Consider the following 128,586-nt stretch of genomic DNA (forward strand, 5'->3'; position numbering starts at 1 on the left):
CGTGATTTCAACACTTGACTGGATTTACATATTCTCAAATTGGATCAATTAGGCCATAAATTAACGCCTCAACCTCGAATTAAATTTAAGTTAAACCTAAAAACCACTTTAAACAAAAATATGCAAAACGTTGCAAAACGCCTACCTCAAATAAAAAAAAAAATGAAAAAGTAGTGTATATCAATTTGTCAGAGGTAGAAGAGAACCAACAGCTGAAAATGGCTTTGTGTTATTTTATTCGAATTGTTGCCTGGCGTTTGTTTACATAGCCTTTTTCATTGTTGTTGTTGTTGTTGTCGTTGTTGTTGTTGTTGTTGCTGTGTTGCAGTATTGGTCTGGCTGGAGCTGACCCTCCAATTAAGCGTTGTTCTGGCCAACGACAAAGCCAACTGGTTGGCAAATTGAAGCCGCATGCAAATGAGCCAAAACGAAATTCTTCAATTCCATTGAAATATGAAATGGCATAAAGGAAAAAAACAATAAGGTAAATCGGGGCAAGAAGCAAGAAGCGAGCTGCCTGCCACTTGTGCAAATCAACGCCAAAAATTGCAATAATAAAGTTGGCAAAAATGATTTGCGCCAGCAGCAACTGCAACAACAGCAACAACAAAAACAACCACAATGTAGCACATTCACTTTTGACGTGGGGTGGGCCACGCCTCGCCACTTGTGGCAAGCTGTACAAACGATACGGTCATGCTACCGCTGCAACGCCTGCAACTGTTGCTGCTGCCACACATTCTGAGCTGGCCATTTAAACGGTGGCTTGCAATTTAAATAATTTCGATTGCACTTTATTTTCTTTTGTTTAAGCACAGTTAAATTAGATTCGATCAAATCAAAGACCAGATCCTTAACAACAAACTGCTGCACCTGAGCCAGCACCAGCCGAAGGTCAATCGAATGAACTCCATTTGCTCTCGCCATGAATTCTACTTCAAAATGCATGTCTAATTTAATAGCTACATTTTAGAGCCTACCTTTCCGAAACTGGTTTAATCTACAGCGACCATTTTTAGGCAGGCAGAAGGGTTTTGGGCTTTGGCTTCGTGACCCTTCTGTTATTTATGCGTCCAAAATCGAACAGTGTCGGCCACCCGTTCTGTGACCTTTGCGTGTGCGACGTAGATTGTTAATTTTTAATTAGTTGGCCACGTCGGGGGCATTCCCTGTAATTGACGGCGAGCCGCCAAGGTTATTGATTAGTGCAAAGGTTGCATTTCAATTTATGGCCCACTGGCATGAGGTCTGCATATTCCTTTCAGCCCGAGGCCAACACCAAGCATTCGCACAAATTGAAATGCAGCCACGTACGGCTATTACATATTTGTTACTGAATTACCCGCAAATAGCTATGAGCGAAAATGTAACCGCACAGTATAGACGTGGAAATGTGGAATCAAAAAAAATGAAAATGACACACACTCGCTTTTACGTATTGATTGATTGTCTGCGCTCGACGCTTTCACTGAAACCTTTGGCAACATTTCCGTCGAAAACGCCAGACTTTTGTGTTCTAGCTCAATGGCATATGCACATTTCAATCGCCAGCACGGTAAATACATCAGCATATGTACACGTATTTGTGCTGCTCGCCAAGAATAGTCATCGTATGAGTATGTGTATGTGACAAGGTTTACAGACTTTAACATTCTGATGGAATTGCAAAGGATGTGAACATATAGAATGAATATGAAATGCAATTCAAACGGTAAAAACACCTGGACGAAAGGTAAACGGATATAATGGAAATTCATTGAATAAACTCGTAGTTCATTAACGCAATGTTGTGAATAAAGATGAGACATAAAATGCATTCCAAGCGAACTTTGCACACTTCTCGGAACTCGGGTCTATTTTATATTTGACTGACATTATTTTATATGACTGACATTCTTAAAAATAGTCTGGTAAAGTGATACAAGTAAAGCGAATTATCCAATTCAATGAATATTTCACAGAGCCAACTTCATAAGTACTATATTTAAGTTGTCTGTATGAATGTACATGTGGCGTAGGAAAAAGACCTGCAAAAACTGCCTTAGGTAACTCATAAAAAAAAACTGAACGCAATCTTGCAAAGAAAAGGACAGAAAGGCAGACCTTTCAGCATTTCTGGGAGGCAAGATTCCTAGAATTTAAATTTCCTAGATTACATTACACTACAAGCTGCCGCTGGACAGCCTTTAAAAGTTTTAAAAAACTGTCCCTTTAAATTTTCATATACAAATCGCCAAGATATAATTAATTTAATTAAAAGTTCCAAGACACGAACATATCTTATTTTAGAAAATCCTACTTTTATTTCGGATTTTTTAACTAAAAAAGGGTTCTTTAGTTTGCGAGTACTGCCTTTTAAGCACCTTGAGTAATTTCACTCACCGAATCAAGATGCAACTGATTTTGTGATCAAATACATTTTTGCAGTTTATTTGTCTGTTTGCAGTTTCATATAATATATAGATACATATCTAGTGCAAGATACATTGAAAATTACAACAATTATTTACAACATACTCGTTTAGCGTTGCTCGAATCAAGAATAAGTCGGGCGGTTATAGAAGAAAAGAAAGTGGAAAGAGCACAACTAGAGAATGAGCAAGTCTGATAGTGACAGTTAAGAGTGGGCAAGAATGAGATAGAAATATAGATAGAGAAAAAGAGTTGAAAATAATTATTGATAATTCGAAAGTTAAAGAAGATATCAGGCTCTACTTGGGGCGTCAGAGTGGGTAGCGGGCAAGTGAGACAGCAGCTCAAATCTCCCGTGTGTAGTCGTTAACCGTTCAAGTGTGTGTCAGACAGAGATGCAGATATGTAGTTGCAGATAGGCAGCGTGAAAGAGACAAGTGCGTAAGCATTAGCTTGCTTCGGTAGTCGTTAGAGTGAAACAGAAGTATATCGGGCAGATTATGTAGGAATGTTCGTCGTTATCGTTGTGGTTAATGGCAGACTCCGGCAGATCCTCGACTTAATAGTGGTTGTAGTGCGCATGGTACTGGCCATCGTCCTCATGGGCAGAGCCGCCGTAGTATCCGCCGTGGGAGGCGCCGCCGTGACTGGCCGCTGCCAGGGCGCTCAGATGAGCGGCGCGCGCATGCTGCACCTCTGCGGGCTCCACGGGCACACCGTTGTGGATGACCGGGATGTGGATGGGACCCTTATGCGCATAGCCGGTGGCATAGCTCTGGGCGTGGCTGTCGTGGCTGGCGTCCCAACGGCCATCATAGTGACCATCATCCCAGGAGCTGTGCGAGCTGCCGTGCGCAGAGGCCTGAGAAAGAGCGGCATAGTGAGCGGCCTTGGCGTGCTGTACTTCGGGCGTATCGACGGGCACTCCATTGTGGATGACAGGCACATGGTAGCCACCGTGGGCAATGGGAGCGATGGCATGGCCAGAGCGAGCAGCAGCATGGGCGGCAAAGTGGGCGGCCTTGGCGTGTTGCACCTCAGGAGTTTCGACGGGAGCGCCATGAGCATGAGCCACTTGACCCAGAGCCTTGGCATGGGCAGCATAGTGTTCGGCCTTGGCAGCCTGTACATCGGGAGTATCGACTGGGACGCCACCATGGGTGAGTGGCACGTGAGCAGGAGCACCACCGTAGGCCCAAGCACCGCCATAGATCGAACGCTTGTACAGATGATGGGCGCCAGCATTGTGAGCAGCAGCTGCATGGGCAGCAGCGTGGGCAGCCTTGGCGTGTTGCACTTCGGGTGTGTCTACGGGCACGCCATCGTGGGTCAGCACCGGGATGTGTATGCCGTGCGCATGATGAGCGTATGGCACGTAGGCGGAATGAGCGGCGGCATAAACGGGAGCAGCATGGTGCACGGCTGGAGCTTGTGGCAGGTTGGTGCCAACGGCATTGAAGCCATGATGCGGATCTGCTGTGTACGCTACGGACTGCAGATGGCCGTGTCCATCGACATAGGAATAGGAGCCGCGCGTAGTACCATCATGAGCACGAGTCTCGTGCTTCTGTGAGTTGGGATCAGCATAACCGTACGAATAGGTATGGCTATGAGGGTCCAGATGCTGGTACTGTGTGGAGACAGCGCCATGCCAAGAGGCGGACACCGTCGAGATGAGCAGCGCGGCGGCAAGCAACTGTTGTGAAATGGAGAGAGAATGAGAGTATAATTAGGAGCTAGCCAAGCTTATGCCATAGTTGATGCTGATACGTAACAGCTGGCGCCACCTGGCGGCGCAATTATAGTGCTTGTCAGTCAGTCATTTGGTCAGTCAGTCTCTAAAACAATTTCTCTTTCGCTTCACTTTCGCCTGGCTGGCAATCCGACCGCCTCTAATGAGAGGCTCGGACCAACCACACACGCCTCTCTTACATATCTCTGGCCTGCTGCTAAGCGCCGTCATGCGAAACGTTTGATTTGAGTTCGATACGAGATACTCGCACCACCCAGCCGAGTAGTTAATATTACCGCATACGAGGCTATTATTATGTGGAGCAGCCTTGGAGCCGCCTGGGGATGCCGAAACTAACTGACATGCAACATGTCAACGGCTTATCAATTAAAATTGTGTTGTGGTTGATGGCAACTGTTTCTGATTTCTGGTTGATCTCTGTGTCATTTGACCTGCAGCTAAAACATATTAAACAGTCCGCAGCTTTTTCTATGATGGTCGAAGAATAAACGCTTCAAATGTCGCTAAGCTCGTACACTTTATATTTTAATTATATATTAATTGAGTAAGATTGAAACATTCCCGGAAAACTAAATTTTATATTTAAGAAGGACTTTTGAATAATAGATCGGAATAGAACTCTATTTTCCAAGTAAATACTAAGCATTATTTGGAAAATGTATAATTTATTTTCTAAGTAAATTTTGAATCCTATTTTCCTTTTGATATTGATTTTCAAAGCGAATATTCAGTTACGTTCTAGGCAATTAGTAGACACCCATAATATTCCCATATTCCTACTATGTACTGATATTATAAACCTACGAAATAGGTGAACATTGCAAATTATGAATTTAAAACAACAACTTCCTTTCTGACAATCCTATTACGCTATTTCAATTTATTATTTTCGTATATCCACTTCAGTTATTTACAAAACTGGCATAATTTTAAACTAGATACTATAGAACATAACATAAATAATGAAAAGTAAGCAGCGTTATTTAAAGACCCTTTCTAGCCATATTAGGACTATATAGTTTCTCAAATATACTCTCACTGTAGTTGCCTTTGGCACATAAATTGCAGCTAATGATCCTTTTCACACGCTATTCCAAATATTTTCATAACTTAAAACTTATTTGCATTTTATTTTTGAAGCACAGATTGTTTTTACTTACAAATGGCTTCATATTTGTTCACAAAATATTAATCACAAGTTAAGTTGGGTTTTCTTAAAAACGGTAGTTGGCCGTTTAAAGGATTTGGGTTAGCTGGGAAGTAACAGAAAACAAACTACACACACACGACGACACACACAGTCACTGGTCGTTGGACGCTGGTTGAACCTCCTAGAATCTCGACTAGGACTGTTAACGAACTGTGCTGACTGTCGGTTGGCGGCTCTAATATATACCGCCAGAGACAGCGTCGGCTGAGACGCCGGCGACTGCGCAAGCCAAAGACAAAAGCAAAAGTAATAACCAGAGCAACAAATACACACACACACACACTTGCAGACACAGAGGCACACATGCAACAATAACAGTAACTACAATGAGAGCAATAGCAGAACAATGTGGCACAAGAGTAATCGAATTACAGCGTTAATCGCGGCTCGAAGCGGGTTTTAGCCAAAAGCCGAAGTGGCAGCCGAAACGAGCGACGAATGTTGCCAATGCATGTTGCTAGACACTCAGCTAATACAGCTAAAATTTTAGCGGGTTTATAGCTATAAAAATACTATAGGCACACATACGCATACTCGATGTGTTTAGCCAATAGCTGCTGCATTTTGCGTTTGTCACTGCAAATGCTGCCCTGACCTTGCTTTCGATTGACGCAAGCGTTATGGCCACGTCGGAAAACAATTTTAATTGCTATCTTGGCGGGTTTTTTTTATGAGTTTCGGCTGTTTGTGAACGCTTTTCGAATGTGTGGGCAATTGAACTTCCGTGCATTGGACAATTAGCACTCATTATTTGGTGTATATACATTTTATGTTCGATCTTATCGCCGCGTGCCTTTCCAAAAAAAAAAAACGAAAACAAAAAAATGCCCACAGACCACGCCCGCAAGCGCTCACATCAACCGCTAACAAGGGGCCTGAATTTGGCGGCATGGGCAGCAAATTAAAAAATTCTTATGAATTTTTTAAAGCTAGTGCGACGCTTAGGGAGCTGCAATTGCCACGGCTTGCAACATGCCACGGGCCACAAGCGAAAATCGTAAAACAAAAAAAAATTGTAAACCAATTTCTGGGCGTTTTGCCTCTTTAATCATTGAACTGCATCGAAAACGGGCTGAAACGAAAAGTTTGCAAATTAAAAACAAAAGCGCAGCGTACAAAACAAAAGACATAAAATAGAGTATTGCTGTTGTTGCCACATGTTGCAGCATTTCTTTGGAGTTCATTCAATCTTGATGTTGCATTTGCCACACTTTGCAACGTCTGTTGTTGTTGCCTTATTGTTTTACCTGCCACACACAACACAAGAAACACATTTAATAACGAACGCCGCACAGAGAGCTGGATCATTTGCATTCGATAGGCGCCATCCATTGCTGCCCCATGTGTGCATGGGTGTGTGTGTGTGTGTGTTTGTTGCATGTGGCACACATAGCCGCAACTTAATTTAGCTTGCCTCAAATGCAACGTCAGCGCCAATTTCATTTAAATAAACCAAATGCAGCTTACTCTCTTGAACTCCCCCTACAAAATATACATACGTGTGCCGTGTTTGCTTGGGGGCGTGGCGGGTGTGTTTTGACATTTTTGCAGCATGCGCAACATTATAAATTATATTCCCGTTGTCACCTTCGTTTTCATTTTATTAGTTTTTGTAAACTTGTCGTTTTCTGTTTTTTGCTTCTTTTGCCGACATGTGGGCTGAACTGCTCAAGTGCAATCTACAGATTTGTGTATGCCCACCTATCCTGCAATTTGTGAGCTATAATTATCATTTCATATGGGTGCGCTACACGCAAAGCTGTGCGGCATATGTGCATAAATCAAGAACTGGATAAAAGTGTTAATAAAATAATAGCATATATCATCGAAATGTATTTACAGGCGAAATGACACTATATTAGCGTATTACAAAATTTAATTAGTTTTAATATAGCTTAAATTATATAGCAGCAGGCTAAACGAGTGGGAAATGGGATTGGCTTTGCGAAATATTCATATACTCGCTCTCAACAATTAATTTCTGCTAAAGCTAGTGCTTTTGAGCATAGATTAACACCTGTTTGTTTTTCTTAATATTAAAAACAAATCGAAAATAAATGCTATTAGAGCTCAATTCTTTGGAAATTGTGCAATACCCAATTTGAATAATTCAATTTGAACACATTTGTTTTCCATTTTTATCCGCCATAATATCAAGAGTTTCTAACAAAATTAAAGATTCCTTTTAACAACATTTTTATATATTATTTATCTATTTTAAAAGCACTTTCAATTGTGATCTATATAGTTGTAAAATTCCACATTGTATAGCCATTACAGTAAATATATTACGTATACGCTCTGTGAACTTCTAGCACTTAGTTTAATGGCATTCAGAATACCCTCTATGCTACAATTAAAAAATAAATACTAAAAGGGAAATTCTTGAATAGCAGCTGCAAGCTCAAGAGATTTAGCAAAGGTGTTGCTCAGGGCCCTCAATGCCCTACAATTAGTCACAAACTCAAGACACTTACATACATGCTGGCATACAGTTACGGTCATAAGTATGACAATACTCGGTGGGCGTGGGCGTTGGCAATTGCTGCCTGTTTGTTCTTATTTATCAGTACATATGCATATGTATGCGAATATGTGTATATGCAAATTGTGGCATTCAACAAAATGGGAGAATACAAAAAACAAAATGCGGCAGTAAATTGCAAGCCAAATGTCTTGTCGATTGTCAGCGAATATTTAGTTATTCTCGTTCAGATTTGTAGCTATCAAAAGTAATCGTTTATTTGGGATATAAATAAATTTTTGTGAAGTTGTTGCCAGCTAATTATACGGCAGGTGTTGCGTGCAGTCGTTTATCTTGTAGTCCGACAATCCATATTCATAAGCAAATCATGTTTAATTAATTGCACTAGCTGTAAAACAACATAATTATAGCGAATTCTACCACAAAGCTGTCGCGGGTGTTGGCCACATAACCAGTCAGCCAATTGACCAGCTGAGCATTTGACCAATGTTCAACCTGCTGGATCATTAGGCAAATGAATACGCCAACACTTGGCCCGCTGCAATTAAAACCAATTAATATTCAAATGCTATCCAGCAAAGACAATAAAATGCAGCACCACACGACGCAGTCAGAATACCACGTGGCAATCACCAGCGCAATTCTAAACCAAGTCAGTCTAGCCTGGGAAATCACAGCAAACCTCTTCGGACTTGACACGCATCACCGAACCGCAGATGGCATTGAAATTCTTGCAATTGCCTCAGTTTTGGTTGGTTATTTGGTAGTCATTAAAGCAACCGCTGCTCCGCTTTGCTCAGCGGTGCAGTGAAGCGCGACCGCCACTCTTTGGCTGACTTTTGGCCAGGCGGATGCAGTCGACGCGCACCGTGGGGTGTGACTTTGCGCCCGATGAATGGGTGCATGGGTGTATTTCGTATTTCGTTACCTTCATGTGTCTTGTGCTATTTGTTCTTACACAAGCAGTTGCTTCAAATATTTGCAGTTAATTATCTTTAGCTAATTGCTGAGAAATCATTGCATAAGTGAATACAGGATGTTTCTTTCTGCAGTGGATTCGCTTGTACAGCATGAACACACGGTGTATGGACTTAAACGGGGATCTAGTATTAGCAGTTGCCAAAGGTTTCAAAAATTTGATTTTTGTTAAGTGGTTATAGTTTTAAAACGACCGGCAAGAACTTTCCTGCTTTATTCGCAATTTGTCCTTCTTTTCTTCAAGGCTTACTTGTTGAAGCTTGGCTAAGATGAATTTGTGGAAACAGGTAGATCATATTTCTAGATTATATATATAAAGATAAAGTACCTAAGTATCTGATTTATATTTATACAGCTGTTAAAAACTAATTCCAAAGCTAAACAATTTTTTTATTTAGATAGCTGAGAACTTGCTTAAACAAATCCTTTTTGATTTAAAATATAAATTTTTATTCGAATTATTCAAATGTGACGAGCCAAGGTTCCAATCAAATGGTGCATTACACACTGTAAAAAAATCGAACCTTTGTATCGTTTTGAGTTAAAGTGTTTGTTCTTCAAACACAGCTACTTCTTGTCATATTATTTGCCTAGCGGAAACACCCTGTACATTGAGCTTAAGAATTAATGCAATGTGCTAAGCGTGCAAAGCTAAAATAAATCATTAAAATTTATGAATTTAATTGCCTTCAATTATTGCCACAGATAAAAAGCGTTGCAAACTAAGATCGAACTAAGACTTGAACTGCCACCCATAAACAAGCATTTACCGTCGCAGTTGATCGCCATGCACTTGCAGTTTCTATTTGGACTTGGATTGGATTTGGCTTCGCTATACGCGCTGAGTGGCAGATAATTCAATTCAATCAACGGTGGTCGCCCTAACATAAAATTACGAAAATTATGGACACGGACGGCACAAAAAGTAGCTAACTTGTCATTAAGGCGTTACTGGACGTGAGCGGGAGGGCGAGAGAAATAGGGGGAGTGGATTGGATAGCTAAGGAGGCGCAGAGTTTTTGCCTGGCATGTGGTCCGCATCTGTCACAAGCCGGGTTGCTGCAAGATAATTGCCAGCTGCTGCTGCAAGGGCCAAGCAAATGTCGCGACTTAAGCTGCATAGAAAACAAATTAAAAATGTTGCTGTGGAAAATGACTGATTGGCCAGTTGTGTGCACCGCATTAGATGGCAATTTGTTTGGGATGCGATTTGGGTGCAGTGGCCCGTTGAATTGATATTAATATTGCATTTTGTGGCCCAGTTGCGGGCTGGCAACAAACTGTATCCGCAGCAGCAGCAGCTGGCGTACAACTTGAAGCAATTTGACACGCTTCAAACCAGTCTTTTGGGTGGCGCGCTTGCAACACTTTGAGCCACCTTAATGTTTGAGGCCAGTTGCCTGACAACTGTGCGGCAATTCGGCACAGGTGCCACGAGAAGCACAGGTCACCTACAGCTGCGATTGACTTGGGTCTCAGCTCGTAAATTGATAGCCGCCCAGATTCTGATAATTCGGCTAAGGATATGCACGTGCCGCACAATCACGAATTCTCGCGCTTCAGTCGAATTTTTAACCCCCAACGTATTTGACATGGAAATTCCAGGCGTACGATAAGCGAGCAAAAACGACGCTAAAATAACGAATGGATATCCATTTCAGGACAAACCCAAAAAAAAAAAAAAAAAATGAAAAACAAAGTGACACATAAACCGCACAGCAACAACGTGAACAGCCACATGCACCACGCTGTTATGTCCAAATTCATGTCTATAAAGTGCGCATAAGCGAATGAAATGACGGCCGGGCAACTTTTTGGGGGCGCGGCTTACTGCTTGGCCTCTGATATTAAGAGCAGAAACAAACAACAAAAAGAAAATCAAAAAATAAAGTCAGCCAACATGCATAAAAATATGCCAAAAAGTCACAGAGTTGCGCACTCCAGCAACCAGCTGACCACCCAGCGAATCTGTGCCCCAAACCAAACCCAACACGTCGCGACGACGCGGCTTGATGGGGCAAGCAGCTTCGTGCGATGGCAGCCGTTGCAAGTAGAGTTGGCTGCTGGGAAAAACTAAGCAAACAAGCGCTCAACGTAGCCCAGGCTGGGATTGATTCGTTGCTCTGACCCCAGCTCTGCTCAATGGCCATCCGAAATGAGCGTATAAAATAAGGTGAGATGCTGCTGCTGCTTTTAAGAATGTTGAGGCGTACCGTGGCATTAAATTTGTACAACATAAAATGTTATAAAATACAGTGCAGACTTTGATACTTTATCGTGGGTAGGGTAACGCAGAGCTTGAGCACAGCAAAAGTTGGTCAAATTATGCACAGAATGCTGAAAGACACATGAACATAGTCAAATCATTAGCTTTTTATTTGACTTAATCTCAAATTTACTTTTAAGTAGCCAATAACTTTGAGACACAATGTTCTAGCTTAAAGCTTTCATGTGCATTCTAAGTACTTGTAAGTTGTGAAACGAGATGCAAAGCTTTAATGTGTTTTAGAAGCTCCTAACAACTTATATAATGGTTAGCAGTAAGCATAACAAAAAGCTTTTAAAGCTGGCTTTAAAAGCTTTTCAAATTGTTGCTACTAAGTGCCTACAAAGCAAACGTTATTTATACCTTGTGTCAATAAAAGTTTAACGAGCCGCATCATTAAATAACTCAATAGCTTCAAAATACTCTGACGGCTTAAACAAATTGGCTTTGTGAAAAAGGATTCACGAACCTTTTTACAACAATATATCACAAAAAAAAAAAAAATCTAATTGGTATTTTGATAAACGCTCAGGCCACATGTCAGCTTGCCTGGAAACCTTCATTTCAAATTTACGTTTGCTCATATTTCAGGCACTTTTATTATTTATGCCCTATTTGAAGGTCACGTCGGTGACACCTCTGCATACCCACGCCCAATCACCAGCAGTCAAATGCGAGAAAATGGCTGTATCTAAATGTCAAGAAAAGGAAAAATTACAACAACCACAATAACAGCAAATGTCGCTCAAGTGTCGCATGTTTATGACTCTCTCTACGCCTATGCATCTCTATCTAATCGTAGAACTGACAGCCTCAGTTTCACTTTCAAATTTATGCAATGACAGGAACGGAAAATGTCCACAATGGCTGCCAAACGAGCTGCCTACGAAATAACAAAGGTCACAGCTGAAACTTTTCAATTGATTGATCGGATAGGTAGGTCTAAGTCTATGGCAGCAACCTACCACCAGTTGCCCGGGCAGACCTTTGACTGCTCGAATCTGATTTTCAAGGTTAATTAGCAGCATGAGATGCCGAGATTGAGATTGGCCCAAAGGAATGCATCAATTTTGCTTTGGCCAAGCTACAAGCTACAAGCTGACTTCTGACCAGAGCTGACTGACTGCAGAGTTTATGAAATTAAAGACTAATTAAACTACGCAAATGGAGCAAGTGGAGCTAGCCAGAAGCGCAAAAGTGTAAAATATACGCATACCAGACAAGTTTCGAGAAGTAGTGGAAATTTGATAGCTGCTGCTTCCTGTGGGGATAGCATTTTACCAGGAATTCCAGCAAGCGGCTAATTGCGCGCTGCCTGCGCCATCTCCCCGGCGGCAGGTCCTTTTTAAATTGCCCGCAATCTTTTGACATGCCATTTATTGCTTTTTGCTTTTTCTTTGGGCTATTGCTAACTAATTGCCGCAATCGATTTTGCATAATTGGCATGCCGCAATTGAATTGTCACTTGCAATCCCAACATGAAGTTTTCCGCAAAAAGCGTGAAAGTCCGCAAATGAAAATGCAGCGGATTAAATTGAATTCAAATAAATTGCATGGAAAACAACGCAACTTGTTAACGCTATTAGCGACAAGTGTGGCAAATCAGCAGCAGCAACCACAACAACACATACACACACGCACCCAGATTTTTACCAAATGCGGCGCACGTTGCGTATACGCAATCTCCGGGTCGTCAGCCTTGAGGTGCGGCCAAAAATCAAAACCAGTTGCAGCTGTGCAACGTGTCGATTAGCGGCAACTTTGCGTATACCAGCAAATTGTAAGTCAATGTCATGGCTGAGGTTCAGCACACACAAAAAGCGCAAATGAATGGAGTGACTAATCGATGTGTGCAATGTCGAGTTCAATGAGTTTTTTTTTTAATCAATACTTATGGGAACTTACAATAATTGGTACTGGCAGCACACTGAACCCTGCAACAGACGGCTAAGGTAAGCGAATGTGTGCTATAAGCACCATAATTAAGTACAAACGCAATATTGGCTACTTTATAAATTGCTACTTGCAACACTCTATGTAATTGAAAGCCCAAAAGATAACAAAAGAAAACTATTAAGCACCTGTGCGACCGGGAAAGCGATTCATGGATAAGCTGGCTTTATCGCATCGTCAAAGCTGATCCATGTTTTTTGTATAAAAAAAAATGGGAATACCTGTGATATTTTATTACGTAAAAATTGTAAAAAATACTTTTTTGCATTATTAAAAAAGGCCTCAAATCAATTTTGGGATAACAAATGTAATGAAAACAATAGTTTCAGTCTCAAGTTGAAAAATTTCTATCTAGCACTTGGAATTTAATTGATTTTATTACTGTTGAGTCGAGGTCCTGGAGAATTATGTGTTCACTTTGGGGACAAATCAAATTTAGCCCGTATTTTGTATATGAAAATATGTACAGCTGGCAACATTTTTCAGAACAAAGGGCAATAAATATAATAAAAATCGGATAATTCAAAAAGATCTTAAAAAAAAAAAAAAATTAAGGCTTGAACCAATAAAGATCTGTAAAATAATATTGACGAAAGGAACCTTAAAGTAGAGAGTTCGTTTGTACCATGAACCGAACCTCCGACGCCTTCTGGTTTTCATAGTAAATAATCTAGTTGTTTTATTTCGGATTTTGTTGAAAGTCGGCTATAGTTAGTTTTTCAAATAGTTGACTAAATGTTTAAGCACTTGTTCAATTAAAAATTTCTAGGAGACGTCATTCTTTTCTCTAGTAAAACCTTTGTATATAACAAATCACATTAACTGCAGTTAAAATAAGATTAATTTCCTTTGCACAGTCTTAAAGTTGAATATGTCGAACTCATTTAAAGTCCATATGCATTTATCTACAAACAGATATACTACTTATCACTTGGATACGTATCTCAGTCTCTGAGACGCTTTATTTATTTACCAGCTGAGCATTTGCCAAGTCGGCGCTGTTGCAATCAAATAGTTATTTATTTTGGCCAGCCAAGCAACAACCTACAAAATGCTCGCATTCAGTGTCGGCAGCGGGTAATATTATTAACCATATCAATTGCAAGAGCGCAACACCTTTGCGCATGCGCAACCCGGCGATAGCCAAAAGCTCAGCCTGGTCAACTGATGCGGGCGGGTGGTCAGCCAATTGGAATTGCATTTGCGGCCGCTGTTACCGTTAGTTGTTGCTGCCGCTGCCACTACCGCTGCCGTTGCCGTCTTAAAAGTGCAAAGTCACGGATGAACGAACCGACAGTTGGCAGTTGGCCGACTCAAACTGTCGAGTTGCCGGAGCCGGTGGAACTTTGCTTCAGCGATTCGTTTTAATTGATTTTGTTGTGCGGCTTGTTGGTCAATTGCGGCAGGAATGGCAACGCCTGCACCAACCACCAACCACTAACCGCCAACCAGCAGCCACAACAACAAGTCAACGGGTGCACTGCCGATGAGTTGCTAAACTGAATTTGCGCTTGGGCAACTAATTTAACTGAACATGCTGTGGAGACAGTGGAACTCAATCCAAGCCCGGGTATGCAAAAGAGTTGCCAAACATTCGCGGCCAAATTCGGCGGCTCCTAATTGTGGATTTTGGACGCCACGTCCACTCACTGCAAACCAGAGCCACCGTGGCGATAATTCCACTTGGCACCCTCTCGCTTCATTGCCTGATTTGAGTGCTCTTACTGATGTGCTGTTGTTGTTGTTGTTGCTGATGTTATTGTAATTGCCATGGTTTGTACATTTTTTGGGCTAATTTTCAAATACAGCGACGGCCCAATGGATTTCCATTTCCACTCGCTTGCCATAAACTTTTTGCGGCAAATGTTATTGGGGTACTCCAAGTGGTGGTTGTTGTTGCCGCTGCTGTTGGTGTTTATGCAATCAAAATTCTTGCTTGCCCCGCAGCAAATAGCAACAACAACCACAACGGCTCGAATGGCACTTGTGGGTGCAATTGTAATTATCCTAATTTATGTTGTATGCTGCTCGCTTTGCTGCAGCTCTTGGTTGCGCACCCGCCGCGCTGGCACCACCCAACAATAACGCGCCTCTGTCGGATTCTAATACCGCACAGATTTATTGTAAATTATCTAGCCACTTGACAATGATCGATAGCATAAGATTTATGCACACAAATATTCAGGTATTAAAAACGCCGCTCAACGTTGCCCATTTTGGGAACAGCTATGGGGCTACTTCAGCTTCAACTGTAGTTTCGAACAGCACTCGAGTGCACTGGAATCGAGTTTATTTTGTGGCCAACGGTTTCATTTTCTATTCGCGACTATTTAAAACATTTTCCACTGTCATTCCTGTCGCTTGGTTTTTACAATAATTAGCCAAAATAAATGAGGCGACAATTTTGAAATGGAGTAGTGAATGCGGTGCATTAGTGAAATGTCTGAAATGGTTTTCGGCCAAATAGATTTTATTGTAGTAATTAAATGTAATGAATATACACAAATGCACCAGCTGGAATTTCAATTTTCAATTGCACACATAATATTTTAGTTTTGTGTTAGCTGCAAATTATATAAAGTTGTTGTAATTACAGTTAACTAATTAACGTATAAAGTGTGTGTCGTTATTTCAGTAGCTTTACAATTACTTTAAAAACCATTTAAAAACAATCAAAATCAGATACTTTATTTATAATAAACTTAAGTTCTAGGATTTATTGTAATTTTTTATTTTTCCACTAATTAAAACATCACTCAATGTCTGCGCCAAGTTGAAGAATCTATTACCTTTATTACACCAACATTAGTACTCATTTAATATTCGCATGAATATTCATGACTTAAACGGAACTAGAGCACTAATAAAAACAATGTAAATAAATCGCTTACAGCATAACACAAATAATAACTAATAAAGAGCTCCTCCCGTTGCCATAAGTCATTTTAAATGAAAATATTTACAAAAGGCGCCACTCCAGAATTTTATATATTGCGAAACCAAGCTCAAACACACACACACACACACACACAAACACACAATTAAATATTTAATAAATAAATTAGCTCATAACAGAAAAACTACGACAATAACAAGCAAACAAGAACAAATAATAAACAAACAAATTAATGTGTTGAACAAATACGCAAAGTATTATCGCATTTGAATTAGAAGCGAGGGCAGGAGGCCAACATGGCATACGACATTCACAAACAGCTTTAATGCTGGCAGGTGTTAATAATAATAAATATGAAAAAAACAAAATCAATTTCGAGCATATCACATCAAAGTTCTATCGACATTTCAGGTGTGGTCCAGACCGTACAAATTGAAATGTTCATGTCAAAGTATGACAACAAATAAGCTAAATCGTTCATTCCAGCATTCAATCGAGTACATGAGCGCAGACAACGCCAACTCCATTGATTAATGGACACTTTATGCTATACATGATAATTAATACCACTCGAATGTCAAATTGAAATTTATTTGCACGCACTTTGGGGTTGACAACTTGCGTTTAGTTTTGTATGAATCTAATTAAGTGCGGCAATTTAAAATGCAGCAATGACACTAGCTGAAAGCAACTATGATATGTTAAATGATACGTTTGACTTTCAGCCAGAAGTTTTTGTTTTACCAAATAATAGAGCTTAAACTTGAGACTGTCAACTTAGAAATCCTCAATAACAGAGCTCCTTTTAAGTCTCTTTACTTCTCTTTACCTTCTTTTCATTAACTTCTACATTCAGCTGGTGTAATTTAGGATCTATGAAAAAGTTATGTTACAGTTAAGACAAAGCTTTAATTACAAACAAAAAGCTTTAACATCTTTTACTCTTTTCCCATTTAGGTTAATTTTACTAAACAACACTTTCAGCTAAGCTTACAATTATAGCTTAAGGCTGTAACAAACTTTACTCCCGTTTTTTCAATTTTTCTGCCCCTTTCCCGCAATCTCTCTTAATATTTCTCAATGAAATACTAGTTCATCTAGTGTGATTTAGCCAGTAAAACCTTAGCTGTAAAAGTTTTTTATTAGTTGAAACATCGCTTAAGCTAGACTCTCAAAGGTTTAACATCTTGTAATCTCGTTATCTTTCTCTTTTTCTGCCTCTTTGCCTCTCTCCCCATCTCTTTTTCTCTTCCGTACTCTTTAGCTGATTTTCGTCAACTGCCGCTTTCAGCTAGTTTCATTCTGACTTAAAGCAATTCCACTAAAAGCACTGCACAGAAATTGCTCTGTAAGTAACAAAAACAAATTTATTTTAAGTATACTCGTGCTCATTTAATTGAAAAGCACTTTGTAGTCTCGCCGAGCTTTGCCTTTTAAGTCAACTGATAACAGTTAAGAAACTCTGTTGATATGCTCACAGCTGAGTTCCCATCTGATTTTCACTGTGAGTGCGCCCACAAAGCAGATGCGCCCGCTGCTTTTCACATTTCAATTAGCGGTAATCTCGCGGCAATTAAAATTAGCAACAGCAAAGTGCTGGGCATATTGCCAGTAGCTTTACCATTATCCCGGCAACAGCATTCACATCAAAACGCAACAACATTTCGCCTTCAACGCGCATCGCTCCCAACACGGCAAAACATTGGCGACTTCAGTTCCAAGGCGATAACAGGCAGATGCAGCAGCAGCAGCAGCAGCGGCAGCAACAACAACAACAACAACAACAACAACAGAAGCGTCGCTCAAAACACAAATTCCCTTTCCAAACTCAAGCTTTGAGTCAATTTTCAAAGTGCCCGTGGCGAACGCAGTCATAAGCAACCCAGGAAATAACTGGATAGGCTGCTTAAGCAAATGTGTCGAAGTGTACCAAAGTTTGAATGTGAGTGTTATTTATTTAACAGTAACTCGACTGATATTCTAGGAACAGCTTGAACCTGTAAACCTCAGCTCAAACTAAACACACACACAACATAAGTGCCGACAACGGCTAAAATATTTCTGCATCATTGTGAGTTCATTATGCATCATCAGTATCATAACGAATGTGAAAATCATTCTCAATGGGCGGTCGTATAAAATACACTCGAATATAAAATACCCTGCAAATAGTTTAGAGTATGTCAACACACATCGTGATTGTGACACGCCAAAATCAAGTACGAAATTTCTAGTAACAGTAATGGCAGATATCCCACGTACAGGTTGAAGTATCCAAATTCACGTTCTTGTACAACTTCTCGTTTAATTTAATCATTTTAAGATGATCAGATTTCACAATTACGAAGTAAAATAATTCAACAATAGAATTGTTTTAATTTAAAACTGTTCAATTATATTTAAGAGATTAGCTGAAAATAGTTTTAATTAGGATATTACCTAGAATTTTCATTTGATAATTGTGCAATTCACAATTTAGTTTTTAGACAACAGATAGGAATAACTAAAATTTACAAGTGAGATATTTTTGCTGCTTAGGCTAAAAAACACTATAAGGTAAGAATTTCATCATATACTTTTTTTGATCTTATGTATTTGAATACATGGTATAGTCGTGTGATGCCACAGTATCTCACCAGTTAAGGGCAGATAAGCACAGATCTTACATAAGGAAAGAGTACTTGTCGTAATTATTCGTATGTCTGCTGGGGCTATTCGGTTGATTAGTCTGGCTGACTACCGATCATTTTGGGGGGACTTTTAGATTATGTGTCAACTCATTGTTAATTAATCGGGTAATTGAAAAAATCATTTAAAAGTGTTGTTCATTCATTTAACACACGTTCACATGCACACACACACAGGCATTCATAAATTGATTCATTTTTGGTTCGTTTACCTTTTGCACAACCTGATGGCACAGTTTTTCTTTGTATATACATGATGTATTCGTTGTATTTATTCGATTATTGTGCTCTTGAACTAGAGATCAAATGAACACAATGGCCAAACCAAATTAAAAGCCATAAGGTTGGCAATTATATAACTTTAGCGCCGGAGACTGCAATTGCAACTGGCAAATGGCAGCAACAACAGTTATAAATATTATGCAGTGCATTCCACCTATTTACATACGTGAGTGTGTGTGTGTATCTGCTTGACATGTTCTCCAATCTCGGCCATAGTCGCTAATTAAAAGGTTTAAGGCTAAAATTAGCATACGAGGCAATGGCAATTCAAAGTGAATACAACTACAGATGCACCTCACAGCGACACGCACAAAATGAGTGACCCACACATACACACACACACACGCAACACACACACACAAACATAAGCTAATTCGCGTGTTTGCTGTTCATGAAACACAAATTCATGCGATACGAGATGGAGAAATGGACCTCGGCAACAACAAAACATGCCCATAGGCTTGTACTCTATGTATGGTGAATGGATGGGCAGGTGGTGGTGGTGTTTATGGTGCAGAAGGCAGGGGCAGGGGGTTGGGGAGACGACTATTTTGTTGAGCATGAGCTGCGTGTCGTCATATTAGATGGCATCGCATGCCAGCAATTATCCGCATAATCTTGTAATACTAACCTAAACCCAAAATGATGTCGAAAGGCAATTTAGTGGCAAGTTTTCTTTTCGCCTCGCAAGTAGCTTTAATTCACTTAACTAGTTGTTCGCGTGTGTGAGTGTGTGTGTGGCCAGTGATTATGCATATAAGCAGTAAATACATTTGACGTTTTCGCTGATGGAAATTACGTATACGCACGGTGTGCGCAGTTTGTACTTGCAGAAACTTTTGCCAGTGAAATTCTAGATGAGCTTAATGGGACTTTAGCCTTCAAATTAACTCATAAATAAGTTAACTATTATTAAATAAATTAATCCGGCTAGTAGAACCTTGAAAATCACATATAACCTATCCTTGTAGAGTAGCTTATGTGGAAAAGAACTATAGCGACACTTTGTTTACATATACCTAACCATTGCAACTGTTAATATGACCCATTCCGTAGGGTATATCGCAGCGAAACAACCAAAATTTAACCAGCATTGGTTGCCAGTCCGTCCTGGTTGTCTCTGCTGTCCAATTGTTTTGTGAAATTAAATTAAATTGATTGAATTTAGACTCAATTCAAAGCTGAACCCGGGACGGAGGTCAAAGCGGAGGTGCTACCGTTTACAGAGTACGCGTTTGTATGTGTGTATGGCCATGTGTGTGTAAATGTGTGTACCATTGATAATGACACTAATTTGAGAACGAAAAGTTTGTTGTTGCGACTGCTGCAGCTGCTGCTGCTAATGTTTATACCGTATTATTACATCACTTCTTGTTGTTGTTCAAAAGTTGTTTTTGTTTAGCCGACATTAGCACACATTAATGGAACCGGAAGTTGCCGCTGCTTAGGGAGCTTCAAAATGAGATAAATAGGTCGAATGCTGGGCCTACGGCAATGTGATCGGCTTAGGTGCAGGTTGATGCATTTGTAGAAGGTCAAAGACCCATTGATATCAATACAACAATCATGTTATGCTAGGCTGTCAATATTTACGTTATGCCCTGTCGCGCAAACTGAATGGCAGCATACGCACATACACACACACACACTCATACACTGCCTGAGCAGTAAACACAGATCACAATCATTCCGACTACATGGAAGCCAATCTCGTCTCCACCTCTACCTCTGCCGCTGACGCCATCTCCTTTTCTTTACTGATCTATGCTTTTTTGAGGGGTTTATTTAAGCGCCGCGTTGTCGACGTCGCCATCGTCGTCGCTGCCGCCGCCACCGCAGTTGTCTTCATTCAATTGTTTGTCGCGCGCCGTGATTGCGTCCAGCTTGACCGGCGCACTGGACAGCCCCAGCCGAAGCTGGCACTTTTAGTAGGCAATGCGCGTGCGACTGATGCGCTCGCACTAGATCTCGCTGCTTGTTGCTCTCGATTCTCGATTCTCGGTTTACGGTGCTCGGTACTTGATTCTCGGCTCTTTGGTTGGCGGTTATTCATTTTTCATTGCTTCGCAATTGCGACGCGCAAAAAATTGCTTTTAATTAAAGTATAAAAGGCCACAGCGCATATTCGGCACTATTTGTTATCGTATCCATATTCGTTACACATATTCATAACCGCGCACTATGAGTCGCCACAGCCCGTTGAAGCTGGCGCTGGTGCAGGTGCACGGGGTTCAAATGTCGCCTACGCCACCCGCCGCTCGTGTGCGTCGCGTCAAGCTGGGACTAGGGGTTAATCAGCAAACGGGGCGTGTACAGTGGTGTCCCGGTCTAACATGCTGTAAATTGCTTTTGCTGCTTCCAGTGGTGATGCTGCCATTGACATTGGTGCTGCTGCTGCTACTGCGGCTGGATGGAATGCTGCAGGCTCTTCAACTAAACGAACAGCGCATGCGCGAGCAACGCAGAGCGGCAGACTCAATGCCCGGCTATCTGAATGACTACGAGTCACTGCTGCCGGAAGGCGACAGCTACAATGAGCTAATCAATGATGAGTTTCTGTTGCCGCAGGCAAAACGCGCCCGGCTGGAGACACTGGCGGAACGAGCTAGACGCTGTCTGCCTTATCGCTATGCGAATGGTGAGACTTTGGAGCTGGAGGATCGCAGCATTCTAATGAAGGATGCGCGCACCTCCTTTCTGCCACATGGCTCTGGACTCGGCTCCATGCCACGCGAGTGCTTCGGTAATGAACTGTTTGTGCCCACCGCAACCGAAACGGATACGGTGGTTGACGACGATGCGGGCTCTGAGTTTGACACAAGTCACAAAAAGGGTATGCCCAAGCGCTATCCAGAAACGGTGCAGTACTGGTCGAGGCGGCAGACAGCGCGTGAACGCCGCGAGGCACAGCAGCAGCGAATGAATAATATGGAATCTGAGTTACTCGACAGCCCGCTGCAATCTTTCTGGCATGAGCAGGGCACACGGGAGGATATACGGCAGGCACAGGCCAAAACCATGCAGCGTTACATGAACACCCATGTGGATCCCTGCGTGGATTTCTACAAGTTCGCCTGTGGTAACTGGGAAAAATTGCATCCCATACCCAAGGACAAGGCGGGCTTTGACACCTTCGAAATGCTGCGTGAGAGTCTGGATCTGGTGCTGCGAAATCTGCTCGAAAAGAATATGCAGCAGCCCAGTCCAGAGACGCGTGTGCGCCAAAATGTATTCAAACTGAACGAACAGGAGCCTGAAACAGATCAAGCGTCCGAACTGAAAGCCGAGCGGCTGCGCCGGCACATTGTGCACCGGCGGCATTTACTTAACCGGGTGCTGGTGCGGTATAAACGCTTCAGCAATGGCACCAAACGCAAACGGCTGATTGAACCGACGCGTGAAAAGTCGAAAGAAGAGGAAGCGGCGGCTACAGCGCGAAACAACAAGGATAAGGACCATGACAAAGACAAGGACAGAGTCAAAGAGGAATCAATGCATCAGCCACCCGGCCCTGGAAGCCCCAATGAGTTTTTGAAGCCCAAGCACGATGCTCAGGTCAAGGCCAAGAATCTCTACAAATCCTGCGTGAACAGCGAGCTGCTTAGCCGCCGCGGCCTAGAGCCGCTGCACACGCTAATCCGCCAGCTGGGCGGCTGGCCAGTGCTCGACTCAGATTGGCGCAGCACCCATTTCAACTGGCAGCAGCTGGCCGCCACACTTCGTCGTTACAACAATGACATACTCATCGTGCAGTGGGTGGGCGCCGATATCAAGAACTCCGAGGAGAATATCATACAGTTTGATCAAACCGGCCTGGGGCTGCCCACTCGCGAATACTTCCTGCAGCAGAACAATGCCAAATATCTTAATGCCTATCAGCGCTACATGGCCGAGGTAATGAACAAACTGGGCGCCAGCAAATCGGATGCATCACACACCGCCACCGAGCTGATTGCCTTTGAGACGCGCCTTGCGGCGATTACAGCGCCAGCAGAGCAGAGACTCAATGTGACCAAGGTAAGATGTGAAGTGAAAATGACACTTTATGATTGAAATGTTCTTTCTAATGCAAGAAAATAATTGGCTGTTTTTTTTCTGAATGCAGCTTTTCGAATTGCACCAATAAACTTAATAACCTTTACTCCATAGCTCTACAAGCGGATGTCGCTGCAACAGCTAAAAGCTTTGGTGCCACAGATTGGCTGGACTGCGTATCTGAGTACGCTGCAGGGACGCAATGTCAACGAAACGGAGCAGGTTGTCATCTATGCGGTGGAGTACATGAAGCAGCTTGTGGCACTGCTGGCCGTTACAGAGCCACGCACCGTCGCCAACTACATGATGTGGAGGTTTGTGCGGCACCGCATCAACAATGTGGACGATCGCTTTGACGATATTAAGCAGAATTTCTATCATGCGCTATTCGGCCGCGAGGAGAGTCCACAGCGCTGGAAGGTCTGCATAGCGCAGGTGAACACCAATATGGGCATGGCCGTCGGCTCCATGTTTGTGAGTCGCTATTTCGACGACAACAGCAAGCGGGATACACTGCGCATGACCCATGAGCTGCAGCAGGCATTTCGCGATATACTTAAGACCACTGACTGGCTGGATCAGACCACCAAGCTTCTGGCCGAGGAGAAGGTGAATGCCATGTCCCTTAAGATTGGCTATCCGGATTTTATACTAAATGCCGAAGAGCTAAACGAAAAGTATGCGGGCATCGATATACATCCGGACAAGTACTTTGAGAACACGCTCAATGTGCTGCTGCACACGGCCAAGATGGAGCAGGCCAAGCTGCACGAGCGTGTAAACAAAACCAACTGGCAGACGGCACCGGCGATTGTGAATGCCTATTACAGCCGCAACAAGAATCAGATCATGTTTCCCGCTGGCATACTACAGCCACCGTTCTATCATCGCCATTTTCCCAAGTCGCTGAACTTTGGCGGCATCGGTGTGGTCATTGGTCATGAGCTAACCCACGGCTTTGACGATAAGGGTCGGCTCTTTGATAGCAATGGCAACATACACAAATGGTGGACGGACGCGTCTATTCGCGGCTTTGACGACCGCGCCCGCTGCATCATTTCACAGTACGGCAATTACACGGTCGAGGAGGTGGGCATATCGCTCAACGGCGAGAGCACGCAAGGTAAGCCATAAATCCACTACCCCAATTTATCGCATGGCTCATCAGTCATCTGCCCAGGTGAGAATATTGCGGACAATGGCGGACTGCGACAGGCTTTTCACGCCTACATGCGTTGGATAAACGAGAACCCGCACGAGGCCAAAGATGAGATGCTGCCGGGCCTAAATATGACCGGACCGCAGCTATTCTTTTTGAATTTCGGCCAGGTATGGTGCGGTGCCATGCGGCCGGAAGCGATACGGAACAAGCTGAATACAGCTATACACAGTCCCGGACGGTATCGAGTCATCGGCACACTCTCCAACTCGTACGACTTTGCGCGCGAGTTCAACTGTGCGGCGGGCACGCCCATGAATCCCCACAAAAAGTGCAGCGTCTGGTAGTCGCTATCTATTGTTACCTATAGCCTAAGAGTATTACAGACGATCTATTCCTAAACATACCAATTCAAGCCGTTGGATCTTTCGCTAACTGTAAGTATTATTCAGTAAACCTAACTACAACCACTTCTCACTCGCATTCCAATGCTGAAGCACCCTCCAGAATTGCTCCACATTCGAAGCCACTTGATTAGGAGTATGTGTCGGCTGTCAGCTTCCTCTGGGCTGGCTTGTTGTGGTCTTGTCAACAACAACGTCGCACTTCACTTGGGCCCATTCCGTCACAATTCACATTCACTTAATTAATGGTGATTTATGCCCACTAGTTGGATTGCAAGTAACTGCCTCTCAATGCGGTTGTTGTTCTCCTTCTTGCTATGTTTAACTTCTTCAATTGTCTTTCCAATAAGCTCGCAATTCCTATGCGCCAATTTGCGAATTCAAACAATTCACTAATTAATCATATGTATTAAAATTTAAATTCCACATTCAAATCTAAAAAAAATATTAGAGGACCAAACATGACCCAATTTATAAGAATCCATTAGTTTGATAGCTTGAACAGTTTAGGAAAATCATTTTTTATGCATAGTGTACATTCTTGAGGTTTTCAATTTAATTAAGAAAAATGGTTAATATCTGCCAGAGCCAAGGGCGTTCCAAACGTATTTGTCTACTGATTTTTAACTTATTCACTTTTTCAGTTTACAAAGTTATTGCTGGCCTTTTTACCAAAGTATTTCAAGCTCGTCTTGCCGGTGAACGTGAATTGCCAGGATATATTCGCAAGTGTATTTATAGCAATATAAAAAACTAACTGTGCCAAAAATAATGTATGATATGCTTTATTATTTTCTTTTATATATATATATATATATATATATATATATTTCTTAGTAATTAACTATTTATATTTTAAAATAATTTAGTTGAAATTATTTGTTTGTGATAAGCGTAATAAAATATAAACGATTATAATATGCACAAACGAATCAAAAAAATTAATTTCTATCTAAATAGTTTTGAGCTTGCAGGTTCTCTAATGAAATTTCCCGAAATTTATTTGGTAATTACGCAACACTGACACCAATTCCAAAACTTTGGAGCTTTCAAGCTCAAAAAAAAAAACAAAAAATTTTTGGAAAACTTTTGAGTGCATTTTCTTCAGTTGATTCCCCTTTAGTCGGAGCCGTGTGTTCAACGGGTACAAAACACCAAAAAACTCACGTCCGTGTGGGTGATCCAAAAATATATATAGAACAAAAAATCGAGCAAAAATAGAAACTAAATTTCCAAAGCGGATCAAAGACATGTAACAATATTTAAAAAGAACAAAGAGAGTTGCAATCAACAAAAAACAGGTGAAATGCATATCTGGTTAATTGTTGTGATATTATTGTGGCCACACGAGGTCCATGGCTATGGAGGCAATTCCTATGGAGCTGCCAGCGGGCAGGCGATTCGAATCGGTAAGCTTGCAGAACAGCAACCACACAAACCACTCGTTTGCCCCACACTCATTACTCTTTGACTCAAACGCCGGAGCACAGGTCTTATCACTGACGATAGCACGGACAGAATACGCCAAACCTTTGAGCATGCCATTGCTGTGGTGAACAGCGACTTGAGCGTTCCGCTGGTGGGTGAAACGGAGCAAGTGGCTTATGGTAACTCCGTGCAGGCGTTTACACAACTATGCAGACTTATGCAGGTGCGCAAAGTTGTGAAAGGGAAACTTTGAAAAATATTTAAAATATGTTACCTATGCTATAGAATGGCGTGGGTGCTGTATTTGGACCATCTGCCAAGCATACAGCGGCACATCTGCTAAATGCTTGCGATGCCAAGGATATACCCTTCATATATCCTCATCTATCGTGGAGTCCCCAAACAGATGGCTTCAACTTGCATCCGCATCCCGAGGACATTGCCCACGCGCTCTACGACATTATCAAACAGTTCGAATGGTCCCGATTTATTTTCTGCTACGAATCTTGTATGGTAATTGCTTAGATTATATGAATGGATCTTATGGTCAGTTACTTGCAGCGGAGTACCTCACCATACTGGATCATCTGATGACTCTATATGGCATCAAAGGACCCGTCATTAAGGTCATGCGGTACGACCTCAATCTGAATGGCAATTACAAAGCAGTTTTGCGACGCGTACGCAAATCGGAAGACAATCGCATAGTGGTCGTTGGCTCAACGGAGGGCGTAGCCGAGCTGCTGCGTCAGGCTCAGCAGGTGGGCATCATGAATGAGGACTATACATATTTGGTGGGCAATCTAGATCTGCACACCTACGAGCTGGAGGAGTACAAATACAGTGAGGCCAATATAACTGGCATACGCATGTTTGATCCGGATAAAAAGGAAGTACGTGATTTAATTGAGACACTGCAACATGAACTGGGCGAAAGTGAGCCCACAAACAATGGTAAGAGCTGCCGATTTGTAATATCCTGTTAAGCCCTTGGCTAAATATGTATCTAACTGCAGGTTCCTCGCCTATCACGCTGGCCATGGCTCTAACCTATGATGCGGTGCGTGTCATTGCCGAAACCACCAACTATTTGCCCTATCAGCCGCAACAGCTGAACTGCTCCGAACGCCATGATAATGTCCAGCCAGATGGTTCCACTTTCAGAAACTATATGCGATCGGTAAGAATATCGATCAAATTTTAAGGAACTTTTTTATATTATTTGCAACTTTTTACAGTTGGAGATTCTGGAAAAAACCATTACTGGTCGCATTTTTTTTCAGGGCAATATGCGCAAGGGTTTTAGCTTCGATGTAATTGAGCTGCAGCCCGTAGGACTCGTCAAGGTGGGCACCTGGGAGGAGGGCAAGGAGTTTGAATTCAAGCGACCACCACAAATAACCACTTTTAATGACAACGAGGAAAACTCTCTGGTTAACAAAACCTTCAAAGTGCTTATCTCCGTGCCGGTAAGTTGGCGCTTATCTCAATAAAAATAACTCTCCATATAAAGCACCTATTCAAGCTTAGAACAAGCCCTATGCGAGTCTGGTGGAAAGCATTAATACTCTGATTGGCAATAGTCAGTATGAGGGATATGGCATAGATTTGATCAAGGAGTTGGCCGAAAAACTGGGCTTTAACTTTACCTTTCACAATGGTGGCAATGATTATGGTTCCTTTAATAAGACCACAAATTTGACAACCGGAATGCTTAAGGAAATTGTTGAGGGCGTAAGTTGTAGTGACCAAAACATTAACAATAACAAAGTAACCCTGAAATCTTCAATAGCATGCAGACTTGGCAATCACAGACTTGACTATAACGTCGGAGAGAGAGGAAGCCATTGACTTTTCCATACCATTTATGAATCTAGGTAAGTCTCCTATATCGGATAGAATTTGTATACGATTTTGATATAACTACCTTCTTAAGGTATTGCCATTTTGTATGTAAAGCCGCAAAAGGCGGAGCCAGCGCTCTTTTCCTTCATGGACCCCTTCTCAAAGGAGGTGTGGCTGTATCTGGGCATTGCCTATCTGGGCGTCTCCCTGTGCCTTTTTGTGCTGGGACGTCTTTCACCTTCGGAATGGGATAATCCCTATCCCTGTATTGAAGAACCGGAAGAGCTGGAGAACCAATTTACCATTAACAATTCACTATGGTTCACCACAGGCGCACTACTACAGCAAGGCTCCGAAATTGCGCCCAAGTAATGATGGAAAATCAAGGCAACAATTTTTATGACTAATTTTCTTTTTTACAGAGCACTTAGCACCCGCACAATATCAGCTATCTGGTGGTTTTTCACGCTAATTATGGTCTCTTCATATACAGCCAACTTGGCTGCTTTCCTTACCATTGAGAACCCTTCGAGTTCGATAAACAGCGTTGAGGATTTGGCAGAGAACAAAGACGACGTGCAATATGGAGCCAAGCGCACGGGTTCCACCAGAAACTTTTTTTTAGTAAGTGCCATGTAAGAGCCAGTCTCATGTATCCATGTATAATTATATATGTATTGCCTTAGACTTCCGAGGACGAGACGTACATGAAAATGAATGCGTACATGACCAGTCATCCAGAGATGCTAACTGAAACGAATCAGGCGGGCGTCGATAAGGTCAAAGCTGGCACCAAATATGCTTTTCTTATGGAATCAACCTCTATTGAGTATAATACGGTGAGGGAGTGTAATCTAAAAAAGATAGGCGAAGCCCTTGACGAGAAGGGTTACGGCATTGCTATGCCTAAAAGTGAGTAGAGGCTTAACACAGACCCTTTTCAGCCCAATTTAACTTAATAAGTAATAAACCCCAATATATAGATTGGCCATATCGCGATAAGTTCAATAATGCGCTACTCGAGTTGCAGGAGCAGGGTGTGCTGGCCAGGCTTAAGAACAAATGGTGGAATGAAATAGGCGCCGGTGTTTGCAGCGTAAGTTTTGGAAGTACCTTATAATTTTTTAGTGGAGGAGATTACGCACCCAAGATCTAATTGATTATATGCATATGTATATGTAGTAATGTAGTACCCGTAAATTCACAGACACACTTTTGCGTATTTTATTAGTATCCGTTAATAGGAGACATATTTTTATAGCATTATAGAAGAAAAAAAAGAAAAAATACAAACATCTATATACATTTAGATTATGCTTCTTTCATACAGGCCAAAGGCGATGATGATGGTCCATCGGAACTGGGCGTCGACAACTTGAGTGGCATTTACGCCGTGCTTATTGTTGGCTCATTGTTATCCTTTGTATTTTCATTTTTCTACTGGTGCCTATTCGTCTTCAAGAAGGCCAAATTCTATGAGGTAAGCAGGGATTATTTAAAAGAGTAATTGCTAGTTGATCTTCTTCACAGGTGCCCTTTTGCGATGCACTCGCTGAGGAGTTCAAAATTGTCATCAGCTTTGCGGAAAATGAGCGCGCCTTGAAGAGCGCCCAATCGGTGTATTCACGCAGTCGCAATTCTTCACAATCCATAGAATCGCTTCAAACCGATTCGGAGGAAAATATACCCGAGGAGGATTAAGAAATTCTCATTAGATATTCTCACAGTTCTCAACAATTTTGTTTGGCATCTCATGGTATTCACTCATAAAATGCTTCAATAAAGATTTGTAAGCTCAAAGCTTTTAGAAACTTTTACTCAAAAACGTTTTCCAAACGAAAATTTTGGAAATGCTCAAGCAGTTGTCGCCTTTCCCTCATCGCGTAGAGAACACAAAATCCATAGCCTCTTTTATTTGTTTATAATTATGCATATATAATAAAAAGCTTCATTAATTTGTGCAATAAAATGCCTAAGGCCAATGTTTTAATATATTGTTTAATATTAATATTAAAAGCATCGATTCTTAATGCTCAATATGACAATTACGGCGGCTACGATAGCCTCCAAAACTCGGGCAATATACCAATTGGTAAGTTTTTCTGGCACTACAAATTGCGGTCTCCGAACGCCTGATTTATTTTTAATGCCTCGTAAAGAGAACATGCTGTTCGTTCCATCAACGCTGAAAGCTCATAAAATGCTTTTAGTGTTTGTTTGTTTGGATTTGCGACGGTTCGCGGCAACGTCTGAATGTACTATATACTCCCGCATATGGACAGCGATAAGTTCAAGTTTTTGTTTATAAACAAACCGGCAAATTACATATACTAGGACTGTATACGTAATAGTGTATATATAAACGCTCTGCTAACAACGTGTAAAAAGTTCTGTCCATTTATCGCTACGAACGCTGTGAAGCTAAGAATTTGAGACTTATATGTTCTCTTCTATTCCCAGCTTAGAGTCTGTTCCTCGTTTTTTGACCATGGAACCGCGAAAATCTATTTAAAATTTTCAAGTCTAAAAATTAAAGTAAATCTATTGCCATGTTATCCTTACTTTAGTCACCAAAACAAAAGTCATGTTTAAATTGTTATTACGCTATGAACAGAGTATTGTGCAGTCTGCTGCACCCGACTGCGAAATTCTTAATTGTCTCTTCTCCATTGAATAGGCCTGCTTACTGATCAAAATACGGAACAAATGAATATTGTATTTGATCATGCAATCGAAGTAGCCAACCTGGAGCTGGGCTTAGCCATGTCATCCCTCAAAACCGAGGTGAACTACGGCGATGCTTATCATAGCTACGGAAAACTGTGCCGCATGCTAGAGGTAAGCTTGCATCCAATTTAATTTATTACTATTATAATTTATATTGCCTTGCGACTGCAGACAGGCATAGCAGGGGTATTTGGACCCTCTTCGCGCCACACGGCTGTGCATCTGATGTCCATATGCGATGCCATGGATATACCCCACATATACTCCTACATGAGCGAATATGCCGAGGGTTTTAATCTGCATCCCCATCCTGCTGATATATCCAAGGCGCTCTACAGCCTCATAACTGCCTTCGAGTGGTCGCGTTTTATATTTCTCTATGAATCGGGTAAGTTGTGAAGTAACTTACGGTTATATTATTCATATAATTTGTCATTCAAAGCGGAATATCTGAGTATCCTGAATGAGCTTAACTCCCTTTTCGGCATGAATGGACCAATTGTCACGGTACTGCGCTATGATATGCAGCTGAATGGCAACTATAAACCCGTTTTAAGACGTGTGCGCAAGTCCGTGGACAATCGAATTGTAGTCGTGGGCTCCACAGAGACGGTGCCAGAGTTTCTAAATCAGGTAGGGACTATAAGGTAAATGTAAAACTGTTCAATACATGAGTTGGTGCCTTTATCTGATGCAGGCTCAACAAGTTGGCATTATTAACGAGGACTATAGCTACATTATTGGCAATTTGGACTTCCATGCCTTTGATCTTGAAGAGTATAAGTACAGTGAGGCCAATATAACAAGTCTGCGTATGTTTTCACCAGAGAAAATGGCTGTGAAGGAGTTAATGCAAAAAATGGGCTACAACAATGATCCAGATGATTTCCGAAATGGTAAAGAGAATAACATACCAGTTCTTAGCTGAATCTCAATGCCAAGTAATTAGGTTCGTGTCCCATAACCGTGGAAATGGCACTCACATACGATGCCGTACAATTGTTTGCCGAGACCCTGAAGAATCTTCCTTTTAAGCCGGTTTCTCAAAATTGTTCTCAGCGCACGGAAAGTGTGCGGGATGATGGTTCCTCTTTTAAAAATTATATGAGGACGGTGAGATTGTGTTTTTGACCTAAAGATTCATCTCATCTCATCGCACTATCCCAATCAGCTGCGTCTCAAGGAACGCCTTCTCACCGGACCCATCTATTTTGAAGGCAACGTTCGCAAAGGCTACCATTTGGATGTCATTGAGCTGCAGCCCTCCGGCATTATCAAAGTGGGAACCTGGGATGAGGAGCGCGGCTATAGGCCCGAGCGCTTGGCGCCCACCAACTCACAGTTCGATAACATTGACAATTCTCTAGCGAACAAAACATTTATCGTATTGCTTTCGGTTTCGGTAAGAGAACATATAATTATAATTATTACTCAAGCTATAGCCAGGATTTTTCGGTCAGAACAAACCATACGCTAGTTTGGTGGAGAGCTACAAACAACTCGAGGGCAATAGTCAGTATGAGGGATATGGTGTGGATCTGATCAAGGAGCTGGCCGATAAATTAGGCTTCAACTTTACCTTTAAAAATGGTGGCAATGATTATGGCTCATATAATAAGACTTCCAATGAATCAACGGGCATGTTGCGGGAGATAATGCATGGCGTAAGTTAATATGAAGCACATCAAATGAAAAAAAAAATTGAATTTATATTAAGATAATTTATAAAAACATATTTCTTTGCAGTATGCTGATTTGGCAGTCACTGATCTGACTATAACGTCGGAGCGCGAAGAAGCTATAGATTTTAGCATACCATTTATGAATCTAGGCAAGTTGAGAGAAATATTTCCTCAACTGCTAAAATTTACGCTCTACTTTATTTCAGGTATTGCTATACTCTATTTAAAGCCCCAGAAAGCCACACCGGAACTATTTACCTTCATGGATCCGTTCTCAGAGGAGGTTTGGTGGTTTCTTGGCTTGTCCTTTCTGGCTGTTTCGTTAAGCTTTTTCATACTTGGCCGTCTGTCGCCAAGCGAATGGGATAATCCATATCCGTGTATTGAAGAGCCAGAGGAGCTTGAGAATCAGTTTACTATAGGTAACTCCATTTGGTTTACAACAGGTGCTCTGCTACAACAGGGTTCAGAAATAGGACCCAAGTAAGTTCTTATATATACATCTTATATGTTTCTTCAATACATTATTCCCAATCAGAGCCTTGTCGACGCGCACTGTAGCCAGTTTCTGGTGGTTCTTTACGTTGATTGTCGTCTCCTCCTATACAGCTAATCTAGCTGCCTTCTTGACCATTGAGAAACCACAAAGCTTAATCAACAGCGTGGATGATCTGGCTGAGAACAAGGACGGCGTTGTCTATGGAGCCAAGCGTACAGGATCGACTAGGAACTTCTTTTTGGTTAGTCTTAGGATATTTAAATTCGTAGAGATTACTTTACTCGTGTTTTACCGCAGACCTCCGAAGATGAACGCTACGTGAAAATGAATAAATTTATGACTGAACATCCTGAGCATCTAACAGAAACCAATCAGGAGGGCGTTGACCGGGTCAAGACTAGCACTCATTATGCCTTTCTCATGGAATCCACATCCATTGAGTATAACACGAAGCGCGAATGTAATCTCAAGAAAATTGGCGATGCTCTGGACGAGAAGGGCTATGGAATAGCCATGCGCAAGAGTATGTCGTAAAAGTACCCAAAGAATTTCCATTAACTTATAAGCTCAAATCCTATAGATTGGCCACATCGCGATAAATTTAATAATGCGTTGCTGGAGCTGCAGGAGCAGGGCGTGCTGGAAAAGATGAAGAACAAATGGTGGAATGAGGTGGGCTCTGGAATATGCGCAACCAAGGAAGATGCACCCGATGCCACACCACTTGCCATGGATAATCTAGAGGGCGTCTTCTTCGTCCTGCTCGTGGGTTCATGCTGTGCGCTGCTCTATGGCGTGATCAGCTGGGTGCTGTTCATCATCAAAAAAGCGCGGCACTTTAAGGTAAGCATTCAACAGATAAAACCTTGAGGTAAACTCACATAAATCCTGTTGCAGGTGCCGGTGAAGGATGCGCTTATAGAAGAGTTTCACTTTCTCATTGACTTTAACAACTATGTACGCGTACTCAAGAGCTCGGAGTCGATTTACTCACGCAGCCGGCAGTCTTCCATGTCGGTGGGTTCGATCAGACAAGAATTGCAAACGGCGTTAAATTAAATAAGAAATTGTCAGCTTTATTAAAAAGTTAGTTCACATGGAATGCTATGAAATTGTTTTTAAAGTATGAAATATTACTTCATATTCAGTTTGTAGCTTTACCTTTAATCGTTTTTCAGTGCAATAAAAGGGCTTGATTTGCAAAAGCACCAAAAAATTATATGAAATAGACCTATTACTCCAGTAGAAGGAAGTGCCTACGCCAGCAATATGTTTAACAAACTATTTAGAATATTTGGGCCAAATACTTGGCCTAGTTTTAGTGGATTAATAAATATTTTAACAATATTACGTAGTTGAGATCGGTCTTAGGTCCAGTTCTTTGCTCGCCACAACAGGCAATGTATGTGATTATCCACATTAGATGGAGGCATCGATTTGCCCGCACCATGCGTGGGCGTGCTGGCCACTGAGCTAGCTGTATTCGAAGTGGACTCACCCATGTCCACATAGCGCGAGATCAGCGAACGATAGCGTCGCCCAAGCGTAGCTATTAGCGGCACGCTGGCATTCGGCATGGTTATGATAGCTTTAATCTGAAATGGATTAACGACTGAATTAACTACTCATTATATACTATACACGCAAATATTGACCTCATTCTCATAAGGACGAAATACACTAATGGGACGCAGCGATTGCAGCTCGGCCACAATGAGACAACCCCAGGTGGTGCCTATGTACAGCTCGGTATTGTGTGCCGCCAGTGCCGAGATTTGGCATTTAATAAGATTTACGTGCTCATCAATTGCAATGCTCTGTAGGGATTCGGAACAGGGCAGCAGCTTTGAGCAGTCCAATTTATTTTCAATACGCTTCGTCATTGTACCCCACTGATATACCATGCAGCCGGGATACAAACAGCTAAAGACGTGGCTATCATTGCTGCACAGGCGCACCACTTTAACATCCTCGATCAGATTGGGCTCCTCGCTGTGGCACAAGGCCTGATGACCGCACACGCCAGACTCATTAACAGGAAAAACATTGATTTTGCCAGCTAACTCGCCACACCACAGCTCATAATTGCTGTAAAGAACGGATAAGGATCAGCAAAGTTGAAAGAGGCTTGATAGCAAACTCACCCTTCAATCAGTACTGAGCAGGCGGCATGAAGCACAAAACCGGAACAAATCTCGGTGAGCACAAATGAGCCCTCGGCAAAGGCGCAATTACTGGGCATACGACTGGCATCCACCAGGAAAACACGACCATTTTGTAATCCCACAGCGACACGCACAATGTCCTCCATATACACTAAACTTATTACAGCTGACTTGATGGCGGGATCAAGCATGTAGGAGAACAAATGTGCATAGCTCGATGTGCTGTACGCGTGCAAATTACCCGAAACATCACCCATCCAAATAGCCTCACCCACTAAACAGCAGCATTGCATATTCACCTTGGGCACACGCTGTGCGGAACGTGCACGTGCGGTTGCGCTAGTTTCGGGCGTTTTAGGCGGCACCATTTGCGGCTGTGGAGCACAACTAATGCTGCTGCACTGCAGCAGACTACCAGTTAGAGCAACGTCTAGTATGTCAATGTGTGAACCAAAAGCAGGCAGCCACAGTTCAAGGCCGGAGCGCTCCTCCTCAATGCTGCCCAACAATAATTGAAATGCGCCGCAAACAATCTTGTCGCTGTGCGGCAGAGCTACCACGTCCAGCAAATGGATGCACTCAGGCGCACTTTAAGGTAAATTGGGATTAAGCCCGCGATATACTGAGAGCTGCTTCAAACTTTACCTGAGTATAGAAACTATCTGACTAGCTGATGGCCGTCGACGCGGCTGTTCGTGCCAGCAGAGTACCATGAGATCTAGACAACAGGTGGGAAACTGTGTCTCGCGCTGTGTCAGCGCCGGACGACTGCCCTCCAATATGCACTCCTTGATAGACTCATGACCCTCAAAAGGCTGGCGCAGGCTAATATTCTCATAAATAAACATACCAAAAGAAAAGCAATCCACCTAAGGGAAAGAACAATGATGAAAACAAATCAGTTTATATCAGTTCAATTACCAGTTACCTTTTCTGTATACTCCTCCTCGCCATTATAACGTATGATCTCGGGCGCCATAAAGCCTTCCGTGCCGCCAAAGCCTTTGGCACTAAGACCAGCCGCCGTTTGACGACTGATGCCATAATCTGCAATTTTAATATGCACCTGGTTGCGTGGACTATCCTCACTGTGCGGCTGTGGCAGCTCCCAGACGAGCACATTTTCAGATTTCAGATCCCGATATATAATGCGCCGGCGATGCAGATACTCGATGGCGCGTGCGGCCTGCAGAACCAACATTTGGAATGTATGAGGACCCATGTGTGCGCCACTGCGCCTATACTGGCGCAACAGTGCATCAAGACCTCCTAGTGGCGCCAGCTCCAGCACCAAGGCCAAAGGTTTTATGCAAATGCCTACTAGAGGCACAATATTCGGATGCTTCAGTGTGAGCAGTACGGCCAACTCTTGTCTAGCGGTGCAATAGGCCTTGCAGGAATGCTGCAGCGGATCGCGATCCCATTTACCCACGGCCACCTTATAAGCCATCAAAGCACTCTAAAAATACAATACAAAAGGGAGGATATAATCTTTAAGGGTTAATGAGAACTGATTTTGACCAACCTCCTTAGCCCGCGCACCTGGCTGCACCGGCTGCAGCATTTTCATGGCCACCGGTCGGGACGCTCGAGCGCCACGCAACTTGCATGTGGCCTTGAAGACAAAGCCAAAGGCGCCGCGTCCCAGTAGCGACCCCTTGATGATGCATTCAGGGGCAATTGTATGCTTGTCGGGAATATCTGCAAAGATGACATCAGGTGCCAGCTGTGCCATTGACTGCTCCAGATGAACCGGGCAGCTGAGTTTGCTTTGATTGTATACGGACAAAATGCACTCCTCAACCATCCAGGCATAGCAGACATTCGAGTTGTCTGGTAGATTATGCGAAGCATAAGCTGGATGTCCATCCACAGAGGTGTTGCGGGAAGAGAAAGCCGAGTCCGGTCCTACGCCCGAATCCGCATCTGAGCCAGCACCCAGCGAATCGGCTGAGCGTCTCTCCCGGCTTGCAGTTGCATTAAGATAAGCGGAAAACACATTCAGGGCGCCGTCGTCACCAGGATCACCAATGCCATGTAAAAAGAAAGTGCCACGTTTACCACTGCGACTGGGTCTACTGCCACTCAGACTGGGCTCCCGCTCCACAGGCTCTGCACCATTCTGTAGTTGGAGCTTCCGGAGGCAACGTGGGCAAAGCACTAAGCGTGTTATCAAGAAACGCCCCTCAGAGGTATGCACAAAGCGTGTACCGAGCGCTGGATACCAATCCTCCAACAGCAGATCTATGTGGTCCACAACCAGAGCTAACAGCTTAGCCACATGGGACATATGCGGCTGTAACTCAGCCAGCAGTTGCCGTTCGCCCGCATCGAGCTCTTGGTAAATGCTCACGTGAAGCAGTGGGAAGTAAACCTCCAAAATACTAGAGGAGCTCAGGTTCACATCGCTCCAAGCGCCATCCAATTTGAGCTTGAAGCGGTTGCCAGCTGTGCGAAAAGGCTGTGTGCGTTCGTTGCTTTGGAAGGGCACTTCCCAAATGCGAAAGATAAGTATGGGTCCGTAGTATAATGCCAGACCCGTTTGCCACAGGTTCCACTGGGTGTCCTGCTCCAGCGAGCCACGCAAATCAAAGTCTAGATATTTCTGGTGAGGAATAGCAGGATTAAGAAGCATTCAATTTGAAGTAATCCAGAAAACTCACATCCTGTGCGGCCACATACACGCCTCGAATAGCCTCAATTATTTGCTCGTCGGCCAGAACACGCGTAAGCAGACGTGACCAGAAGCCGGAAGGAAAGTACGTCATGAGCAGCATGCGACGCAAGCCCTGACTGGCCGCGGAGACCGAACACGTTGGGGTACGTGGCAGATGCTGTTCATAGATGAGCTTATTCAGATTGAGCTCCTGCGAGACGGAGCAGCCCAGATTACGACCTCGTACACGTTGCAGTAATTTAACCGTGGTTCCTTCGTTATAGGCAGCCGCCTCCTGCAGAGGCAGCAATGAGGGAATCAAAAGCGTACGCGAATCCCAGGTTAACGCCACCTCAAACTTGTTTAACAAGCTTACTATATAGCTAAAAAAAATAAAAATAGAAATAGGTTTGGTAAGAGAGAACAAGTTTATGACAATGCAAGTGCACCCACCTACGATTCCCATTGCCCTGGGCGTGCACACTGCGAAAGAGCAGCTGCAGGTCGTCTAGCTTCATGACGCCCGTAGGTGCAAAGGGATTTATCTCCCGCACAGTAACCACATGCGCCAACATATCGCACAGCCACTGTGGGTCAAGAAAATAGTAATCCCTAAGCGTGGCATCATCATAGTGCAGTAGAATGCCATTATCGTGACACCAGGTTGTTGCCTGCTGGAGCTCCGCGGCATCGCGAAAACTCTTGTAGTTATGCAAACGCATTTGCTCTGTGACCATACAACGATATTGCTCCGCATCCAATACCGGATCGCGACCGGCGGCGCGTAGACTACAAGCAATCACATTAATAATATCCTCTAAAGCAATATAGGTTGCTGGTATCTTCTGCAGCAACATAGGCTCCTTGGAGCCGGGCGATCGCAGCTGCATGGCTGTGTCGTAGATGATGTTGGCCAACAAATGGATATTGTGCAGTGTACTATAAAATAGAGATTAGATATAACATTGGCTACAATTTTAGCCTGCAACAGCACTCACCGACAGCTGATTTCAATGGAGTCAATGACACGCGGTAATCCAATCTTCTCAGCATCTGGAATAGCTATAAACTTCTCGCGTATCAGCTGCTGCAATTGCTCTGCCTGCTGTGCGGAGATGGATTCACCAACCGTATCGAAATGCGTGCCGACAATGAGCACCGGTGAATTTGGAGCACGCGCCTGTATATTGCCTAGCCATTGCAGCAGTTCCGCCAAGCCCTTGTGGCCATCACTAATGCGCCAAAGCACCAGATAGAGACTGCGCTTGGACAGAAAGTATTGATGTGTCGCATAGTATTCCTTCTGGCCGCCAAAATCCCATGTGCGAAAGACAATCGCTTGACAGCCTGTTGCCCGTTTGCGCTTCTCGCAGATCCAGGTGCCAATATCCACGCCAACCGTTGAGATGTTCGCCTGGCGCTGGGAGCGCGAGGTGCTGCGCGCGTGTCCCATGCGCTTGGCCCAATGATTCTCATTGGCGCGCGAACGATGCGAACTGGAGCCACCCGAACCATTGCCCACACCCTGACGCAGTAGATCTAGCAACGTGGTCTTGCCGATTCCACACGAGCCCACAACCATTAGCTTCATGCGTGCATACGGCTGCGCATCCTCATAGATGGACTTCAAATAACCGACTATGTCCATGGTCTTGTGCTTTTTACTTTCAATCATGGAGCGGAGCGGCTCCTGCAGCAGGCAGCCGCGTGTGTTCAGGTTCCACAGCCGCGAGAGCAGACCCAGATGTGGTGGCAACTCGGTAATCTGAACATTCCCACTGATATTTAAAACGGAGAGGCTGCTTAGCTCATGCAGGGAGGCAGGTATTTCCTTCAGACAGTTATTAGTCATGTCCAGCATTGATAGATTGGGAAATATGACCTTCGACTTGTTGACGCCCACCACACTCCAGTCGGCATCCTCACTCTCATTGAACAACGTCGTGGCATCATCTGTAGACAGCTGTATGCGCGTCAGCAGATTATCGGCCAAGATGAGCGTCCGCAGCGCCTCCAGACGCAAATGGCGCCTGTGCCGGCAGACGCTTTTCAGCACAGAGGCACGAAAGGAGCAGCTGCTGCCTTTAGACGACTTATAGATGGGCTCATCCATGCCCTCTGGCAGCTGGACATGACTATAGCACAGCAGATGCGGATCGGATTCGGTAATGCGCGGCAAGCTGGGCCAGCACGAGATCTCGTTATGGCTCAAATCCAGCTGCTTCAGTGTGGCCGGATAGCTGGTCACATGGCCCATGGAGCGAAGGCTGTTGTAGGACATGTTCAGCCGTGTTAAATTAACTGCCAGACAGGGCAGAGCAGCGGGAATGCTGGTGAACAAATTGTTGGCAATATTCAAACTGCTTAGCTGCGATGCACCATACGGCGCCTTGCCATCAGCCACAGCCTGTTCCTGCTCTTGCTCCTGGTCCTGCTGCCACTTCAAGTCATTGTCAGTGATATCCAGTGCTGTGGACCAGAGATTGCGATGCGTCAGTGTCCGATGTAGCAGCGTGTGCGGCTTATTGGAGGATGGCTCATCACAGGATTGCAGTAGCTGCAACTTGTCCAGGCTCATCAGCGAGCCGCTAGTTTGCATGGGCGGCACAGGCAACTCGCGCAGCAGATTAAAGGCCACATTCAGTTCACGCAGCTTGGGCGCTCGCCACATATCAAAGGGCAGCTGTTGCAGCTTATTGTTGGAAATATCCAAAATGGTCAACGCGGGCAGATGGAAAATAGCCGCCGGCAGGCAGGTCAGCTGATTATCTTGCAGAAAGAGCTCATCTAGCACTGGACAGTTGTAGGTCTTGTCCAGGGGCGCCGGCAGCTCCGTGATTTTGTTCTGGGCAATGTTCAGATATCTAAAAAACCCAAAGATTAGGTACAGTTCCTAAAGGATTACCATGTAGCACTCACTTGAGACTAACTAAGTTAAACAGCTCGGGGGGAATGCTGGTTAATAGGTTGTGCGAAAAATCAATGCGTGTGATAGCCGTTAGTGCCACCTCGTTGAGCCTAGGATGCGAACTTAGCTTGGGATTCAGTTGTAGCACTCCACTCACCAGCCAGCCAATCCGTACGAAGGGAAGCTGCACATTCATGCTAAGGCTGTGCCAGTCAATTATCGTTGGAACATTAGGAAACATGGCGCTGTACGATATATTGCTGGCAGAAGGCAGAAACACATTCACCTCCACTGGCGTGGGCAGACCCTTCTTGTTAATCTTGTAGTCTGAGTCGGGATGCACACGTCGCGCCAACAGGCGACTTAATAGCGCCTCATCCTCGCTGGCAATGGCCACGCTTATGGCCGTGCCATTATCATCCCGTGCTCCAAACTTCAGCAGTAGATCCAACATGGGCAAGGAGCGCTGTTTGCAAGCCTCCGTAATAGGCATATTGCTTAAGCCATAGATCTCCTCGCTGCACTTGGGATCGTTGTGATCTTCCACGGGCTTGGCCACAATATTTGGATTGGCGCCATGCTGCAGCAGCGCTTGCGCGACATCCAAATGCCCACCTCGCACCGCAGCTAACAGCGCTGTTTCGCGTGCCGCACCACACAGCAAATTGATATGGATGGGACATCGCTGTGACTCCTGCTCCTGCGTTGGCTGCGCTTCGAGCGCGTCACCCTCGCCAGATATATGCAGCTTGGACATAATGGCTTGTATGCCAAAGGAGATGCGCTTACGCGTGGGCGTTATGGGCGTGCTCTGGCCCGTCGTCGAACTGCCCGAGTCCTCGCTTAAGGTGCGCCGACAACGCAGTTGCCACTTAAGCAGTACACCCAGCAGCTGCTTATTGCCAAGCAAGCTGGCAATGTAGAGACTGGTTTGCCCAGTCACATCCTGGGCATTAGCATCGAAGGGCAGGCGCCACTCCCATTGGCCCTCCTCGTCACGATATGTCTGATAGAAGTAGTCGGGATATGGAAAGCCGATTATCAGCTCCAGCATCTTGATATGCCCATTGATGCAGGCCGCATGCAGTGGTAGCCAGCGCTCCACAGTCGCCTGTTGTATCAGCTCCGGAAAGCGCTCGAGCATAAGCTTGGCAATCCCATAATGACCATTGTGAACGGCTGCATAGAGCGGTGAGTACTTGGTGACCGCATGTGAGCGTCCATCTGCACCAGCGTCAATCAGCCGTTGTGTGATGCTCTCGAAGCCGGATTGACTGGCGCTAGGTTAAACAAGAGAAGACATTGCATTACTGATGTACATATATGCTGATTGATTGAATGACACATTGACCGACCGACTGATTGACTTATTGGCACTTCGGCTAAATAATTGACTGGCTAAAAGACAGTGCCTGACTAATTGACTGGCTTCCTCATTTGACTATCTGAATGACAGGGCGACTGTTAGATTAACATTATACATAAATTATGTAAATACATATATACCCATTGATTGTCTGATTGAAAATGTATAATAGCACGAGTAAGTTGGCAAATAAACAAAACACATATATTATTAAGTTTGCATTTTAACTTACATAAAGAGAAGCGTATTGGCGCCGGCTGGTGCCATATTGACAATGATCTGTCGCTCCCTACCCAGCGCCTCGAGCAGCACGCGCACCGTGCGTTCATCTCCAATGCTGACGGCGGCACGCAACTCGCCATGCTTTATTTGACGCACCTCCTCACGCGCATCTGGAAGAGATAAAGGCAATTAGGTCAAGCAAGGATACAGCATATGGTAAACTGTTTATCATGTATCGCACCCAGTCCACGCGAGTTCTCAATGACCTCATCGACAAAATAGTCGCAGGCATCCAAAGCAGTCTCAGTGCCAGGCTTCGGCCGTTCCACAAATTTCCAAGACATTCTTATGTAAGCTGCCCCAACCAATGCCAAACAAACCAAAAAAGCTTAATATTTATGCCATCAAGACAACCGCGTGGCGCGCTGCTCGGTATTTAACTGAGCCAACTATTGACTTGGCAGTTGCTTCGGAAAATCGATTCATTTGCCAGCAACGTCGCGACGTGTTGTCTGGTTCGTACGCTTCGACAAAGACTTCATTCATTGAAGCCGTTGCACGCACTGCGCAAGACACACAAATCCCACAACTGTTGCACATTGGGTATGGGTCATGGTTGGGTATACCGTGGACAGGTGTGCGTATTTATTTGTTTACATTCATAGTTGATGTGTATCAAGTATCTCAGGGGCGCAAGTGTGAATGCGAATGGCTAATCAAGCATTTCCAACTCATATGCCTATCCGGCTGTATCACATTTGAATTTGTTGATATTTAAAATTGTAATTTTGCGCGCCCATTTGGCAATTTTGGAACTTAAACACCCTGTGCCAACGCTAGTTTATTGACTTTTACTTACCCTCATCCGAGTCATCACTATTCTTCATATCCTTGTCATATACAGCGCTTTGCGCTCTGTTTTCAACACGTTTATGTTGCACAGCACCATGCGAGTCACTTAAAATGCGTTGTGCAGATTTTCACATTTTTAGCGCGATTTTTGTACACATTTTTCGCCGTTTTACTTGCGAAATTTTCACTTTGTTTGTTTACTTTTGTGCCAGGGCCGTCGAAACAGTGACAGTTTCGTTAAGTTAATCGTTATCGTTTCGATTGTACAGCTCTGCATCGTTGAGAAATATCGCACCTATACAGCACTGGATTTATTTCAACAAGTAAACAAGGAGAAAAGAGGCCATCAAAATAAAAAGAAGAATAAAAAGTTTAAAAAATACAATATTAACGGTTTAACTGCGTTTTTTGTGCTGCAGTAGTATTTTGTGTTTGCCCGCGTGCGGGCAACGTTGAACGGGTCACAGCTTGCGCAGCTCACACCCAAAAAACATATACTATATATGTACATATTTATATGCGTGGATGTGTGTGTCATGCGTGTGTGCGAAGACAGACTCGGTAATAAAAACAACAATAAAAACAAATGGAAAAGTTTGAAATGTATTAGAAATTAATCAGCTGTAAAGTTTAATTGCGTTTTGTTATGTTCTATGCAATAATCACTTGAAAGTTCCGCGACTTACAGATGCAACTTCGACGTCAAAGGCCGTGCCGTGCCGCGTAACTTAATGGACTCTTTGCCCTTACCCGTATGCAGTACAACTGCTTTGTGCTGCAACTGGGGACAATGATGCCGTAGTGCGCAAATGTTGGCCGTAAAAATTTCGACATAAAGTGCATTTGGTTGTTAATCTAAACTATGTTTGAGATAAAAAAAAAGGGGACTTTAAATACTAATGGATTGTAACTTTGGCCAGCGCATAGAGTATGCCAACTTCGCCATACAATTTTCAAATTTATTTTTTGACTTGTTCGCCATTGCCATTGTCGCCGCCGCAACCCCTCCCCGCTGTGCATATTTGTAGCTATAATGTATGAATCATACTAAATATAAAGTCAATCTTTTTGGAGCTTTAATCCATACGGCGAGCTAAAATGTCAAAATTTACGAGTTCAGTCAATGAAATCTGCTCTTCTATTGTTTATTCTACAGATTTTTTTTAATTTATTCATCTACACTTTGCTGTTAAGTTTCGTTTACCAAGCCCATTATCTTTTAAAATATAACATTTTATTTCAGAATGTTAGAATTAAAGCCAATTTAAACATATCAAAGATTTTCCAAGTGCGATATATGTACATATAAATTCTAAATCGCTGCCATCTTATCAAAGTGGGCGGCTAATTTCCATCTGTTTGCTTTTGCAATAACTCGGCGCCACCTTTTGATTTATTTCCCATACAGAGAACGCGCTGGCTGCGACGTTAATTTGAATGGAAAGAGGAGCTGCAAAGTAACAAAAACAACAGCAATATGCACTTAATATGTGCACCAACGCCAACAAGAATTAAAGGAAAATTTGCTGATAACAAGGAAAAACAGAATCGATACTGCACGCGAAACAATTGTCTTTTACAAGCGAAAGATCAAGAGAGTGCGACAAAAGGCGCCAGAGACAGAGAGAGAGAGAGAGAGAGAGTAGCTACTTTAATTATAAGTACATATGTACATATATTTAAAATATAGTTAAAATATATCGAAAATAAGCTATGGCCGATATGACATTTTCAAAGGACAAATACATGTGCAGCAGATTCGCAATTGATCTCTGGAAGTACGATCCGCCAGACGTTGTCCATCTAACATGCCTGATGCCTAACGGGCTGATGCTCTATTTGGTCGCCAAATCAACGGCCACCATACGCGAGGTTAAAGTGGAAATGGTGACACAGGCAAAATGTGGCCCATTGGGCTATTTGATTAAGGATGCCTGCGATTATCTGGTATATGGCATCTCGCACTACACCATCGAACCATATACGGACGAGACGAAGCGTCTGTTTGAGGTGCAGCCCTACTTTGGACTGTTGAGTCTGGGTGAACGCACGGATACGACAACCTTTTCCAGCGACTATGAGCTGACCAAAATGGTAACTGATATAATTGGCAAGTCGTTCGATCATCAGAACACTCAGGGCACACCGGAGGTGGATCACTTTCGTACAAAAGTGGCATTAATCTGCGATAACATCAAAATAGAGCGATCGAAATATTCGTGGCAGCAGCGTTTACTTTACGAGCATCCACTGCGGCTGGCCAACTCGACAACCATGCCGGAACTCATACGACAACGACATCCGAGCTCAGCATTTCTTATTGCCGTCAAGAACGAGAACGATCAGAGCACGTTCACGTTGTCCGTGGTGGAGAACGATACACCGCTCTCATTGATCGACAGCACACTGCAGAAGATGAATCGTTCGCAGATGAAGATGAACGATCGTGCCGCCGACTATATACTCAAGGTGAGCGGCCGGGATGAGTATCTGTTTGGTGATCACCCACTGATACAGTTCCTGTACATACAAGAGGCGCTCTCCGATGCGGCGGTGCCGAATGTGGTTCTGCAGTCGGTGCTGCGGCTCGAGTCCTACATCAATCATTACAGTGAGCAAAGTCTGGGCCTTAAGAGCCCACCAAAGCCGGATCGGCAAACCACAGCTACACTGCAGAAGCCCATTACTATGTTGTGGGATTTGGAGGAGGTTAACTTTACATTAACACTACATGGCGTCACCAATGTCAACTTTGATCGAGCACGCGCCTTTAAAGTGGGTGTCCATGTTGGGCTCTACCACGGCAAGCGCAAGCTGTGTGCCCAGCGCAGCGTTGATGCATCCAGTTGTGGCAGTTCACAAGACTTTCAATTTGATGATAATGTAATGGAATTCGATATACAAATGCGTAACCTGCCGCGCATGACGCGTCTGTGTATTGTGGTGTTTGAAGTAACCAAAATGTCGCGTTCGAAAAAATCTTCTAATAACAGCAGCACGCTCAAGGATGTGTTTTACAATAATAATCCATTGGCTTGGGTCAATACCACGCTTTTTGACTACAAGAACCAATTGCGTAAGGGACGGCAAACGCTATACACCTGGACCTATGCCGACGATATACAATCGGATGATGTCTTTTATCCTCTGGGCACTGTCGAGTCGAATCCGCGCAAAGACGGTTGCGCCATGGTGCATCTGACATTCCACCAGGGCGCCAACGACAGCAGCAATGAAGATGTCTGCTACCCAAGCGAGGAAGAGGTGCTACAATATGCAGAAGATCGTGCCAACCGCGATAAGCAACAGCCAATGGCAGACACTGAGAAAACGCTCCTCGGTGTCCTGCTAGCCAATTATTCGGGCAAAGATAAAATCTACGAAATGGTCGATCAGGATCGCAATACCATATGGGAGCGCAAGTGAGTTAACTAAGGTTGCGTAATCTTCAATCGACTTACTGTATACTTATCATAATTTATGTTTTCAGAAACGATATTTTGCGCGAATTTCCAGAAGATCTGCCCGTGTTGCTGCACTGCGTCTACTGGAAAGACCGCGATGATGTGGCCGACATTTGGTATCTGCTCAAGCAGTGGCCGCTAATCTCCATCGAACGCTCGCTGGAGCTGCTAGATTATGCCTTTCCCGATCCAGCAGTGCGCGGATTTGCTATCAAGTGTCTGCATAATCTCAAGTAAGTCCCCATTGTGATCGTACAAAATGCTCTTTAATTTCTGTATATTTCCTCGCAGGGATGAGGATCTGCTGTTGTACCTACTGCAGCTGGTGCAGGCCATTAGGCACGAGTCGTATTTGGAGAACGATCTGGTTATATTTTTGCTGGAGCGAGCCTTGCGTAATCAGCGCATAGGACATTACTTTTTCTGGCATCTGCGATCCGAAATGCAAACGCCCTGCATGCAGACTCGCTTTGGCCTGCTTCTGGAAGCTTACCTTAAAGGTTGCAAGCAGCATGTGAAACCGCTGCGCAAACAGCTCGAAGTACTAGAAAAGCTTAAGCAGGGATCCGTGATAGCTAAGAAGGGCAGCAAGGAAAAAGTGCGCAACGTACTTCAGAAGTTCCTGCGCAACGAGCACAATAACGGCGTCTTCCAAAATATCCAAAACCCCTTAAATCCAAGCTTCAGATGCAGTCGCGTGACGCCCGATAAATGCAAGGTGATGGACAGCAAGATGCGACCACTCTGGGTGGTTTTCGAAAACGTCGATCAGACAGCCAACGATGTGTACATTATATTCAAAAACGGCGATGATCTGCGCCAGGACATGCTTACATTGCAAATGCTCCGCGTCATGGATCAGTTGTGGAAGCGTGAAGGGTGCGTGGTAGATTGAAAGTAGTTAAGAGATTTATTAATAATTCAAATATATCTGTTTTGATAGATTGGATTTGCGCATGAACATCTACAACTGCATCAGCATGGAGCAACGTTTGGGCATGATTGAAGTGGTGCGTCATTCGGAGACAATTGCGAATATACAAAAGGAAAAGGGCATGTTTTCGGCAACTTCGCCATTTAAGAAGGGCTCGCTCTACAGCTGGCTTAAGGAGCACAACAAGGCGCCCGAGAAACTTAACAAGGCCATTAACGAGTTTACGCTCAGCTGTGCTGGATACTGCGTTGCCACATACGTGCTGGGCGTGGCCGATCGTCATTCTGACAATATCATGGTTAAGCGCAATGGACAGGTAAGCAAATAAGATCACATTTTGTATGTAAAAGTAATCATGCTATACATATTACCCTTTCAAAAGCTCTTCCATATTGACTTTGGCCACATTTTGGGCCACTTTAAGGAGAAGTTTGGCGTGCGTCGGGAACGTGTGCCCTTTGTGCTTACACACGACTTTGTCTACGTCATTAACAAGGGCTGTATCGATCGCGAGGCAAAGGAGTTTTGTTATTTTCAGACTTTGTGCGAGCGTGTAAGTTGCAACATCGTTCAGGTTCTAGTTAACAACATCTAAGAAACAACTTCTCTAATATACTTTAGGCATTTTTAATATTACGCAAACACGGCTGCCTTATACTATCGCTGTTCTCAATGATGATTTCAACGGGACTGCCGGAACTGTCCTCCGAAAAGGATTTAAACTATTTACGTGAGACTTTGGTAAGCCTTGCAGTTTAATTATATTGCACATTCCGTACGCATCTAACATATATTTGAACAGGTGCTGGATTACACGGAGGAAAATGCGCGCAAACATTTCCAGGCAAAATTCAGTGAAGCTTTGGCCAATTCGTGGAAGACCTCACTCAATTGGGCCTCGCACAATTTCTCTAAAAACAACAAACAGTAAACTACAAAACGCAGTAGCAGACGACTATAATTTTTTATTGCGAGATAAAAACAAATGCACACAGACAGACACACTCCCTCACAATCCGCAGCTCCTGTTACTTTTCGGTCTACATTTCTATGTTTCCGTTTCCGGATGAGGCGTAGTACAATTTTTTATATAATACATAATACCGAGTTCAAAACTATGTATTCACTATATAAGGCCAATACACACCCACACACTTACACTATTAGAAAGGTTATCAGCCCATACGCTTCTGTCGCCCCATAAGTGCTCCAACAATTTTTTCTTTTCTGTAATGTTTTGTTTTCAACTTGTAAAAGTGTTTCCAAATAATTTCGTTCTTTTGTTGCTTGATTTACCCACACCTATACAAATTATGATGAATGTATCCTATTATTATATATATTTAATCTAAGCGTCTAACTTTTTTGCATTGGTTAAGTTGTACGCTTATAATAATTATTTAGGTTATTATGTACTCTATTGTTTTTTTTTCTAATTTTGTTGCAATAACAAGCAACATCAAAAACACCTTTTGTGTTTTATGGTTTTTTGAAATATGATAATCTCGGTGTGTTTTTTGAAAGCGTGGATCTGACAGAAAATTATACATCATATTCAGGATATGGCATACACTGCAAATGTTGTGTATTATTGATTAATTGGGAGAACACAAAATTGTGCTTGTATTGTAAGCATTGCATGAGGATTATTATAGGTCTGATCTTTAATGAAGTGATCCTTCTTGTGACTTAAAATAAAAAAGGTCATGATTTTGATGTGACCCAAGAAGAAGACTTCATTCTATCGGAATCCACTTGCATTTAATTACAAATGCAGCCAGAAAGATGTAGGGCTTACTTCACCCAATTCAGATAAGCCGCTGACCAATTTATCTTAAAACAGAAAATCCGCAGCTACTGTAACTTTTTGTCCACATTTCTGTGTTTCCGTTTCCTGAAAAGTTGTAGTACAATTTTTTATATAAACCATTTAACTGAGTTAAAACTATGTGTTCACTATTTTAGGCCAATTTACAAACACAAATACCCAATATATTAATATATACAAACTGTCTATATGCTTCTGTTGTTCCACACTGCTCCTATTCATTTTTTTTTTGTCAAATTGTAACAAATGTTTTCAAGTTTTTTTTGTTCTTCAATTGGCTTTGATTTCTTACAAATGCCCCCATACACAAAAACCACTGACATATACAAATTATACTGAATGTATCCTATTATTATATGTATTAAATTTAAGTTTGTAACTTATTGTAAATTATAAGTTATTATACTATACTCCAATTATTCTCTTTTGATGCAATCGCAAGAAACAATATTTTTTTGTCTAATGGTTTTTGTAATCTTATGCTTATCTTATAACGCATTTTATATATATATGAATGAATGATGAAAGCAATTCAAAGGAACTAAGTACATATATACATGAAAAACAATTGCAACAAATATATTAATTACGCCGGGTAATTCATAAATGTAAGCATGCATACACAACATATATACATATGTAAAGGTGATGTAACCGAAACATACAACAAAATTAAATAAAATGTGCTTCTTCAATAGACTGTATGCAACACCAATATCGATTGTGTTTTCTTAAAGTAGAGTTAATTTTAGACGATGCAAATACAATTATTTGCAAAGAAACTTATACATATTATAATATCAAAGACAATATAAATACCTACTAAGACATTAATTCGCCCTGTCCCCAATTGCAATTTGCACATGGATGGGATGTGTGTACACACAAAAGCATGTTTGTTCATGCTTTTATCACTGGATTCAATGTCGCTACTGAAAAAACCAATTTTAGTAGTTTACTTGCGCCGACCATGACCTCTCCCAAAATTATATTTACATATCACTTATTTGAATCGCGATGTTCAAGTATAGATGCAGTATATTTCGGCTGATAGCCTTTACATCATCCTCATATAAACGTAATGTTTAAATCTTATATACTCTGTGGGAAGATCATAATTTCTTGATTTTGCTGCAAGGTAGGTACTCAATATTTTAATACCCTAAAAGCTTTTTATATAAAGTAAATGAGTGATATGAGAGTTAAGGTTAAACTAATTGACTGTTTACAAAATTTATATTAAAAGCTGGTTAGGGTATGGATAAATATAGGCGCATAATGACTACCGGACAATTCGAACCCTGACCTCCAACCAAGGCGACAAAACCTCCTCATTTAAATACAAGTAAATAAAGTTATTTTGATATATCTTAATTTAAATTATATCTCATATAATAATATAATCCATAGATCAATTTAAATAGGTTTTTAAATACCATCATCGGCTTAAAAGTTATCCATTCTCTCCTGACTCCAAGCTCAGTACACAATTTATGAAAACATAATCTCGGAATAGGCCGAAAAATACTTTACGTAGATCGTACGTGTAAAGCTTTTTCGCTCCATGTGCTTCAAAAATTAGCAACATCAGAGTATTTGAATTATCTTTGGTAGTATTCTAGGGGTCTAGGAAAATACAAGTTTTTTAAAATGAAGCTTTTAAACTTACCACTTGTGGAAAATATTTGCAAATATTCTTATGCATTAAATATTAAGGTAAATCAAGGAATATCTAGAAATGCCGCAATAGTTTTTATAAATCATTTAGTATAAATTTTATTTGACATCAATAATTCAGTTTCAGTTTTATGTATGTATATAAAATATATTATTTGTTTTAAAACTAGTTTTGTTTCCGATTTACTTTACACTCATCTCATGACCATATAGACGACGCAGTATTCAATATGTATTTACTATACTATATAACCCTATCGCGCGTTTTTCAGTTAGGTTCGCGGTTCTAGTATTTGAAACCTCGCCAAACAGCGTCTGAAATGCACACAGTACATTTAAAAATCGACGTTGCCAGCGATCTACATATAAACAAATGGATGAAAAATATTCAAAACAACGCTACAATTTCATCAAACAAAAACGTTGTACACAGTACCGATATTATGATTTAAAAAAAATATTATAGACCCTATGTGGAACAATTCAAGGATTTTTGATATTATGTTGAATCTATATTTTACGTAACGCTAACTATGAATAACATGTTAGCGTTCATTGGGAAATATTTAGGTTACGGAATCGTTTAGATTTTATTATTGTGTATACATCAATATATCAAGTTAATATCCTCTAAAAAAATAGTTGTATATTATTAAAAATATGGGTTATTTGTTTACTCATTTGTTGCTGTTGCTCTTACATGGTTGTCTGTGTAAAAATACTGTATTTACAAATATTACAACTATTTTTACTTATAGCATAACATATAAATAGTCATTTGTGTTATATAAATAATTTAGAAAATATGAGAAATATTTTTGTCTTTTTTACTTTTAGGAATATATATTTTTTTCATTTATTTGTATTAGTTTCAGTTGTACGAAATATAGGTCTGTGTTTCTTGTAAATATTTTCTGTATATATAGACGTAGCATTCTTTTTGTACATTTTTGCAATTCTAGTGTTGGCGATATTGACCATTTTATATTAAGTACAGCCATACAGGAAAATTCTCTGTGCTTTCAATTGAAAGGATTAAGATCAATTCAAACAAGCTTTAATCTTGAACTTTTCAATTAAATATAATATATTTGAAATATCTATATATTTTATAGTATTTTTATCAAATGAAAACATAGCAAAATATAATCAAAAATATTTTGCTATAGATTCATTTGCAATTTTAAGAATTAAGAGATTACTAGAATGATTAATTGCAAGATATGTTAAAAAAATATAAGTATGGCCAGGACTTAATACAAAATCGAGTGTCAATTGTTTGAAATTTGCATCTGTATTTTGGACCTCATTTGTATGGTATACCGTTAAGCATGCAGTTTAGAATAACATGCATGTTAATAGTTTTGTATATGTGTGAATATTTCAATTTGTAAGTAGTTTTTTCGTGGTACATTACTCTCCGTTTTTAATCCCTAGATTTATTTTCATGTTCAAAGGCACACGCATTCTTTAAAAATCTGATTTGCTTTTTTTTGTAAGTTTTTCTTATTTTCAAAGTGTTTTCTTACATACACACATGCATATAAAAGTAAGATGCAGTCGTATATGTTAAATTTATTACCGTTTTTTGTTTTCTCTCTAAAAATTTTAAGGTTCAGTCTGTTTCAAGGAAATGTTTTGATAAGAAATCTTATGCCCGAGTTCTCAATGAGCAGTTGAAACAAATGTTTTTTTTTGTTTTGTTTGTTGCAACTGGACATTGATATGACGGCATTTAAATATTTTTTGAGATTCTTTAAGACGTGCATCCTATGGGAATTTAAAAAAAAATATATATATATACATATATATATATTATATAAATTTACTCTTAAGTTTGGTTATTGAATATGTCGGCCAAATAATTTAGTTGATTATTTATACTCCTAACTGATTGCATAAATAGTTTTCGAACGGTTTTGAAAACATTCTAAAATTTATTTCGATGAACTCGTAGTTTCCTATTTTTTGTTGTTGTTGTTTGAATTGTCTCTCGGCCTTAGAATAAACCCTAGCTAACTTAATGCAAAACAATTGAGTTACAACTAATAAATAGCAGCTAACTTATGTTATAATTTTATGTGTGTAGTGTGGTTTGAATGTCATCTTAAGCGCTACTAGTGCAATAATGTACTTAACTCGAAGGGTTGCCCACAGACACTGAAGCAGCTGGGATGGAAGGGGCCATGGGGAATGCTGGAGTGGGGGCACGTATGTCTCAGTGTTTTGACAGATTCAGTGGTAAGTCTGAAATTAATGAAAATTAATTTATATATCTGAACTTTGTATATCTCTCAATGGGGCTCACCTGAACTTAGTTCATTCCTTAGACTATTATTTTGAAACATTTCGGATTGTACTGAGTCGGGGCCGCTGCTGACACCGCCACCGTGCGCTGCACCTGCAGACGTTACGGACGCACTAGAGCTGCCCGATGAGCTGGAGACGGTGGTGCGATGACTGGATGCTGCAGACATTTGGTCAGTACAAATATCAGTCAGTTTTGGCGTGTGCGTTCTGTGCTCGGCCAAATGTGTAGGCGGCGTATTATGATGTGCTATCGCCGCTGGATGCGTTGGATGTCCCAAATGCGGATTCGATGTTGGCTGCCCAAAAGCAGAGGCTGCCGCAGCCGCTGCGGCGGCCACGGCAGCCGCATTCACATTATTGTAGCCAAAAGGATGATACGGCGATTGTGGCGATAATCGCGCTCCGACCGCGGTACTCGTCTGTGGGTGCGAATGTGGATGTGGTGGCGGTGGTGGCAGCAGTGGCGATGCACCCGCCTGATAATGCTGCACCCACAGCGGATTATGCCGCAGCGCGGCAAGCGTCGATATGTACGGATGGTAGAGCGAGGGCGAGACTACCGATGGAATGTATGCAGCTGCAGCAGCCGCAGCAGCAGCGGCCACTGCTGCACTGCTTGTTGTAGGTGTTGCATTGGTTGCTATTCCATGCGGACTAGCCGTACCGCTTCCATTCAGCTGCGTCGGCGGATACATGTAATAGTGCAAGGGCGACCCAGCAGCTGCAGCCGCAGCAGCGCTAGGCGAGCCACGCTGCAGTTGAAGATGCCGCCGTTCCGGCGACGATGTGCTGCGCTCGCCTGGCGAGGGGCAACTGTTCGCTGTGTTGCTGCTATTGCTATTGCTTGCCGTTGGTGAGGCGAATTCGCGTCGTATCGATGCAGTCTTCTTGGGCACAGTGCGGTGCGGCGTATTGGCAGTGGCGGCAGGCTCACGTGGCGAAGCGCTCGATGAGCGCGGTGGCGATAGCAGATCACGCGTGCCGCCGCCGCCTGCCTGTGGAATGTGCGGCGAAACAGCAGCGCCTACATAAGGCGCATAGAAGGAATGATGCTGTAGATGCTGTGCATGCGCCTGTGCCAACTTATAGCTGTCTGGGGGCGTGCGTCGTCCATAGTCGATAGGCAGCGGTGATCCCGCAGCGGCATAAGGCGGCGAACGTTGCTTCTTGCTGACCGCATGTGACGGTGATTTGCCGCCGTTGCTACTGCCCGTTTCCGGTGACTTGGGTGAGTTGAGCAGCGCGCGTGGATAGCTTGCGGAGCTGGCGTACAATGAATGATGATGCGGATGATGCACATTGCTGATTATTGTGGCCGGCTGATCGTGGCTCTTCTTCGAGGAGGAGCTGCTACCGCTGCCGCCCAGCAGCGAATGTATGCTATAGGAGCTATTCAGTCGGGTTGGCTGCGTTGGGGCAGCCACTGCTGCTACTGCCGTTGTTGTAGTTGTGGCCGTGGTCAGCGCTTTGGCCTGTGGCGGTGCCAGATTCATGGGCATCGACTTACTAGCTACTGCGCCGGTTGTTGAACTGCCTTTGGCGCGGCTACGCTTACCACCGGCACCGCCGCTACTGCCTCCAGCTACCCCACTACCATTGTTCACGCAACCATTGTTATCCTCCAGCGATACCTTCTCGAATTCACGCAATATTCGCTTGCGCGGAGACACATGCTGATGATGATATTCGACTAGACGGCTGGCAGCCGCTGCCGACGATGGCGGCGAGACCTGGAAATCAATAGATATATTATGCGCCGGGAAAACTAAAGAATATTCATAAACTAGAGTAGTTTCTTATTCGTAAAGAAACAAATGCGAACTGGTCACGTACCTTGTGCGCCAAGGAGTGACTTAGACTACCGATGGCTCCGCCACCGCTGCTGTTGCTGCTGCTTCGCTCTGCTGTTGACGCCATTGCTGATGCTGTTGCCGCCGTCGCTGGTGTCTTTGACAATTGCTCGAGGCGCGCAGGCACGCCATCAATTAGTTTCTGTATGATGCTATTGAGCTTAGCTCTGGGTTTCTGCTTTTTAAGTCTTATGTCTGTCGTCTTCATCGTTGATGTTGATGCTGCTGCTGCTGATGTCCTTGTGTCAATCTCGCTACCTGCCTCACACTTTGTGTGGGCCTTGAGATCGCCATTCAGTTCACTCGCACTGCCGTTTACCAAGCTATCGCTCGTTGGGGCCGTCACGTCGTCCACTGTCACCGACATAGCATCCTCATCTTCGCTTGTGTTCATTTTCTCCATGGTTGCCTCCGCTTTAACTGCATCAATATTCGAATCATTACTTGCATTGGAACATGGCTTTGATTCCGACTCTGTCTTGTCCTCATTCAGCTCCTCTTTGATCGCTACTGCTTTAATCTCATCCGGCTGTTTTTCCGCCGCTTTTGCATCAGCTTCAATAGCCTTTAGCGTCTCATCGCCATTTTCGTGCGTGGAAACACGCTCAAAGATCGAATGATGATCCTCGCTAGCGAGCGTTTGCTCGTACGGACGACGTCGCTTACGCATTGCAGCCTGTCGCGCACTTTGGCTAAGCACATTGTACCTGGGACGCTGGTAGAAGAGCGACAGTTCTTTGGAGATGCCACGACGCGGTCGCGTCTGCTTCCAGGGTTGGTCACGCTGCCAAGGCGATGACTGTATGGAGCTATTGTCATCCGAAACTGCAATCATAAAATTTGTTAAGATTGAACTCTTGCATAGGTTTATAGCTCTGGCCCACTTACAGCTTAACGATGTGGAATTCTCGTTCTTTGGATACGTTGTTGTCACTGCCGACGTGGGCGTTACCGTAGCCGATGTAGCTGCCGATGGAGTACGAAATGGCTTGCGCGGCACTGATACCCAACCATTCTTATCGCCATCCTTAGCACGTGCCAATTCCAATATAAATTTACCATCTGCAAAATATAGCGGATGTTTTAAATATTGTTTGAAATAAAAAGAGCAGGTAAGATAAAATAAACAAACGTCTATATAGAGTGTATTGGTTTTGTGCAGTGTCCGCCTGGACTCGGAAATATGGCGACTTCTTTACTGACCTTTAAAAAACTGCAGCCGTCCTCCATAGCCGGACATGCTATTGTTGCTGTGCGTTGATATCGGATGCCTGCCCATATCAAAGCTACTGCTTCCGTTGCCTGTACCGCCAAATTTGCTGCTCTTTGTGGCGGTGGCACTGGGCCCATTCAGTGCGCTGTAGTCCAGTACACCGGCCATAACATCGGCGGTTGCTTTTGGAGCTGCAACGCCGGCAGCGGCGGCAAGGAGCGCCGTAGCAGAGGCTGTCGCCATAGTGAGACTTGAGCTGCTACTGTTGCTGCTGCTGTTAGTTTTAGTCGATGATATTGTGGGCGTGGTGCCATTGGATGTTGCTGCTGATGAGGATGTAGCTAAAGTTGTTGCTGATGGTGTCGGTGCTGCTGCTGATGTTGGCTTCAGCTCTGGTGCGGCGGGCAGTTGAAATGTGACAGCAGCTGCAGCTGCTGTTAGCAGTGTTGCCGCCGCTGCTGCTGCTGCTGTGTTTGTGCCGTTTATACCATTTTTGAGTAAAAACTTTGCAGCCGCCTCTGCAATTAAGAGCTCGTTGTTGTTGTTGCTGCTGCCGCTTGTACTGTTACCGCTACTACTACTGTTGTTGTTGTTGTGGCTAGTGCTGGTGCTGGCGATGCTCGTCGGACTGCTGTTGCTGCTGTGGATATTGCTCTTATTGCCGTTACCGTTGCGCTCATCGGTCATTTTTTCAGCCGTACCAGCAGTAGCTGCAGCATTTTTACGCCGTACATTAGTTATGCTGTTTTGTTGCCGCTATACTTTACATCAATCTCTATATATACATATATATTTGGCTGTTTCTGTTTCTGTTTCTTCTAGGTTTGATTTTTTCCTATTTGTGTGTTGTTTTTCTTTCAGCATACATGCACACTCACACACACAGTTTCACACATTTGTCGTCACTGTTGATGCACACAACAGTTATATTCACTGCTGTTGAGAAACACTAAAATACAAACAATTAAAAATGTTTTTGAGTATTATATTGTCGTATTTATTCTTGTTTTCACACGCTCGCATTTTGTTTTTATATATCTTGTGCTCCATCTTCTTACTCCACACTTTGTTACACACACATTCATACACACACAACATACCCTACACATACACACATGTTTTTACACAGACAAACACTTTCCACGTTAACTCAAGACACGAGCAACACTCGCTACTTCACTCGTTCGCCTCTCTCTCTCTCTCGCTCTCTCTCTCTCTCTCTCTGAGCGAGTGTCCGGCGCTCACACCCAAGAACGTTGCTGCGTGCTCCACCAACTGCCATTTTGTTTAATTTTTAATTTAAGCGTACGTTTGAATTTACATGCATGGTTGCTTTATGTGCAACAACAACAAGCGCACTATGGAATGTGTCCTAGGTTATGAACAATTGAAAACTTTTAATTACAATCAACAGATACCGTTGCAATAACAATTACAGTTACTTGTAGCACGCAGCCGGCATATAGTTAAAGCACGATAATTAATAAAAAAAAATAATAAAATCTACGCATAATCACAAATATGGTTATCAATACGTCCCATTGGACTTCGGACATATACATACGTACACATATGTACTGCCATATGTTTAAAGATGCTGTGTAACTCACAACGAAATTTGTTGCCTACTCAACGAGCTCGCTTCATATCAGTATAACTTGTAAATCTATAGTTGCACATTTCATTATTGTTCTCTAAGCGCGCACAAAACATTGTTTTTGTTGTTGTAAATTCCTTGCACAGAGCGAGTAGTTCGCGGCCGTTGATTATCCCACAAATTGACGGCGTCGCGCAGCAAAATATGCCAGCTCGGCACCGTATTGGGGGAGCGTCTGCTATCATTTTCATGTTGTTGGAAACTCAACAATTAGTTATTGGTAAAGACACATTTGCATTTTGGGTTTCAGCTTTATTTGCAGTGCGCACCTTTTTTGTTATTTATTTTCACACACACTAACAATTAGCACGCATTTGGTTGGAGGGAGCAGGAGCACAAAGAGCGTAGCACCACACAAAACGAAGCGGAAGAGGAGGAGATAAAATAATAGAAAAAACGTTCTCCAATTACCAATACCTTCGGCAATGTTTTTCACATTTTCACACAAAGCGCGCACACGAAAGTACATAAAATATAAAGCAAAACGTTGTGGTATCTTTGTTAAGCACTTTGCAACTATTTTAAACGAATAAATTACTAAATAAATACGTTAAAACTTAATTTTAAAAAATTATCAACGAAAAACGCAGTGCTCAAGCACAGACGGTAGGGAAGTTGATATCGATTGCAAATATCGATGATTAAATGTGCATACGATATTTCTGAGCTCACAAATGCTATAAATATCGATGTTTTTATTAATATCAACAATGCAGATGATGGCGTTGCCAACTAAGCTATGCAAAATTGTGCGCACAATTTAAAACATTCTGATGTACATATTTAGATTAGAGTAAAATATTTATCTTTATTTGATTGGACAGGTAAACATTAAGCGATATTATGCAATAATATATATAAATACCATTTTTTGTTTAATTGTTTCATTTTAGCTAGGTAAATATAAAGGGCTTGCTGTGTCTTTATTTCTGGTTAATACTGCTTGATACGAATTCGTTATTTCAATGTGTGGGCATGGAATTAAAAATAATATAAGCTTATGCGTACGAATGTATGTAGTCGAATTACAACCCATTTGCTGCTTAAAAATTAATACAACTCCACGTTGCTTGAAACGTTTGTTTCATTTCACGACATAATCTAGCAAAATATCTTATTTAATTGTATGTGTATATGAGTATGTGTCCGCGTGTATATGCCTAATATGTAATATCCTTTATTATGTAGTATAGGCAGGACGCCTTTATATTATATTATTGAGTCGATTTAATGCTATGCTCTGTTGATATGAGTGAAAACTTTTCAATTGCACAAAAGTGATTAAGAATAAATAGGTAAATAGTGAGACACTTTGTAATATTGCACAAAGTAAATTGTAGTTTACACAACAAAGGGCACACAATTATAAATTAATTAAATTTAGGTATGTTTTTGTTTAGTTAATGCGCTGCTTTAAACATAATTTAAATATCACAGACTTTTTGCCAATTGAATTAATATGCTTTGTCAATTTCGTTTATGCCGAATAAAAATTGAAAACAAGTAAATAAATGAAGAAAATAAACAACTCTTATAGGTATGGATTGGACATTGTACTGTTGCTTAATCTTAGACTCTAGCCGAGTTTAAGCGCGTAAATCTTGTGACACAATCTAAAAGGGATTCAACACTTTTAGCTAGTGACATTGTTTTATGAAAATCAGTCAAATATCAAAATGAAATCAAGTCTTGTGTTAAACATGGCACATAATAGTTGATTGGAAAACCATGAGCCAAGCCTATGAAGATGATAATCTAGCCTATATAAATACTGTATTGATGCTCGGAATCGCGGGAATATTAAGACATTACCTAATGTAATTTGCTGCGATTCAACTACGTGTTTCGCCTCGGATTCACTTAGTGCAAGTTGTCCACTCTGCCGGATTGCAAGCCAAGCGCATTCATGCCCAAGCCTGGAGGCACGCCTACACCTACGCCCGCGCCCACACCAACGCTACCCTCGCTCTCGCTCTTCCAGGACGAAACTGGAATGTGGGGTGCCGGCAAGCAATTACGCAAAGTTTGCACAATTTGAATAGTATCCATGAGAGCTGTGGGGCACGAGTAAGTTGTTTTAGTTGAACAGCTCTGGGAGCGGATTAACTTACTCTTCTGCAGACTCTCGCTCTGTTTGCCATAGGGCTTGCACATTGAGGGACGTATGTATGTCTTCATGCGCGACATGTTACGCATTAGCTCCGAGAAAATGCGCACAATCTTGTCCTGGCCAACAGTCATGTGATCTATGCGATTGGCATCGTGGCTGGCCCAGGCGCCATTGTGCAGTGCCAGCAGATCCTTGTTCGATTCAATCGAGTCCAGATTGGATCTAGTAAGAAAGAAAGAACTAGATTCAAGTGAGCGGACGATATAACAAAAAAAAACTTACCTCAATGACTCCGAAATATTCTTATGCGGTAGCTGATCCATCGAACAGTGCGAGGAAGACGATGACGACGAGTGCGGCGACTGCGAAGGCGGCGGTAACGAATGATGTGTATTGTGCACCTGCGCGCTAACGCTGGAGCTGACCGTTGCCGAAGAGTTGCTCGTAGCTAGCGGTATTGGCTGCTGTTGATTGGAGGCCACAGCCGCGGCCACAGCTTGCGACTGCATCATGCCTTGAATTTGCAAATTGGCTGCCGCTGCGGCAACTGCCATTGGATCAAAGTGTTTAGGATCCAACTGTGCAAATACACGTTGCTTCTCCAAAGCGCTCAAATTGCTAAGCTTCTCCAGGCTCTGTTGGGCGAGCACACGATTCTGCTGCTGAATCAATGCAGCTGTCAGCTGTTGCTGGTGTTTTGCCTGGGCTTGAGCCTGCGCTTGTTGTTGTTGTTGTTGCTGCTGTTGTTGCTGCTGCTGTTGTTGCTGCTGTTGCTGCTGTTGTTGTTGCTGTTGTTGCTGATGATGTGCTGCAGCAGCAGCTGCACTTATTTGAGACAGCTGCGACTGTATGCTGCTCTGCTGCTGCTTTGTTAGGTGCTGCAACTGTGGCGGCACCTTAGAGCCGCTCGATTTTGACAAATCAATCTCTATAGGAACAGCATTGTTGGTGCCACTGGAGACGCCAGTAGCGGCGCTGGAAGCTGCTGAGCTCACCGCAGCACTGCCTGCTGCCGCGCTTGGTGGTAGATGCGAGAGACGCTGCAAGAAATCAGGAGTATTAACGCCCGGATATTGTTGCTCCATAAACGGCATCGGTGATATGCCCATGTGATTCTTGTAGTAACGACAAGCAGGACTGGGGCATGACTGCACAACCTCGATGATGAATTCCTTCTCCATGCCGAACTGATCCCGTCCAATGGTGTACGACTCAATGACAGCACGTACTGTAGCATCCACGCTGAGATGAAGACCATGTGGTCCCGACATGTGCTTCAGCATGACCGCGTTAGCAAAGTGCTCAAAGGGCAGCACAATTTTGCCATTGTCGCGCAGTATAAGCCTGCCCTGTGAGTCCAACGTCAGTCGATTGGCCAGTACTCTGCAGGAAGGATGCCAATATTTTAATTCGCATAAAAGTAGATTATTGGCTTTACTTACTGTAAGTAGGCGGCGCTGGGCAGCATCGCATTATCCTTGAGATCGCTGAAGCACTGCAGCAGCTCTGCGCTTGGGTTCCAGCCTTTATTCTGCAGATAGAGCTGCAGCAGCATGTAGAGCTTCTCGGTCACATAGCCAACGCCGGCGTTCGGCTGTTGTTGCAACATATCGCTGTGTGTTGGTGCGCCCATTGAGCTGGAGATGTTGCTGCTGCTGCTGCCACTGTTGCTACTAACAGCATTGACCACGTTCCCGCCCACAGGACCCTTGGATAGTGCCGCCTTCATTGTCTCCGAGAGATCCAATTTGTAGTTTTCTGGATAAAAGTGCTTGACGTGTTCCTGCAATCAGGTTTCAGCACCCGCACAAACACAAACACATTAAGTCTCAATACACAGACGTATACATGCACGGCAACACCTATACACGCCCACCTCACCCACCCAATGCACACATACACACACCACACTCACCAAATTGTTCATTTTTCGGCTATGTACTGTTGCAAGTGCAGTGGCATCTGCATCTATTTGGACTGGCGCCACCAGAGCATCTTTGAAACACTAACGGTTCTTGCTAGTTGTCCAATTGGATTGAAAGTGTGTCTAGATCTTAACAGCAACACAAAAATGAAAATTGTATGTGTCTGCCGTCTATTTCTGTTGTCCTTCGGCAAGGAAGTGGGGATTGTTGATACTTATTATATCGATTAATCGCAAGTTTGCGATGATTTAATCATGTGAATATATCGATATAGCGAATAATAATTTGCGATTTATGGGATGCGCCGATACGTTTATGGTTGTATCATAATATTGCATATTACAGTTAGACCTGTTATACGAAAGCAATGTATCGATAACAAATAAATACGTTAATTTTTAAATTTAATTCAATTATTAGAATAGGTTATAAAAAACAGTTAAATCTTTATATTTATATGCCATCTATTGTAAGCGAATTTAACTAAATATTTAAAAATAATTATTTTCCACCATAAATTCCATTTGCATTGCGACATTCCTTAATGTAGGTCCATAAGAGCTTAATTATATTTCTTATTGTGAGCAAAATGACTTATGTCGCCAAAATGTAACCAAAATAAATGAGCTAATCATAATTTACAGCACGCAAAATGGAAGCTCGTCTGGCACGCGATAACCAAAGCGAGAGGCGTAACCAGAGACGCCCGCAATAACCCATTGCTGTGGTGGTCAGCCACTCACCTGTTTCAAAACAAAACCACATCCACCACAACCACCTCCACCAGTTGTAATAGGCATTTTGCATGCGCCCCAAGGGTTGGGTAGCTATAGCAACATATGGAAAACAATAAGGAATATGCGCACACCAGGAATTTGTTTACCTGTCCATGTGCACCTGCAATTGCAGCTAGTACTCAGTTCCCATTTGGTATTCGTAGAGCATACATCGAACCCGAAGGAGCTACCATATTGATATGTGCTTCCTGCTGGTAAATTGGTTCTTCCCATTGTTGTGGACAACAGTTTTCATAAAGTTCGGAAACTGTACTATTCTGGACTCAAACAAATCGCCAACGCCCAATACATTTCGCTTTCAACACATCCAAAAGTGCCTTAAGAATGAGTTCTATAACTTGAACTATTTCGAGTGTTCGCCTTGCAATGAGGCTGGAGATGGCGACACGAACAAGTTGCAGCCCGCTGCGGATAGTAAGTGTATTGATTTAACAGAATAAGCATGGAGCCCACGCCCAGGGGGCGGTGACAAAAGCAGCGTCTGTTGCAATTGGAAAACTCTACCTTAAAGTAGAAAAGTGCAGGTCGGGCTTTTTATTGAGGTTAAATGTTGAACAGATTAAGCGATATGTACAACTCCTACCTCCTACCTCCTACCTCCTACCTCCTACCTCTTACCTCTTACCCCCTACCTCCTACCTCCTACCTCCTACCTCCTACCTCCTACCTCCTACCTTGCGAATTATTTGTCTAATGATCACATTGCATGCCCATAAATTGTCTTTAAATTTCGCGCTCATCGGTAATTATGCCCAATTTGAATTTTCCCTGTATTTTTGTGACACACATTTCCCTTTGTTCAACAGTCTGCGCGCATAATATCCTATATGGAAGTAAAGGGTCGGAGATGCTTACGTCGTCCTGGGTTTTTCAGAATGATCCCATTTCTTTCCACTTTATTATGATTTCGTTTTTATATAATTTTCTACCCTTTTAGAGTTCGCCTGCCAGTGTCCAGTTGGTCACATATCGTTATTCGAGAAGTCCAAGCGTTGGCCAATCTGTGATGAGATCTGCAGCAATTCCACAAAGACATCTGAGAACTGTACTTCAGCTGGCTCCTTCCAATTGCTGCCCCTACAGTGCAGCTTGCAATATCTCAATAGCACGACAGCCTATCTAGCGAGCGGTTCCATAGTGCTAGCCAGGACGAATCCTGCGAGCAACAGCAGCGACTGTCATAGATGCAATGCAGCGTACAATTATCGTTACCAGGACTATTGCATAGCCAATACGCTGTTGCATCCTTATATGCACTATAATGCCTACTGTCAGGCCACCATCAAATCCAAGCCCAGCTCCCAGCTCAGCAGGGTGCACTTTGGGGATCTAAAGTTTGTGGCATTCTTTTGTTTGGCTCTGAAGAACGACAGTGCCTGCCAGCAGTTGGCCAATCTCTGTGTGCTCTCGCACTACTCCATGGACAAACACTCGCCCTGCAGCCCGTTTCTGCTCACCCAGATGTCGGATGTGGTCATGAAATACGCACACGCCGGCGAGCAGCTGCGCGCTCTGGAGCCCTTCCTGTTTTATAGGAAGGGCAGAACAACGCGAGAGTTTCTCACAACTACACTCCATTTAGCGAATCAGAAGGAACTGCAGATCCTTGTTACTACCTACGACCTGGCGGGACGTCTGAAGCGTTGGGGTGGCTTTAAGCTGGAGCAACTGAATCTCTGCCAAGGCCAAAGGGCGCCAACATTGCAGTTTGCGCAGCATCAGCCAGATATTAGTTGTCAGCTAAGTCTGGAGCAGCTCATAGATGTGGCCAGCCTGGAGGCCAATGATAACTATCACAATCTTTATCTCAACTTTAGCAGCAACTGGTCATACTTGCTGCACCAGCTGCCTGTGCTCATCGAGACGTTAACGCCGGAGAACCAGGTCTGATTCCCATTCTTTGCTATTATCCTCCTCTCACTTTCTGCTCCTTAACGTTGCAGCGTCCGCTAGAGGAGGATTGGCAATTAGTCAAGCGCTTTCAGCTGATTTCGGGGCAGCCCCGTGACAATCGCCAGCAGCCGATCCTGCCGCGTTACGAGGACGCTCACAAGCTGCAGCTGTACCGATCTCTGCGCTATGTGGACCAAGTGGAACTGCAGTACAGCATTCAAGATGGACATCGCATTGGTCTGCCACTGCTGCGGCTACGCTATCGTCACATAGAGCTGACGGGGAATGCGTCCCTGACTCAACTTTACCCATTTCGGCTGCGCGTGCATTTCGAGCAGGTGCGTCAGGGCGTGGCAGCTAAGCTGCTGATGGAGTTGGCTCTGCCGCTGTTACTACTGTTCGCCTTGGTGGCGGCACTGCTGCGTCTGCAGAACTTGCGTAGACGACGCCGGACGGAGCTGTGCCAGACCATTAATCTGCTCGAGTTGATGCTGCAGTTGGCCTCCAATGTGGCATTGGCGCTGCTGGCCACAGCGCTGCTCCTATTGACGCTACAGGCTTGGGTTCCCAAACAGCTGGCGCTGCTCATCTATCCCGCCTGCCTGCTGCAGCTTATATTCCTAGCAGTGCATCTGCGACGCGCCAGTCAGCTGGAGCTGTTTCTCATCGATTGGGAGCGACCACGCAGCAACTGTGAGGGCCAGCGTCTGAATCTGGATAGCACTTCGCTCTGCTCCAGCGTGCGCACCTATGTCGCCGAGAGCAGCGTCTCCGCCTGGCGCGTGCTCTTCACGGCCAACGCCTGGATACGACTCAGCGCCACCCAGAGATATTCCAGCCTGGTCCAGGCTTTCATTGTCATTGTCGCTGATCAGTTGCTGCAGCGTTTTACCCAGACCCAGAGCGACTTCGGCCTGAGCTGCTGCCTGATCTCTGCCGTTTATTTGGCCACTTATATGCTGCAACTGGTCTTGCGTAGATTGCTATACTCCAATCCTCTGCAGAAGTTCGTTGATCTGTGCAGTCTGGCCAATATCTCGCTATTTTCGCTGCTGGAGCCAGGCTATGGTTACTATATACATGGACGATCCCCACATGGCTTTGCGGATACGGACATGTCATCCATGATCCTGCAGCTGCAGCGTGAGACACAGAACATGTGCGGACGCCGGGGACTACTGATTGATTCCGACAAACAGGCTTACATTATATTACCACCACGTAATCTACGGTAGGTTGGTCTTGGGTCTATATCTGAGCAGGATATCTAGTTGATTTATTTGCTTACCCCACAGCATCTATTTGGATCGCCTACTGCTGCCTTTCCAACGCAGTCGCAATGGCAGCATGTCGCAGACGCTGCTCTATCAGAAGGATCTGCCAATCTCCAGCATCGATGGCCAGGTAGAGCGCACTTCCATTGCCTACGCCAGCATTAATCGTTTCTTCTGCGCTTTCATAGATCATGTGAGTTGGAAAACATTAACATTAACATTAATTATATTCTAAAGGCTAAAAACATGATTTTAATGCAGGCCATCAAGGACATGGATTATATTATTAAGGAGCGAACTTTGGTGGAAAAGCTATTTAACTGCGAAATCGAGAACTATCTCACGGAAAGTGGGTCACCCATTAGTTTATATGACAACAGATTATATCTCTTATGTCTTATAGATAAAGGTACCTTCTATATAGATGACAGCCTTAGCTTTAGCCGCGTACTGCTGTTGGGTAATCATGTGCACATCTTTGTCCTGGAGCTGCTTGTCTTGCTCTCGATATATCTGCTGACTTCCAGTCTGCTGTTTGCAGCTGCGGTAGCGTGCGCCTTGAATATGGTAAGCGAATGAGCACTCTTATTTCTTAGGTATAGTATTTCCGACAGTTCTCCATTAATCTTTGTAGCTTGTGCGGCACACCTTTAAGCACTGGGTGCGTCGCAATGTCTCCCGAAAGACGCTGATTGATGAGCGATTTCTGCTGTAGCCAAGCACGCATCTCGACGAGCAATATATGCGTGACGATGGCTTCTTTGGAATATGATTGATTAAAAGCGTCAATCAAAATGAAATGTTGCCTTTTTCTTTTATTTAAAAATCCACTTGATAGTAAGTAGTACATTCATAAGGTATTGTTTTTTCCTTTTATAGATATTTACCATAAAACTTACTACTAAAACAGATACATATATAATAATTTCTATCGTTTTCACATTCAACATATAAACATAGTTCGGCATATGCCTGGTTGACCATTTCACTTTCACAATTGCTTGCTTCAACGTCGATAGGATAGCACACATATATGTTCCTCTATTAATACATATATATATATAGTAGATAATACATCTATATAATTTCAATTTCAATTTTGTGTTTATTGTTTTAATGGTGTGTGACATTAATAGGATTTTGCTTTATTCTTGCAGGTTGAGTAGATTTGTTAGGAGACATCTTCTTTCTTTCTTTCTTTAGTTAAAATATTTATAAAAATATTCACAATATTGCGAATTGAGTTTTATTACAGTTTTATTTTCATATCGTACAGTTACATATTTGTATGCCAAATAAAAACAATGTGCTGGCCACAGCATTTGACTGGTTAGGTTAATTGGAAATAATTATGAAAACTTTTTCATATATATGTATGTACACACCAATACCAATGCATATTTGTTGTGAATGAATATATTTGATCATGGAGTAGTGTACGGTTATGGCTATAATGGATATTACTAGTAGACTGATTGGCTGTATGCCTGATCGGCTCTATATGGTAGATTAAACCTAAAACGTCAAACGTACAACATTAAAAGTTCTATGCTAATATAATTATTTTATGTTTATGTGTATGCCTGTAATTCTATTGTGGGTTTGATTTATTCGAACTTATTACTCTAATTGTAACTTATTACAAGTGTCTTCCTAAATGGTATACGAATGTTTGCTGTTTTATAAATGAGCGTAAGCGAAATATAAAAAAAAAATGTTCTGAGAAATACCTAGGTATACATATACATGGATAGATACATTATCGGAACAATGGGCAATAAATATCGTACACAGCAAATTCGAAAGTAAAATGTCAAAATGAGTTGGGATGCAGTAATATACATATTAGGACATAATTTGTTCATTTTTTTATTGTTTTTTTGCTATCACAAAAGTAAATACAACTCTAACAGATATGGGGTTAGAGGATAGAGCTGGGAGCACTCTTAAGTTATGCATTGAAATTGAAGTAAACTACAAATTAATCTCTACTTGGTATATCTGCTTACATATGTATATTTAACACTTAAGATTGTAGCTAAAGCATATCTCCATACTAATGTCGAGTTATTCTTGCATTGTTAATCCATAAATCATATCAAATGACTTGCTTATTTACAGTTGGGTAATACAAAACTAAATCTACAACAGCTACAAGTTGTTTGTTCTAAATGATTAGACGACGTTTTTTCATATATACTTATAAGCTAATTGATAGCGCCATTCATAATTTATAACAATGTTGGACTTATTAGTTGCGAGTGTGTACGGATATGTTCTTTCATGAGTCACTCAATTAAACGCTCTAGAGTCCGAAGGCGGCGGCATATGCGTGCAGCAGCTGGAGTACATAGTCGGCGCTTTCCTGTATTACACTGCTACCCAGACTGCGCGGTCGCTGTGCCAAATCTAGGTCCATATCTGCTAGCTGCGACTCCTGGTTTTGCTCAGGTTCATCATCTTGCAGCGCCTGCTTATCCTCTGACTGCTGCTGCTCTTGCTCCGGCTGGTCTTGTGTTTCCCCTCCCTTATCTTTCTCCTCCGGCTGCGGCTCCTTCTCCGTGCCCTTCTCGTCGGGCAAAAGCTCGTTCTATTCATGCGCCGAGCGACGAGAACGCTTGGCCGGCAAGCAAGCATCCTCGCTGTCGGCTAGCGAGGCGGAACTGCAGCTCTTGCGCCCGTTCTCAATTGGCGCAGGCGAGCCAGCCGCTGCCGCTAACAAGTTAGGCGAATTGGACGAGGTGGAGGCACCGCTCTTGCTGCCAAAGTTAGGAAGCCATTTGGCGAGCTGCTCTTCAAAGAAATTTTCCAAATACTTGGCATTGCTGTACGTTTTCGAATCCTCCTGTGTGAAAGCAATACCAGCACAAATTTATCAAACTGATATTTGGTTGACAAATACACATTTCACTTACCTGATAAAAGAGGTATGTGTTCTTGAAGATTAGACGTACGTCGGCTACAAAGCCGGCTATATCCTTGTAATGATTGGGGCTGGAAGGATCTAAACGCGTGCGTATAACATCCAACGACATAGGGCTACAGCGACAAAAAGTTTATCAGTTTTGGATTCCAATAGTAACAGTCGCTAGGACTTACTTGCAAATAATATCATAGTACTGCGAGTTGGCTGGTGATTCCGGTTCGCGAAAGTTAAGACTCTGTTCATACTGACAGTATAGCTCCAGGCATATGCGCTGGAGTATTCTCAATTCTAAGCTGCTCAGCTCGCCAGGATGCGGTTTCTCGTTTCCCTCAACTTTGGTCAGCTCCTTGAGATTTACACACAACAAGCATTGCCAGCTCTCGCTTTCATCGGGCAGGGAGCTAATCGCGGGTATATGACAGTTCTGATGGAATACTTTTGGGCATTTGTCGCAGCACATTAATTCGCCACCATCCAGGCATACGGCACACCAATCCTCATTGGGGTCATCTTTTTGTTCGTTTTTATTATTAACTGATATGATTAGTTTTGGGTTTGCATTTATGTTTCGATGAGTGTGTATGGGCGTGGGTGTGTATGAATGTGTATGTGTTTCGTGTTCGATTGTATTTTTTTTTTTTTTTTTTTAATTTTGTTTGTTTTTAATTATTGAGTATATTAATTTATTGGTTAGTAATTGATTGGTACGGTTTATTGCGCGTTTGGATCGGTTTTTATTTTGGGTTTTTGTTTTGGTTTTTGAAAAACGAGTTTGCAGTTTTGAAAATAGAAATAAACAAAGCAAAGTTATATGAGAATTGAATTAAATCGATTTAAAACCAACAGCAAAGTAATGTTAAACATAAGACTATGATATACAATGCACAATAGTGAAATTTTGGAAGAACACAGGTTGTTTTTCTCACACATTCAGATAGAAGCCCAGAATTTTAAGACGGTAATATATAAAAGCTGTTTGACAAACAAATTTTAGTAACAGCACGCAAACTATTGAACACACAATATTAATATAGCATTATGTGTTTACTTAACTGCTAATATTCGAAGAAACAAAATTTTGTATGACATTTGACCCATAAATATGATGGTAAATTGCTTTTGCATAAAGTTGAGTACAGTTCCTTTAGAGACAGCACTATGACGGCACACTCACACATTCCCACAACCCATAGATTTAGCCAATACCGAAAGCAAAAACAGATTAAAGTAAATGACACTCACCTTCCTGCGTATTGGAAAGATCCGTCGAACTGTGCACTTGCGGCGAGGTGGTCTTGGTGCGTCCCTCTGGCAGCACTTGAACGCCATTCGAATCCAATTTGGCAATGGTGGCAATCAGATCATTTATGGAGTCGTCACGTACCTTGTCAATGGGTTCTGTAAAATCCTTGGTGTTCTAAGTCAATGAAAACAAACCAAAAGATGTTAGCAATCAGGCACAATAATATTAATAATCTATTTTGACCGTCTCACCTCATGCGTGCTGGGGCTGGGTGTCTTTGGATTTGTCGATGTGACATTAGAGAGTATGGAAACCGCTGGCCCAAGACCAAGGGCAGCGGCATTAAGCTGCGCTATTGTGTTAGCAGCCGATGAGCCATTGTTCAAACCTGGCAGCGCGGGCCCACCAAGGCTAAGACTGGGTGGTGTGCTATTCTTCAAAGTGTTTGGCGACTTTAATGAGATTTTAAAATTTTCCGATGTCTGGCGTCCGTTTGCAAAAGGCAAAAGCGGTCCCTGCTGTTGGCAAACTGCACCCGAGAAATCAAATCAATTGTTAATGGTGCTGTGTGAAATTGTTTATCAATATCACTCACTGCTTGATTGCTGCGCAGATTGCGGTATATGCCACTTGGCGAGACTGTGCATGGCGTTGTTCAGCTGCGGCGATGTTTGCGGCGGGCCAGCGTTAAAGCCAGCCGGGCTCCCATGAAACCCCAATGCCTGTTAAAAGATCCAAGAACATTTTTTAAAATATTGACTAGTTTTAGAGCTTAATGCGCACGCTTACATTCTGCATGGGATTGGGCATCATTGGTGGTCGCTGTAGTGCGCCAGGCGAGGGTATCTGGCCGCCGCCAGCACCCGCACTGGCCATGGCAGCTGCCGCCGCCTGCTGCTGTGCATGGCTGGCCAGCCGCTGGTATTGCGACTGGAAGCGTGCGTTGCTGTTCATGAAGCTGTTGTTGTCTCTGGGCCCACCGCCCGGTCCGCCACCCTGTCCGAAATTCTGCTGGCCGGGCATAAAATGCGCCCGCATCGGGGGCAATGATTGCTGGTGTGCCGGCGAGGGTGCGCCCTGCGGCCCGCCTGGATAGCTGGGTGGCCCATTAAAGGCCAGATGAGCGTTAGGACTCTGCGCCGCCTGATTGTTCAACAGACCACGCAGGCTAATGTCTAAAGGAAACATGAAGCCTTGGATAAGAATGCTTACGATAATTTTATTTTTGTACGTACCCATATTCTGCGGATGTGTGGAAGAGCTGACATGCGGTTGACCCTGCCGCTGCATGCCCACAGGTGGCATGCCGCCAAAACGAACTGCAAGGAGATTAATAAGGCGTTGTTAGTACAAGTTAACTTTTAGATATAAGAATATTGGTTAATTGAAGCCTACCCTTACCTGGCCCATCACCTGGAAAGGAGCGGCTCATGGACAAATTGTTGAACTGCTGTTGTGCGGCCGCATTACTGTACATGGGCGGTCCGTTCTGTGGTCCAAAACCACCTGGTGGCCCATTGGGAGACAGGCCGGCGGTCATGCCCGGCGGTAATCCGGGACGCAATGGTGGCGCCATATTTGGGCTAGGTGGCTGGCGTGGAGGCGGTGGTTGCGGTCCATTTTGTGTGGGCGCCGGTGCCGGTGGATATGGTTTGCCATCTACTATAACAATGCCCAGCTGTGAGATGACCTTCTGCAGTTCGGCGACCTGGTTGAGCTGCACCTGAATCCGAACTGGAATCTCTGGATTGGGTATATCAGCGCGCTGACATTTGAGCTTCTGCAGATGACGTACGAGTGACTTTTTGCTTGACAATATAGCAAAATCGCTGCCCTTTTCGAGGGCATTCTGCATAAATTCAATGCAATGATCGGTGTTATCGGAGAGCAGCTGCAGCGTCTCCTTCTTCTCGACAAGCACCTTCAGTTTGCTGTCGCATACTTCGTTTAGACGCATGACCAACTGCTTGCCACGCATGTTGACTGTGTTGGTGATCTTAACCACCATTGCGGTTATCTCTTTGATCAGATCCTTCTTCTTGTCATGTATCAGCTGCTGGCGATCATCGATAACCTTTGTGGCTGAGGAAAGCAGAAAGCGCTTGTAGTTGATCTCAGAAACAAGCGTAGACAAAGCCTGTCGCGACTCTGTGGCAATCTCATGGGCAAACTTGTACTTGTGATCCCTATGATCGCTTAGCTGGCAATCACGACAGGTTAGCTTGTCGCAGGTCTCACAGAACAACGAAAGCTTCTCCTGTGTGTGCAGTTGGCACATGTGCAGCTTGTCGACGCCGACAGTGCCCGCCAGCTGTTCATTGTTGGCCTCGTCTTTTGGCTTGATCGTGTGATCCTTTGTTATCTTGAGACGCTGATGCGCCTGTACACAGCTATCGCATATATACTCCGAGCAGTCCACACACCACGATGTGGCCACAGCTCCATCCGAGCAGCTGCTGCACTGTATGTTGGCCGTAAGCGAACTCTTTAAACCATCATTGGAGCCGTTACCATCGCCGCTGTCTCCGGCAGCACATTGCTCAATCAGGAACTGATTCTCAATGATGTACTCATTCTGTGAGGCATTATCGCACACCGGACAGTGTATGAGTGGCGGCAGTGAACGATCCAGCTCAGAGAACTTTGTATTCACACATTGTCCACATGCCACATGCAGACACTCTAGCAGCTTAGGACGATCGTTGATGCCCAGCACCTGGGCACAGTAAACGCATTTGAAGAGCGTAAATTTGGCGGATGCCGATGAATTTGATTCTGACTGTAAATATATTATAGAAGAAAATATTTGATTACCAAGCGAACGCATCGTAAGCCCCTAAATTTGTTTCAAATTGTGACACGCTTATCAGTGTGTCATAAAAGCTATAAAAGGTAAGGTGATCACTTTTGTGTTACTTAGTGGGTTATCTATAAGTGGAGCCACTTAATAAGCCATTTTTTCTAGTTAAGGATGATATATCATAAAGCTAACGAGTGCTTCTATTAATTATATTTTCCTGTATTGCTCATTCAAACGACATATTCATAAGGTAAAACTTTCACTACGCCATGATTAATAGTCTATGACTAGCTCATTATGCAATCTAACCTGAACTTATCGCAGTAATTTTGATAAGCCGCAACCTGATGACCTGACAAACTATTAAAAATGGCCGCACGCTGTTATCAGTGTGGAAAACTCCAAATATTTTGTGTGATTACTGATTATCTTTGGCATACATACATAATATTAGATTCCAGGGTAAGCTTAAAGAATTTTGATTACAAACTAAAACTGGAGAATTCAGTCAATATGTTGGTCAAGTCAGAAAAGTGTCCAACTAAGAGATACCCTGAACCCTGCCACGAGATATCGTCGATAACATTCTAGTTTTCTTTATGGAATAACGTTTTCTTATCTGCACGCTAGAAAATGCTTCCATGCTTTCGATTTAATTCAGTGTTTATTGTCTGAACTATACAATTTTCAGTACATGTACACAAAGTTCCAAATTTAATCTCTTTAGCTTTTATAAGCTCCGAGGTACGCTCAAAAAAACCGAATATCGTTACCGATTTTCAATTTTAGGAAAAAAGTTTTAGCTATCGACGATGACTCACTCGATCTGCGCCAACCATATTTAACCTACGTCCTTTCGAACTCGTAGCTCTTATAGTCCCCGAGAATATTGCATACAAGCGATCAGATGGACATAAAGACAGACAGAACCAGGCAAATTGCACAATTTTGTTATGTTAACATTAAGTTTATTTTGATGTTCATAAAGGGATAGTAATAATTTAAGTTTTATTTATTGTAAAGAAAAAAAATTGTTAAGAAATTTGGTTTGCACGATTACAGGATATCTTTTGCATTTACCAATATATCTTTCATAATAAATTGCCCTAACTTTGCAGCAAGACAAGAGAGCATAAATTTAGCAATAGAAAAAATAAAAGAAACAGCTTATCTTGGGGTAAACAAATAAATAAAGCTCCCTACTGGAAGTGGAGATGCATTGGAATGGGTTGGGGAGGCTGTTGCTGGTGCTGCTCTGTTCGTCGTATCCGAATGTCGCAGGGCAAGATTGATTAGTTTTATCTTGAGTTGGAGCACATAAATCCAATTGATTGATTATGCCTTTGCTCGATAAAGATTACTGCATTGGTATGCGAGAGTTTTACATGCAACAACCAGTTAGTGTATGTGTTTGTGTGTGTGTGTGGCAACGGAAGCGCCATGGACATTGATAAATGCGTCACAACAGACCAGACCCAGTCAAATTCGAGAAACAGTTGTGCGATTTTGCGGCTCGACATTGCAGTCAAACTGGGATCCATCAGTGCAATACGTTTGCTACGATCCAGCGATCCATCTTGAGGCTCAGTGTTGACGTCAGCAATGCCGTAGAGAGAAAGTCCGTCTCGATTTTCTCCAATGACCCTCTCACTCACTCTCTCTCTCTCGCAGCTTTCGAAACGCCTCAGCGCTCATAAATCATCGGGCAACAGCCATTTTATATTTATATATATACTAAACATATAAAATATATGTATATATGGGAAGCTTGCCACATGCCCACGCGCAGCGAGCGAGCAGCCAACATACATAATTTGGAGTCAGGGCATTAGGGGGCGACGTTCCACTTGAAAGCCATTCATCATAATGTATGCTCCATGGCCATTGCTCACGTTCTCCTCGCTCGCGGCACTCGCTCGTTCGCTAGCCAAATGTGGGCCTCCAAACTGGTCGGCTCGGGGCTCGTGCGCTCGCTCGGCTCGTTGTTCAGGTTGGATACTCGGTCGGCGCAGCCCACTTAAAAGTTTCTCAAGTCCAGTGCGACTGACATACCATTAAAAACGTTGCGAAATAAAGAAAAAACAAAACCAGCTGCAACCCCCATATTTTCAATCACGTTGAAATGACTTGCCACAAACTGAAAGCGGGTAGAAAACCGGTTTCTGGCCCACATTCGCTCCCAAAGACACAGCAAGGGCCCAATTTGGCCAAGTAATTCAAATTAATAGATATTTCAATCAGCCAATCAAGCATCAACAACATCAAGGATTTCTCCTTAAAAGCTATGAAATGTAAGTATTTATCAATTCCCTTCCAGAACGGAAATAGTCTCTTAAAATATGTATAGCTGTTATAAAATGTTGAATAACTTCAGTGTAGAGATAAGAAAAAATAACTTAGATAATACAATTTTTATTTTTCCATTTTTTAATGTTTTGAAGTTTTAGCTTTTTAGATTATTAAATTGTTTTTCGTACCAAGATTGTACTAATAAATAGAAAAAATAAGAGCGAATGTTTAATAAATACCCGAAGAAATTGCGCGGATTTGTCCGGACTGTGAATGAGTAATACGTAGGCAGTTGCACCCGACTTCATTATACCTTATTGTAATTGCAGCTACGTCATTTTCACAAAGAAACATTAAAGTACGGCTATTTTCGGCCCGTCGAATAAACGAATAGATAAATATAGTGTTCCTAGACTTTGGTTGATTTTCCGGGAACTTATTTTTATATCTACTATATTATTATTATTTCCAATAAAATAAATGATCGAAATGATTAAAACAGAAAAATAATCATCCTAATCGGTTGAGCAGTTCTTGACTTTTTGCATCATAGAAAAGTATGCATATTATTTTTTAAGTCGGCCATTAAAAATCATCATACCTTAATTTCAATTATATTTACGCAATCGCAGGGTGCAAAATGGAAAGGAGCTTGCGCTTGTGTTGGGCATTAGCAGCAGCCTTTGACAGTATGTTCAAAGCAGGGAAGGTATAAATAATTCTAAATCAATTTCAATTAGAAAATGTTGAAAGGATGCCCCAACAGCATTAGCTAGAAGCTCAAAAAAAAAAAAAAACAGCAACGACAACAATGGAGAGCTTCAACAACAATGGGGAGCAGAAAACGAAGCACTAGAAATGTGCTGACATGACATGGAATGGCTGCATGACGTCTGGCACTGAATGAGTGCAGTTATGATTGATGTAATTTTGATGAAAGTAATCACATTTCCATCCAGCATTGCGAAGCCCTTTAAAGCCGTTTCACATTTCATTGGGAATTTATTTGCAAGAAGTTTTAAGTTCGTAAAAAGTTTCATTCTTGTTAGTCACACAGAAAAACTTTGTTGCGAAAATGAAAGAAGTTCTACAACTATATTTCATTTCCCCTCTGCCCAACCACCACCGCCGTGGCCAACACATATCCAGCCGTTCAACTTCAGATGCTGGCGCTATGACAACGGCAAAATCGGTTGAAAGTCCCATTGGCAACAACTTTCAAGCACATCTCACATGCCAAATCCATTTTTTCCAGGCAGCCATAATTCCATTAATTTGCGTGTTCACATCAAATTGGATTTTCAGTTAAGCCGCAGCTTTTGCTGTTCAGCGAAAAGTTCACTGAGACGAACGAGATTCAGGGCTTTAGCTTTGACAGCCAGTCAAATGAACATTATATTTTCATTCAACTTAATTTTATAATTTGTATACCCTGCATACCTGAAATCTGTAAATATAAACGGGCATGTGCATACATATAAAAATACACAATTTAAGTTTTGACAACCATCCTGAAAACTTAGATGCAACCTAGGCTTAACGACAGTATTAAATAGTTTCAAGAATTAGTGAAGTTTCGAAATTGCATTGACGCGACGCGTTTCAATTCGGTTATCAACTTATTATTTGTTAAGTTATTTACATAATTGCATCTGGCGCCATCTGGGCTATCAGCTGTGGGCCGTGACTATATTAATTGATTACAAAACATTTTTTGTGACCAATTTTGTTTGTAGTGAAAGATTAAATGGTAATGGCATGAACATGTACAAAATAAAGTAATTTGCGTGCTGATAAGCTTTTAATGTACCAGACAGCATTTATATTATAACATAAAGTGCATTATTTTTGATTATCTTTAAATTATCACATTAACATGCATTACATTTTATTACATTTATATAACATTTTCATGTTCATTGCAACTTTGTAAGCTACTCAATGAGAGCGGATTCCAATTTATCAAATAATTGGAGTCACGTGATGATTGTAGGATAATCTGGGCTACGTCGAAAAAGTTGGCAATTGATGCAATTTGATTGACAACTCTTTAAAAACGGCATGGATATTTTTTTTTGTCAACAGGTTCGTATGTCCTTGTTTGGCCACCTTATATTTTTATTTTTTACCTGTTTCTTTATTTGAAACGACAAATAAATAATATGTAATTCAGAGAATGGCCTTAAATTAAATGTAAGCTATAATTACAGTAAACATCGGTTGCAAATTATATGCATATTGAAGTATTTTGCATTTCACATGACAGCAACAGCAACAACAACAACAATAATAATAAACGGCGTACAGCATTGTTATACTGCACTTGTATGGCTTTTGAGGATAGCACGACGGGACTTGTGGTCCCTGCCTGTGGGTGGCGTATAAATCAATGCAATATGATAACATGCATCATCTGTGTGCGTCAGGAATCCTTACTAAAAGGACTGCGGGCGGCATTCGACGGCCATTTTGTAAAAGTCCCTAACGCTGCGGGCGGCGTCCTGTTGCCGTTGATGCTGCTGCGGGTCTTGCTGGCTGTCTTTGGGTTTCATGTTGCACAACGTTTGTCAGTCAAAAGGCTATTATATATATATTCCGCTATGTAATATACATAAATATCGTCATTTTACATATTTATTATATGCGAAATGTCCATGAAATGACTGGCGCATCATCAACATCAACGAAATCAGCTACAGCAGGTAATTAATTGCAGTTGAAACCAATTATGCTTGTGGTTGCATATCGATTTCTTGGCCAAGTCCAGTCAAACAACCCCAAGTTTCAAGTGAATATCCTTTTGTGTATATTAATTGCATTCGGTTCACAAATGTCTTCATTTGCGGGTTTTTGCAATCAATTTATTTTGATATGCATTCTAATGATAATTAATTTGCTACAGTTTCCATGCACCATGCGAATCTAATTTGATATGTAATAATTTATTTAACTGTATCCAGAAATATGCATACGGTTTCTAAGGAATATTTTTTATACTCTGAACCCATTAAAAATGGGTATAAGGGTATATTGTATTTGTGCAAAATCCAAATGTATGTAACAGGCAGAAGTAAGCTTCTCCGACCCCATAAAGTATATATATTCTTGCCGAGTCGATCTAGCCATGTCCGTCTGTCTGTCCGTCCGTCCGTCCGTCCGTATGTATGAAGGAGGATCTCAGAACCTATAAGAGCTAGAGACTTGAAATTTTAGATGTAGATGCACCTAGCTACCGCGCAGATCGAGTTTGTTTCCGATTATCGATAACTTACTCCGTTTCCAAGCAATCGATAAAAATCTATATCGATATCCTGTTTTTTGGGCAATTTCGGTGAATAATAAGAGCTAGAGTCACCAAACTCGACATATAGCTTCTAAAATAGAACAATATATATATATATATATATATTTGATGTTGGAAGAAGATTGTTCCCTTGTCGGGAACTCCCGACTAGAACCTCTTACTTGTTTTAGATTTCGGGTTTTCTAATCATAAGACAGTACAGGGCAGCCTTATAATTGAAGTATACGATTAACTGTTAATGGATAATACCTTAGACAGGTTTTATGGCAAGCTTTTATAAAGATAGCAAATGCGTGACTAATCAAATTTTCCATACATAAATATGGGTTTTACAATGAGCAATAGATTACTTTTATACAGTTTTTTATTTCATATCAAACATTAATGGAATTTCATTTGAGTTGCCCTCCCAATTTTCAGACCGAGGACTCAAAGTCACAGGGCGCACAGGTGAATAAGAGAAAATGCGACTCTTGAAATATTTATGAGGCTGAATAATAAACTTAAAGATAAAGAACGCTCAAAATGCCAGCTATAAATTGCGACCAGAGAAGGCGAAAGAAAGAGACATAAATATACGTATAAGGAGTGAGATAGCCTGAGCAGATGGCACAATAAAATGCATTATACTGCCCATAATAAAAGCAAAAAACTTGATTGTGCCTCAAAACCTGCGATTGAACTAAACACAGTAAAAAAAAAAATATGTACACCAGCCTGCAAAAGGTGCTGCGATTTATGCGATAGCGTCGTCCAGGACCAGGCCCGGAACTTGCCCCCATAGTATCGGCCGGCAGCTTAAGGCAAATTTTTAATTGGCCTGGAGCATAGCATTAAATAAAAACGCGTGAAATAAATATTAAAATTAAATGAAAATCCTTGTAAGACAGTTCACACTATACTGAATTATATAGCAGAACGATTTTCACACGGCAAATTTGTATTATCCATCGAGTATTGATCATAAATGTGCGTATGTCATGCGCTGCATGGAAAGATACACATTAACACGCGTCATTTCTAAATTCCTATGCAATACTAATGTAGGAGGTGCCCGAGAGGAGGATACCTTAAACGTAGCGTCGAGCTGTGTGCAAGTGTGTAAATACCAAAGCCGAAGAGTATACCGAATAATAAAATATTCTGCATTTATGTTTACGCCAAGAAATTCCACATCCCGAATAAGATATCTCTAGCTCGTATTAGCTCCGAAATATGGTCAAAAAACAGTATGCCAATATTAATTTTATAGAAAGGGGGTAAGAAACAAACTCGATCTGCACAGGCCATAGGACACCTGCGTTCAAAATTTCAAGGGGCAGTTGGATTTAAAAAATACAGTTAATTTTCCCATGACCGGACACCCACCGTCAATAGCATATTATGGAAAATATGAATACGTATATATACTATACACAAATGTACAGAAATGTAAAGAGAAACCTCCAATTTCACTGACATCAAACAAAATATGAAGAAGAATTGGTAAAAAGTTTAAATGCTGGTTAAATACACTTCTTACTTCATTGGTTTTGTCCACTTATTAGATATTTATTGACTTTTTTAAAGTAGTTTTCGCTTAAAGTTTTTGGACTGTCCGGTTATAGAAATGCATTTGATATATAAAGGGTATATATACCCTGTATACATCTTGTGGTATGCACAAAACCATTATATTGATTTTTAGCGATTTTCAATCGGTTTAGGAACTTTCCATCTAGATGCACGTAAAGCCAATAAACTTCCCCTGCACAAAGGTCACGCTGTATGGCCATAAATGAACTGCACACACCTGCGATCAACCCTTAGACATTTCAAATTAACGACCGGTCTGTTCTCCTAAGCAGCCGTTGGGTTATACAAATTTACGACCGATCTTGTGCCGCCTCCCCTGACAGCAAATAAAGTAAATATACTTACATATACTTAATCAGATTGGACATGTATCCCCATTTGAAATAACGAATTTCAAATAGAATATAACTCTGAAATGCATATCTATACGATAAAACTATAGTTTGGTTTCTGGGCCATTTACTTAAATCGCTGACATATCCGGCAGCGGCGCTGCAATTTCCGCTGCGCCGCAGGAACACAGAGAGGGTGTGTGTGTGTGTGTGTGTGTGTGTGGAGGGGTCGTCCTAATGGGCAAACCCTAATGACCTAACATAACATTTCATAACGCAATTTAAGCTACCCAGAGAAAAAATTTGTTACAAAAATGATGCCATAAAAATGAACGAGTTTGTATTTGATTGTGGATTAACATAGGAGGATGCTCGAACGGGATGGAGCTTTTGGTATGCCCTACCGCCCCTCCCATCAGCCACATATATAGAAATGTATCTTTCAGATTTCTTTTTTTTTCGACAAGTGTTGCTATTCGCTTCATTCGCATCGTTGCCCATCGTCGCAGTCGTAAAGATTTAATTGTATGGAAATCGTAAATGGCACGCAAAAGAACCAAGAATGTTTTTATGAGCTTCGAGGGATACAGAAAATCGATGGGCCCATAAAGGTAACCCAGAAAGTCAAACTCCAACAACCGAAAGGAACTTCTCATCTATACAAATATTTTTGCTATAGAATCTATTGTATAGCGTAGGCTATATCTATACACATACAAGAAACACGATAAGCTGGAGACGACACCGATGACCTCAAAATATGATTCATAACGACAATGACAGCGAATCAAGCAGTCCGTCAGTCAGCGAGTTATGCCATGCCTATCCATTGAAGTTGATTGCTTTGAGTGGTTTTGGTTGCGGTTTATTAAGATACATACTTATAGAGCAAATTGTTCAATCGCTACGTCAATGTGAAGCCCATTAAAGAAAATGGGGTCTACTTTCGCATTGCAGAAATATCCATTAAGTTATTTATTGTTCTGTCAATGCCAATATAATTATTTTTTCTGACTATATACGGATAATAGTAGGTAGTTAACAAATGGAAAACTACTAAAAGTATCCTCTTTGCATCAAGGAATTCTCTTTCGCAAAGTGAACAAGAAATAATTGGTCAACTCTGCCAGCCGATTTAATTCCCTTACGATATACGTTCGATATATTTCTATACTTAGCCAATGTTGCTTTCATACAATGAGTCAATTTTCCACCGATTGCCGAAAGGCAGCTAAATGATATAATAACTTTCAAAAGTGAAGTTTTTGTATTTTTCTACATTTTAAATATAGACGGACCCTTGCAAAGTTTCATGCCGATATCTTTCAAATTGAGATCGTTTACATATAGATTTACATTTTTTTTTGCTAACAAAATTACAATATTCTCTTAAAGGAAAATACCTTTAATTTTCACTATATTGAATATTGCAAATCGATTGATGAAATTAAAGTCGAGAGCTTGCAGGAATGAAGTCGAAACCACAAACTAATTAAGCGGACGGCTACGTGCACAGCTTCAGAGTTCAGGGTTCAGGGTCTCTGAGGGGATATATGTCGTGTGGCCTGTGCCTGTCTCAAACGATAGCGACGACGACGGATTGGACATTGTGGGTTTTTATGGTTCAAAGAGCTGGTCGCTGGTCTCTGGAGCTTACCAAAACCGCCGACGCTGCTGCTGCCGTGGCTGCTGTTGCTGCTGCGGTTTGTGGTTCTTTCTGCGCCTGATGCAATTGTTCGCGCTCCCGGTCCATGAGACGCACACAAACACACACACACACACACACACAGTCTTACTCATATACATTTTCCAAAATGGCGTCGGCGTGGCACTGATGTAGATACAAAACAGTAAAGCCGCAGGGGTCCCAAACGTGATGCAGTTGCAATAAAATTTCAAGTCGGCTTATGCCGTCGGAGGCGTATAGTATATACGGTGGGCGAGGTTCAGCTGTCGAATGAAACGCCCTAAGCTTTGAATTTGTGCTTACGTCTAGCGGAGCTCTTACGTTTTTGCCGTCTCATTCAGGATTTATACACACAGCTTATGAAACTTTACCCAGATGCTGAAATACGTATCTTTGGACCAGGCCATAGTATGAGATGCGCTTCAATTTAAAGTTACGTCAACTTGTGCTGCCTCTGGCTGGCTGGCTGCCTGCCTTTTTATTGTGCATTATAATCCGCTTTATGTGATCGGATTATGTCCTGCGTTGCGCCTAATCCCACCACATTCAGGCGTCCGGTGACATGTGTAGCCTATCCGGAGCAAAGCGAACCGGCGAGCCACCCTCTTTTCAGTTCAACTGATCCGTTCGCATAGTCAACTTTAATTACTCTCGCTCTGCGGCTGGATTAAGGCCCCAGCCACGCCCCAGTGCCAGTTGAACAGAAAAGCAATTAAAATGTGTATCTGTTGGATACACACACATACACACAACACACATACACACGCACGCACACACACACATATAGCCTATAGCCTATAGCCTAGCAGGTGCGGGGCGCAGGTAGCGCTTGAAAGTGAAAAGCGGCTTTCCCAAAGATCTCTTCGTTAAGATTGCCTCGCAATAAAGTTAATTAGAAACTTTTGGGTAGCGCTCATTTACCCAACCGCCTGGCCGCTCGAACTTCGTCCCTCATTTCGGTCATCGGCACTTTGCTTTGCTTGCATATTCTAGTGAAATTATAGTTAATTGCACATCATTAAAAGCAAATTCTTGGAATTAATTTTATGTTACGTCGAAAAAGCAAAAGCAACAACAACGTAACGCCAATAAACAAAATGGCCGTCCGCCACCGAAACTCAGCAGCTGCCCCATTCATTATAGTGTCAGATTCAACGAATAATTACAACCTGCACTACACACACACACTCACACACACGCGCAAGAGTTGAAAATGTCATTGAAAGTGACCGCTGGTCGAGGATGTCCTAGGAAGGTGCAAAAATCTGTAGTCCCAGCTCTTACTTTGATATTAACGTACTTAACTTTTGTCAATTTTAAAAGTATTTACACAAAAAGGCTTACACAGAACGCAGTTTCATTTATAACGCCCCTTATTTCTTATACAAGCATTTATTTCTGATAAATTTAAGCTTTTTTGTATTATTTCTCTAAATGTTCGATGAAAAATGCCGCATAATTATTAAGACCATGGGTAAGAATTTGTATTCAGAATCTGTTGCCAAAGTAATATCAGCTTAAAACAGGTGGGAGTTTTTCTTGAGCGTGTTAACAATATTTTGAGTTATTCACTTATACTTTACATAGTATACAAATTATTTGTATATAGTATTTATAGTAATTTTTTTCCATTGAAAACAGCGTGTATCAATAGGAAATGCATAGCGTAGAACGTAAATTTATAAACCATTAATCAATTTAACATTTTTTTATACATATTTATTTTGATTAATCCATCATCCACTTTTGTGTCAGTGTTATAAGCTACTATTTATTTTATTAGAGTATTTAAGTCTAAAGTGGCCCCTTATTATCATTGGGTCTTGTCCCGTTCTTCATGTCAGGGTGTTCGTAAGTTCCGACGAGATCTGACAGCTGGCTTTTGCCATTAATAGCTGGCTGTCTATTAAACGTTCCTCACGACGCAGCAGAATAAGCATGTGTTTGTGTTTGTGTGTATGTATATCTTTTTTTAAACTTAATGTAGCAGCTGGCAACGCCATTTTGAATTTGTCAGCCATCTTGAAAAACGTTGAGCGCTTAAAGCTCCTTTAATTCGTTGCATGATTGTTTTTTTTAAACTGATATAATTTTAAAAAATTTTTAATTTTCTGAGATAGGCAATGCAAGGGGGTAAGGCGAAGGTTAACTATAGCTGACCACGCAACGGGGCGAGGGAAAAACAAGAGCAGAAGACCGAGGCCATACACGGTCCCCCCTACAATCGTGTTGTACGGCAGCGGCACTTGTATGATTGACGGATGGACTGAATGAGTGCACGTCGTTCGCAGCCGCCATGAGTTGCCCTATGTGCATGGTATAAGTGTGTGTGTGAGTTACGATGGTTCGTCTCCCACTCCAACGGCACTCAAAGTGTCCGCGCCACTCGGAACTTGTATTTCTGAATCTAAATATTTAGAGGAGCTCACGTTCGTGGCGCTCAAGCGCGACGAGACCGCAGCAAACGGCAACGGCAAACAGCAAACACAAAACACACACACACCTAAAAAGAGACGAGTCATTCGCAGCCGCTGCAGCTGATCTTGATGGAGAGCACTCTGCGGTACAAAGAGTGAGAGAGTAAATGAGTGTGTGTGTGTGTGAGCGGTTGTTGTTGTTGCTGTCTCTGCTTTGTAGTTACATATTTGCTTTGCCTTTCACACCGAAACGGCAAAACCAGAAACCGAACAACAAACAGCACGAGACTTGAACACGAAAGTGAAACACAATTTCAGCAACGTCTGCCCGCGTCTGTGTGTTTTTGCATACATATGCAAGAGTATACGTGCCTTCGTGTGTGTGTGTGTGTGTGTGTCCCATTGTTAGTGTGGGTGCCTTAGCATTTGTTTGCTGTTACAGTTGTTTGTTGTTATAGCATGGGAAAAGATAACGTACGAAATTGCACGAGACAATGAATATTTGTATACTATACGATAAGCAGCATATGTATGTAAGTGATAAGCTGTGTCAATCGTAATTCTGATGATTTAATAGATTCGAGAGTGCAGAAAGATTACAATTTCTTATCGCAATGCAGCGACGGCGGCACGAGCACGTGTAGCCTGCTTAAAAGTTATTAACCTCAACCAAACACTTGGATAAATTGAAAGTGAGACCTGATCGATAACAAGTCGATAACTTACCCGCTTTTCGGCACTATCGCAAGGATTGCCAACAGATGATGACGATGACGAGGATGTGGATGTTGTTGCCGCAGTGCTTGGCAAATGATTTGGTGGCAGCACATCCGCTACCACCGAGTCCAATTGCTCCTGCTTAATGCCGGCGATTAACGGCAGAAAGTCATTCTTCAGATTCTCCAATTCCAAATCCATTTTATTTTAGTTTTTTATTGAATATGTCAAACGTTGTCTGAACGCTGTATCGTGTACGTGGGAATGGGGATTTGGATTTGGGTTGTCAATGTGGGCGTAGGCTAAATTTAGCGCGAGAATTTTATCTTCACCAGCAGCTGGTGCCCTTGGTGAACATTTTTAGTTATTTCAGGATTTCTATTCCATTTCATTATTCATTCATTCCCGACAGCGGCAAGCGAAGTAGCAATACAAAAACAACGCCAACTTGGCTGCCTACACACACAACCACAGTCACGCACACGCATACACAAACAAGTCAATTTGTGCACAATAAATAGTTTCGCTTTCGTATGGGACTTAGAGGTTTCTTGATTTACACGGCGTTTATTTGGTTGTTCTTGGCATTTTATGGTGTTTTTTTTTTGTTTGTTTGTTAATGCGTTTTCATTTTTACCTTCAACTTCGAACGTTTTGCTAAATTTTTCTCTCTACTCTTTTTGCACAAATTCTCATGGAGGTGAAAACTTTCATTGAAATGTTCACATTACGCTCTATATTAGGTTTGCCACTACATTGCACTGCACTCTGTTAGTTTTTTTTTGCGTTTGGCGCTTGGCTAACACAATTGTTTATTTGTTATTCAAATTAATATTTGTATTTTATTGGCAATAAATTTCTACGAAAACACACGGTCACGGCGTTTACTCTCCTTGGACGCTTCTTCTGTACAAAAATTTTCTACTCGCGTAGCCATTTTGGATTTAACAGCGTTGCCAGACTTTTTCTAGTTACGGGTAGCAATACACGTTCAGTCCATCCGATGTATAAGTAATTTAATTTGCTCACATTTTACATAAAACTGTAAGCAGATAACAGTTTTACATAATTTATAAAAATGGAATTGTTAATGTTATGTGTAACACCTTTTCGATTTGTGATAATAAATACAAATTTCGATAGGGTTGTGGCAGCTTTGGTAATCAAATATGTGTGTATGTGACGAGCTACAAGTCGTCATGCAGCAGCTGGGTTGTATTACCATAAAAGAACGGCACACGTGTAAAGTTGTATTTGTTGGTAATTCACTTTTTTAAATTAAATAAATGCTTTTAAGGCATATATTAGTCCGCTTCCCAAAGGCAGGTGAATTTTTATACACTGTCATAGCTGCCAGCAACAAATAAATGTATTTATTCCACAGTTTGCCTGAAAACGCTGCTTCGAACAGACATTAGCCGGTACTCTTTGTGTTCGCGTCACAAATCCTTTGCTGTGGCCATGACTGAAGCACTCGACAAACTGGAACAAGAGCGGGAGGCAAGGAAAGTAACCAAAGAGGCTGAAGATGAGTCCGTTAAAGAAGCCAATCGCTTAAAGCGTACTCTTAAACGAAAGAAATGGGTGGACTGGAAGGCACAAGACGAGGAAGATGCTGCGAATGGGACAAAGCGAGCTCCATTTGATCCCGCGGATCGCATCAAGCGCAAGAAAAGTGCCATTTTGTTGAGCTACTGTGGCGCCAACTACTATGGCATGCAACGCAATCCTGGCATGCAGACCATCGAAGAGGAGCTGTTTAAAGCAATGTTGAAACACAAATGGATAACAGAGGACTCTTTCGAGCAGGTGCAAATTGCCAGCTTTCAGCGTGCCGCACGCACAGACAAAGGTGTCTCGGCTGCGCGACAGGTGTGCTCCGTTAAGTTGCGTAAGTAATTTAACTATTCAGCTAAACATCATTAACACATGACTTTTCAGCCGAGGAGCTGGATCTTCTAGCATTTAATGCAGATTTGCCCGATCAGATACGTCTGTTTGGTGTGGAACGTGTTACTAAAGGCTTTAATGCCAAGGATCAGTGTAATGCACGCACATATACGTATACTCTGCCAACTATAGCATTTGCCGCCTGTGATGAGCAGCACGAACAGGAAACGTATCGCATACCGCTTGAGCTTCAGGAATTGGTTAACGCCACATTAAAGCTGTACGAGGGCACCAAAAACTTTCACAACTTTACGAGCAAAAAGTAAGCCATTCGTCTCCAGATATTGTCTATCATAATAAAAACGCTTGCCTTTAAGGAACTTTCTAGATCCATCTGCCAAGCGTTTTATCATGTCCTTCACATGCAGCGCACCATTCCTAAGTCCACAGAGCATTGAGTTTGTAACGCTGCAGGTGAAGGGTCAGAGCTTCATGTTACATCAGATACGTAAAATGGTCGGCCTGGCCATTGCCATAGTACGTGGCAATACCACGACGGCGACTTTGGAACGCGCTTTGACCGAGGAGCGTCTGGACTTGCCGATGGCACCGGGCTTGGGCCTTGTGCTGGACACCGTGCACTACGAGCGCTACAATGACCGCTATGGCAAGGACGGCATACATAATCCATTGACATGGGAGGCGCAGGAGGAGCAAGTTAGGCAGTTTATAGAGCAGCACATCTACGCCAACATATACAAAACGGAGACCGAGCAGCGCAACATGCTTGATTGGCTGAGTACTTTGCATTTTCACTCGTACGACACTAGGCGAGATGAGCCTCCGCCTGAGGCTACCGGCAAGCAGATGAAGAATGAGGATGATGATGGGGAGGAATAGCAAAACTAATTATGTATAAGTTGACAATTATAAACCAGTTGTAATTTTGTAAAGTTGATACAGTTTAAACGCATTTGTTTGGCTACAGTTTAAAAGCGTCCGCCCTTCTTCTTCTTGTGACCACCCTTGCGATGCTGCTGCCTTGGACCGGGTGCGGGTTCCTGGTAAACGGGTGTCGCAGGCGAGTTCTTGTTCAGATTGGCACGATTGGACATGTCGCTGAAATAGGAAGAAATAAGTATACTTAGATTATGTAGAAGAAAGTCATCACTTACTATTGGTCAGCTGCGCCAGAAGCCATGCCCTGTGAGCCTTTAATAATGTCCTTAGCGCGCGCACCGCCGCGCTTCTTACGAAAGCCGGTACGTTCATACTTGGGAAGCCAGCGCTCGGGATCGGGCGCCACCTCAGCATTGTAGTTCTTGGGTAGCTTGCCTTTTCGCTTGCGATTGCCGCTCTTCTTCTTTTCTGTTGCGGGTGTGCTAGGCGACGGCTCAACTTTGGCGTTGGCTGTTTTTTTGGCTGCCTTCGTGGACATCACCCAATTAGCCGCTTCGAGGGCATCGATTTCGGAGGCCGTGGTAAGAGTTTCCAACTTGGGCAACTTGCGGCTTATCTCAAGCGCGCGCTTAGGATTAAACTGTGCATAAGCAATAACCAGCTGCGCTAAAACCTTCATATCGTTGGGCTTTAGCTTGAGCAGCTCTTCTAACGAGCTGGCAGCGGTCTCAGAGGCGCCACCACGCAAATGAAATTCGGCTGCCTGACGCCACATGTCCGACAAATCACCGCTGCTCACGTTATTCTGCTTGTACCAGTCAACGGCGGACTTGAGCAGTGCCGACGCGGCCGGCTTATTGTCTGTGCCCAAATAGAGCGACACCAGCGCCGAGACAATGCCAGGCTTGTACTTGGCCTCACCCAGCGAGAGCAGTGTTTCGATGGCATCTTTACGATTTCCCTGAAAAATCATGGAATTTGCTTTATGAACAGAATAAGAATAGGATAGCCGCCACTGACCTGTAACAAGTGCAGCTGAATAATGGCAAATTTGCTGATAAACTCGTGTGTCTTGTGTGTACTGGCAAACTTGTTCAGTTGCTCGATGGCCTCCTTGTGCTTCTTGTCATTGGCCAGTTGGCTGCAGCGTATGAGCAGTGCCTCAAACTCTACTTGTGGATAGCTTTGGGTGAGTTTCTGTGTTAGCTGCTGCACCTGATCGCCGGCATTTGTATACAATGCCAAAAGGCAATTGTTGAGCGCTATTGTCTGCTTCTGACGTGAAGTTAGCTTTGGTTCACAAGCCTCTGCCATGGCAGCGCGTATTTTCTTCTTAGAATCAAAGACATTCTGATCCTTGTTAATGACCACCGAATTGTTACTGGCAACGGCGACAAGAGCAGCATCCTTGGGCTTATGGCGCAAACACTCAGCGTAAATGACACTCGCCTCCTTAATCTTGCCCTGCTGTTGCAGACAGTAGGCGAGCTGAACTCGGATGACGTCCAGCTCTTCGAGTATTTCCTCATCGCTGGCACCTTCCTCTTCGAGAAACTCGCGGCACAGTTTTTCACTGGTGCGCAGTTTGCGCTCGGCCTCTACATATTTCTGGCGATTGGACTGAATGCAAGCGCTGTTGAAGTACTGCTCGTAAGTGTCCTCTGGCACTTCCAGTACTTCCTTTTCCTTGTCCAAGGCCAAATTTGCTGCTACTGCACTGAGATTGGTGCGACGCTCGTCCTCGTACTCGTCACTACTGTTCTTGATGATCTCCTTGTATGCATCTAGACAGTCTTCGTAGCGTTCCAGGCGATATAGTATTTGTGTACGCAGCTCCTTAAGCTTAGCCGGCAGCGGCTGCACGCCAGCATCGTCAATGGTTTTAAGTGCCTGCACCTGTTTGTTTAGGCGGTACTCACAGTAAGCCTTCTCAAAGATCAGCACACTGCTGAGACGATTTTTCTCGATGAACTTGTTCGCCTCATCAAACTTGGACAGCTGCATCAGGCAGACAACTTTGCAGTGTAAGGCCGTTTGATCATCAGGTGCAACGCCCAAAACTGGGAAAAATTGTGATTGTTGAAATATGGTAGTTTTGACACATTTCTTGTAACTTACTGCGGTTAACGGCTTTTACAGCCTTGTCAAACTCCTGATTGGTGCCGAACTTATGAACATCAGCATAGGCCGCTTTAATAAGCGCCTCCTTGGGATTTGCATCTTTCGACATAATAATAATAATCAACCAGAAAACAGTTTGACACCCAACTTTCGCCTCGCTAGCAACTTTGACAGCTGGACACATCAGCAATAATAAATTCGAGTGTTGCCACTGCCAGACTGTCAAGCATGCAGTGTGGACGGATCGCTGTAAAATAGTCGCTCGATAATTGGTCTTTGTCAGCTGTGTATCGATAACGATTTACTATCAACAAATATTACTCGCTGGCGACGCCTTTGCGAGCTCTACTCTGTGCGTGTGTTTTGTGTAAATTATTGTAAAATGTCGGCTGAAGTAGATTTTATAAATAAAAAGGAAGTGCACCTACGCACGCTAAAGCAGTCTGGACATGTTGGATTTGACAGTTTGCCCGATCAACTGGTCAATAAAAGCGTGCAAAACGGATTCGTTTTCAACGTTATGTGCATAGGTGTGTATATACAAATGCGCTACTACACATGTGTGGGTGTGAGTATGTGTATGCGGCATTGCCTAAGTGTGTGTATGTATGTGCAATGAATCAACGAAGAAAAATGTATGGAGTTGAAATGAGTGCATTGCACACAGATTCTTAGGCACGCCAGCACCAAATGACTCACTTACATATCTACACTGCATGCATGTACGTTCGCATATATGTGTAAACAATTGAATTCGTCGCGAGCTAGCCGGATTAATATGCAAAGTGTTTAGCAATCGATTTTCATCAATTTGCTTTCTACAATTTCACCCTGACGCCAGTGCTGTCAGTATTTGAAGGGCGTAAAAAGCTATGCATATTGGCAGAAAAAAGCTAAAGATTTGCAGCACTTTTAATATATCTATGTATTATGAATGTAGATTTGGATTAACATTTATTGCTCCAATTTACTAATTGTGTTGTCATCGATTTCTAGACAAAAGCTGATTCTAAAGTTTCCTGATTTTCAATACTTTCAATATTAAAACAGCTATAAAAAAGCTATTATGGCAACACTGCCTGACACAAATATTTGTCTAGTGCCCAATTGAAGACACTTGAGTTGACTTATGAACATTGCCAGTAACATGTGCTTATTTCCCCTATAGGCGAGACGGGTCTGGGCAAATCCACATTGATGGACACACTGTTTAACACCAGTTTCGAGTCGACGCCGAGTCCCCATACGCTGCCCAGCGTTAAATTGAAGGCCCACACATATGAGCTGCAAGAGAGCAATGTGCGGCTCAAGCTGACGATCTGCGATACTGTTGGCTATGGCGACCAAATCAACAAGGACGATTCGTTCAAGGCTGTTGTCGACTATATTGATGCCCAGTTTGAGAATTATTTGCAGGAGGAGCTTAAAATCAAGCGCTCCCTTGTCACGTGCCATGACAGTCGCATACACATTTGTCTGTACTTCATCTGTCCGACTGGACATGGTCTGAAGTCCTTGGATTTAGTTTGCATGAAGAAACTGGACAGCAAGGTGAACATAATTCCGGTGATTGCCAAAGCGGATACCATTTCCAAGGTGGAGCTGCAGCGCTTTAAAGCAAAGATCATACAGGAGCTCAACACAAATGGCGTGCACATCTACCAGTTCCCCACTGACGATGAGACCGTGGCGGAGACAAACAGTCTGATGAATTCGCACATTCCGTTCGCCGTTGTCGGCAGCACTGAATTCATCAAAGTGGGCAACAAGCTCATTCGCGCTCGCCAATATCCCTGGGGCACGGTCCAGGTAGAGAACGAGACGCACTGCGATTTTGTCAAGCTGCGTGAGATGCTCATTCGCACAAATATGGAAGATATGCGCGAGAAGACGCACACACGACACTATGAACTCTACCGTCAGAAGCGGCTGGAGCAGATGGGCTTCAGTGATGTGGACAGTGACAACAAACCTGTCTCATTCCAGCAAACTTTTGAGGCAAAGCGCTCTAATCATCTTGCCGAGCTTCAGTCCAAGGAAGAGGAGGTGCGCCAGATGTTTGTGCAGCGAGTCAAAGAGAAGGAGGCCGAGCTCAAAGACAGTGAGAAAGACTTGCATTTGAAGTTCGAGAAGTTAAAGCGGGATCATGCGGAGGAGAAGCGCAAGCTTGAAGAATCTCGAAAAGCACTCGAAGAGGACTATTTGGACTTTCAGAGGCGCAAGCAACAGCTGGCCACAGCACACCATACACTTACGCTGGGAAAAAGCAAGAAGAAGTAGACAGACATTACATATAAGCAATTGTCTTCAAGTATTTTGTACGGTTTGCGTATCCCAAAGTAATTATTGCTTTTTCATCTCGTTGTATTCATTTATGCTATTAAGTTTTCTTCAAATATTAACATATACACCAACGTACATACATATATGCATACATACATATAAGTATGATTATTTACAACTAACGAATAAACGAACTTAGTATTTTAAACAAATTGAAAGCGGCTTTTTTACCAGGGCTGAATACCATAATATCTAACTAGAGTTAGGAGAACGAACGAGAAGGTGAATCGAATGAACAAGCGAACCAGCTAAACAGCTTGGTTCGCTCATTTAGTTCAGTGAGTCAATTGCGCTTGCATCGAACGATTTGACAACTCTAACTTGCAGTTCTATCAAATAAACGAAAACGCAATTATTGTATTGCAAATAATTAATGTAGTCAATCATTAGAATTATAAACAACTATAAAGCAATTAAAAGTGTTCAGATTGTTGTATACATTTCTAAACTTATTGTATGGTACTCTTAAAAACAATTCGGAACTTTCTGTGTGTATGTGTGTTTTTTTGTTTGTCCATAGGGGCGGGGGTGCAGGTGCACTGCAAAAGTGATTTTTCATAATAAGCGTAGTCGGAAATACCAGACGCCAATTTGTTGCTTTGCAAAAATGCATAGCATTAGCAGCACATTGCTAACGTTAACTCTGGTGCTGTACGCCTTATTGCATACAGGTAAGAACTAAACCTCGATGCCAATCGAGTTTTGATTCGTGCAAAATGAATAATTTTCAACTGTCCGCATTTCAGTTAATTGTAAACATGTTGTTATAACGGCCCCACAACATGCGCTCATCGGCTCCACGGTAAATGTTAGCGCCACATTATACGATGGCAATAAAATTGCCAGCAAAGGCAGCTATAGCTTCACCTGGAAGGACAGTGCTGGCCAAATGAAGGTAAATACGTTGCGAAAAGAAAGCGACTTTTGCCTTATAGAGAGTATAGAGTAACGGTTGACACAGAGCGACACATATGTTCATACGCACCATACTATTACTATGACTAATTAAATGTACACATGCGAAGTCTCTGGCTCGCCACGGAGCGCACATTCCCTACATACGTTCCAATTCATTTTTACGATAAGAAAGCTAAAGCCGGAATCGTCATCATCAGCAACAAACAATTTCCATATTTAAAGCGCATTTCAAATGTTGTATAAGACCAGTTGATAATAATATACATTTACAGAGTTAATTTTAGATAACGCTTCCATTGAATTTGTATGTACTCGATATCAAATTTGCAATGCTAATTTTTGCAATCATTTAATGTCGCTGAATAGCCGTGCCTGGCACGTTTAGTTACACTACATTAGAGTACACTGACTCGGTCATGATCTGTAAATTGACCAAATTCGCGATGCTGGCATGTCAATTATTTCCTTTGTTAATTTTTCTATTAACATACGACAATTTCAATTGTGCATATGGGTCATGTAATATATAAAATTTATTTTAATTGGAAACTGTACATTTGTTTCGTCATACAATAAAAATAAGCACAAAAGTTGACTGATTTATTAGTATTCGCCTATAACTTTACATACTAAGTTTTTGTGTTTAGTTTGCGTCACAGATGCTATTATAAACGACCTAATTAAAAGCTACGCCCATATTTTATTAATGAATGACTAATTACGTATTTAAATTGCTTTTGCTGAAATGCAGGAAATTGAGACGACCGAACCAATCAGCAATTGGAGTGTAATATACGCAAGGGACGACAAGAATTTGGGAGTCCATCGTTTAGAAGTGAGTGTGTCGGAGAAGACGTTCATATTGTGGTTTCCGGTGGCTGAGAATGCAGTTGCCCTCACAGTGGTCAATACACTTAGCGGCAGTCTGCAGCTTATACAGGATAAAAAGGTGCGCACACAGGATTTTGTGTCCACGCAGTATCCAGTAGAGCATAGCATTGAACTATGGCAAGCAGATTTGGATTATTTAAAAAGTAATAACTACTATATTAATACGTACTGGTTCGAAAACTGTACATATCTGGGCATGTCGCATGCCTATGACTATCAAGCAATATATCCCGATCCTGATCAATACTATAATATTGAGGCGCTGGTGGTGGCATCACCCTTTCCTCTGCCAGAGCCAACAACATCTACAACAACAACAACAACCACAACAACAACAACGAGCACTACTACAAGCACCACGCCCGCAACTACAACGTCCACTTCCACAACGCCCGCCACAACAACAACAACTCCCGCAACAACAACTACAACCACAAAAGCACCAAAACTGTCTCGACTTAAACGTGACCTTAACCAAACCATGCACGCAAATGCTAAGCTGCTTGGTCTGAACCTGGCTGCCGCAGTGCAGCAGGAGCTCCTGAAGAAAAACAGCAGTGGCAACGCATCCATGGCTCTTGTAAATCCTTTGGGCGTGCGCAAGCTAAAGCTGCTGCCCGTCCCGGCACCAGCTTACAATTGTGTTGATGGCAACATTGTTGCACAGGATCCAAACAATACCTATGGCTATTTTCAGCGGCGTGTTGTCTCTAAGAGTAAGTGATCAAGCAAAATTTGAAAGCAATTAAACATTCTAATAAAATCAATTTCTTCAGCGCCCATCTCCAGCTTTGGTACGAGCGGCAAGAACTGGCTGCAGCATTGGGAGCTGATCAATCTACAAATCACCTGCAAAGGCTCAGCGCCCTTTGAGGTGTGCATTCAGTATTACAATGGTGCGTATCCAAACGTATAAATTGTCCAATTTAGTGCCTTATTTACTTACTTATTCCCAAACTTTAGCGCCGTATAATGCCACAGGAAACGAAACGTGCAGCAGCTATGATATGTACGACAAGTGCGACTTCATATTTGCGCGCTATTTCGCGGATAGCAAGACGATTCTTTTTTTTATACGCAACGAAGTCTCTGAGAGTGTCAATCAAGTTACTATTAACATCTATGAAGGTTGGCAAAGCATCTACAAATCAACCTAAATTAAGTTTACTTTTAAGAGTTTGTTTTTTTTAATCCTTTTTTTTCACTCTTCCAACAGCTAAGCGACAATCGCAGCTATCGGTTGTAGTTGTGCCTATTGCCTGCACTCTGGTAGCCGTTTGCCTGGTCATTTTCGGAGTGGCTTACTACATGCAGAGCCGTAATCGGTAAGTTCCCAATATCCTACTCGTAGTCGCAACGAGCAACTTATTTTGTATGCCTTCAGATTTACGGTAGAGGTGGCTGATTTTAATTTTGGTGATACACAGTCGGTGGATATGGAATACAAAACATTCCAGCAGCGTTTGATCGACAGCATACGTGATGCGTGGCCATGGCCCAGGTGGCGTCGGTACTCGCAGTCAAGCACGGATCTCATGGCCGAGCAGCCGTCAAATTCCGGAAGCTTTGGCGGCAACGTTGGCGACGTTGACAGCAATTTGCGCTACAATACGTTCAACTAAAATTGAACACTTTTGCATAATTGTTATCTTTATTATTTAATCATATTAATTTAAATTTTGAGTTTTTAGTTCATAGTTTTGATTTCTTTCAATGGGTGCGTTTCGTAAGTTTTAGTCATTTGCATTGTAAAGCAGTTTTTTTTGTAGTGGGCAATATCATCCCAATTTTTGTTCGTGTCCCCATATTTTCACATTTACTCATATTCGTGACTATTTTCGTCCACCAAAACGCACACTCGCTCAGCAATTGCCAAACGACATGCAATATTTCATAGCAAATGGATAAATTTTATGAACGCAACTAATATTCTCATAAAATGTTGTAAAAGACTGTCTTTGTTCTAAAAAAAACAAGCAAAAGCAAGAAACAAAAGAAGGAAATTAACGTATGCTAAAAATTTGATTCGTTTTAAGTGAAAGCATAATATATTGTCATGTTTGCAGACATAACTTGATGGCAAAGACACAGCACATGCATATACAAAACAACCAAACACAAAAAATATATTATTCATTGTGATAGAACTAACATTATATTTGTATATTTAAAACAAAATCCTGGGCTATGATAAAACGCTTCTAAAAGTACATACATGGCCTGCGTCAAACATAAAGACAATTCTTGATCGCATGACAGAAAATCAAATCTTATATGTATATATGCATATAACATATGCGAATCGTTGGTTTTATGAATTGGATCAAAATTCAATATTGTTAGGATACGATATAACATTTTATTTGTATCCGATATTTGGGCCACTTATTTGTTATTTTGAAAATCGCGCGTTAATTACGCAGAAATGCGCTTGAAAACGCAAATTGCTCTGGTAATAATTTGCCCATGTAAATTTACAGATAAATGTTGCGTTAGCAGAACACCTCAAAACTAGTCTTACATTTTGTTTAGTTCCTGGCAAAAAAATGTTTTTAAACGATATTGGACAGCCTTTAATATTAGATCCCCATAAAACATATGGACCTTATGAGCAAGTAAGTACTAAGATAGATCTTTTTTTATATTAATTAATATAATTATATCTACATAGCACAATGGGCCGATGCTGTTAACATCAGCCGCGTTCCAGGATCACAGAGCTCCTTCAAATTGGTGTGGGCGCATTATCGGCTCAGCAGAAGATGTGGCTCGTTTCCAAAGCGTGTCATCCAAATCGAATCAAGGGTATAAATTCGATGTCCTTAAGCCCAACGAACCAACCGAAATTGTGTACGACAATACAAAGATCATGCTGACTTTGATACCAGCCGGACAGAACGAGGACAATGAAAATGCCATCTTATATTATTTGAAAAGTTGGTGCCTCACATCTATACATTTATATAATACATATAATCTACAACGTTTTGTTCTTCAGATGACTACATCAGTGCTCTTATAGCTGACAATTTGACCGGCTATTTAGATTTTATACCAAAGGCTGGTGCATCCTTCCATCTTGCACTTGGCAAGGGCATCGATGTCATGTATATTGACGATATATGCTACATGTCCGAGGACGATGAAGCGCTGGCACAAAGAGAGTATATCTATGCTCTGGTACAGCTCATAAGACCCAAATATTTGTACGGATTAAGATTGGACAAATTACCGAAGTATTTGCTCAATCTTTGCGTTCAGAAGGATAAGTTGTTAACCGATGATTAATCACAATTATTGACAACCAGAAATATCGTAAAAATTTTAATTTACAAGTTAACGCAATCGGGTATGGGTAGAGGTAACTAAAAGCTTTAACTAATTTTAACGCCGCCGTCACCACACTTGGATTATGCCTTGGCTGCCTTGGCCTTGCTTTTCACTTTCTTAACACGCTTAAGACCATCCATTTTGCTCTTCATAAATTGTGAGTACATCGCCATCATTGTGGGAACGTCTCCCTGGCGAACCACTGTAGAAATCTGTTATTTGATAGACAAGTGAACTGTTAAGAAGCAGAATATATATATAAGCTTTGTTTACCTTTTTGGACTTGAATTGGGCACGCATCAGGCACATGTATGTTTCTGGTTTGGGCAGAGGTTTTTTTTCTGCTCGCGGCACAGGACGATCATGCCCATCATCTGTGTGTTTTAATTGAAAAAAAACAGAACGCATTTTAATTAGAGAAGTCGCATGCGGGCAGACTCGCTACTTACATCGTTTAAATGTTATCGTGAAGGAAGAATTGTCTTTCGCCTCATTGGCAATCTTCTCCAGGCGCAGAATGAACTGTAAATAAATGCAGCGTTATTGAGAATATTGGGGTAAATTGATTTATTTACGTTAGAATTGTCGAGCAAAACCATTTCGTGGCAGATACTAGAGCTAGCGTAAAGTGACTTGTGTGCTGTGGCTTATTTAGTACATTATTTTATGGAATGTAACCCAACATTGTTAACAGACTGTTAACTAACATAAGTTCTGACGACACAAAAAGCATTAGAGCTGCCCACTTGCATATGCTGTTAAGTTGGCAGGGCTGGCATTCGGTCTTGCTTCGCCAAAAAAAATTTACATTAAAAATCGTAAAAATCTACGAAAACTTACAAGTGCAGGCAATCAGCTAGGCTGTTGAACGCCCAAACACTCACAAAAGTTGGCATCACCGCAGTCGCATACCCAAAGCTCCCAAGATTTCACATCCAGCGTGTACAGGCTGATGGTGTAAGCAGAAACGATCGACCGACTCGACGACCGCCAAAGGAAGCGCCCCCGCCCGCCCACGCCAGTAGTAGCAGTAGCCGTAGTAGGCAACGACAATAACAAATTCTGTGTTAAAGCACAACCTTCAAGCCCCTTGGCAGAAGTCAACAAAAGGCAACTCACGACAACAATCTTGCAAATATGGTAAGCACGCGTAGCCGGCCTCCAGCGCAGCTCAGGACGATGTGTTGATGCTGGGCAACTTGCGAGTCATTAATGCAGACACACACACACACCCACACATACACACACACCAACACACACAGGGTCGTGAGCACGGTGAATAAGCAAAAGCCGCGCAACGTCGCCGTCGTCATCGCTGCTGTTATTGCAATGAACTTTGACCGAAAACATTGTTACTACTTTCTTACAGGACGTGTTCCTCATGATCAGAAGGCATAAGACAACCATCTTCACGGATGCCAAGGAGAACACATCAGTTGTTGAACTGAAACGCATGATCGAAGGTAAGTGTACCAATATGCATACACATGTATTTCTCTTTGCTCTGTATTCGCGCGCGTGTGTGTGTCCGTCTGTGTGGGTGCGTGTGCGTATGTGTTGAAGTGTTATTCCTATTTTTAGATCTGATTTTTGATTATTAAGTAATTTTATAATCATTGGCAGGCATTTTGAAAGTGTCACCTAGCGATCAACGGTTATACAATCAGGACAACGATGTCATGGAAGATGATCAAACGTTGCAGGACTACGGTGTTACGGTATCAACGGCAAAGGCTCAAGCCCCAGCACAGTTGGGCTTAACATGCAGGTGAGCGACGATTGATGCCCATTCCCTGTTATTCCAGTTGCCGTTATGAAAGCCGCCCTTTGAGTCACGCTGATAAGCGACTACCGCGACTACCGTTGTTGTTTTTTGTTCTATGTACATATAAGAGATGGACGCGTATTTGATTTTTCTAACACGACGCGATACCAACACGAATCAGAAACATGTTCAAATATATCATAAACCCCAACACGACACGCACGACTTTTACCAATGTTTACTTTTTCTTGCCCCTTCTACCTACTTTAATTGGTTTGCTATCTGCTTCAAAGTTAATGAATCAGCATTATTTTTTTAAATGAAGCAAAAGTATTGTTCAGTTCAAATATCAACGTTAGTTTTATCTTACGCGACACGTGTTGAGTCCTGCGTTGTCGTGTCACAAAAGACAACACGACACGAGTCCAGCTCTAGTATGTATGTTATCTTTTAATGCTCGCACGTGTGCCATAGTTGTTATTATTCAGTTAACACTTTGCTAATGCGCTTTCTATGCTCGCAGGAACGAAATGGGTGATTTTGAGACGCTTGATATCACCCCATATTCAGCACCGCCCGACTTACCAGAAGTGATGAAGAATCAAGAGGCCTCAAATGGACAGGAACAAGTCGCATAAAGTGAAAAGAAGCATTAAAATCAACAGCAACAACAACAACAACAACAATACCATCATCAACAATAACAACAGCAGCTACTACTTGGATTCACAGCCGCTGCTGCTGCTGCTGTCGCATGCGAGACAAACCTAATGCTGAGAGTCAAAATAACTATTGCTCGCTTGTCCCCCACAGTCAACTCTCTCGATGCAATGCTAAATGTTTTGAATTGTACTACAATTTCTACTCTGCCTGGTCAAAAAAACAGCAACAGCAACAATAGCTAATTATGTATGCATTTTTTTCGTTGGTTATAGCAAGGAACAATTTAATTAATATGATTCAAAATTATAATTTGAGATGGGATTTGATAATCCTATATATTTAAAATTAACTATTTGTTTGTTTCTTAAGGAATTTGTACGAATTTGTTTAAGAAAAAAATAGATATACTACACAAAATTTTAATGAAAATTTATGAAATGAAAGTCACACTTGAAATAGCTTATAAAAATGGCAATTGATGATAATTGAGCAAACGGTGAATAATTTAAAATATTGGGATTTAAATTTATTATAATTTATAATCAAATTATGATTATTATTATTATTATTGTAATAATAAGATTTAATTATTATTAAAAAGGAAAAAGAAAATTTACAGTACTAATCACTATCATCCATTCCGGAACCGGCGGCTGCCGTCACAGCTGCCACTTCTGCATCATTAGCATCCGTCACAGCTCCCTCGTCCTCCTCGGCGCTATCGATGAACGACGCGTTGCTGCTTTGCTGCAGCTCCAAGTGCTCCAAATACTCTTGAAGACGGTCCTGGAAGAAGTTAATGTACGTTTGTTTCTGCTGCGCAGTGGCCGGAAAATAATGGCCTCCACTATGTTCGAGCACTTCTACGTTCTTAAAGTGAGCTGCCAGCGATTCGCTCATATCCTTGGGAATGATTTCATCCGTCAGCCCGTAAACGTGTAGGGTGGGAATTGTGATGCGTTCCTCGTAAGCACTCATATGCACGAGACTGCCAGATATGAAACCGGAGCTAAGCACAGCAAATTCGGGTCGAATAGAGGTCACTGGTGGGGAAGCAGCTGATGTCAGTAAATGGGTAAGCCAAGAATAGAACACTTACATTTCTTTTTGGCCAGACCACAAATCAGTCCCACAAAACAGGCACCTTGGGAAAACCCCAGGAGCCCTTGGAATGGTCCCTGTGACTTCCAAGCATCTTCGACGACGCGTAAACTCTCTTGGAATCCGTACGCCGGTCCACTTTTGTTGGTGCCTTTGAATGTGCCATCATCTTTGTTGGCCCACCAGCTGCGCTGATGCTCCACTGGCTCTGCCGATGGTTCTAGTGGCGCAGCTACGTGAGGCGCTGAGATAAACACAAACTCCGCATATTTCCCAGCAAACTTGCGAAACGAACCCAATTTGTTTTTAAATGAATCCGCTTGAATTTCAAGTATGATGTTAAAATAAATTGTTTCAAGAATTCAGTAGTACGAACCATCTTGCCGGTATCCGTGCAGGCAAAGAACTCGCACCTTTTCTGTGATCTCCACCTTGGCGGCAGAAGATGCGGAGGCACCACTACTCGCTCGGCTCGAGCCAGCAGTCTCTGATTCGTTGTTGGTCATAGTGGATAAGTAGTCCCAGCTGCAAAAAAGCGCCACAAGAAAAACTCCCAATGTTTTTTGAGGTTAAACGTATGAACAGCTGATATCCCAACTGCTAGAGATGAAACTTTCAGTTCATTTAAGTCGGCTTGTTTGAGTTGGTTCAAAAAGCATAAAAATACCGATGGTTCCAAATGAATCAACTTGATGGGAATGTATACAATACTCAAAATCTGATGCTAGTTTAAGTAACTGATAAATCTATCAAACCTATTTCAGTAAAAGTTAGTCATATTTACATAATGATTCAAGTTAAGTAGGAGTGAACCTTGCATATCCTTTTTAAATACGTCTTGTTTGCGCCAATATACTTGTCCCTTTTACATGCGCATGTCCATTCGATAGATCCTTAATTGAATACATGTTTCGACTCTGTCGCACACTTTGCGCTGGCGCCATCTATCAATAAAATAGTTTTGCTTAATGTATGGCTGGCGTCATCTGTTGAGATATTTTAATACTTCTGCGCCATCTGTGTGAATGTATTCGAGCTAGAATCTCATTCAGCAAAACTGTTAAGTTAACATTAAAGGATATTTAAGAAGGTCCTAGTTTTATTTAGGTATCCATTCAAGACACGCACCTTGCATTGCGTCTTAGATAAGACTAGACTCATCAGTCGGATATTGGGTACTTATTGTGAACTTCCAAATTTAAATATTATCCGAACTGTAACAGAAACAGAAAGAGATCTGAGAAGTTTAAAACGCAAAAAAAATGTATTTAAGGAAAAAAGGATAATCAATTCGAATTCCAGATGTGCTCATTTTAGTCTGTTAGAGAACACACATCAAAATTACCGAAATTGTAATTAGAGTATTAATTGGACAAATTGTTGTCACGCATAACTTAAGCAATGTTTACCTTTATGTCCAATATGCCTGTGCTTTTGGCCTGTCGTCACCCTCAGCCCTCACGTTACCCGTTTTGTTATATTAATTTGCTGATTTATTAGCATCGGCCCATCAGATGGCAGCGATAAATTTAAATGCAATTTAATGAATGCTTGCGTATTTCGCATTTCATTCGGCCATTGTTGAGGTTGAGCTTGAAATGGTTTAACGGCAGGCATTTGCCAGTTATGCGTAAATTGTAAATATTTATGTGTTTCACGCAATTGTTGCAATTTGCTATTGTGTGTGCGTGCGTGTTTTATGTGTAAATGTGTTTAATGCGATCAAATAAATAGAAAAATGAGCTTCCGGCTGCAACTTATTACGAATTTACACGCATTGAAGCGAACAACTGGCAAACCCACAAAAATGAAGAGCCAAATAAAAATGCATATGTATGCATGCAGATACATGCATGCATATATTGAGCTACCGCAGAAGCACAACTTTTGTACAACACACCCACACACGCACACACACACGGAGGGGAGCGAGAGAGAGACAGAGAGTCGATAGAAAACTGTTAAATATTTTATGCTGCTGCTATTTCACGCTTGTGAATCACAAACAAAGCCACAGACAGCCGGTCAGGGCAGCCTTTAAATGCGCATAAACCAAAAAGTTGCCCACCATTTCCTGCAGCACCGTGCTGCTTAGGCCCAGAACCAGGCCCAGGACCAGAGCAAGGCACACACAGAAACCCAAACTTCATATGTCTGCCCTTTACTCGATGTCAGTGCTTAGCAGCGAGCTTGCAGCTCTGTATCTTTATCTGTATCTGTATCTGTATCTGTATCTGTATCTGTATTTGTATCTGTATCTGTATCTGTATCTGTATCTGTATCTGTATCTGTATCTGTATCTGTATCTGTATCTGTATCTGTATCTGTATCTGTATCTGTATCTGTATCTGTATCTGTATCTGTATCTGTATCTGTATCTGTATCTGTATCTGTATCTGTATCTGTATCTGTATCTGTATCTGTATCTGTATCTGTATCTGTATCTGTATCTGTATCTGTATCTGTATCTGTATCTGTATCTGTATCTGTATCTGTATCTGTATCTGTATCTGTATCTGTATCTGTATCTGTATCTGTATCTGTATCTGTATCTGTATCTGTATCTGTATCTGTAGCCATGTGGTCATGTGGCCGGCAGACAGACGTATTTAATATTTAAATCAAATTCCAGCGATTGGAATTCAGTTGCGATTGCAAGACGTTGCAAATGTTTGTCAGGTGCTGGCATCGGAGTATTTAGTTTTCGAATCAGAATAGTGTGAAATAAATTAATAATCGTAAATCACATTAAATGCATTGGTGTATATGCCAGGGGCATAAATATCTCAGACAACATTGAAAGCGCATTTTGAGGTTTGAGGTTTTTCGGTTACGGCAATCACCTGACTTATCGCCCAGGTGCTGATGAGTTTATTGGTGTTTACGGCCACAATAATGCAACAATAAATTGCAATTTAACAATATATATTTAACATTTCATTGATATATAGTTATTACTTTAATTAACGTCCGTTTATATATACAATAACTATGTGGTCAATTTATGGTGGTAATATCTCAAAATAAAGTATGCTTATTGAATTGATTAAATGAATGAGTTCTACTGTACCAAAATATATTTATTGTGGCTTTTCCAATATATTTAGAGTACTTAATTTTGACAGTTTACTGTATCGAAGTTTTACTTTACTTAGCCACCTGCTAATTCCTTTAGCTGGATTTCAATTCTTGCCATTTGTTTTCAGCTAAATTAGCCAAATGCCTGCACTGACTTCGACTCTGGCACGGCTCTGCGCCTTCGAAGTGAACGAATTTTAACAACAAATCAATTTTGTTTGCCAGATTGCACTCTACGTGACTCAATTGCTAATTGCCTCATTTGAAGCAAGAATTAAGCAAACTCAATTGGCCCCAAAAACAACAAATTGGCTAAATAGAAATATAAGCGCTGCGAAGGGCGGCCGGCATTTTTATGCAATTAGCTTTGTTAAAAGAACAAAATCCTAGTCCGTATGAGCTTTTTGTATGCCATCCGATCAGGCTCAAGCTCTATTTCGAAGATCTTTGTAAAAATTCATGGCACACCTGTTCGAACATCTAGATATCAAAGTTGGATTTTTTTTTCGATTAGCTTTAAATTAATTTTTGAAGCTTTATACTAACAATTACTTTTAACGTGTTCGTTGATTTCCATTCCCAAGTCCGGAATATCCGTGAAAAAATGTGGAATTAAGCCTTTATGTTTTTGCTTCGTCCACATCAAACTGATGTTAAATTTGAAAAGGTCACCTGGGCAACGATGGTTAATTCGCGCTCCGGTATTATTATGCTCGTTAGTATTTTAACATGCTCGTGCACTCAGTCGAGCTTATTCTGTTCCACTGTATCTTCTCTTCGCTTCCCTTTTTTCCTCTCATATTTGATTCATCATTTTTGTTAGTTGCAAAAAAATAATAGCAGCACTTTTTGTTCTGCATTTTATAAAATTTCTTGAATGTTTTCAAAAGGTTACCGAAATGAATTTACGTTCTTAAAACTATGTATTCTTTCCTTTAAAATGATTTAACGTGTTCATATGTTCCTCAATATAGGAAACATTGCCTTAGATGATTGTATTATTTTTAATGCCGCAGCTCTATTTTATCTATAAATCTATCTATAGAAATAAGATATTTTTGCGTATGTATATTTACATATTTACATGTACATTATATTTCCATGTTTAATTATATAAATATAAACATATTCCACATTTAAAGCAATTCAGACATGGACTCGAGCTCGGGCAACTAGTTCCGTTCAAGGCTTTGCTAAGCGGCTTATAGAAGATATCAGAAGCTGAACAATAAATAGAAAGAACGAACAATACAAAATGCATCCAAATACAGGACATTATAGGATTAATATTTTAAAAGCATGCAACTCCTCAGTGCACATGCCTCTGTGCGCATGCAAACAGAATAATTGCTTAAAAGCAATTATTATTTAATTAGCAGAGCGGCATAAACAAAACGCAACAAAAGCCGCGTTGAAATGTGGCACAAGTGGCCAAACCAAAAATGGGAAAACAGAATGAAAAACTGGGGAAAATGAGGAAAATGAACGGCGCGGCATTAAAATCGATCTCATTACTTAGCAACGGGCAGCCACAAAAAGTCGGCTGCGGAGGGGTAAAGTGTGCGCCAGTCGAAAAGTTTAATAACTGAAAATACTCAAAACACAAACCACAAAAGTGAAAATCTCTTAGAAATGTCCAGTAGGCAAAAAAACAAACCCATCAAAACAAAACAAGAGCAACTCGAGAAATCAAAAGCAAAACTCAATCAGGCATTAAGCATTAAACAAAAAAATAGCAGAAAAAAAAAAACACCAAAGCCAGTACGCCCCACGCCCCAATTTGAAGAAAATAGCACAGCAAGTGGGTGAGCCGTGTGCCTAGGCCAGAGCACAACGGAAGCGGAAACAGTACAAAAGTAAAGTTAAAGTCAGCTGGCCCTCTCAGACCAGCATAACGGACGCCATCTTTGAACTAGTGCATTTCCGGTTAACAAAAGGGACATGGAAAAATGTTTTAATTTCTGGCTGCTGCAACCGAATACCCAAAAGGCAAAGTTCATAAACTCCGACAATCTCTATGCCTTTGCATGTGTTTTGCATTTGCCTTGGCTTAAATTTCCGTTCTTGCATTATAGACAATGCTCTGCAATAACTGGCTAAAATGTTTTGTGTTTGGCTATTAGGTGAACCAGACACTTATACATAGGAAAATATATGCAGCTAAGTTCTGTATCAAATAGTAATTAAAGCTCAATACAACTGAGACACTTAATTCTGTTCTGCTCCAAAAAGTATGCTACTATAAATTTCAAGCACAAACTGCAGTTCTCATGCTACAATTTGACTAATATGTTTAAGGATTTGCTGCAATCGGCAATTGATTATAGCCAATTTGCAAAAAGGCACAAAAATATACTCAGCATTGGCATTTAAATGAATAGTGCTTATGGCCGGGCTATATAGAAATGTGTTCGTAATCAACTTTGCTAATCAGGCTGAGAATTTTTTCAATTTGTTCTATGCAAAGTTCTGAGCAACTTTTATTTGTTGTCCAGCCAAGCATATAAATAGATTGGGTTGCTCTCAAACGCCCCCCATTTGTTGCCTCTGACCCGCCCCAAAGTGCTTAAATACCCTTTCCAAGGGTGCCTTGATTGGGTTATGAATCGCGCAACGGAATTTAAAATGCATTTAGTAATCTATTCTGGATTTATGTTCAGAAACTAAAGTCAGCTCTTAATTTGATTATTTGTAAAGAAATCTCGTTAAGTAATTTAATAGAGTCTTAATCGATATTGTTTTGAACTAAACCAAGTTTTTTTGGCGTGAATAATCTGTTTCCGAGGTTGGTGGTCGCCTTGATTAAAACTTAATTTGCCTTGAGTATAGTAATTTCCTGTGTTTAATGCTGATGTCTGCATGCACCAAAGGTACAAAGTGAAGCCACAGCCACATTTGGCTGCAGCCGCAGTAAAATCACCTGCCGCAGTCACGGCTGGCCGAAAATCGATTAACTGTGGCTTCTCAATTAGCGGCTGTCGTGGTGCATCTCTGCTGGCTCGCAAGTGCTGCTGTTGCTATTAATTACATATAATATATAATACATGCGCATATTTATAGGTGGCCCAATGAACAGTCCTGCAACTTTAATGCGTGTCATGTGCGCATAGTTTGGCAGCCAATAATAATAATACATAATAGGACTAACAAAAGCCGGAAAAGGCACAATGCAGGACGGTGGCCTAATATATGCAATCCGGGAATTGGTTGTTTTTGTTGTTGCAGGCCATAAGTTCGTTTGGCCAAGCGGAATGCGGCCACCAGCCATTAGCTTATCGGTTGGGGCCAATTGGCCAAATTAAATCATTTATGCTGTGTATTTAAATGCTCAGCTTACGCTCAAAGCCAGCTGTAAACGTAAACGTAAACGTAAACGTAAATGCAAATGCAACGAGGCACATTGCGCAGACCAAAAAGCACCAATGCATACAAATGAACCAATTTGCACTTGAGAATGCGAACGAAGCTGGCCAAAATCAATTTTCAATTAAGAATTGCATATTTTTACAGGCAACCGCAACAATAACAACAAAAATGTAAACAGCTTAACACACATTTTACACACATTTTACAAGCTGTGTCCTACTATGGCCAAAATGCAATTCAATTAAATGTTCATTCCTTAAGCATATTACCATGTCGGCCTGCTTGCGATTGTTACTTAATTTAAGCAGCTGCTTTTGTTTGTCCACTGGCAGATGGCTCCTAGCTACTCGAATCCAGCTACTCTCCAGCTCTCCAACTCAGCGCCTTTCATCTCCACTTTAACGCAAACAAGCTAAAAGCTTTGCGCCATGTGTGCAACAACAATAGCAACAACATGGGCAAATGAACATATAAAATGATAATATCCATTTGTCTGTTTGTTGTTTGACTTGATCGACCGGCAGTTATCCTGCAGTCAGCTCTTAACTATATTTATATTTATGACATGTTCTTCTAAGCCTTGCTGTCAAATTTCAATACCAAAAGTGGTATCAAGCCCGGTTCCCAAGAGGAGTCAACGCCCAATCTGGAAAGGCAGTCATTGCTGTCTTCTGCGCTTATATACGAACTTCTTTATGAACAGCAGCAAAAAAAAAAAAAAAACAAACAGTTCTTCATTTTCAGTTGGGCTAGACAGACAACTCGTCGTACAGGGTATTACAACAACTGCCAGCGAAACCTTTAAGCGGATTTTGTTGTAGCTGCTGTCTACTTTGGGTTGCCATTGGCAGCGCTGACAATTTTAATTGATTTGCATTCGACAAACAGAAATTGCATGACACATTTTGAGGCAGTGGCAACTGTGGCAACACTGTGGCTTAGTGGCTGTCCAATGGTTTTTAGTTGAATCCACATTTCAGTTGATTTTGCCAAATGCCCAGCGACCGGACCGAGTCGAAATGTTCACTGACAGAACGTAGTTTGTGATTAGCAGCTAAACTTAATGCATATTAAAAACTTTTACTAATTGTGACTGACAATGAATACTCAACATGCCCATCTAAAGGTTAAAGGTCCAATTACCATCAGTTAGGCATGCAATTATACACGTAACTATTAAATATCACACAGAAGACAGAAGACTCAATGTCAATATACATTATAGGCAACTGACATAAGACAATTTATAATGATTATTTTGGTTAAGAAAATGTGTTAGAAAAATGTTGCCAATTATTTAGACATACATATATATTAAGTTGGAATATACTTAGCTTGGTATATCAAAGTTCCCAATAGAATGTACCTTCCAGTTGCGCATTCTTTCCGTCCCCTTTTATTTTGTGCCCTCTTAAGATGGGTTCATTTTGACAATATGAAGCATCTCCCTCCCTTAAGAGAGTTTATATTCCTGATAAGCAACCAACTCGATCCAGTTTGTAAGAATGATCTTAGAGTATATATAGAATAGCTTTAGGAGCATAATTTTTAGCTAATTAGAAATTTTCCTGAAATCGATTTTCAGCCCGAGTTTTGTATGCAAAGTAAGTTATCATCAATTTACATGGTATCAGCTATTCGGTCCCAATTGTCTACAGCACTCATGTTTTATTTGTTCGTGGTTTGTTTTTCAATTGGACAGGAAAAAATGCACATCGTTAAAAAATTTGCAGACAGATTGGCAGAGTTTTTCATCAAATTCAATTCAATCACGTGCCAATGATCAATCTATGCTGTCAATGCGTGAATACAATGTTGATGCCAAAGGAATCATGAATGAGACGTAGCTAGACATCAATACACTCACACGCACACATGCACACACACCCTACTATATGGGTGTGTATGTGTTGTTTACTGCAGTCGGAGCTGATTGAATGACTTTTGACATTAGTGCGTCATGTCGTTAATCAAAATGCTGTGGGGCCACAAGTAGATTTAGGGCAAATCACCTAAAAGCCAAAAGTCAACCACATGCTGGGCATATGTCTCACATTTGTAAGTGTGCGTGCTAGTATGTGTGTATGTGAGAGACAAAATCCTTATGTGCCTTAAAGGATTTACCTTTGCCGCCAGACTTAAAAGACTGCGCTGTCAGTTCCTAGAAATGAGTCTATGTGTGGATCTTAGTTAACTTCAACGCAATAAAAATCTCTTTATGACCCACTCAAGGACACATGTAGGTCCAGCCAAATGACAGTCATTCACATGAGGAAGTCGCATCGACTTGTTCCTCTTCTGTTGTGTGTGCTCATTAAGCGTCTTCCGCTTGCAAACAGCTGCTTGTGTGTGTGTGTGCGTGTGCGTGTGCGGGTAGTACATAAAGCACATACTTATGCAAATGTAGCACTTGCTATGCGCTTGGCCTGTCCCTCGTGCCGCCCCTCTTCCCGCTGTTGTAGATGCGTGTTCATTTGCTCAACAAACTGTTTGTTTGCCTGTCTGTTTGCCCTTTAGTCCGTCTGGCTGGCTGTCTGCACGTTTTGCGTGGCGCATGCATTTGATAGCAAATGTGTAAGCAACCCCACACGCATACACTCCCACTCACACTCACATACACAGACAGAGATAGAGATACAAACGCACAAAAACCTTGCTATATGCCCGCTGTGGAGCGGCCATATGCCAGCCAGCTCCAGTTAAATTACGTACCCTGATCTGCCCCATTCTTCTTGCTCTTGTTGCTGTCAGTTGCATAATTATGTCACGTAAGCTTAAAGCAGTTAACTCACATATTGCCATCTAGTAGCGAATCTATTCTCAGCTCTGCAAAAGCACAACAACAACAATAATAACAAAAGCCACAACAACAATGACAATGGCCCACAAGTGTCCTTTTAGTAGATGATGAGCTGTTGGTGCGACAGATTTGGGCCACATTCTGTTAATGTGGCAAACACATTGTTTGTTGGTATTGCGGCGAGTGCGTATACGCCCCATCGGCCGACAAAATGCTCAGCTGCTGCGTTGCTGCTCCTGCAATGTTAATTGAGCTGAAAATCACTTAACCCACTTAAAATTCTGCAATTGCACACTGCACAAAAATGAAGAAGGTAAAATTGAGCTTAGTACAGAAGCATTGCACAGCAGGGAAAACTTTTGCATTGTTGGGGACAGCGCCAGGACAAAGGAATTTTTTGGTTTTGCTTACATAGTGGCGTGTAGGTGTGCGAGGAGGACATGCTATTTGGTCACTTTAAGATGTGTAATGTTAATTTTTTAGTTAAAAACAAATTGACAAAAGTGTATACCGACGAGCTTTAAATGCATTTCAAAAGTAAGCAAACCGAATATATGCCACGTCTCCGAATTAGGTGTTGAATTAAAAATACCATAGCCATATTAATGACATTACGTAAAAGCACAAAGAATATATTAGTTCGTTTTTCCAAAGTCCAACAATCCGTTTCAGCCAAACCTCGTCTGAATTTTACATTTTACACAGCTCAGCCACTTGTAAAGTAGATCTACACTTCCGGAGATGCTCTATGCTTAACTCAATGCTGAGCTGTGTTGTTTAAAATATTCAGCTACTGGCAAAAAGTGAATGCGCCGATTATTTTTAACAAGCACCTCGTCGGGTCTTTGTTGTTGTGCTATTTCTCGCGAATTATTTATAAAATAGTTGAGTAGTATGTATATGAGTGTCGCGTTTTGTTGCTGGTATTGTTTTGGGCGCACTAATAGCTCAAAGAAGCAGAATTGCAAAGCGGCACTTTGAAACTCATCATAGCTTGGCTAACTGTTCGAGGTATTCAAATGCAGCAGATTTGATCTGAGAACGCAAATAAAGTCGACTTTATTTTGCTTTGGGCAACAGTTAAAAGTTGACATTCAGTCAGAAATATTTACGATATTCACACACAGAAAAACCCCTAGCAGAAATACTTTTTGAGATGCCGCAGGACGAAGACTAAAAGTTTGCTAACTATTTGCCAGATTATACTGAGTATTAGTTAGCTTACAGCCATAAGCTATTTATGAGGGAAACCTCAAGGAGAGCAAATGGAAAGCGCTTCCGAGCTCTGGCACTGGCAATTGCCCAACTTTGCTGGCTAAAGTTTTCTGTGGGTGCCAATTAAACTAAAAAAAGTTCGCATTTCCCTAATAATTTGATCAATGAATTATGATAGAAGCTATCAAAACGCCATGTGCCTAATAAATTGCCAGCTAAATTATATACCAAATATTATAAACAGACGTCTACTAAGTGCACCCTAGGTAGACAGAATAAGTTTTATAGGCTGCGCCACACAAGTCAAACAAGCCTCAACAAAGGGCAAAACAAAGTCCAAAAACAAAAAAAGTTTAAAAGTTTAAAGCATGTGTTTATTGTGTGCAGAAAACTTAAAAGCTGTGGGCCTTTTATCAAGTAGGTTTAGGGGCATGGAAAGACTAGGAGAGTACTTAGCTATAACGAAATTTTCGCAAACGCTTTTAGCTTTTTTTAATGATCAAATATAAATATCAATTTAGTCAAACCATGAACAGCACGTCAAGAAGTTTCAATTAAAATTTGTAATTTAAGAAGGAGTTCATGTGCAAAATTCGCATTGCGTAAACGTCACGAGTGTGCATATTTGATTAGGAAAACTGCAAGATAAATGTCAAAATTTGAGCTGCAGCAAAAACTTGAACAACTTTTGCCATATGTAAATTGCTGAAGCCAAAGAGGATTTTCATTTCTTTGAATAATTTGTCAGAAGTATTTGACATTTGTGGGGCTGAAGCACAGAAATGATTAAGTCCAAACGAACCCAGATTTATTATGCAACTGTCTTGTCAACTTTGAAGTAATCTGCTTCTATACACTAAACAGAACCGAGCCTTTGGCATCTGTTCAGACTTGTTACACAGAAAATGGCATATTTTCCACAGGAAATGTCTACTGTAATCGTACGAATACGATGCAGTACAGTATTTTGACTGAAGACAATGCACTAATACCAAATGCACTATTGTGTGTGCCTATTATGCGTTAATATTTGAGAGACTACAATTTGAATCCTTCGGGTTGGTCCACGCCAAGTCCCAAGTCTGTTGCAGCAGCTGTGGTTTTAATTTCTGGTTCTTGCTGCTATTGACAGGCAAGTAAATTGTTTGCCTTTGGGTTTATTCAAGCGTAAAATGAACTCTGTCAAAGAATATAAGATTACCATTTCGAATAATCATACAAAATATTATTTACAGCACAAAGCATTTCTTAATTGCTACAAATGAAAATACTCGCCTTTTAATTGACTACACAAAAAAATCGTGTCCTTTCTGTGCAAAAAAAAAACATATGTTAAAATTGTAATTTACAAATTCGTTTGTGATGCTCTTAGCGCAATTATCGGTAACAGTTTTAGCAGTTTTTTAGCTGTGCATCAATTGCTGGCTTAATGGATTAAAAGGCCCAAGCGTTATTTTTTAAAATGATTATTTGTGTGTACAATACATTTGATCTAATAAATGATACAATGAAAGAATTACAATCTATTGAAGCTTTTAGATAAATTATATTTCACTAACGAAAACAACCTAAATACGACAAACAGAGTAGTCAAACTTTAACTGGATACTGAATTAAACATCAATATAATCAAACATTCATTACAAGCTGCCTACAGCTCTACAATTGACAGTATTTTAATCATGAAACTTTAAGACCAAAATTGTTATCAGTACTTCGGTGATATAAAGACAGAAATTCGTGTTGTCTTTCAATACGGTTTAAATTCAACTGAAAACTTTCGCTGGCTGCGAAATGAGAAGTAATTGTAGATAATTATTTTGTTATACAAGAGAGTTTAGAAAGAGACATTGTCGTTATTTGATGACTCAAGACAATTGCCGTTTGATTGTTTTAATGGTGTGCACGTGGCACAAATGAACAATAAATTTTGTTATACGCAGCATTGTAGCAAGCGTTGCACGTTGCAAAGTGTTTTATGTGCACGCGGCGTATGCGCGATATTGCCAACTACATCAGTTTGCAAGCAGCAAACTAACTAAATGTGTTACAAATACAAACGAATTGAGCTGAGTGCAAAGACAACCGAGCAAAATTCGGCAAGTCTTGTTTTTAATGCTATTTACTGGTGCTGTGTTGAATTTTCATTAACTTTCGCTATCTCATTTCTGAGGTATTGGCTTGAGCCAACCGAAAGCAGGCGTCAAAGTTTACACAAGAAACAACAAAATCGAGAGCAGAGAAACTAGTACAAGTTGAAGAATAAGTAGGCGAATCGTCTCGACTAACCAATCAACTGTGGCCACAAAACTTGAATTACAATGGAACCGGGCGCCAAGCAAGTGGGCTAAATTTACCAAAGTAGCTGCCTAAATGGCCAAAAAGCAACTTGCACAGCACAGCATAACAACGAGGCAGGATTCGAGCCAGGGTCAGGAGCAGTAAACTGTGCGACACAAATGAGAAATCAAATAAATACTCAATCGAGCGTAAAGCATTCGATGTGACGGCGCCAGCGGGTCCAAATATATAGTTGGGGCAATTTGTATTGGCCAAGGGTGAAGCATGCACAAGGTGTTAGGTGCTACGACTAGCTGAGCAAGGTTAAGTATACGCAGTGTTGTGCGGTTGACCAAGTCCCAGCTATCGTCCAATGTTATCTACAGTTCACAACTGTCCACTATCATCATCGATGGTTTTGCAATCTTGTTACAACTTGCTCCTTGCTAAAATTGCTAAGCGCTTGCCGTTATCGCCTTTCAAGTGTTTTATAAAAGCTTAAACTTTAAACGCTGCTCAACGTGAGTAGACTTTTAATTTTTGTAAAAGTCGACAACAACTTACCACACATTTATGAGTTAGACATACAAGTATACTTCTATTCAAGAACTATGCCACTAAGGGCGGTAAGCAGGCGCTTAGTGGCTTGCCTTAAGCTAATTTCTCATAAGCATTGCACAAGTTGTGCAGCCCGCGTGCAAAATGGCGCTGAAAATTGTTTAAAATTTTCCTTAATACAGTTTGTCACAAGAACGTCTATAGATATGCGCTTATGTGTGCGTGGGTGGGCGTGTGTGTGCTCTTGGAGGCTGTGTGGATTGTTTATTGGCGCGTGTGCTTGCGTGCTGGAAATTCATTTAGAGTATTTATAAGCAAGCATCGTCTTGCATATTTAATATAATTTGCAACACAAAGTTGCCAACTTTCCATTTGCTGCTCAGCCAATGCTTAGCAACAAGAACCAGAGGATACAAAGCTTTTATTTATTATACTAAATGTCAATTTAGAATTTTGTATTCGACTTTGTTTAGCAAACAGTCCCAGCCCCACTTCTAGCCTTTGTATACCCTATAATGTGGTCTCTGTGGAAGTTGAATGCAAATACTGTATGTTGAGAGTCAGCATTAAAGTAATCCCCATCAACAACGAGATCCCTAGACAACGACGTTTAATCACAAGTAAGTGGGATTCGGATCGGGTTCCAGGAAACTAAAAACTAGATTTACAAGATATTTGACGCACAACTTAACAATATGCAAGTTAATGCAATTCTGAATGTAAATTTTATGTAATCAGATTCACACTGAACCTAACTTCCTTTCAGAGCTCATCCAAAGCTTGTCAGCTTGTTAGATCTAAAATAATAATACAGCTACATTAAAAATCCCTTAATGGTTAAAGAGTGTTCTGGCAGTCGTGTAGGCTATTTATGCACCCACACATACGCAGCTAGATGTGTAGGCACAAGTATACGTGATTTACATGCATACCTTATAATGCATATATGAACATGCATGCGCATGTGTGTATGTATGAAGCGGCTTATATGATTATTTACAAGATCAACATTTTTCATGTTTATTCTGTAAACAGGCGAACAGAGGCAAAGTCAGCGGGAAATTCATTCATCGCGCCGCCAACGCGCACTTGTTGAACTTTGGCTTTTAACGGATCTAGACATATGGAGCTCAGCACGCATATGGCAGCATATGAATGGTTCTATTAAAATGTTTGATTAGTTGCAACGCCATGCACCGCAGTCGCTAATTAATTGTAGATCCATTTAAGTTAGCCGCACTTGACATGCTCTTTAGTGAGTGGTTGCATTAGCTTTGAGTAAATCGATGCGTTTTCTGATTAGATAAATCACTTTGAGTCGCTAATGAAATTACGCTGACTCACTGCCACACAATTCAAGCTCATTAGCATCTAAAGGAAACCAGCGTACAGTCCTTGTGGCCATATTGAAGTATTGATTGGCGCCAAGTTAGGGCGAGCTGTCGCTGTCACTGCCACTGTCCCTGTCAGCTGCGCGAAAGTTTTTGTCGTAATCATTAATTTATAAGTGACACAGCTCGTAGGACTATTGGCCAAAAAAAATAAAATAAACCCCAAACTCAAAAACCAATGAAAAGTTTAAACTTTGGCAATTTGTTGAAAGGATTTGCGTTGCCCCAACTGTCCCAACTCGGTCAGTCTGACATTTCCAACAATTGATCTCATTGCGTAGCTTAATTCATGGTATAATAGACTCTAAACAGACGCTGAGTACGCAAAACTTTTGTTTGGTTTAAGCTCTGAATCGCCAGCCGGGTCAAAGTTGGGTCTCCAAATGTTGATTACATTTGATATGCAACACAATTGGGCAGGGCAGGCAGCGGCAACTGTGCAACTATGGAACTGTGGAATTCTATGCATTTCTATGATTTGCATGCGGCTTGTGTGTTGCTGTTGTTGTATGTAAATTGCAAGTAATTGGTGTGAAACAGCTGCCCCGTACGTGACCTCTTCTTCAAGCAGTTAGCGAAACAACGCTCGATCTCAAGGATGTGCAGATGTGCAGTCAGCACGAAACGTGTATCTATTATTCACAAGCCGCATATCAAAACAGAACTGCACACAACCAACTTATCCGTATGGATAGCATATTTGTCACGTGGCCAAAATAAAATGAGCTAAGCTCAAGACGGTGGCCCGTCGTTAAGGATGCTGGCGGCAGCCAGTTGCGTTAAACTCAGACTGGGTTATAAGGAAATGTGACTACATTGTTTCTGCATTATGTCTAGGCATAATTCTGTGCCAGAGCATTGTATAACAAACTCAACTTTTAAGCCGCCAGCTACGACATAGATTTTGGCCAAGCGACAGACTACTGAATTGCTCTTGGCCAAGCTTCGTAAACATTAACCGAATGGCAAGCAAAGAGAAAGCGAGTGCTAAAGTGCTAACCAGAGAGCAAGAGAGAGCTTTTGCTGTACTAAATCAGCAAAGAGCAAAGCTTAAGAGAGCCAACTCTCACATTTACGATATACCCCATACCCATAGTTGACCTACCCCAGGGGCATATTCCCGCAGCATGTAAAACCGAAATTGATATTTGTATGGCTAAGTGTTTGTGTGCATGTATGTATGGGTGTGTTTGTGTATGGCCTGCTTGTTTAGTGTAAATGCATTACAACAACAACAATAACAAATAGAACTTACGTACTTGCGTGTAAGTGGTTCAACAAGCGCTGCAATTTTAAACAACGCGAATTTCAAAGGCTGGTATTAAACAGCGCTTCAGCTAATTGACTAGACAACTTTTTGTAGGTTTAATTAGCTGAAACACCGCAGGGGTGTGCCAAGTATATACGAATTTAACTATCATTAGCTCATCAGTCAATTATTTTGTGCCTGCCTCAAGGGAAGGCTGTGTGCGCTAATTTATGCCTCAAATCACAAGCAACCAGCTGTTCAAACATTGCGTATACGAATTATTTCAAGTAATACGTATGTGTGTGTTTGTGAGTGTGCCAGCGGTTGGTCAATCTATGTTGGGGTCAATTAATGTTTGGTCAACAATGCCGTCTTATTGCCTTGCCTCACATATAAATGTTGCAGCATGTGGTGCAACTTTGCGGTTGGCAACGCTTCCAACTGCTGTTGTTCGGGCTCTTACTGCACATCACTCGATGAGTATTTAAATGCCATTCAAGAGCAGCTCAGAAATTAAATCCTGCAAAATATTTGTGGTCTGTTGCAAGTTAAGTGACCTCATTAGGAGCCACAATTTAGCTAAACTGTTTAATCAGCTTAAGAATGGAATGGCAATGCTAAGAAAATTCAAATATTTGTATTTATTAAATTTACATTTATATTATATGAAAATAAATACATATTTTTCTAGCAATAATATGAAATTTACCTTTTGTACCCTGTTTAATTTTTTTCTTAGTATGTTTGTCGTTCAGTGGAAAAATAAAAGCTCGTAATAATAAGCTTACTGTTACTGTTTATTTTTTTATAAAACTATGTCTGTTAATTAAACAAACATCAGTTTAACATAATATCAAAAAAATATTTGGCAAACTGAGCAAATGCAATTGCTGTCCAGTTATCGATCTCCAATTGTGTGTTGTTTTTCTCAGTTCTCTCGCTGTAGTTAACAAGACTTAATATGACCCTCTTGCGGGCTGCAAAAACCATCGGCTCTTGAGCCCAGCAATGGTTAGCATAATTAAACACAGTAAAGCTTTGTGGCACTGGTGGTGCGTGTTGTCGAGTGTCACATGTGGCTAATTAAAATATATTGCATGTGGCCCTTTTCTCATGTGAAATAAAATGAGCAGATTTTTAAAGCGAGGCGAGAAATCCGGAATCATTTGTCAAACTGATAAAGAAAGAGAGACAAAAGAAAGCGAGCCAAGCGCCATTAGGAATAACATTATCAAAGCAAATCCTTTACGTCTATCGCATGTAACACATCCATCCCCATAACAGATAGAGGAGACGTAATAGAAGCCCACACAGCTGTCAAGCGCTCGCAAATTGGCAAGCTGCGACAGCAGCAGCAGCAGCAATTGGAACACAAGAGATATTGACTCGAGCGTCCTTGGGCGGAAACCGCACGCACACACGAACACACACACACACACACATTCTCATTTATAAACACATATGCAAAGCAAGGCTCAAGCACACATATCAAAAATAAACCATCAAGCGTGGCAAAAAAAAAACGACGTCATATCAACATTAGTCAATGTCGCCCCGCTGGTTACCCGTGTGTAGGCTTTTCCATGGCCATGCACAGCAGCCCGCGCAGCTCCCGTCTGTGCATTCTGGCCATGCGTGTGCCGTTTCCTTGCTGCTTTGAATAATTGAGCGCCGCTTATGTGTATGTGTGTGTGTGTGTGTGTATGTGTGCCTGAATTGTTTAAAGTTTGAACAATTTGCGTAACTTAGTTGGAAACGCGCCCGAGCCTTGGCAGCCCAGACATGGGCATAATGAACTACTACGTAGGCTGTCATATGGTGAAAATTTAACACTTTAAATCTAGTGTATTTAAGTATGAAAGTCGGCTTGAATATGTTGACTTATTATTTAACTAGAAACTGATATCAACCGGGGCGTTTGCGTTCCAGTCTTCTTCTCAAAATATTAGCTTTCACTTTTTAATACATTTTTTGGCCGCAGGGTCGCTGAAACATAATTGATTAATTAAATAAGCTTTAAAAACTAGTTTAAAGTTAGTGGCATGTAATATAGAAACGTTGCATGAAACTATTTTCTACCCATTTTCCATGGGAGTGGATTTTGCACAATTGATAATCATATCATACATAGATATTTGTTTGTGAGTTTGATGTCGATCGGCCAATAAAAGAAATCAAAAATGTACACAAAAGTGAGCGTAGAGCTTTCTTAGTTAGTGTGTTTTACAGTCTACTGTGAGTTTAAGGGTTCGATTTATTGTGTAAAGTACTATTCACATTTTTACTGCACTCTCATAAAATCGGCAAAAACCCCAATTGGTTCATTGTTTAAAAGCACACAAAAGTATGTTATTTGCTTTTCTGGTAACTTTGCATATACATCTAAAGCAGATAAATCTGATATTTAGAGAATTTTCCTTTAAAAATAAGTCGCTGTTCGAAATTTTATTGCCATTATGCGGTAGCTGCAACATGTGCTCAACATCCATCACTGGACCAGCTTCAAGTTCGAACATAGTTTATGTAATTCAACAAACTTTGCATAAAAGCAAACGCTTGCCTCAAACGTAAGCTCTAGTGTCTCAGATGCATGCATGCATGTGTATGTGTGTGTGTGTGTGTTTATGCGCGTCTTGGTGTGCGTGTGTGTGTGTCAAGTATAACAAAATGTTTGCCTTGGTGCTGAATTTCGCTTGAAACGTTTCATGTACAACTCGAAGTGGCACACGCTGCGAAGATTGGCTTTGGGGAAAGTTGCTCTGGCAACTTCAACCAGCGTCTTCCTTATATTGACTTGCACTTTGTGGCGCTTTGCGTCGCATACAAAATGGCTGCAAGACAATACTGCGCTTAACGCTCAGCTACCAAACGACAGGGAGACGAGAAACGCTTTTCATTTGCGGTTGACGTCCTTTGTGTGCAATTCCACTTTGGCACCTTTCTGCTGCACGCACGACTTGTGGCCACTTTTGCAGACTGTCACAGAGTTTGTATATCGCGTTTGTTGATACATCATTGTCAGGTGGCAACCAGACCGAACATGTTTTTTAAAAATCATTAAGCCAACATAGGTCCATGCGGCGTATGCTTAATGTGCTTACAACATGAAAAAATGACAGCAAAACGTGCATGTAACAGGTTATTAGAGTATATAATGCAAACGACAACCATAAGAACAACTTTATTCAAAGATCCTTAAACAACAGTTGAAGCAACAATAACAACAGCAAAGAAAAACCAACCAACAAAACATGAGACACATAAAAAAATCACAATACAAAGTACTGTCATTCATTGTGCTCCCCCGTTCGGCAAGGAGCTTTTCTTTTTCGCCGTCTTCTCTTTCTCTCTTTCTGGCTTACACTTATTCGCTTGTGCTTACGCTCTACTAATGGGTACATAAACATTGTCATGAAACTAGGCAAAGGTTATAAATATAAATATACATCAAAACTTTAAAAATGCTTTTAGAGAGCACTTAAGGTGTATAAGAGCTTAGGTTTTGAATTAAATAATAACAATTAAGTGATAACAATCGCTCAGCAGCCCGCCTCTCGGTTCTCGGTTCTCGGTTCTCTTCAGCGTTAAGTAAGTGTATAGAAAAGTCAATGTGTTTGGTTTGGTAATAAAAAAAAACATTGCTCATGCGTAAGCGTTTGCTTTGAGCTTATGAGTGTGCGTGTGTTCGTGTCGCATATGACATTTTATCTCTGTCACTAAATTGACACTTTAGTTAATGGATTTGTATCTGTGAGTATAGGGCTTGTGGTGTTTGCTTTTGTAGCTGCCTATAGCTCTGGACTGTTGCTCTTAGTGATAACAAAAACCCAGCAGAAGTATGGCACGCATTTTGCCAGGACACTGCTCTTAAGCTGAAGCGTGAATGTGAGTACTTTGAATAATAAGAATGCTCAATTTGATGGATGCCCAGCAACTCTCTTTAGATTCCGTATCGGATATGTTAGAGAAAGGGCGATTAATTGCCTAGCATTTTCCGTCAATTCAAATTTTGTATATATACACCCTTTATTTATATTTCATAAATTTTTGCTGGAGAAAATGCATCGTCGCCAATTCGAGAAGTGTGTGAAAGGTGTTCTGGGAGTTAAACGCAAGAGATTGGGTGAGTGCACGATTGAAGCAATGGCAAAACATAAATAGGTCTTAATGAAACCCATTTCGATCTAGGAACCTCATTTGGGCTTCTGAAGCGAGAAGTCAACGACGGTCAGAAGTTGCAACAGTTGCAGCTGCCGCAGAAGCTTAAGCAGCAACAGCAGACTGTTGCATATCCTGTCCCGCCCAAAATCCTTAATGAGGTCGTTGTGCACTGGACACGCTCTGAGCGCCACAAATATACGTCAATTAAACTGATGCCACCTTGGTGAATTGATGGACATGGCATTCAGCGCTGGCTACAAATAAGGTTCGAAGCATATGTACAAACTCCAAAATTGAATCGATCTATATGTTTGGCATCAGGTCTTAAGGGACTTTCTGACTGCTTTCATTTTAATTGTTTAACCGTTTAATGTCATATAAACTTTCTAGTACAACAATACAGATGCACCAAATTGCCTATAATTATTTTATTTTAATGGCATTCCAGTGTTTTTCATGTTTTGAGAAATATTTCCATGTAAATTATATTCATTTACTTGACATTTGTATGTCCATTAATCGCCATTTTTGTAAGTTTGGCATAACAATCCCCATCGGTTTTAACTGTCGCAATTTGTCAGATTTTTTAACGGACTTTAAACAGATTTCATTTATCGTTCGAGCTTTAATTTAATGCAATAATTTACACACGGCTTCGCCGCAATGTGTCGGTCAAATTTTTCGAACTGAGGGATTTGTAAGTTTTACTGACAAATAAATTAAATAATAAATTGCAAAAGTTCGACCATTGACGTGTGCTGGGATTTCTCTAAGCGAATATACGCACGAGCATGCCACGCCCTCCCACTACAGAGCATTGGCAATCAGCTAGACTGACGCACTGACAGATTGAGTGATTGAATGACAGGCATACTTAGCATATCCATCCTCTTGACATTAATGGGCCAGCTGTAGGTTAAAACTCATTTTTAATTTGAAATTTTCAATTTGAATACCCTGCTCATGTTAAATGCTTGATTGTGGGTATGATAATTTTAAGATAATGTGCATAACCAGCAAAGAAACTGACAGACGACAAAGTTCTCTCTATTGGTTCAAAGTTCGAGACATGGCAAAGTAGCTCAAGACTGAGCACCCTTCTTCAATGTTACATTTTATTTTAAGTAAAGGTAAATACATGAATATCTGGTATTCAACTGGCTTAGTTAAAACTAATTTGTAGTCTTTACCTTCGTCGATCTTCTAGACTATAGAAGCTGGGTACTTCTAGTATCCATGCAGATCAAGTTTATTTCGAATGATTGATACCTTGCCCCATTTCCATGCATTAGCTTGAGCAAGGTTCAGGGTATCTTCTACTTGTTAAAGCATAACTTATGTGAGTGCGTAATATAATATATATATGTTCCTTGAAACTGGATACAGGGTATCCTCGTTCGATCTATCTTAACTGATATATGCTTACATTTATTCATATGAGTGCGCATATGCGTTACACGCTGACCAGCTCAAAGTGGAAAACTTTTCTCTGTATGCCACGTATGCGCAGGTATTTGTTGCGCGAACTTTTGCGCTGCCACACGAGAAAGGTGCAAGGGTTTCAATATATATATTTTTGCAGGTATACATAATTAAATAAAATTGAGAAGCGACTATCCGCGCAGTATTGCAGGCTCCCTTAAAAGTTAAATGGCTCTGAGCATGCACCGAGCAGAGGCCCAGATTAATCTCGGTTCAAAAAGCTTTAATACCCATGGGATTACGGCGTACGGCAGGGTGGCTGGTTATGCAGCAGCGCCGCCGCATTGTAAAGCAACTCATTTATCATAAGAAAGGTGCTGCAAGGGGTCGCTCGCAAAAGCAGCTGACAAGTGCAGATGAAATGTTGAAAGCGCCAAAATGAATACACAACGCAACAATTAATTGTCTGCATTCATTCGTTTGAGCCCGCGACGGTAGACAGGCGCAGTTGTGTGGCCCGAAGCCAAGAGCGTATCCGGGGCGTGGCAGGTCGCGCTCATGACACGCAATAATCGCAGAGCGTTTGTATTTAATTAATGGCTCGCAATAAAGCAATAAAAGATCTAGTATATATATACACTTAAAGGCGAATGACTTATATACTTCAGTAGTTGAAAGCAGACGTAGGGGCAGCAGCTGCCACATGCTACATTTTTATGCGCCTGTCATAAAGTTGGAAACTATGCTTTTGTGTTAAATATTACTATTTAATTAATTATGCACCACGGCCCTGTATTTTTTGGTTTCATTTAATTAAAATGTTTATTAAGAAATTGCAATTGCTGTATGAGAAATGAGGCCATAAACCGGCGGCAGCCACTTGGACATGCAAGATTTTCTGCATGATTAATTATCCTAATGATGACAGACGGGTCCAAGCGCGTGTCGACACAAAAGCTAGCTAAGCCTACGTGAGCATCAGGTGTGCCTGGTTGTTACACAACAGCGGGCCTATAAGACCAGCCTGAGAGCAGTTTGACAAGTTGCCAGCAGAATTACTGACACACACACACACACAACCACACTATGCTACACAGGCAGTATATAATTCTTTATAATTTGTATACTATGTTTAGTCAGGAAATGCTATCATAACAGGCTGGTAGGCAAAGCAGACGAAATGATTTTAAAAAGCTATCTATCTTTCCATCGGTCCCTCTGTACACTGTGTTTTAGAGATTATCAAGTAAGATATATCAAATTTATAAACCTTCATTCATTTCATATAAAGTATCTTTAGCTTGAGCAAATTTTTAATGAGATTCCATAGATTTACATACGTATAGCTAACCACCTAATTGCACGCCTGCCCACAAAAGTATGCAATATAAAATATACAATGCAGGCCAGACTGTCCACAGGAATGTAATTAATTTGTTGCCCAAATATGTTGGTAATTTATTAATTACACCATCAATGCCAGACATTCCTGCCCGATGTTTATCATTAAGCAAAAGAAATAGCCAGACAAAAGCCCAAAGGGAAGCAGGCAAAGAGAACTTTGGAGCAATTAATTGGGCGCCGTTGTGCACAGGTATTTGTGTGTGCTTGTGTGTGTACGGACCTGGTAGGGCGCATATATGCCCAGCGCTTAAGTGCAGCCGCCTTTGAGCCAAGTGTTAATGATCAACATAAGAAACATAATGGTTGCGGCTGGAGTGTGGAGTGAGAGTGGAGCGGCAAATAATTATTAATTCAAGAGTCAAGCAATGCACTTGGACATGTCTCTGTTCATGCGCATGTGGAGATTTTATTGAAATGCGTTCTGATTGCAATAAAAGATGAAAATAAAATAATAAATGGATTTTTACGCGTGACAACTGCATTTTAAATTCGGCTGCAACTGCTGCAACAGCACACTGCAATGCGTACGAAGCCATTAAGAATTCATGATGTCCTTGACAGCGTCGCCAATTGCAAGTCCGCGTCAGCCTCCAGATCGGCCAGTTCTAGGATATGCATATGAGCATTTATGGAGGCTGTGATTTCGCAATGGAGCGAGATGAAAATCTTGGTTTTTTATTGGTTTTTTAAATTGCAGTTAAATGACGCGTAATAAAACTGCAAGTCCTTAACAATTTAAAGACAACAAGCTGGTGCGGAAATATTTAACAAGATAAATGTCTGCAATCAATCGACAACAGTCTAACACTCTGGATTACAGGGTCTTACAACAATATAAAGGTGAAATGTATTTTGTTTCAACGCCCAACTGTATTCGGCTCCAATGCCATGCGTGCAGCTGGACACGGCAAAAGTGAAAAATAATGACAAGAGATTTCTACAACTGGCTGATAAGATTACAAAGTTTTCATTTAAGTGGAAGTCAGTTTCCAGTGATTACATTTTCAGCAAATCGATAAGCTAAATTCGCGACATAAATATGTCAACAAAAATTGGACGTTTCGTATTTCCAATTCAGGACTCGTGCTTATGTGTAGTGAGAGGGTCACGGCAAATTGCTGGAAAACATTTGCACAAGCCAAACCAAAGCCAAGACTTGAAACTAAAACGTCGCATTTGCAATTGCATTCACACTCGAGTCTGGGTCAGCATTTGCTGTGTGTGTGTGTAACTTGGTCTCAAAAGTGGTTTTCAAGCGAAAATGAAAACGAAAACCCTTAGAAATGTCTTGCTCGCCTGTGTGTACATCGGATGTGGGTAAATAGCGCACAAGGAAATGTACAAATAAATATTTACAATTGAAAACCGACGGGAAATGCAAGCGCCATGGGCCAAAAACAAACGCTAAAATGTTTTCCATACACAAACATATCCTTACTTGAAATACTTGAATATAACAAGAGCACTTGGGTAAGCGTGCTGGAAAATGGCATTTCTTGCGGCTAAATTTAATTGCAGCTGTGGCTATAAATGTAATCTTCACAGATTATGCAACATAAAGGTCAACGCTAAACGTAGGCATATCCGAATTGGATCTTACAAAAAAAAGGCCAACTTTAAAATTATATTCAAATCAGCGGCAATTTGCATCTCAATTGCCGGCCAAATAAAATTGAAGAAGAGCAAAAGGTGGACAGAAGATAACTTGAGTCGACTAGAATATACCCGGCAAATAACAATACTTTATTTATATACATTTTTTAAATTATATTACAATATTTTATTTAAATTAAGAAAATCACTCTTTCTGGATACTGGACCTCCAAAGTTCGTTCTCATAGCGTCAATCTTTAACCCAGCACGCCTTTTATTGGACTGCTGGAGTAGTCCCAACTATTGATCAACTATCAACACTCACATATTTGTCTGTAGTGCTTCTCATATAAAGCTTAAACATCGTTTTACCCCACCCAACGTTTGCATTCGCCTGCTCTAACTTCCAAAAGTAAGCTTCTCTAAAAATTTCAGCTTCCAAGCGCTTTAAGTCAGTCACTTACGACAAACTCTTTTATATATAGATATTACATATTCTGTTTTCGATTTAGTATGTTAGATATTCACAGAAATATGCCCAATGAGATCTTTTTAGAGGGTGTAAACACGTCGAGTGCTGTTGAAGCTGTCTGTGCTAGTCACAAGGCGGCAATCAGTTACAGGTTTAGCGGAAAATAGCTATAATAGTAGCTGATATGAATATGAAAACCAACAAAAAAAAAGGGCAAGGAATTACAAAATTGCCTAAAAAGTATGAACGGGAAAAAGGCTGTCGAGGCAGCTGCACACATGACTGAAAATAAAGCAACAAAAACAACAAGCGGAACGGAACGGAACATCAGCAGCAACCACAAAAGCAATTTCGATCAGACACAGAGATAAAAGACTGTAAAAGAACTGAATCCAAGCTGAGAGGCAAGCAACGCAGCACATCAGTTACCAAAATGTAGGCTACTGTTGGCCAAAAAAAAAAAAAAAAGAAAAGGAAAAGGAACACAGGCAGTCCAAAAGCAAACCAGATAAACCCAAACCACACCCAAGTGGAAGAAAAAAAGAAAAACTTGAGTAGAAAACACTTTTTGCTGCGGCTGGGGCCGTCTTTAGCGGCAACTGAGGCCCTCAATTGCCATTGAAGGTGCGCTAAAATTATGCAAATCATCGTAATACTTTTAGAGCGCTCGCAAAGGCAAAAGAATATTGTGCAGCGTGCCAGGACATGCTTGCCTGCTCTGTCTATCAAATTGTCTGCCCTTTCTGGCAAGCTACAACCCAAATAATTGCCCTTAAATTGAGGCTATGCAAACAGGCATGTAATGGAGCCGGTTCCCTTTGAACACCATTGCATGTGTGTGGTCCTAATGATGGTATTTGCTTCAATAAAATACAGCTAAAAGAGCTGCAAATATGTAGTTGAGTGTCGCCATAAACAGCTTGGGCCTTTAAAAGTTTAAATCTGAAAATACATCAAACAAAATGTATGCGAAAAGAAATTAATAAATGTCAAGTTAAGGTAGTCCCCAGGAGCTTATTGGCTGTGCCACCTGCTGATGCTGGCAGCGTGCCGGCATCACCCTAACCAAAGTTGCAAATTTTCAGCTGCGACAATAAATGAATAAATCAATAAATAATAATGCGGCGTATACGTAATATTGCGCATACGACACGCAATTTAAGAACAACACGTAGCTGCACATATATGTGTTTTCCAGTAGTTGTGGGAAGAATCAGAAAACAAGTTAAATCATGTCTGACCTAAGGATTATCCTTGCGTCAACGAAAAGTCGTTTTGATTAATGCGTTCGGGCCGCAACTTCTTTAACTTTGCCATGCATGTTGCTTGCTATAAATGCTGGAGGTCATTTATAAATCTTCTGTCTAAGCTAGGCTGATGTAAAAGTTTTCTCATTTTGTTGGTAACTTCGCGCAACATTAACTGGGCTTATTAATCGTTAAATATAAATGCAATATTAAGTAATAGATGGGCGCTGTAAAATACCCTTTACACGAATACAGTTAACTGTACTATGCAAAGCAAAAAAAGTCTTCTGTATCAAAGATGATATCAAATACTTTGAAAATATTGGCCTAGCTTAGCTCTGTCACACATACATTGATGGTGTTTTCATGACCTTTGACCTCTGGCGTTTGGGGACCGTTTTAAGTGTACGGCGCGTGAAATTGTTAAAGTGTTTAGCGACATTGCATAAGCAAGCATCCACATGGTCTTAACCACTTGAATCGTTGCTGAAGGATTTTATCGGTCCCGCAACGCATTGCTTTAATGATTTTGAGAGCGCCAAGTGGGCTGTTGAAAATATATGTGTATTTAGATTGTGAGTGTCTTAAATATGCGTGCGAGTTGAAGGGCTATTAGAGACACGCCTGTTTGGGTCTGCTTTTAAGCGCTACTCACCGCACATTTAGGGCCAGCACAGAGCGATGGTGCAACTAGAAAGTATGCCACATGTTACATTGTCTGCAACAACACTAAACTTGGCCACGAATTCCGCTTGCCAGATACAAACGCAAATTTCTGGGCTCAAAGCCTTCAATGGGCTGCGGCAGCGCACGTAACGCTTTGAGCTCCAGTTATACATATGTGTGTGTTCGTGTGTGTGAGTGTGAGAGTGTGTGTGTGTGTGAGTGAATGTATGATATATGCTTATGTTTTGGTTTTGTTGCCATTTTGTATCCTATAGAGGGCAAGTCCTTAGTGCAGTTAAGGGACTTAACTCGCAAATATAAATTTATATTATTGAATACTCACAGACACTAACACACACAAGCACACTCCCACGTGCATTACGTATACGCAACTTTGTGTGGCTTTTCGACGACATTCTGACAATTTAATACAACATAACTAACAAGTGTTTTCGTTGTTTTCGTTGTTGTTGCTTGTTAAACATGGCCGAAATCAATGTGAAGCCCGAATCCAACGTAGTAAGTAAATTTGTTTGTCCAACTAACAAAAACATATGCAATACATGGCTTTAAGCAGAGTTGGCCGAGTGTATAATTCGATATATGTTAAAATAAATTATGTTGTTGTAGTTGGCCAAACTAAGCCATTAAAGTCAACACAATACTATGT

The 128,586-nt window shown here is 41.6% G+C and overlaps 17 protein-coding genes across 28 annotated transcripts; 9 read left to right on the forward strand and 8 right to left on the reverse strand.

Annotated features, from left to right (window-relative positions):
• Positions 1-2,455: 2,455 nt before the first annotated feature.
• Positions 2,456-20,834, reverse strand: LOC115771956 (histidine-rich protein PFHRP-II). Of its 2 annotated transcripts, none has more exons than XM_030717862.1 (2): positions 20,649-20,834; positions 2,456-4,108 (listed from the first exon to the last, which is right to left on the reverse strand). In XM_030717862.1, exons 1-2 carry the CDS (start codon positions 20,664-20,666, stop codon positions 2,972-2,974), a joined length of 1,155 nt encoding a protein of 384 aa, XP_030573722.1. In that variant the 5' UTR covers positions 20,667-20,834; the 3' UTR covers positions 2,456-2,971. The 2 variants fall into 2 exon arrangements, with proteins under 2 accessions (XP_030573722.1, XP_030573724.1); XM_030717864.1 differs by lacking the exon at positions 20,649-20,834 and adding an exon at positions 5,326-5,380.
• Positions 17,398-25,290, forward strand: LOC115771955 (neprilysin-4). 3 transcript variants are annotated; one of them, XM_030717861.1, is made up of 5 exons: positions 17,398-17,895; positions 21,285-22,939; positions 23,072-24,080; positions 24,138-24,553; positions 25,165-25,290. In XM_030717861.1, exons 1-4 carry the CDS (start codon positions 17,868-17,870, stop codon positions 24,461-24,463), a joined length of 3,018 nt encoding a protein of 1,005 aa, XP_030573721.1. In that variant the 5' UTR covers positions 17,398-17,867; the 3' UTR covers positions 24,464-24,553; positions 25,165-25,290. The 3 variants fall into 3 exon arrangements, with proteins under 3 accessions (XP_030573721.1, XP_030573720.1, XP_030573719.1); XM_030717860.1 differs by having other exon boundaries at positions 17,399-17,457; XM_030717859.1 differs by lacking the exon at positions 17,398-17,895 and having other exon boundaries at positions 21,060-22,939.
• A 504-nt stretch (positions 25,291-25,794) lies between these two features.
• On the forward strand, positions 25,795-33,766 carry LOC115771684. Its single transcript, XM_030717501.1, has 28 exons — positions 25,795-25,929; positions 26,011-26,171; positions 26,234-26,456; positions 26,510-26,902; positions 26,965-27,128; positions 27,187-27,417; positions 27,479-27,682; positions 27,741-27,825; positions 27,885-28,161; positions 28,216-28,417; positions 28,480-28,705; positions 28,777-28,889; positions 29,124-29,273; positions 29,324-29,491; positions 29,771-29,885; positions 30,471-30,631; positions 30,692-30,908; positions 30,963-31,153; positions 31,218-31,416; positions 31,470-31,633; positions 31,692-31,922; positions 31,981-32,184; positions 32,267-32,351; positions 32,409-32,685; positions 32,741-32,942; positions 32,999-33,224; positions 33,282-33,544; positions 33,599-33,766. The coding sequence occupies exons 1-28, from the start codon at positions 25,827-25,829 to the stop codon at positions 33,758-33,760; spliced, it is 5,397 nt and encodes a 1,798-aa protein (XP_030573361.1). The 5' UTR covers positions 25,795-25,826; the 3' UTR covers positions 33,761-33,766.
• Positions 33,767-34,049: 283 nt separating this feature from the next.
• On the reverse strand, positions 34,050-43,034 carry LOC115771693 (leucine-rich repeat serine/threonine-protein kinase 1). The gene is made up of 12 exons (XM_030717509.1): positions 42,878-43,034; positions 42,029-42,188; positions 40,442-41,710; positions 38,521-40,386; positions 37,976-38,461; positions 37,530-37,905; positions 36,392-37,471; positions 35,795-36,325; positions 35,512-35,735; positions 34,846-35,454; positions 34,357-34,789; positions 34,050-34,296 (listed from the first exon to the last, which is right to left on the reverse strand). Exons 1-12 carry the CDS (start codon positions 42,903-42,905, stop codon positions 34,069-34,071), a joined length of 7,290 nt encoding a protein of 2,429 aa, XP_030573369.1. The 5' UTR covers positions 42,906-43,034; the 3' UTR covers positions 34,050-34,068.
• A 188-nt stretch (positions 43,035-43,222) lies between these two features.
• On the forward strand, positions 43,223-49,811 carry LOC115771801 (phosphatidylinositol 4,5-bisphosphate 3-kinase catalytic subunit delta isoform). Of its 2 annotated transcripts, XM_030717671.1 has the most exons (8): positions 43,223-43,431; positions 44,279-46,292; positions 46,361-46,567; positions 46,626-47,213; positions 47,278-47,584; positions 47,651-47,821; positions 47,890-48,009; positions 48,071-49,811. In XM_030717671.1, the coding sequence occupies exons 2-8, from the start codon at positions 44,584-44,586 to the stop codon at positions 48,197-48,199; spliced, it is 3,231 nt and encodes a 1,076-aa protein (XP_030573531.1). In that variant the 5' UTR covers positions 43,223-43,431; positions 44,279-44,583; the 3' UTR covers positions 48,200-49,811. The 2 variants fall into 2 exon arrangements, with proteins under 2 accessions (XP_030573531.1, XP_030573532.1); XM_030717672.1 differs by lacking the exon at positions 43,223-43,431 and having other exon boundaries at positions 43,463-46,292.
• Positions 49,812-51,951: 2,140 nt separating this feature from the next.
• LOC115771868 (protein hairless) lies at positions 51,952-58,377 on the reverse strand. The gene is made up of 6 exons (XM_030717747.1): positions 58,221-58,377; positions 56,137-56,921; positions 55,822-55,995; positions 54,917-55,758; positions 53,082-54,813; positions 51,952-53,020 (listed from the first exon to the last, which is right to left on the reverse strand). Exons 2-6 carry the CDS (start codon positions 56,831-56,833, stop codon positions 52,992-52,994), a joined length of 3,474 nt encoding a protein of 1,157 aa, XP_030573607.1. The 5' UTR covers positions 56,834-56,921; positions 58,221-58,377; the 3' UTR covers positions 51,952-52,991.
• A 280-nt stretch (positions 58,378-58,657) lies between these two features.
• On the reverse strand, positions 58,658-62,026 carry LOC115771869 (homeotic protein female sterile). Of its 3 annotated transcripts, none has more exons than XM_030717751.1 (6): positions 61,829-62,026; positions 61,356-61,696; positions 60,196-61,296; positions 59,915-60,135; positions 59,616-59,857; positions 58,658-59,542 (listed from the first exon to the last, which is right to left on the reverse strand). In XM_030717751.1, the coding sequence occupies exons 1-5, from the start codon at positions 61,838-61,840 to the stop codon at positions 59,664-59,666; spliced, it is 1,869 nt and encodes a 622-aa protein (XP_030573611.1). In that variant the 5' UTR covers positions 61,841-62,026; the 3' UTR covers positions 58,658-59,542; positions 59,616-59,663. The 3 variants fall into 3 exon arrangements, with proteins under 3 accessions (XP_030573611.1, XP_030573610.1, XP_030573608.1); XM_030717750.1 differs by having other exon boundaries at positions 58,658-59,563; XM_030717748.1 differs by having other exon boundaries at positions 58,658-59,857.
• Positions 62,027-62,814: 788 nt separating this feature from the next.
• LOC115771685 (meckelin) lies at positions 62,815-66,574 on the forward strand. Its single transcript, XM_030717502.1, is given in 7 exon segments — positions 62,815-63,049; positions 63,573-64,519; positions 64,579-65,759; positions 65,824-65,995; positions 66,064-66,151; positions 66,206-66,369; positions 66,437-66,574. Coding segments are annotated over 7 exon segments (2,925 nt in total).
• Positions 66,575-66,881: 307 nt separating this feature from the next.
• On the reverse strand, positions 66,882-86,192 carry LOC115772082 (transcription intermediary factor 1-beta). Of its 4 annotated transcripts, none has more exons than XM_030718038.1 (10): positions 85,102-86,192; positions 71,373-72,750; positions 71,207-71,290; positions 70,761-71,146; positions 70,567-70,693; positions 70,223-70,500; positions 69,971-70,145; positions 68,902-69,238; positions 68,718-68,841; positions 66,882-68,647 (listed from the first exon to the last, which is right to left on the reverse strand). In XM_030718038.1, the coding sequence occupies exons 1-10, from the start codon at positions 85,291-85,293 to the stop codon at positions 68,393-68,395; spliced, it is 3,336 nt and encodes a 1,111-aa protein (XP_030573898.1). In that variant the 5' UTR covers positions 85,294-86,192; the 3' UTR covers positions 66,882-68,392. The 4 variants fall into 4 exon arrangements, with proteins under 4 accessions (XP_030573898.1, XP_030573896.1, XP_030573897.1 ...); XM_030718036.1 differs by having other exon boundaries at positions 68,902-69,262; XM_030718037.1 differs by having other exon boundaries at positions 71,367-72,750.
• A 59-nt stretch (positions 86,193-86,251) lies between these two features.
• On the forward strand, positions 86,252-87,897 carry LOC115772085 (tRNA pseudouridine synthase A). Of its 3 annotated transcripts, none has more exons than XM_030718043.1 (4): positions 86,252-86,352; positions 86,477-86,983; positions 87,034-87,304; positions 87,371-87,527. In XM_030718043.1, exons 1-4 carry the CDS (start codon positions 86,262-86,264, stop codon positions 87,438-87,440), a joined length of 939 nt encoding a protein of 312 aa, XP_030573903.1. In that variant the 5' UTR covers positions 86,252-86,261; the 3' UTR covers positions 87,441-87,527. The 3 variants fall into 3 exon arrangements, with proteins under 3 accessions (XP_030573903.1, XP_030573901.1, XP_030573902.1); XM_030718041.1 differs by having other exon boundaries at positions 86,262-86,352; positions 87,360-87,897; XM_030718042.1 differs by having other exon boundaries at positions 86,265-86,418; positions 87,360-87,897.
• A 1-nt stretch (position 87,898) lies between these two features.
• On the reverse strand, positions 87,899-90,263 carry LOC115772084 (signal recognition particle subunit SRP72). Its single transcript, XM_030718039.1, has 4 exons — positions 90,001-90,263; positions 88,903-89,942; positions 88,158-88,843; positions 87,899-88,101 (listed from the first exon to the last, which is right to left on the reverse strand). The coding sequence occupies exons 1-4, from the start codon at positions 90,185-90,187 to the stop codon at positions 87,972-87,974; spliced, it is 2,043 nt and encodes a 680-aa protein (XP_030573899.1). The 5' UTR covers positions 90,188-90,263; the 3' UTR covers positions 87,899-87,971.
• A 49-nt stretch (positions 90,264-90,312) lies between these two features.
• LOC115772086 (septin-2) lies at positions 90,313-92,485 on the forward strand. The gene is made up of 2 exons (XM_030718044.1): positions 90,313-90,533; positions 91,172-92,485. The coding sequence occupies exons 1-2, from the start codon at positions 90,386-90,388 to the stop codon at positions 92,281-92,283; spliced, it is 1,260 nt and encodes a 419-aa protein (XP_030573904.1). The 5' UTR covers positions 90,313-90,385; the 3' UTR covers positions 92,284-92,485.
• Positions 92,486-92,649: 164 nt separating this feature from the next.
• LOC115771928 lies at positions 92,650-96,306 on the forward strand. Its single transcript, XM_030717826.1, has 7 exons — positions 92,650-93,017; positions 93,093-93,241; positions 94,016-94,871; positions 94,932-95,051; positions 95,119-95,283; positions 95,372-95,480; positions 95,540-96,306. The coding sequence occupies exons 1-7, from the start codon at positions 92,954-92,956 to the stop codon at positions 95,775-95,777; spliced, it is 1,701 nt and encodes a 566-aa protein (XP_030573686.1). The 5' UTR covers positions 92,650-92,953; the 3' UTR covers positions 95,778-96,306.
• Positions 96,307-96,631: 325 nt separating this feature from the next.
• LOC115771974 lies at positions 96,632-97,465 on the forward strand. Its single transcript, XM_030717894.1, has 3 exons — positions 96,632-96,770; positions 96,827-97,091; positions 97,154-97,465. The coding sequence occupies exons 1-3, from the start codon at positions 96,702-96,704 to the stop codon at positions 97,441-97,443; spliced, it is 624 nt and encodes a 207-aa protein (XP_030573754.1). The 5' UTR covers positions 96,632-96,701; the 3' UTR covers positions 97,444-97,465.
• A 1-nt stretch (position 97,466) lies between these two features.
• On the reverse strand, positions 97,467-98,148 carry LOC115771977 (signal recognition particle 14 kDa protein). The gene is made up of 4 exons (XM_030717896.1): positions 98,061-98,148; positions 97,935-98,007; positions 97,759-97,859; positions 97,467-97,697 (listed from the first exon to the last, which is right to left on the reverse strand). The coding sequence occupies exons 1-4, from the start codon at positions 98,082-98,084 to the stop codon at positions 97,566-97,568; spliced, it is 330 nt and encodes a 109-aa protein (XP_030573756.1). The 5' UTR covers positions 98,085-98,148; the 3' UTR covers positions 97,467-97,565.
• A 112-nt stretch (positions 98,149-98,260) lies between these two features.
• On the forward strand, positions 98,261-100,191 carry LOC115771976 (elongin-B). Its single transcript, XM_030717895.1, has 4 exons — positions 98,261-98,625; positions 98,855-98,948; positions 99,109-99,253; positions 99,774-100,191. The coding sequence occupies exons 1-4, from the start codon at positions 98,623-98,625 to the stop codon at positions 99,886-99,888; spliced, it is 357 nt and encodes a 118-aa protein (XP_030573755.1). The 5' UTR covers positions 98,261-98,622; the 3' UTR covers positions 99,889-100,191.
• Positions 100,192-100,506: 315 nt separating this feature from the next.
• LOC115771839 (esterase GA18864) lies at positions 100,507-101,605 on the reverse strand. Its single transcript, XM_030717721.1, has 3 exons — positions 101,391-101,605; positions 101,013-101,333; positions 100,507-100,956 (listed from the first exon to the last, which is right to left on the reverse strand). Exons 1-3 carry the CDS (start codon positions 101,518-101,520, stop codon positions 100,535-100,537), a joined length of 873 nt encoding a protein of 290 aa, XP_030573581.1. The 5' UTR covers positions 101,521-101,605; the 3' UTR covers positions 100,507-100,534.
• Positions 101,606-128,586: the final 26,981 nt, after the last annotated feature.

This window comes from Drosophila novamexicana, unplaced genomic scaffold (assembly GCF_003285875.2).
Source record: "Drosophila novamexicana strain 15010-1031.04,08,12 unplaced genomic scaffold, DnovRS2.1 tig00000108-arrow-pilon, whole genome shotgun sequence".
NCBI lineage: Eukaryota > Metazoa > Arthropoda > Insecta > Diptera > Drosophilidae > Drosophila > Drosophila novamexicana.

Coding starts and splice junctions, on each gene's coding strand:
- LOC115771955 (XM_030717859.1), top strand. CDS start 21,104: ATGAGTCGCCACAGCCCGTTGAAGCTGGCGCTGGTGCAGGTGCACGGG. Junction 22,940..23,071: donor AGAGACTCAATGTGACCAAG/GTAAGATGTGAA, acceptor TTTACTCCATAG/CTCTACAAGCGGATGTCGCT. Junction 24,081..24,137: donor CAACGGCGAGAGCACGCAAG/GTAAGCCATAAA, acceptor TCATCTGCCCAG/GTGAGAATATTGCGGACAAT.
- LOC115771684 (XM_030717501.1), top strand. CDS start 25,827: ATGCATATCTGGTTAATTGTTGTGATATTATTGTGGCCACACGAGGTC. Junction 31,154..31,217: donor TGCCAGAGTTTCTAAATCAG/GTAGGGACTATA, acceptor TATCTGATGCAG/GCTCAACAAGTTGGCATTAT. Junction 31,923..31,980: donor TCGTATTGCTTTCGGTTTCG/GTAAGAGAACAT, acceptor TTTTTCGGTCAG/AACAAACCATACGCTAGTTT.
- LOC115771693 (XM_030717509.1), bottom strand. CDS start 42,905: ATGAAGAATAGTGATGACTCGGATGAGG. Junction 37,906..37,975: donor CAGGGCAATGGGAATCGTAG/GTGGGTGCACTT, acceptor TATTTTTTTTAG/CTATATAGTAAGCTTGTTAA. Junction 35,736..35,794: donor AGGAGGAGTATACAGAAAAG/GTAACTGGTAAT, acceptor TCTTTCCCTTAG/GTGGATTGCTTTTCTTTTGG.
- LOC115771801 (XM_030717671.1), top strand. CDS start 44,584: ATGGCCGATATGACATTTTCAAAGGACAAATACATGTGCAGCAGATTC. Junction 47,585..47,650: donor TGGTTAAGCGCAATGGACAG/GTAAGCAAATAA, acceptor CCCTTTCAAAAG/CTCTTCCATATTGACTTTGG. Junction 48,010..48,070: donor ACTATTTACGTGAGACTTTG/GTAAGCCTTGCA, acceptor ATATTTGAACAG/GTGCTGGATTACACGGAGGA.
- LOC115771868 (XM_030717747.1), bottom strand. CDS start 56,833: ATGACCGATGAGCGCAACGGTAACGGCAATAAGAGCAATATCCACAGC. Junction 54,814..54,916: donor GTCACTCCTTGGCGCACAAG/GTACGTGACCAG, acceptor ATTGATTTCCAG/GTCTCGCCGCCATCGTCGGC. Junction 53,021..53,081: donor AAGGAATGAACTAAGTTCAG/GTGAGCCCCATT, acceptor CATTAATTTCAG/ACTTACCACTGAATCTGTCA.
- LOC115771869 (XM_030717751.1), bottom strand. Junction 61,297..61,355: donor CCCAGCGCCGCCTACTTACA/GTAAGTAAAGCC, acceptor TCCTTCCTGCAG/AGTACTGGCCAATCGACTGA. Junction 60,136..60,195: donor AATATTTCGGAGTCATTGAG/GTAAGTTTTTTT, acceptor CTTTCTTACTAG/ATCCAATCTGGACTCGATTG.
- LOC115772082 (XM_030718035.1), bottom strand. CDS start 85,293: ATGGATTTGGAATTGGAGAATCTGAAGAATGACTTTCTGCCGTTAATC. Junction 71,147..71,206: donor CACACATCCGCAGAATATGG/GTACGTACAAAA, acceptor TGTTTCCTTTAG/ACATTAGCCTGCGTGGTCTG. Junction 70,694..70,760: donor TGCCCAATCCCATGCAGAAT/GTAAGCGTGCGC, acceptor ATCTTTTAACAG/GCATTGGGGTTTCATGGGAG.
- LOC115772085 (XM_030718041.1), top strand. CDS start 86,262: ATGTGTGTATGTGACGAGCTACAAGTCGTCATGCAGCAGCTGGGTTGT. Junction 86,353..86,476: donor GTGTAAAGTTGTATTTGTTG/GTAATTCACTTT, acceptor TTTATTCCACAG/TTTGCCTGAAAACGCTGCTT. Junction 87,305..87,359: donor CACAACTTTACGAGCAAAAA/GTAAGCCATTCG, acceptor CTTGCCTTTAAG/GAACTTTCTAGATCCATCTG.
- LOC115772084 (XM_030718039.1), bottom strand. CDS start 90,187: ATGTGTCCAGCTGTCAAAGTTGCTAGCGAGGCGAAAGTTGGGTGTCAA. Junction 89,943..90,000: donor TGTAAAAGCCGTTAACCGCA/GTAAGTTACAAG, acceptor AATTTTTCCCAG/TTTTGGGCGTTGCACCTGAT. Junction 88,102..88,157: donor TCTGGCGCAGCTGACCAATA/GTAAGTGATGAC, acceptor TTCCTATTTCAG/CGACATGTCCAATCGTGCCA.
- LOC115772086 (XM_030718044.1), top strand. CDS start 90,386: ATGTCGGCTGAAGTAGATTTTATAAATAAAAAGGAAGTGCACCTACGC. Junction 90,534..91,171: donor TTTCAACGTTATGTGCATAG/GTGTGTATATAC, acceptor TTTCCCCTATAG/GCGAGACGGGTCTGGGCAAA.
- LOC115771928 (XM_030717826.1), top strand. CDS start 92,954: ATGCATAGCATTAGCAGCACATTGCTAACGTTAACTCTGGTGCTGTAC. Junction 93,018..93,092: donor GTACGCCTTATTGCATACAG/GTAAGAACTAAA, acceptor TCCGCATTTCAG/TTAATTGTAAACATGTTGTT. Junction 94,872..94,931: donor GCGGCGTGTTGTCTCTAAGA/GTAAGTGATCAA, acceptor CAATTTCTTCAG/CGCCCATCTCCAGCTTTGGT.
- LOC115771974 (XM_030717894.1), top strand. CDS start 96,702: ATGTTTTTAAACGATATTGGACAGCCTTTAATATTAGATCCCCATAAA. Junction 96,771..96,826: donor CATATGGACCTTATGAGCAA/GTAAGTACTAAG, acceptor ATATCTACATAG/CACAATGGGCCGATGCTGTT. Junction 97,092..97,153: donor CATCTTATATTATTTGAAAA/GTTGGTGCCTCA, acceptor TTTGTTCTTCAG/ATGACTACATCAGTGCTCTT.
- LOC115771977 (XM_030717896.1), bottom strand. CDS start 98,084: ATGGTTTTGCTCGACAATTCTAAC. Junction 98,008..98,060: donor TTTTGCTCGACAATTCTAAC/GTAAATAAATCA, acceptor ATTTATTTACAG/TTCATTCTGCGCCTGGAGAA. Junction 97,860..97,934: donor CACGATAACATTTAAACGAT/GTAAGTAGCGAG, acceptor TAAAACACACAG/ATGATGGGCATGATCGTCCT.
- LOC115771976 (XM_030717895.1), top strand. Junction 98,949..99,108: donor ACTGAAACGCATGATCGAAG/GTAAGTGTACCA, acceptor AATCATTGGCAG/GCATTTTGAAAGTGTCACCT. Junction 99,254..99,773: donor CAGTTGGGCTTAACATGCAG/GTGAGCGACGAT, acceptor CTATGCTCGCAG/GAACGAAATGGGTGATTTTG.
- LOC115771839 (XM_030717721.1), bottom strand. CDS start 101,520: ATGACCAACAACGAATCAGAGACTGCTGGCTCGAGCCGAGCGAGTAGT. Junction 101,334..101,390: donor GCACGGATACCGGCAAGATG/GTTCGTACTACT, acceptor TTGAAATTCAAG/CGGATTCATTTAAAAACAAA. Junction 100,957..101,012: donor TGGTCTGGCCAAAAAGAAAT/GTAAGTGTTCTA, acceptor CTTCCCCACCAG/TGACCTCTATTCGACCCGAA.